Source organism: Leptosomus discolor, chromosome 6 (assembly GCF_034619465.1).
Source record: "Leptosomus discolor isolate bLepDis1 chromosome 6, bLepDis1.hap2, whole genome shotgun sequence".
NCBI classification, from domain to species: Eukaryota; Metazoa; Chordata; class Aves; order Leptosomiformes; family Leptosomidae; genus Leptosomus; species Leptosomus discolor.
In genome coordinates, this window is record NC_141396.1 from 17,707,072 (window position 1) to 17,851,250 (window position 144,179).

At 38.7% G+C, this 144,179-nt stretch overlaps 2 protein-coding genes across 2 annotated transcripts; one reads left to right on the forward strand and one right to left on the reverse strand.

Annotated features, from left to right (window-relative positions):
- The first annotated feature begins 10,998 nt into the window (after nucleotides 1-10,998).
- BLNK (B cell linker) lies at nucleotides 10,999-110,698 on the forward strand. Its single transcript, XM_086466797.1, has 25 exons — nucleotides 10,999-11,073; nucleotides 15,784-15,846; nucleotides 45,369-45,415; nucleotides 81,627-81,692; nucleotides 87,464-87,520; nucleotides 89,526-89,575; nucleotides 90,543-90,583; nucleotides 91,418-91,574; nucleotides 92,773-92,942; nucleotides 93,453-93,534; nucleotides 94,267-94,347; nucleotides 95,794-95,819; nucleotides 96,380-96,408; nucleotides 96,729-96,824; nucleotides 97,613-97,655; nucleotides 100,051-100,078; nucleotides 100,377-100,449; nucleotides 101,058-101,088; nucleotides 102,121-102,163; nucleotides 102,955-103,033; nucleotides 103,478-103,509; nucleotides 106,508-106,587; nucleotides 108,031-108,114; nucleotides 109,112-109,267; nucleotides 110,532-110,698. The coding sequence occupies exons 1-25, from the start codon at nucleotides 10,999-11,001 to the stop codon at nucleotides 110,649-110,651; spliced, it is 1,809 nt and encodes a 602-aa protein (XP_086322923.1). The 3' UTR covers nucleotides 110,652-110,698.
- A 6,175-nt stretch (nucleotides 110,699-116,873) lies between these two features.
- Nucleotides 116,874-125,190, reverse strand: ZNF518A (zinc finger protein 518A). Its single transcript, XM_009958161.2, has 2 exons — nucleotides 125,153-125,190; nucleotides 116,874-121,518 (listed from the first exon to the last, which is right to left on the reverse strand). Exons 1-2 carry the CDS (start codon nucleotides 125,188-125,190, stop codon nucleotides 116,889-116,891), a joined length of 4,668 nt encoding a protein of 1,555 aa, XP_009956463.2. The 3' UTR covers nucleotides 116,874-116,888.
- Nucleotides 125,191-144,179: the final 18,989 nt, after the last annotated feature.

The following is a 144,179-nucleotide window of genomic DNA, read 5'->3' on the forward strand; positions in this document are numbered from 1 at the left end:
TTATCAGGAATGTAGGTAACATTATCAAGTTCTCATTCACATAATATATCCAGTCAATTTTTGAAAACAAGCATGGAATTCTAAGGTGGGGCTGGTTTTGAGGTGTTTTCAAAAACATAAAACAAGCATATGAAAAAAATTATACCAGAATGCAAAATTTTTGTGTTGATTTCTTCTTTTTCTCATGTCACATGCTTTCTGGTTCACTGCTATAGAAGTGATGTTAACTTTCACCAGTTCTCGAGAACAGAATATTTCTAGAGAAGTGAGGCATTCACCACTGAAGGAAAACAGGAAGCTTCTATTTCTAACCACTGTTCAGTTTATTGTCTTGCAAAGCCCAGTGATGCAGTGCATGGGAAATCAAAAGCAAGGGAAAATCTGACTAAAACCATAATTGAGATACTCAGTATCCACCTGAATTGTAGCTCATCCTCCTTTACATTATCTGATAAAACAGCAGTGTTTTTAAATACATCAACATTACATAAATCAATTACTGGGCACTGAAGAAGGCATTTTGCAACAAAAAGTCTTGCTGTAAATGAAGTTCAGACAGTGTGTTTATTTCCCACATTGCTTCAAAGTGTATTCATCATTTGACATATATTATTCCCATGACAATGGGATCACAAGGAATCATCGTATAACAATGTTAGACCAGGCAGGCAGAATGTCAGCAATGTCAAACTGGCAAATACACTGTTTAACCAGAGATCAAGAGAGAAAATCTAAAGGTCACAAATACAATATTTATAATACTGTCAGTAGATGGATGCATATTGAACACATCGTATCTAGATCCTTAAAAAGCTTATCAGAGGAATGTTTATAGTATACAACAGCAGCTGTTACTTGAGTTTTCTCCATTAGGTTGCAATATGCATGGATATTGAGCCCAGCATGCCCTAGTATATTCCCTAGAAACAGCAAAAATCTTGAGATACACTTTAATGGTACTGCTTGTCACGCAGGACGCAAACAAGCAGCAGCCAGCTACTACTCTCATTCCCACTAAGTCCAACTGGTACCACAAAACTGCCCTTTGGTATATCCCATGTCATTATTCACGCCCTACATAATTATATTTAGAAGCCCCAGCATTTTTTTCAATAGGCAACATATATTTCTTTGGAAATAAACTAACACGATTAGCATGGCTTCCATCTTTGGAAGAAACAAGAGAAGAAAATACTGAAACAACTCTATCACCAACTCATACTGCAACGTGTGACTTTGACACTCTGCAAAGAAAAAACATGTGAGAATATTCGTGGCTTTCCCTGAATATCTCCATGACAGTTGAACTGGAGACACTAAAGCTATGGAAGAAAGGTTGACAAAACCAAAAGTTAGTTCACAAGAAAAATGGAAAGAGAATAGACATTACCGTAATAAATTCTGACTGTAGTCAGCATATAACAATAGCAGACTCCTCCAGATTTGCTGCGGGGAATAATCTGTCACTGAATGTTTGTTCCTTCCATATCTTTCTTGTTACCCTAAGATCATTTTACCTAGATCTAATTTCATTTAATACGATGCTGATAGAGAGGTTTGATGACATTACCATTACCTAAATGATAAACAAAACCAAACTAATAAAAAGGAGCTAGAATAAAAGGTTATGAAATTACTGAGTTTAAGTTGTGTGAATCAGATGAGAAAAATGAAAAAGTATTTTTGTCATTTTTTTCTTGACAGTTCTTTCATTTAAAATTTGTTATCATAAACATAATATCTCTTGAAATATCTTTTTAACATCACCCCAAATACTACAGTCAGAGTCAAAAAACTCGAAACCTATAGATATCTCAGCTCTTAAGGTCTTTCTTATTTATTGAGATTTTATCATATTCTCTCTCTGTTGACTGTCAAATAAACTCTGCTCATAAAATTTTATCTATGTCAGCAGGCTAAGGACACAAGACATGTAAAAGCTCTATTTATGTGTCCAAAAACCTTGAGAAACATTCTCTATTTATACAACTCGTCTCCCATTAACCTCCTTTCTCCTTTTCCTTACCTATTATACCCTTCCGCTTCTACACCCCCTCTCTTTGTCAATCTTTTCTATTTCTAATCATCTTCTAAACCCCCCTTCCCCTTTTGGATTCCTCCTTTCTTCTGTCTTTATTTAACAGGCTCAGAAGTTAAATTTTTCCAACTTCATTATTAGGGCTTTGTTGAATCAAAGTAGGGAGAAGGTCTGCTTACTTTTGTTCCAAACAAAAATGGGTGCTGGCCAGCGGACACATATGCTCCACCCAATTCCTGTTATCCATACAACTGAATAACACGCTTTCCTGAACTTTTTGGCTCCCCAAATCCATCACTTTTTGCTTCATTCCTTCCGTGTGCTCTCTTTATAACAATAAGCCATAAACACCTTGTCCAAACAACTCTGTATCTCAGATTTTCCCTCCTTCAGTGGCAGTTGACCACAGTTTCCCTCAGAGCTTCTGCTGTCCTACAGAAAGGTTCTAGATTTTGCAGTGTCCTGTTACCCTACCCAATTATTTTCCCTGTCTGGTTTTATCTCAATCATTCTAAGTAAATAGACAAATCAAACCTATGACCTATGTGAATTCACCTGGTACATGTTTTTGGATGAAACCTGCATATCAGTAGCACAGAAACGCTATATCATAACACAGTGCTGTAATACTATTTTATACTACTGTACAGTACATATGCACTATATATACTGTGTATACAATGTAACACTGACAATACTATAATGCTGACAGTACTATAACAATGGTACACTAATGTTTCACTACTATTTTGATGCTTCTCTGTAAGTTCCCCAGCTCAGGAAGAGCATGGAAGAAATGTCATCCTCCGAACCTGTATGTTAAGCAGGAAGAAATACCTCTTCAAAACAGAAGCAATTCTTTTCCATTATGTACCTTACATTTCCTGTTAACAATATGTCCTAACAACAAACACTTCAGTTATGACTCCAAAGTCTGCAGTGACAAGTTCTTTTGGTTCAAGCCACTATCAATTCAGAGAACTCAAGTAATACTAGTTCACTGTGGAAATCAACATAACTGCTGCTTTGTAGCCGGATGTACTGAAATATCAGAGGCTGTTCCAAAGGTTACAAGGGCTGCAAGGGGTACAGTGAAAGCATGGGGTGAGTGAGGAACAGCCTTTGTGCCTATACCTCAAATGAGTGTTACCCATAGCGCTTGAAATAAAAGCATATCTTTGTGTTTTTATTTAATTCTAGCCCTCTTTTGGAACTCATACCGATGCAGATTTCTTAGAGACATCACCTGGAATTTTCTCTAACTACAGTTAGCTGGAGTTAGCCAAGTTCATTGCAGTGATAAAGAACTCTGGACCTGGGAAGAAGCTGCAGCAAAAAAAAATCCACTATTTTTGTTCTTATATTAAATTTATTGCAGTATTCAGCACCTACAGGGTCAACTCCTGTTGAGATCTTCCACTGTAAAACACCATGCAATGATGCATTAGTATGACTACTGGGAGTTGAAGTACTAATCTGACGTTTTTCCATTTATTTCATATCAAGAGTCATGTGCATCATGAAAGACCTTCCGCACATAACAATGTACAAGCCTCAAAATAATCAATAGTGTTTAAGTAAGAATTCACTATACTAACAAAATCCATCAAAAGAATATAAACAAAATTATTTAAAATAACCATCAGCCACAGCTTTTCAAATTTAAGCTGCCTAGGAAAGTTATTTAAATGATAAAACAAGACATTGAAATAATATTGTTTTCCTATTTTGAAATTTACTCACCATATTTTAATGTGTATAAATGTCGCCAGATGGAAATTCATATATTTTATGAGAACAGTCAACACACAGACAACTTTCAAAGAAAAAGACGTTCTATAAAGAAATGATATAAAATGGTAAGTGTAAAAACTATACAAGCCAGTATATGAATCTAGAGGAATAGATAGCAAGTTCTGCCAAGGTGTTCAAAAGAATAAAAATCAAAAAAGTCTCAGTCAGACTGCAAAGAATACTGAGTGCTTGCGAAGGATATCACAACCAAGCACTACACCATCAATTCCAGCCATCAAAAAAAAATCAAAGAGAATTTCTAATGAACAATGTCACTTTTGTAGCAGGTTGGGTTTTTATTACTGTTATATTTTATTGTACTAGTTCAAAACATAAATTTTTGAAAAGATAAAAAAAACTAGGTGCAAAATTCAGGTTACAAACAAATACCTATGAGAATAGGTACACTTTAAATGCATGGTTAGATGTGGGAAAATCTCTCTAGAATAATGGCTGAACCTGTTACTAGATTCGAAGAGAAGGTCAAACTAACAATCAAAAGCCATATAAATAGGTTTTAGAAGGCTGAGTGATAACACAAAGAGCAACAGTCCTTAAGACAATGGTTTTTATGCTGTGTATCCAGCCTCTGACAAAAGCAGCAAACGAAAAGAACCTAGCACTTGGCAATAATTAAAATTCAGCTGGAATGACATGGCCCAGAAACAGGCTGAAGAAGAAAGAGGCCATAGTTATGCAGCAAACTGGATATAGTGGAAGTGATTTGAAGGTGACAGGTTTCAAATCAGGTTACAATCACAGTCTCCTTGATACAGCAGTGGTGCTAATCATTCTTAGCAAGGTTTTTTGGGTCTGGGGTTTGTTTTTTGTGGGTTTCATTCTCTTCCATTTAAGGCTTCTTTGGGTCTGAACCTAAGACTCTTGAACTCCGTTTTCAGGGCTCATATAATTGGCTGACATAGTAGGGAAAAACATGCAACTCAAAAAAAAATAGTACATGTTGCCACTGTTGGAGTATATATTGTCATATAGGAACGGTTACAGTGTTTAATCCCACTTCTCCTGCAAACCCAGGAAAATTTTTTTGAGTCTAGCACATTCTGAGTTACAATCAAGATGGGATAGGTCACACCATGACAAAGTTGTTATGGATTTGGCATTACAGTTTTACTATTGTGAGAACAGATGTCAGTTTTAAGCATTGCTGTATAAAAAGAAGTGATTTTGAATACCTTCTTGGTGCATGATTTTTAGCATTTCAACAAGAACTTCCAAAAAACCAATTTCAAAAACCAAATGGCAATTTAATGACAAAGGTACATGCCAGAATGCAATTAAGCTAAACTGTTCTAAGTACACAATTACTTTCTGCAGAAACATTTTTATAAGAAACTCCTTCCCTTAGTACTTATCTGTGGCACCATTGGAAAAGCCTGTGACACTTCCCTCACTCACAGGTTCATCCAAAGTCCACTCAAGTCACTGTGGCTCCTCAAATATTAGTGAGAAAAACAGGAGGGAATTACAGATCCACACCTTAGCAGGAAAAAGAGAATAAATGATGAATATGAGAGAAAAATGAAGTATTTAATTAGTCTTCACAGAAAAGATTGTGACCAGATGCTTAATTTTGATAGCAGCCACAGCAGTATCAGAATATTTATTACCAATATTAAGGTGGATTAGAAATTTAAATAAGAATAACCCAGTGAAATTCTCAATACAGATTATGTAAAGAACTAGCCAAAGCATTATCCTTGAACTCTGAGTGCTATGAATTCAGCACATAATGTAGATCAGTAAAATGACAGTAGCTAAAGAAGGGCATCCTTTAAGATGAGAGAGGAAGGAGGACAGCGAACTACAGAACGGTCAGCCCAACTTCAATTCTCACGAATACACTAAAGCAATGTTGGGCCTCAACGGACTTATAAATTGTTTCTTTAATATTGCAGTAAAAAACAATTTGTCAGGAGCAAACTGTGTCAAACCAGTATCATTTCCTTCCTCAGTATGATAGCTACCTAGTAGATAGCTACGTAGTAGATAAGAGGTGCAAAGTACGTATCACTAAGGCTTTTGATGGAGTCCCATATAAAACACGCAAACTAAAGAAACATGAGGAAAGTACCGTATATTGTAAGTGTTCATCTGACTTACACTGTGAAAATATCTGTAAATCACTTTCAAACTCAATGGGTATTTCAAATAGGGACCCATAGGAATTTGTTCTGGCCTTAATTGTATTCAGTTTTTTGTTATAACATGGATGTTGAATAAAAAGGATACTTCTAAAGTACATTGAGATATCCCTAAGACAGAAGAGCAGTTACCACAGGATAAAGAATAGTATACTGGGACCAGTTTGGCCACCCTGTTTTTCAGATGAGATGGAGGCAAATTGAAGAGTGTGCTGAAAATGAAAAGGCTGAACAGGAGTTTCCTAAATCTCTACTTATGAACAAATGCTAATGAAACTGGGTTTGTTTCTTCATCAAAGAGATGATGTCCAAGTCCAGCCCGTCTGATGCTTTGACAGCAACTGTCCTTAGGAACAGGCACTTTCTCTTGCACCCTCCAGCAGTATAACACAGAATGTATAAAGAGTTCTTCCTCCTGCTGTACCACCCAGGGATTTGGTGAACCTTCTGCTTCCCCAAGAACCCACAGTTAGAAAAATGGGTTACTAAGCTGATTCCAAGATTGAGCTAACTTGCTGTAGTTGTATTTGATCCTGCCTCTCTGCTGAAGCCCTGCATAGATCTACCGATGTCCCTTCCAGACCTTACGATTTCTGTTGATTCTATTGTTATTTTTCTTCCCTGTAAAATGAAAATAGCAAAAAAAAAAAAAGACAAAACTACTAGCAAAATTTTATCAAACTTCTAGCTGTAAGTAAGCCTTAATTTTCCAACATTCTCTGCAGACTTATTCAGACTATGAGATTTTTCTACCTTTTTATTTTAAGAATGTTTTTCTCCCACCCACCATGAACGCCAAGCCTGTCAATCACACTAACAACAACAAAATACATATGGGACAGTTTAAGGCGGAAGAGCAGACATGAGAAACTGCTCCTTTAACTTATTTGGAATCAACTCCAACATGTGTGCCTGGGAGAAGAAAAATAAGTATATGGTAAGTCATGTTCCTTTCACTATTTTTGTATAAAAGGAGCAAAAAAACCCAGCGACAATGGTTCATATTTTCCATACAGTAATACTTCATCAAGATATTTTGCTCAAGTATATTATCCTAAGAGCAGTATTCCAGTGTTACATCCAGCTTGCAGCCGCTACAGGTTTTTGCAAAGCATAACTTTACTTTGAAGGCTTTGAAATAAGTTTAACACATTCAGTGCTTATGTTTACGAAAAGATATAGGTGTATTTAGTAAGAAATGCCAGTAGTATGATCTAGGAACCAGTTTTTATACTGCTTATTAATTATTTCTGTGAAATCACAGACTGAGAAATCACTTTATGAAATTCCAAGGAGCTGTAACCTGTAGAAACATGTCTTTTATATGGCTTCCACATTTCAGAATATAAGAAAAAAATTCATTCAAATGTATGCCATAATGATGTGTAAACTCTGCTTTATGTACGAGAATGAATTTCTGTTTAGAGGTCAAATTACCTGGTGTATAAAATGCACACATCAACTAAGATTCCTCTGAAATTTGGTAGTTCTCAAGTACTAGATGTTATTTTTGCTAGAGGGCTCCAGAAAAAATGAAGTTTCTTAATACACAGAATCAGATTTCTGCCTTTATTTGAGCACTAACATTGTAAACAGTACAGATGAAAAGTGTTAATGTCTCCAGTTAGATAGAAGTTAAAATAAGAGTTTACACCCTGCACATACACCCAAACCCATTTTTAAGTCTGCCAGTGTCCATGACAGATCAAGAGGCTCCAGGGAATATTCAGTGGCGAGTGAGCACAACCTGCCCAGGGCTAGTGCTGATTCTCAGTCAAGTCTCTACAATCCGCTTGAAAGTTATGTGTAGGCACCTGGACATTTGGAAAGAAACGATGTCTATGGCCAGTCTTTATCTGGTGGGCTCTGGAAGCCTCAATATTCTGCTCAAGGATCCACCCACCACTGCCTGCACAGCCAATGTTAGTTCAAGTGCACGTATTTACTTGGATTGTCATGAAAGGTGATATACTGCATAGAGTAACTAGAAATATGAGGGTACTAAGTAGAATTGGTAACCAAATCTGGGATCCTCCTAGCCAACAATTATTGAAATAATCCTCCTGAGAGTAGTGGAAAGCAAGTGGAAGTGCATGGTAATATTCTCCATTTTTGTTGCATACACTTGAGGAAAGAAAACTACAACACTGATCAAGCCAACATCAGTATCATCACCGAGAGACTAGCTGCAGGATCCCAGACAAGCCTTCTTACATCCTTATTTTTATTTTTTGTTGTCATCTTTAATCTGGCTAGAACACAAATGGCAAAATATTTCTTGCAAGCTATAGTCCATGTGGTTCAACCACCTCTGCCACAGCCCCTTTGGGAACATAAAACGGAACATGACCTTCCCAAATAGATATCTCTCTCATTCAGTGAAGAGAGGTGAACTGCATAAATACTGGCTTCTTCAGAATACTCTCCTGAGAACCCAGAATACAAACTAAGGCAACGTCAACATAAGCAGTGATATGAGAATTAGCCAGAAGTTAGTGTTGGAGGAGAGCAGAGACACCAGGCTGGAGAACAGGGAGGCCTGGGCACAGCAAGGTAGGTGAGCTGGCAGGGCAAGCTTCAGCTCGCACTGCAGACTACCAGGCAGTGTAGGAACCTAACAGTGGAGGGCGGCAGGCAACAAGGAGCAGCTCCTTGAATGCCAGTACTACTGACAGTGCTAGTGGCCTAATGGGCAATCGTAGGAAGAGGAGCAGGTACTGCTGGCAACATGCACTGAATTGCAAAATCCTTAAAACACTCTTTGTAATCTGCCTTTGAGTTGTTTTGAACTAGAACTGCTTATATCTACTCAGTAAATAAATTCAGCCTGTACTGCAGGAACAGCATTGCTGCGCTTCACCTTATTCATGTTTTACTCCTGATGCTATCTGTATTTTGTTGTTTCCCCTCAGCAACCACTAAACCTGTAACTCACATGCCTACCACCTAGCTGCTTCCCACTTCCACCATACATGAAGACCCCACTACTGACACAACCACTCCTGCACTTAAACTAGGCAAGCAAAACTTCTTAAGGAATGTACCTCTCTCTTCTTCTCCTGCACACAGCGGAAGAGATTATGGCTCCCTCCCATCATCCAGGGAGATATTGTCCCTCTTGGAACAACTCACAACCAACACTGTGAAACATTGAACACTATGAAATTGAACATAATTTTTCTTGTAGTGTGACAGCCAGGCACTTGGAGATTATACTGAAGAGGTCAAGTTTAAGTTGCAATGACTTTTATCTCAATTCTGCGTTTCTGAAATTCCAGGAGTTGAGTTTTACCAGATTCAATGTTCTGCAAAGTCACAAGATAGCAAAGAGTTAAGAGTATTTACTGGCAACAACTGACCTGTCAGTCACTGTAACAGCAAAAATATATGCAGGAAAATTTGAAGGACAGCAGATCAGACATTTTGACTCAGCTGAAATCCATTTTAATCTTTGAACATGTGCCCCAAATCCATTTTGCACTTGGAAATAAAACAGGGAGGGTAACTGGAAAGCAGAATATAATATTCCTTGGTTTCCAGCCTTTTATGGGAGCTCTCATACTTGTCCTGTTATGGTGACTCAGAACTGCTGAGCAAAATAATCTGGGTTTGTTTCAGCAGCTGCAGCTGCATCTTTGCAATTTTATTGCCATTCTATAAAGTTCTCGAACATTTCCCCCTTGCTCCATTTTAGAATATGCACTCTACCCCCTTCTCCAAGTCAAGAATTGCACATGCCACTCTTCTCAAAATGAAAGTGTATTCTGTCTTTTGGCGAAGAGGCAGAGAAGGGCTGTGAATGGGGCATGGATGCAACTCAGAGGACATAGCTGGACAGAAACAGGGATGTGAGAGGGCAGAAGTGCCCATCCTGACCCTCCTTGGCTCTGCTCCCTCTCTACTCCATCTAAGCCCCAGACTCCACTAAAAACATCCATCTTCCTCCTCCTGCAGCCCAGGAGTGATTCCTGGCTGTGCCTGCCCAGTCTATTGCACATCTCCCTCCTTAAAGGATAATGGTCATGGCTCCAAATTTGGGAATCAGTGGTGTAACATACGTGATATATATGCAGGCAGTTTATGTAGAAACCACACCCAGACCACTAGGTCCCTGAGTTCAAAATGGATGGAGACTGGAAGAATACTATGGAAGTCCTCCATGCTTGCCCTATTTCTACACAGTTTCCTAGGTAGCTCACTTCTGACCACAGCCAGGAAAGAAGATGCTGGGCTGGATGAGCTTATGGTCTGACTCAGTACAAGCATTTTATGTTAGCCCTACCTTTCGAAAAGATAATGTAGCAGTAGAATGAATTTATTGACAATTTGTTCTTTAGTAGTAATAATAATGATGGCGGGGGGGAAACAAAAACAGACAAAATAAAAAAAAAAACAACAACAAAGCTTTAGATCATACATCACCTTAGAGTAATTGAGTGATTTATTTAAGCCCAAAAGTATGATGTCCAAACTTGACATAAAGAATGAGATTATATGATATGACGATATGGAAGTAAAAGTTCTGCAACTGAGCTCTATTTTTTGTGTCTAAACACCACAGAACAATACGTCAAAACCCACAAGCAAGTCAAATGCAATCTGAAGACAGATCAAAGCAGCTGGATCAAGGAGTTCAAGGTAGGAAACAGACAGCTATCACTAATTTTTTTTGTAATAGATATGAAAACTAGCATCCATATTTAAACCTCTAAGGTGCTGGTGACTCAGAAATATTTTATACTCTCATTTTCAGCAGAATTCGTTTAACTGATTTCAGTAATGACAGATATTTGCATATTTCCTTATACTGGAAAGAGTCACTCATAGGGCAATATTCCTACTTCCTAAATCACCCTTTATAGGCGTTCACTTTAAGTGAGCAAACAGGAAAAAAGTTGCAAAAAGGACTTCCTCCTAGGATTTCTACAGCAGCTCAGTAAAAACCAGTGAAGCAACAGTTCAGTACTACTCATACAGATCAAGCCTTTCTCACTGGATAACAACATGGCCACAAAACTACCATCTCAAGAGGAATTTGAGAACTGGACAGCTTTTCAAGTTGCAGATCTCTTAAGACAGGTACTGAATGTGTACGTAACATTTTAGACAGTCCGGTCTATATTCAGCTTGTAGAAACTCTTACTGGATTTATCTTTGAAAAACAGGTATCTTATCTTAAATCTAGCACAGATATTCAAAAGTACTGAAAACAGATTAGTCAGCAATTGTCACCTGCAGTAACTTATTAATATTATGCGAGTTTCTTGGTGCTCTCCTGTTTTTTACAGGAATTAAATTCACAATAGAAGCTCCTAGCTAAGGACTCCTACATAGCAAATCATATAAAAATATTTGCTTACAGGGATATTTCTTACAAAAGAAAAGGTATTTCATATCCCAATTTACTTCCTGCTGGGAAGAAATAACCATTTCACTGAAAGTGGGTCTATATTTATGTTTGAATATCTTTTTAAAATTTACAGCTTGTCAATAAGAATCTACTGTTTAAGTTTTCTTCTCAACACATATATACACATAGTGGTTGGTAGATGTTGCTTAAGTTTAACATACTTGATCTTTTGTTTAAATCATTCCTTTGTCTGCTTGTACATTTCCTAGTTTTGCATTGTTCTTTCTAGTATATGTAAAATAACCCAAATTGTACAAAATATTCCAAACTTGTCTTCAGTCTTCCTTCCACTACTTGAATAATCTCCTCCAAGATACATAAAATATATCCTCCATGATATACCCTTTTTTTATATCAGATTTTTCCTTGCAACTTAACCAAATACTATGACTCGAGTTTTTGACTTCTACCTGTAACTTACACAATAAAGTCCTTTCACTGCATTTATATAGTCTTATTTACATTCCTTTGGATTTTTTTAATGCAAGTTTCTCTATATAATTTTATATATAGCATTTTTCTGTCTTGTGTTCATCCTAATTCTAACTGTAGAAGCACCAATCTTTTTCTGTACCTGCTTTACACCAGCAGTGAGAGTTCATTGTCATTAAGGCTTCTTATCCTTTTCAGTTGAACAAGCATACAATCTTTTTCAAAGAAAGGGTTTCTACAGGACTTCCATTTGTAGCCACATAAAAAGTAGGCCAAAGTTTAAAATGTTCATTTTGTATTATTATTTTTCCATCTTGCTTTGTGCATAAATACATATGCTCATTCTTGTACAACTAAAAAGAAAAACAACCACCACAAAACAAAACCACAAACTGCTTTATAACACAGATGTATCATAGGTGGACTATTGCCCCTCCCCACATTGTGAAAGCTAACCTGTTCCATGGAATTAATTCATACCATAACGATAATTTATCAGCTAAACTGTGAAATTTTACTATGAACAGTTAATCAAAGGATTAATTAGCTCAAAACCTTTCAGCTTAAAGTAAATCAGACTAATTAATAGAAGATAGAATTATTTTAAAGTACCCTGGAATTCTACATCAGAATACAAGACAGAAAATTAATAAAAGTTGTTCAACAACCAAAGGCTTCCATGGAAATTTCAGCAGGCATGCCATAACTACTGGTTCCTCCTTGTTAAGGCAGAGTCTTCCAACTCTGTAAAAAGCTGTTAATGCCTATGCTTACACTCACATCACTGATTAAAGCAGCTAAATGATCTAATTACCACAGTATAACCAACATTGAGTGGCTGGCCATTCTGTGTATCAATGACTAGCACTGGGGAGCAGCAGCCATTTTCCTGCAGCCACCGTGTACAGAGCTGTTCAGCTCCCGCTGCCAATGCTCCAAAGAGAGCCTGATCACCAGGTACTACCATCATTTCCACAGTCAGCCAATGCACCATGGGCTGTTCTGGTTCTTCCCCCCTCCACGAGACTGGGCATGAGCCCTATGTTGCAGAAACAAGCACTCAAAAGTGCCAGAACTGGGATTACCTCTATAACCTGAATTTGCTCCCTTTTACATACACATCATGATAGTCTGTAATTGCTTCTTCATGTACTGCCTTCTCTATTCACAGAAGCCTGCCCTTTCAATGCATAGAAACCCCTGCTCTGGTGGGCCATTACAGAAATTGTAAGGTGTGCAAGGCCAGTGCTTGCTGAAAAAGTGAGAATGGATTCATGGTAATATTGATTTAAGTCTGCCGTGACATATAAGATTCTGTCACTGCCCCAGCTCATCATTTTCACCTGAAGCCATGCAAGTCACCCAGGAAAACCATGACATTTCCTGAGTGCTTGACTTGTAATTCCAGGCTCTGATTTGCAGAAGTGGTGGGAGGTAAGAGTTGCAGCCACAGTGGTAGCTCTGCTCAGAAGGTAAAAATGCCAAAATATCAAATATACAAATATATATATATATATATCACAGATCCTAAATATCTGTAGTTATGCATCCAAAACCACCAGTTATTGTATGAGTTTTATTTCTCATGCACCTCAGCCCCCCCCATACTAATAGAGTTTTCATCTCATAGGGTGGTCTTAGAAAAAGCAGTCAATTAATGTTTCTGAAGCACTCAGATAATAAAGAGAGTGCTGTAGAACAGCTCTGAACAAAAAAAAAAAAATCATTCTGGGTTCAGAGAAGGTTTGAATACTGTGCAGTATGGGTATACAAAATAGCAGACGATCAGTGAGCACTGAACAGAACGCAATATATTAAACAGCAGTTCAGGAAAGTCACATCAGCTTTTACGTGCTGTGACTAAGGCTGGGTCTGCTAGAAGAGGTATATTCAAGTTGGTGCCATAATATATATGTACAAGGCTTATGTACATTTGTATAGTGCTTTTTTAGCATTTCCTTAACTTTAACAGTCTTAATGTCATTTCCAAAACAGATTTTTGTGTCAAAAGTACATAAGTTATTAACTAACCATTCTGCAAGGTGTTTACAGTCTCATGAAAGGCATTTTGTATAAAATCAATAACTTCACTACTAAAAAATAATTAACCCTATTGATTTTGCTTTTTGCCTCTCATGAATAAGTGACAATAATAATGGAAACCTCTTAGCCCCATGCATGTAATTCCCTGTTATCTTGCATCTACACTATAACTGCTACAACACTGAGATATTCCATGTTGCATTCAGAGTTCATCTACTAGGTCTCCATTTGCCATTTAGCGCAGTCCCTCAGTACTGATCTTAAAGCTATGGAGTTAACATATTTGTAAGACAATTAAAGGTTCCATGGTCATCACTAAACACCAGTAGTGAGACACCTGCTTGTTGTCTGCTTGTCTGACAAGCTAGCCATGTAAAAAGATCAAATTTTCCCTTACAAAAAAAGTTACATGTTTGATTAATAGCATAAGGTAAAGCACAAAAGCAGTTAATCAGAGACAATAAATGGAGATAGAGCCAGCAAGTAGAAACAGATGGGCAAAAGTCAAGACTAGAAAATGTGCATGCCCTTGATTCTCTGCCTCTCCACTGACATCAGTGCAACTGAGGGCAAATTAACAAATCAAGCAAACAAACATCGGTTAAAGAGCACTCTCCTTTGAATTGTGATCTCTTCTGTATTGCATACAAGCAGCAGTCTCCCAATCATAGTATAAAAGAACAATTTATAAACTCAAGCATATTGGCTTACAGGCCAAACAAACTACCTATGTCTGAATATGAAATTTTCATATTAAAAAGTAGATAAAATATGCTTTGAATGTTTTTAAACATGATAATTTTTAAGTATTCTAGAAATAAATAATTATATTAGAAAGGCCACATAAATATTTCTATAAGAATAATTTATTTTCACTAATATTTCTCTGTTAGTGTCTGAGTTGGTCATAACTGCTACAGAAATCTACAGCTAAGCGTTACAAATACTAAAAATCATTTCAAGAGTGGTACATTCTTAAATAAAAGATTTCTAATTTTTTTTCCACTTTCCATGCATAACAGTGTAATTTCTTTGAAAAGCCAGGGTAAACCATCTAACATGCAATGAGATTGTTAGGACATCTTCAGCCCTGCTCCATTCCTTACTACTTTTTAAAAAGGAAATCAAATGTGTCCACTTTTTTTCCAAATTATTCTTTAGTTTCTCTCATAAAAAGATACTACTTCTGGACATTCCTTTTTCATTTTAATTTATAATCAACACCAACTTTCTTAAAAGAGACCACCACCACAACTATGTTACATAAAAGAAATGCCATTTCTGAACCTGAATTCTTTCCAGCAATGTCCCTCTATCCTGGGAACTGCAAGACACAGCTCAAGCATCTGCCGCTGAAGCCAAGCAGCAGCCAGTGTGCACAGAGGGTTGGTAAACAGGCATGTAGCAACAGAGGTTTCTCTTAGATAGGCTTCATTTTCCAGCAGTCAGTGATAGAACCATTTCCTGAGGTGATGGCACAGCTACTGACAGACTTTTGTCACAAGCTACCTTTTAACCTGTTTCTGATGCTGGCCGCCTCGTACCCCACAGCAATTTAAGTTCTGCAGTGTATTTCTGTTGGGCTCCTTGTTTCGTTTATGTTACATTTATTGCTTTATAATCTCATCCTGTCTACTCCATTCACAATTTTATCAGCCTTTATCCCCTGTACACTTTCTTCCTAAGAAAGAGGTAATACTGTGTCTTTTCTCTTATGTGAAAGTCATTATCTATTTTCTAAGCATTACTGTTATTCTGTCCAATATTCTTTTTCTAATTATCCACATCAAATAGTACAAAGATTTCCATAACCCCAAGTATTTGAGCATGGAAATATTAATTACCTTGTTTACAAATGTCAAGTTTCATACTAAATTAATAATTCTATTTTTTTCTCGCCTCAGTGTGGAATGCCTGAATCTGCTGTCATTGTGGAAAAACTGGGCATGAGTGGTTCTCATTTCTTGGTAAGCAAATATTTTGTAAGAGCCATCATTCAAGCATATTTGAGCATGAGGCTTGCATTTATTCTCTACAGTGCCAGGAAATAATCTGACGTTCTCCTTCTTCATACACACTTCATCAATTGCTCTCATTTCCCATTTTAGTGGGTTAATTTACATCTCTGACTCAAAGAACCCCACTGCACAACAGAAATCCCAACCAGCCCTTCTCCCCCTCCACAGAAAGTACAGACATGTAGAATCAGCCATTAGCACACAACTGTGGCAGGGAATGTCTCATGAAATGTGACCTAGAGGGGTTTTTTTAAAGAAAAAATGTATTTTAAAGCCATTGTTTATGTAAAATCTTTTTCATAAAACTTGCATGATTAAGAGTATTTATTAGCACAGAATTCTACATGAATTTTACAATGAAAGTTTACAGATACCAGGAACAATGTCTGAAAAAAAATCTGATAACTGCATTTGTTGACCTCTATAGAATTTTTCAAATGTATGGTTAATCAATTACAACTAATTAGAAAAGATGAATAGAATAACTCCTTGAACTGGGGCGATTCCTCTACCACTAATTTAATTTGTGTAGCTACTGAAGTAAGAGAACTTTAAGATCTGTTTTAAAGGTAAAATAATTGTTATAATGTATAACAACATATAATTTGTACTGCAGAGAAATTATGTTTACTTGGCACTTCGATGCTCAACAGAACTGTTTCCTGGATGCATCAGTAGATACATCTGCTGTTTATGTTAACAAGGACTTCAGTCCTGCAAAGTGATTCATTGGACCACAGCTACTCAGGTGCATACAGGTTCACTCTGTTTAAAACTGCATGGCCAGAGAGTAAAATTGGGTCTTACTACCAATTGTGCTAGCATAGTAGGGTGAACAAAGCTGTCAAATACAGACCGATTCCGGTCCCGTTCATGCATTATAAATTTAGTCGCTAAAGGTGCTGTAATCTCCATTGCTGGATGACAGGGAGTGAAGTTAAAGCTGAGGGCGAATGTGTTGGCTCCTTGTGCCTGCTGCAAGTAAACTATACAGCAGCAGTGGAAAAGGAATTGAGAAATATTTACAGACACTAGCGGTAACCTAGTCAAAACAAGTGAAAAAAATAAGGGAAACAATGTATGATCTTTGGTGATGGTCTGCAACACAAAAGCTGTGTGATTAAAAATGAAAGCATTTGCTAGCATGTTCTTCAAGCTCTGTATTGTCTTTAACACATCTTTAAAGATTATTTTGCACTGCAGAAAACATGGCAGTATATGTGTGATACAATAAGCAACATCTATTTTTGATGGCATTGTAGAGAAAATGAGACAGGTCTCACACACCAGTAGTAACCTTCCTACAGCTTTCATGTGTTTTTTAATTGAATTGCTCAGTAGTATTGTCAACATGATAAATCTGTAATAAGGTATGCTTGAAACAGAATTAATTATGACAATACTAAAAAAAATAATGATTCAAGAAGCTATGTTTTTGCTGTCATTAATAGCAATATTTGAGTAACTACAAGGTGTTGTTCTCCTATGTACAACATAATATGTATATTAATTTGTAAGTAACTAAAGCAATAGCCCACTTTTTTATTCCAAGCTCCTAGCCTAATATTCAAGAAAGCTATACTATTCTGGGGATGAAAAGTTCCTTCTCTCTTACACAGTGTCTGATTCAGAAAACACAGTTAGTAGATCCACCTTAACAATGTAGGACCAGATGGCTAACATGCACAATTCCACTCAGAAAATCTGAGTTTCTGTCTACACCACTTAAAGTGTGATTAACTGTATCTGCTGGTTTGCATAGAGGTGTCTGGAAATCCAAAATTCCAAAATGCTAATTCTCTTATTGTGTCTGTTTATTACCTTTGGCAAGTACCTTGGGGTTTGCACCTCAGTTTGTCAATCAGTTATAAGGGGCATATTATTTACTTCACTACATTCGGCAGAGTCTTCACAGGAGTCCAATATCACCTTTGGACACTGAGCTAAAAGTCACTAGAGTAAAGCTGGCCGTCTATCACTAGACCGCAGTGAACAAAAATCACCTAAAAACACATAAAACACAAAATATTTGAGCAAGTCTGAAGCCATCTGCCAAACAGCAGTGGCAGGTTTATCTTCACATATTAATACTTTTAAAAAATCAAATACAAGTTTGCCACTATGCATGTGTGTAGATCTCATAACATATCTGCAACACTTCTATGTGTCTACCTGATGTTAGTGGATATTTAGATACAGATCTGGTTTTGCTATGAGATCTGTTAAGTATCACTGGACAGAAAATTCCTTCTAGTCCAGCAGATAAAGAAGAAAGCAACTCTCTGTGGTGACTTCTATGCAAATTTAGTGAACTTCCCCTCACACACACACTCAAAGAGGCACAATTTTCTGGTCTACCTTTGCATGGTCTGAAAAACTGTCTTCCATCCATGGTTGTTGCTGCTGAAAGCACGTAAGAGTGCCTGTAAGAGCTGAGAGGACAGCCTGAGCGGAGCCAACTCAATGCCTACCAGCAGCCCTTCACAACTCTCAGACAAGCCCTTCCTCTCACCGTAAAATTCCTCCAGCCTGCCCAAACCTCTGCCATGACACTGACACCTTAAGCATATGCAGCAAAGGCTGTTTGTATTAGTGACATATGACAAAATTCAGAGAGATAACGCCCCTCGGGTGTGAGCAGCATGCTGGCCCACTTGTGGGCCTCACTGGCAGGTACGTTTCCTGGAAAGAAACTTGTGCAGCCAGTGTGCTGCACATTTATCACAGGATATACACAAACACACCAGCTGTGCCTCTGTTTCCTCTGTGGTTTCAGTGAGGACACTCATTTTTTTTTAGTTTTTCCAGAGAAAGAATGTTATCAAAAGTTGGGGAAATGCTGCAGAAAGTAATATCCTAAGGCTCACCACTTAGCTAACACATAACTTCTTAGGTGGCCTTCCTGCACACCACCTCCTTTATGTTAAATGCAAATTACATTTTATTTGAAAGTGAATCACATGGCTTTATCAATACCAAGGTCTTTTTGAAGTTTAACATGTTCAAAGTTAAGGCATGCAGGCACTGTAGCCACATAATCTGTGGTAAGTTGGCCACAACACCTTAAATCAATTTTGACTGGTTTCAGAAGAGAAATAGAGTAATCAACATTTATATGGTTGTTTCTTTGAATATTTCTTGTCTTGGCTAAAAGACAATCACATTTATAGCAATATTATATACTGTTTTTCATAAACACACTGAGTATCAAAGCAATCTTTTATAGGAACCAAAATTACATCCATGTTATACAAATTTAGAAGTAATAGCTCTTCCTTTACACTTGTGTAGAATCTAAAAACGCAAAAGGGTGGTTTATTAGATCTGAAGTGTACCTTACAGTTTAATTTTTTATCAATAGTACTATACTTGTGATAGTTATTCAATATGCAGGTCACATCTGAATGATGCTAATCTAGTCCTAATGTGCAAATCTACATTTAGCCACAGCTGCATTGCACAGACCATATTATATTCTCTCTTGCTTTTTAATGTCTGACGTCGCTACACTGTACTCTGCTTTTCAGCTCCCTCTAAGAGTAGGTTGCTTGTTTGATGGGGTTTTTTTTAATTCTGTTTTGAATTCCCAGTGACAGACTAAAAGATTAAAAAAACCCAGTACATTTTGACTTGAACTTCAGAACCAAAAAAAGGTAAACTTTCTTACTGGATTTGTATATAGAAATTTACTAAAAGAAATCTCAAACATAACATTGATTCAAAACAGCTCTCATGTATTTCTCCTCTACCTTGCTATTTCAAAATGTGTTTTGAATTGCATGGATGGAATACCACTGCCTTGGAGAAAACCAGTCCCATTTTCTTCACCAATACACTAGCGGAGATTTTTCAATTAATATTTAGAGAATAGAACCTGTGTCTTCCTGTGGGAGATTTGTGCCTCCCCCTGCCAGTGCAAAACACTGCCAGAGCTTGCCAGGTTCAACTCACTGAGGCTGTACTTTGGCATCCATTTATGTCAGCACTGCTACTGAGAAAAAGCAACTATTGTCTCACTTGGCCCCTCCTGCCCATCCCTGCAATGCAGAAGCAGCAGACAGGAAAGGACAGGAACCACATCTGCTTTCTCTAGTGTCCACAACAACCAAACACACCACACCTAGAGCTCCTCTGTTGCTATATGAATGCTGCAGAGTCCCACAAGATCTAAATCACTTCCCCAGTTTCAGCTAAGAGAGTGTTTCTCAATACTGCAAGTGGTATTTTAGCAGCATGGGGTAGAAGAATGCAGAAGAACAGATTAAAATTGGTTTTGGCTGCTTGGATATCTGTTAGGAAAGAGCTAACCAGCATCAGGTTCTGTTCAACTGGATCTGACATCCACCCCAGTACACTTTCAGAAATAAAATTTGAACTATGAATGCATTGAGTTTCTGGGGGTGTTGGGGTGGGGGTTTTCTAGGTCTTACATACACCACAGAAATTAGAAACTTAAACAACAGAAATAAGAAGTTTGCTAAGTACTTCTTTATAAGCTAATTCCTCTGGGAAAGGGCCAAAAAAAGTTTTGTAGTGTTTTTCCCAGTATCAAGAAAGCATAGAAAGTTTGCATATGGGTGAGGTACACAGAAATATGATGCAAGTTGCAGGTACAGTTGAGTCACACTCTCAGGGTGGCTGCTGACAGCTAAATACCTCAGTTCCATAGCCCACGTTCAATAATATACCACTGTCACAGATGAGTGTTTTAAATCACTTAAATCACACTTCTTGAGGAATCCTTGTTTAGGATCCTGCTTGCTACTGAATGAGTAGAATGCACTTCACCTCACTCAGAAAAGCAGCAATATGTTTTATTGAGATAGAATGAATTGAATTAATTTGGTAGAATTTAACAAAGTTTAACAGAGATTTATCAATGTTCAATTTGATGGCAAGGTTCACCTTATTAATTACTGCATATTCAGAAGAAGCATACAAGGGAGAATTGAATTACACTGGAGTTAGGATAATTTATAGAGAGACTAGAGATGTAAAGGGTACGAGAGACCTTCCCACTGAGTTATGAGATTCAGAAAGGACCCCCTTGCTTTCTAAACTCCTTCTCAGAGAGAAGTCTAGGTGCAGCTGAATCCAGGCTTAGCCTCAGACTTTCAACTGTCTATGTCTAAGGGCAGGTGTGCAGGGAATAAGGGAATAATAATGCTTAAATATTAGTAATTTATTAGGGTGATTTAACAAAATTTACCATAATCAACATAGTAATTTGGTTAAAGATTTGAGAATGGCAGGATTTACATGAGATATATGATAGTTTCCTAAATCAAGTTGTGCACACGTATACACAGACACAGATAGGTACAGAGATTAAATTGTATACATATACCCACAAATATAGTAGTTAAATTGTACAGCCACACACACAGAAGTACAGAGGTTAACCTATGGTCCAAACCTTTCTCCTACCATACTTGCAGTAATATATTCTTCTACTGCACTTGCAGTAAATTATAGCAAATTCACTGGCACTTGACAGTAAACAATCATTGGTATCTCCAGAAAATCCACCCAGAGAGGCATCCCAGCTCCAGGGGGGGATACTGCGCCACAGCCTTTTACAATCCCAGGGAGCTCAAAGAAGGCTCCATTAGGCTGTCACATTTATGGGCTAAAGTGGTTTGCTCATAATCAGATCACATGCAATGGAAAGATAGGCATGAGGTTCCTTGTACCCACAACCTTCTTTGTTTCATGATAAACGAGTTTGGAAAAGCCACCTGTTACTGGTAATGCAAACTCAGCTGTGTTGATATTTGTTGTGCTGCTCTGCTCCACAGTGGGAGTTTGGAAAAGACTGAAACTAGGGGTGTTCTTGGCCTGGCTATGGCTCAGGACTTCACCTCCTCTGAAGCCTGCACCAAACCACTACCAGTCTGGTCAAGGCGTCAAGCATACCTGTTACCCTTCATTAGGCTCTCTCTTGGGCTTGCTATTTATAGGATTGCAAGATGATTGACTTTAGTCATTGTTCTTTCTGTATTTGGCCACTATTTGTCAGTTATTTCCAACTCCTTCCAGAGCGGGCTATGATCCAGTCAGGAGGAGTTTCAGGTACAGTTAAGGAGCACCCAATCATCCTAACTCGCTGCAGGCAGCAGGAGTTTCAGGTGCAGTTAGGGAGTGCCTAATCACCTCAGCACACTGCATGGTAACCAGGACGCGAAAACACCAGTTGCTCAAACTCACTGCCTTTGAGGTCAAGACAAGAGCAAAATGTTAGCTGGTCCTGACATCATAAGGCGGCCCAGGGGCAAGTTTACACCACCACAACCACTTATCTCAGAAAGCAGTAAAAAAAAAAACGCTTGTTTATAATCTCACAAAACCTCAATACTAATGTTTTTGAGGTACCCAAGCGTTTTGTGTGAGTAGAAGTGTTGTAGGCATTGTTTGTCATGCCTTTGGCAAGCACACAATGCCCTCATGACAAACACCAACAATTGTTCACCACAAAAAGTACATATTTTGAGCTGCAAAACGTGATTAGGCCACTTAACTGCATTAATTTAATTGCCTTTTTGCACAATTTCTATTTCTCTGACATTCCTTTCTCCTATTCACACCACCTGACACACACACACACACCCCTCTCATTTCCCCAATATTCTTTGCAGGGGTTAAGCCCCTTTTTGCCCCCTCCCCTTTACACATCCTTGCCTTAGGTGCCTTCCAACACCTAGTGCTTTGCTTCTGCTTGTCTTTCAGCCAGGGTCCTCCTTCCTTTTTCTCCTCAATTAAGTCCTATTGTTCATGAAAGGAAATTTCTCCTGTTGACATTTCTCATTGATATGTAGTCCTATGGGTTTTCCTCATGTCCATCCTTCTCAACTGTAGAGGTTCCCTGACAAAGGCAGCTGAGCTGGCCCAGGTACAAGAAGGGTATTTTTTTCATTTCATTTTCATACCTTCATTTCCAGGTACCCACACAGCAAGTGCTTTACAGACTTTGAAAACACTGTTAAACCTGTTTAAAATGAAAGTTTCTCAGGGCAGGTGGAAACAGAAAATAGTTTCTCCTCAGGGGAGATGGATGCAAAGCATTAAAATGGAGGGCAGAAAATGTAACAAAAAACAGACATGTGCAATCTTTTCCCCTTAGCCGTTCTTGCAGTGACGTAGGGGAGCTGCCAGCGAAGGGACAGTTAGCAAGAGGTTCCTAGGTCACCCCAAACTTCATCGGCTATCAAGTAGGGAGGGGTTTGTTTCTGTTTCTTGCTGTTTGTAATAAAATAGGAAAACGTTTCTAAAAGCAGAATCACATGTACTTACAGTCATTTCAGAATGAGGAAAATGATACAAGCACACCACAGAAACGAGGCAAGCGCTGTTAAACATATAAAGCAACTAGAATCAAAGAATGACCTTAAAGAGACCAGCACTAAAAGGGAGATATTTTACAGCTTAGCACATCTGCTGCTTATCAATCATCTTCAATTAAGTAGTAAGGTACAAGGGTATTACATATTCACATATCTTCAACAAAGCATAAGGCATCTGTAAAGCAAAAGCAAAATTTGCGTATATATCCTTATTCTTCAAAAAAACCCCAAAAGATATATATGAAGATAGGTTACTGAACGTAGATATAATTCCTGAAATCTAGGGCACTGTGAAGTTATGCATCATTATCTGACACATAAGAACACAAGTGATTTTAGCTATCAATTCTTTAATTTCATTTTTAATGTATTAATATTAGTAAAGAAAACACTCAAAATGTTAGACCAAGATACAAAGTCAAATGTCATTATCAACAGATGCCCATGAATGTTCACTTAGAAACTGAATTTGTATCGAATAATTTTGAATTATTTTCCTGCTAAGTGTTTTCAAATATTACAAAAGCAATTTAATAAAAACGTCTAATGCCATGATCTAGCAATGTAGTCCTGTAGTAAGAAATCCTGAGTCAGTGCAAAAGTATTCATTGCAGGAGTGGCCCCTTAATTTTTTCTGTGACAGCGGAAGATTTCTACTCACGTTCCAAATGCTGCTGCCAGAAATTATATGAACATAAATTTGTTTGTTTTATGCAGTAGCTGCAAATTACGGGAAAGTTTCTCTGTTTTCCAGTCTTTAAGCTCTTGGCACATAACAATCCAATCAAATTCTAAATGTCAAATTAGTCATAATTACATTAAATATGGATTAAAGGAATATCTTTTGATGCCAAATTCTTTGTTCTTAAAGTTTACTGATCATTTTAAATGTTATTAAAAAGATCCTTCACGTTTTGGGGACCTTTCAAATTCAGGAAACATGAAAAAGAATGTGAAATTTGTGGAAATTTTTAAACCACTGTGTCATAGTTTCCAACACTGACTTTGTAAGCCTTGAGCTGAAAAATAGGAAAACTCCACAGTCTCAGGCTTTCCAATTTTGAACTTCCTCCTGTTTCTCCTTTATTCAAACATCCCAGTTGTATAAATGCACCCCCTCTGAGATAATTTTAGGAAATTGTCTTTAGAGACCATTTGTGATTTGAAGAATCTTCATTTTGGGTGCTTTTGTACTCTTTCCCTCCTGAAAAATCAGGAGCTTTTACAATGTGTGCCAGTTGAAACTTCACAACACTAATGCCTAAAATCATTAGTCATTTTTAAAAATCTAGCCAGAAACTATAATCACTCTCCCATTGTTAAATACCAGCTGCTAACCATTTCAGAAGTCTTCTGGAGTCCCTAAAATGTCACAATTTAATCCCTCAGCTTTCATATTAGCTGTTTCCAATACAGGGCTATAAATTCCTAATTCTCCACTCTTTATTTTATCCTTGAAAAGGCAGGTGAATGTGGGAAACTGATACTAAAATGCCAAGTTCATTTTATCATTGTTTATCTTCTGTACAAGACTGATCTTACAAAAAAGGAAAAAAAAAAAAGAAAAATCATCAATAGGTAAAGGCATAATCTAAGTTACATCAAGATTATTTAATGAAATAATTACAAGTTTCAGTGAGCAAGTCCCACAGAAAGTCAGGAAAACAACTCAAGCAGAGAAGACAGCAGGTTTTCTCTCCTCCTAATACATACTTTTCTTATTAAAATTGCTTACACATATATATGCATACGTAAGAGTGAACCTAATTTATCATTACATATTGATAGTTCCAGCTCCAGCAATGCAAAGCTACCAAACTAGACAATTACAGACAGTTTTGTCTATTTGTCTGAATGTCACTCAAGACACACAGCAGTTGGAAGGCATTAGCCGACTGTGGCTTGTAGAAGTATTTGAGGAAGTTGTACTTCATGCTTTTCTGTTAATGAAGAACTAAACTGGAACAATCAGTGAGAATTTCCCAGGGATACAGATTTAGATGAGGCCACATTTATAAGATTTGTGCTCTACCTTTCTGGAAGAGTAGAAGAAAATAAAGTGCAGGAATGCAAGCTTTGCAGCAGCACTTGGCTCTTAAAAATTAAAAGACTGCTTTCATAGAAGAACGAGAAAGACTTGCACTAACGGTGGGAACACTAATCAATTTGCAAGTAGCACTTCCTTCTGTAAACTTTGTTTCCTCTAAACCCAAAATGACTGAAAGAGATTAGAGAATTAAAAAAGCAAAAACTCTCTTTTGCTCCACAGCAGTTGTGGGTACAAGCCTTTATCAACAGAGTCTATGCTGGTTCTGTGAAAGGGTATGTTACATGAAAAATTGCAGGTACAAGAGACATGAAAGCAAAGCTGAAAATTAATCAGCAGGTAACAGTGTGTCCACAGGAAGGGAAAGCCTAAGCCCATTTGATTTTGTCCGTCTCACATCTATATGACATCTCACATACAACTTTAATAGTATGAGGGAAATGGTAAAGAATTTATGTTCACTTTTGGGTCCAATTTCTTTCACAGGAATCTTTTTTATTATTAGAAATTTTAATTTATAAGAAAATCTAGTCTTACAACGTCAATTTATAATGGCCATAGAGTTACCCTAGGTAGTATCTTTTTTTAAAGAGTAAAAAGAAATACTGGAAATCTAGTAATCATGTAACAGAAATACAGCAGTGAGGACAACAGGATATACATGCCTGGACCTCACTGACCAGACTAAACTCAAAACTCTATCACTCCTTAACATCACGCAAATGAAAAGAAGATGACAATGAATTCAAAGTATCAAAATCTCAATCTGATTAAACCAAGGATAATGTGCTTGCACTGATTTAACTGTCTTGTTGATGAGGGAGGACCACAGTCCTCTTAGCCTGGAAGCTATTTCTGAAGGTTTCTGAAAAAATACTTCTTTCTGTAGCAAAGACTAAAATCAGATAAATATTATCAGTTCTCATGAGAAAGCATGAACAAGGTTAAAAATCAATGTTATAAAGGAGTTTTTCTAAGAAAGGGACACTCTTAGGGCTCTGTTAGTTTGGAAAGGTGAATACCTACAAGTTCACTGAAAACAAGGAAATCCTGTGAGCACCAGATAATATAACAGGGAGAAAGAGCTCCTTGGGAACAGGCCAGGGAGAGTCTGAAATTTTAAGTTGTTTATTTCCATTGGGTTCAGGAAGGGAGAACTTCAGCAATTTTCTAGGTAAATACAGGATTGCATTACATAATATAGCTTGCTTTAGCATAAGTTTCTATTCCAGAGGGAACCTGGAAGGACTCTGAATATTAACAAATTACTTGGGCCAGTGGATGATGCTAGTGCCAAAACCAGATAAATTTCCAAGAGGGTACATTTCAAACTGCTATTCCTGATGAATCAAAGCAGAACTAATTTGAGTCCTGATTGCAGAAATGAAATTATTAAATAAATAAATTAATTTAAACAACTTTGATTTCTGAAAAGAGCAGAGAAAGAAGTACACTTTTGTTAAAACATCTTCTAAACCCGTCTGGATGCTGCTACTATTAAGCTACTAAATGTAAAGTGACATGAACTAAAGCAAAAAAGTACAGTGTTATTCCCTAAAAGACATCCACAGGGGTGTTAGATGAGGATGATTATGCCAGGATGGTTCTGCTGGTAAATTTTTTACATAGATGCGCTTGTAGCTGAAGATGTAGATATAACCCACAATAGCCTGAGCGCATTTTGCTAATGCTGATCGAGCTGTTATGGCTGTATTAAAAGGCTTAACTCAGCTAAAATGAAAATCCGTGAAGTCTGTAATGCAAATTTATAGAATCAAGAAACACAGAGGCAGACAAAGACCAAGTTACCAAGTGTCAGGGGGTTTCCCTTAGTAAAATAAAGGCATCCTGTTTTGTTTTACATTATGCCATCTGCTCTGAATAAGCATGATGCTCGGGTGGGGGGGGGGAGCAAACAAAACAGCTACAAAACCTGTAGATTGCTACAAATGTAGTGACTGCTAAATTTCAGTGTAATACTGACTTTAATTTAAGATGGTCAGCAGATGGCTTGCATAACTTGTCAGTTATCAACATCCTGTGAAGAGCAACAAAAGGCTGTAGCCATTCCTAGAATAGCTCGAAGAGACTATTAAATATTTATCAGTCTTTCCATATCCAAAAACTCATGGAATTTGCCCACATTAAAAAAACCCAACAGAACAACAAACATACAAATGCAATTGCAGAGATCTCTCATTAGTGAGTTTTCCCAGTGTCAATTCTGTGCACAAGGACAGAATTTAGCATTAGGGAATCTGGCTTGAAGTTTGGGTTGCATTGCTGGAAAACCACATGACACACTGGCACTTAGAAAGAGTCATGCTGGAAAGAAATTAGAATTCCCAGATGTCCCACAAAACCAGTCCTTAGAAGAGTAAGAATTTCAATCATTTAATGTATTTTAGGCCTTTGGAATACTGAAATCTATCCAAAATTCACATTAGCGTGGCAAATGCAAAAGCACAGCTTCTACTTGTAAGGTAGTTGGTTTTCTGTAGGTGTTATTACCTGCAGTATTTGAATTTGCATTAGCAAAAAAACAAGCACAAAATTCCTCTGAAAGATATTTTAAATTGTTAGTTAATATTGAGTCCTGCTGTAGAATGCTTCTATTTTGTGTCTATGCTTTTGTTTTTATTTCCTCCACTGCTCCTCTGTAGCTGGGCTTTTTCGCTTAACTATTTTGACCCTTGCTACTTGAATGCAATCTGCATTTTTAGAAGGTATTATTGTCTGCATTCTTGCAACGTAGTCCTTGAAAAACGTAAGATTGAGAACTATTAAAACCTTAGATATGCTGAGGGTTGATTTGTCATGGTATGGCCCTGACAGAGTAAAAACGTGATTTTCCATTAAACTTACTTAAAAGTCCCAGTATACTGAAACAACATCTGATCGGCACAACAGGAGTAGGCAGGGTGCTTAACCATCTGAATGTAGGATAGAGACAAATAACTGTACAGGTTGTGCAATTTCTTTGTCAAAAAAATATACAAACACTAGATTACAAATATATATAAGATATTTATAGCTGACAACCTGTTTCACTGACTCAGAGCTACCCAATGCTGACATTTGCCCCAAATGCCTTATTTCCTGTGAAGGGGGATATGCAACACTTCATTTGTACATGTGCTTGTCTGGGTCCTGTAGTATATAAAAAGCAGATTAGAGAAATGTCTATGTGTGCCAGCATCATGTTGTAAGCGAAAGAGATTCTTAACTCGAACAAACAAAAAAACCCTCAAAAACTGAATGCTTTTGATTCAAGTGATTCACAGAGTATATGAAATGTATGTGTAAAAACATAGCACCAAATTTTAAAGAGGTAATAGGAAGAAAAGCAAATAAAATCTCTAAGAATATGTACCATCCCCAAAGCCTGGTGTTGTATTTGGTCATAGCATATATACTTTCCCAACAGAAAGTCCTCTACCAACAAAATTTCGGTCTTTTTTTAGAACTGTACCATGCATTATTTATGGTGTTATTGTTTCTTCCTTTTCCCTGTCCAGTTAGCTATTCTTGAACTTGACAGTGTAGCAGCACTACATTTTCTATTTGGTCTTGAAGGATTTTTGTGACCGTGCTTATGAATAAATTCAGGAACACAAGAAACTGAGGAACTCAACAATTAGGTCATATGAGGGGTTTTTTATGTTTTCTTAAGTTTTTCATCATAACACAAACCACCACATTGGTTCCAAATGGAAGAAATATCCATTTGTGCAGCACAGATGAAATGGGTATAATCTGACATTTGCAGAGAATAGCTGGATTTCCACACTGTAACGTGAAATATGGTTCCAAGGCGAAGAACTTCTAGAATATGATTTTGCCTTCATTGAGCTTCAGTTTGAAGTAACCCACATTCATGAGATCTCGGATATGAATTTTAATCAGCTAAAGCCAAATAGAGCCACTTTTGTCATGCTAAATGGTACCCAGATCCACAGACACTCCACACAAGCATGGCCATCAGTCAGAAGGTCAACAACTATCCCAATATCCACCATTTGAACATGTGCATGCTCACATACACATCTAAATGTGCTGCAAATCCACTCACTTGCATAAAGACAATAGCGAGAAGCAGTATTCATTTCAAAAACATGTCAGAATGGGAAAGGCCAGGGTCTTCTACTTGGCAGGTGATGCAATACAAGAAAATGAGGAAAACCAAATAATAAATGTAAGTACTTTAGAAGGCATCTGGTCATACTATGCAAGTATATTACATGGCTGGGTAATTACAGTCACATGTAAAAAGCAGTAGTTAGAGAGTACTAAAGGAAAAGAAAATGGAATTTTATTACTTCTTTATTTTTCTGAAGTATAAATACAATACTTTTGTTTAGGTTTATGTAGGAGGTGCATACCATTATAGGTAATTTCACTAATTTATAAGGAGAAATTTATAAATGGCTTTTGATTAAGTCTTCATGTCTGATGTTTAAAACCTATTCTTCCCTTTCCTCCAATACTGAGGGGAAAAAAAAAAAAAGATAAAATACAGAATTAGCATCACCACCCATTCTGTGGACATCTTGATTTATTAAGTAGATTGGTTTTTACATTTTTACATTTTAATTGCACCAGAAATAGCTACAAGTAGTTGTACCCCATGATTGAAGTGACACGATCACTGCTAATAGCTTTGGTCACTAAAGTGAATGTGGAAAACCATGCTGAAAAAAAGTGCTTACAATATTTATTGGAATATGAAGGAAACTTATGTAATCAAAACTGACTGGTTTTATCCAATAAAGTTATTTTATTTTTCCCTGTGTTCACTTAAAAAAGGACTGGATTGATATTGATATAGAAGTCATTACAAACCTTGTAACACAGTGGTGGATTAACTTCTAATACAAGCAAAATCTGTCAACATGTAATATTTAATTAACCCATATAAAAATTCAAATGTTTTTCTCTTTTTGTGTTCTTGTCCTGCTCTTTTTGTGTTCTTTTTCTGTGCCCAGACGTAAGGATGGCTGTTACATGGTCATTGTCCATTACTGCCTCTTGACTTTCACAAATCCATCAAACCATTGAGAGAGCAGGATGTGATTTTTATATTAGCTCAACGTTCATGCAATTTCTAGTTTGCTTCTGCACGTACACAATAGTACGTGACAGTCACTCTGCACTATAAATTGGTTTAAAAACTTGATTAAAACATTTCAAATGACACATAAGCAAAAATGGAAATATTCGCTGAAAGTTAAATTTCAGTATTAGTCAATGGTTGGAGGGTGAGAAAGGGAGAAAAAAAGTCGGCTAACAGTGACTCTTTCCTAAAAGGAAACTACTCCCACACACAAGGCTACTGGGGTTAGGAGACTAATTTAAAATTAATGTATTAGTCTCTTCTGCGCTAGCACAAACGTCACTGGCTTTCAGATACCATTATGATGACAGACTAATATTAGAACTGGTTGCAAATATGTGTATTGTATCCTTGGAATGAGGTTATTGTTGAAGCCATGTGAGTCTTCAGCTGTTACTAGGATGTGAAAGGATATTTGCATGTACGGTTTTGACCTCTTCTCTTGTTTTTTGCCCATTAATGTATCTCAGCTGGTTTGCCTTTTAACATTCCAAAACTTCCAGTAACTTTCAAAGTTCATCTTTTCTGGAAGAAAACATGCTGCTTTTCCTTTCTCCTCCCGCTCTATACTCCACACAAACCTGCTAATAGATTTAAAGCTATACTGCTCCAAAGTGGTCAGATGGACTGACTGAAATTCAAATGTTAGTGTTTCATGAACTGCCAGGAAAGGAAACGGTGTGTGTATCTCTGTGGAAATCTGGGATTTCTTGTAAGCATTTAATCTTGGTTGTCAACAACAATTTGGGTCATTGACTTGTAAAGCTTTGAAAGAAAGATACTTAGATTTAGACATTTTCATTCACTGCGAGAACTACACTTGCTAACTACCGTAATTTAAATTGGAAAAATTGGTAGAAGCTGGTTTTTTTCTAAAAGAGATTCATGTATGCTTATATGTAGTGAACAGTGATTTCAATGAAAATTGGCATCATTTTTATAACCCACTTTATAATTGCCTTGTTCACAAGTAATTCATGTCACTTCAAGAAAGAGCCAGAAGGAAGTCTGTTTCGTATCCATTCCTGAACAGTATCTAATGGTATAAAATCAATGCAGAACATACCAAGAGCAGGATTATACAGTCTGCATACTTAGAAGCTTTGAGAACTTCAGATGTAGATAATGGACTTCATTGGTTAACATCGTGTCAAAGAGAAAAGACTGATATTTACATTTTTGAAAATCATAGTGCTCAGAGGGAAGGGAATGAGGTACACTGCATGCCACAGGACCTTGAATAAGTACTCAGATCCAGCATGAAATCCAAATAAATAAATGTTTCTGTATAAAGACCAAGCAGCAATACAGAAGTAGAAAAAACACAAATACTATTTTGTTTATGTATCAATACTCTGCAGAGAAGTATATATGCACATGAACACCAGCAACTTTGTGTAACCGAATATAATGAGTCCTGTATCCAAAACTAGATCTCCTTTTTCCTATTGAAATGCCACTAATAGTTTAACATGTACTAGATAGATATACATCTCTTGACAAATGGGTCATTATGCTGTTAAAATTTCCGTATAAGAACAAAGGAGATTAGAAACTTTCAAAGCACCTTTTCCTTTGCTTCTTTCTAACTGGCATTACCTGTTCAGCTCATGATAGCTAAAGAAAAAGGAAATCAAAACACTGAAATTAAGTTACTCTTTACCGTTGTAGCTGTTCCCCAACAATCTATCACCCACAAGTATCATTAACATCAGACATGTTGCACTGACAGAAGACATTGTTTATTACGTTGGGCCAGAAAACATTTTAATTAAACCATTTAAGCACACTAATGGCATCCCAGAAAGGCAGGGGATGTTGGGGTGTGGGGGAGGAAGTGTTATATTTACAGGTTGTCTTTCGAATTTCCAAATTGGAAAAAATAAAGCAGATATTTAAATCAAATATCCTTAACCACTTTGTAGCCAAGTACTTCCCAAGTAAATATCTAAAGTTCTTTGTGTCACTGGTAATCACTGACTAATCACAGAATCACAGAACGTTAGGGGTTGGAAGGGACCTCTGCAGATCATCTAGTCCAACCCCCCCTGCCAGAGCAGGACCACTTCAAGCAGGTTACACAGGACGGGGTTTTGAATATCTCCAGAGAAGGAGACTCCACAACCTCTTTGGGCAGCCTGTTCCAGTGCTCTGTCACCCTCAATGTAAAGAAGTTTTTCCTCATGTTCAGGTGGAACTTCCTGTGCTCCAGTTCGTGCCTGTTGCTCCTTGACCTGTCACTGGGCACCACTGAAAACAGCCTGGCCCCATCCTCTTGACACTTACCCTCGAGATACTTCTAAGTGTTGATATGATCCCCTCTCAGTCTTCTCTTTACCAGGCTAAAGAGCCCCAGGTCTTTCAGCCTTTCCTTCTAGGAAAGATGCTTCAGCCCCCTCATCATCTTTGTAGTCCTCTGCTGGACACTCCAGTTCCTGTCTCTCTTGAACTGGGGAGCCCAGAACTGGACAAAGTACTCCAGACATGGCCTCACCAGGGCAGAGTAGAGGGGGAGGAGAACCTCCCTCGACCTGCTGGCCACACTCTTCACGCACCCTGGGATACCATTGGCCTTCTTGGCCACAAGGGCACATCGCTGGCTCATGGTTAACTTTCTGTGCACCAGAAATCCCAGGTCCTTCTCCGCAGAGCTGCTCTCCAGCAGGTCAACCCTCAGCCTGTACTGGTGCGTGGAGTTATTCCTCCCCAAATGCAGGACCCTACACTTGCCTTTATTGAACCTCATTAGGTTCCTCTCCGTGCAGAAATACTGTACTAGTCTTTGTCTTTGCCCCTTCAAGAGGTGGCTGTCATTATTTGTGGCTGCCCTGGCCATAAACCACTAAGCAGCATGCTGCACAGCATCACAGAGCAGGAGAGAGGTTGCCACTGCATGCTGTACATGTCTTCCATGCCATCTTAGAAGTCCTCATCCACACTCACCATGCTGTGAATGAAGACATCTACTGACATAAACAACTACACATGCCTTTCTCCAGTAGAAGAAATAACTTCTGTTTGAGCCATTGCCTCATGCTGAATGCAGTATCAGCAGCCGGTCTTTTCGATACAAAACAGTCATGAAGGCTGAGTTCTTACACAACTTATATCTAGCATGTATGCTTTACAGTAAGGGATCTTCGTTTTATCGAATCTTGATAATACTGCTGCTTACCTACATTACCATAACTGTATATGTTGTTCCTTCTCCTATTTGCAGTGACCTGCCAGCACCTTAAAGTCTTACCTTTCCACAAAGTTATTTCAGCCACTGAAAAGCAGCAGTCATGATCTTGCTGACGGACTCAATGATTACCCACTGTTAGTGATGTTGCATACTGTGGCTGAGGTAAATCAAGCAAATCAACTGCTCATTTTCAAGACACCTGCAGATATACATACACATATGTTATACCAGATAACTACAATCATTGTGATTATTAAAATGAAGCTAAACAGTGGAACTAAAGAACTACCTCAAGAATACAAACCAGTATCAAAGAAGGTACAGCAAATCTATCCCACTATCCAGCGGATACTTTCAAAGTTAAGTAGCTCAGCAGATTTCTGGGTAGGCATACAAAATTATTACTTCAATGTAAACGTGAAAGGAGTTTATGATGTGGTTTATTTCCAAACAGAAGGTGGCCAGTCATCAGAGCATTTGGAGCTCCCAAGCATTTACAAAGTCACATTTAGTTTCTGATACAGCAAGGGCATTTATTTTTATCATTAAGATTAGCTACTTCTAGTTCTCTTGCTGAAATTAAATGTGCTTATAGTTATGCATATGGTCTTTCTTAATCTTTCAAGAATACTCTCATGTATAGGTTTTGCTTCCAAGACTGTTTTTGCAGTTTTAAGATTGCTGACCGCTTCTGCCATAGTATTTGCTCTGAAAGGCGAGACGATTCTCACACCCCTTCTGTACAGCCTTTTCAGGCTCAGCTATTTCCCAGCACTTCTTGTTATAATTGTTTTTGTCCAGATGCGGGAAAGCGGAAGGCAGCTGCTTCTGCAGTCAGCAGGGAGCACTTCTGCACTGTTCCCAGGCCCTTGGCCAGCAGGGGAGAGCTGAAGGCCTAAAGTCCCCCACTTTCTGGGATTCTCCAAGATTGATGCCATTGCTCCCAACAGCCTGAGACACCTGCAGAGTCTCTCTATCCAGTTATGTGTCCTGCGTCATTTAAGTAGGATTATGACTTAACTTTCCCCAAGTAACAAGGGTCCTTGCCAGTCTCACCTATCAGTGACCTGAGAATTGATTCCTGCTGTGCTATTTCCTGTTGTAATTTTCAGCCTCCCTCATGAGAGCACAGCAGAAACTCTTAATACTCAGAAAACAGAGAGAACTTTTGTTTTTCAGTGCACTGCACAGATCATCTTCCACCAAGACAGCCTCTACCGTTGTTCCAAGACAGTACACTTCCCAAGTCAATATTCAAATACTGAAAATGCCACCAACATAACCATTTTAAGCTCCTGCTTCCCTCAGATTCCTCAGCAAGAAAATTAGATTAACTCAAGGAGCAGTTTCATATCTGAGTAAAGGCGCAATGCTCTCCCACCTTTGCTACATGTTCCCATTCTACACACACACACCTTTCTTAGCACTAGGTCTCACTAGGCCACAAAGGCAGTGCATCAAGGTTTTATCCAACTGGAAGCATTTTTTTTTTAATAGATTTTTTCAGCCAGACAATTTCCCTAATCCAGCTAACGGCACAACTGTTGGTGACAGCATGAAGGATGTAGAGGAAGCACAGTGCCCAGAGAATACACCTCTCCAGGAGGTTTAAAGCATCTGTGAAAAATGCAGCTTCAGTGAGAGATTTTACACAAACCCAGATGACTGAAGAGGCTGCTGCCAGGGACGGGGCAGAGTATCCTCACCAACAATTTTCTCCCTGCCTCCCTTATAGTCAGAAGTTTCCCTCGGTTCAAGGAAATTCCTTTGTTTCATTTGCAGCTTGTTCAACTCACAAAAGGGTCAGAGAGGCACCAGAGTCAGCACAGAGATGCGAGACAGGAGCTGAGAGAGAAGGGAGGGAGCAGGACTGGCCCTTTGGCAGCCACAAGTCACTGGGATATTCTGGTGCCCTGTATAGATTCTCCCCAGCCCTGCCTGGTGACACCTTGCCGGCATCAGGGATCAAGCACCAAAAGGGCTCCATGGTAGCTGCATTTTACCAAACACCCTCCACCAGAAACAGCATATAAGGTAATTAAAATAAAACTTGCTCAGGTTATCTATGGGCAAGAGAGACTGTCAGAGGTAGGGAGGATCCAGAAGAACCCCTGTACTCCCATCTCAGCAAAAGCCTGATAACTAGGCCATGGTGGAGAGGCCTGCTTCACTTAAGGCTATACCAGATAGCAAAACCAGATTGTTTGGGCAGGAAGGGAAGAACTGGAAAGAAATTGCACATAACCACACAGCCTACGGAGACTCTTGTTTTCACAACAGTATTTTAATAAGCTAGATGCAGAGGGGCACCAGTTGACTCAAATCACATGCATGCAGTTATTGGAAGGGGCTCAGGTAGCTGGAAGCAGCAGCTGGCCTCAGACATGGTTCAGCCCTGTCAAAGGGCAAGATTATTAAAAGAAGCTGTCAGTATAAACCCTGTCAGATGTCACTATTAAAGTGTGTCCAAAACAGGTCAACAGCCTAGCACATTCCCACCTTGGTCTGAGTCCTGAGGAAAGGCCGATTCCTAAAGCACCAGTTTGGTTTCCAGCAGAGCCCCATGCTGAGGATATTTCTGCAGCATGTCCTGTTTCTTGGAGATCTCAGGTCACTGGTGCCTTGACTACAAACCAGAGATGTTTTCAAGGCCATTAATTCTTGGATGTGGCCAAAACTGGAAATCCTGACACTTCAATATTTCCCTTTGTGCTGAATCAGAATGAATAGTTGCAAGTTTGCCATAAAAGTAAAAATAAAATGCTTTTGAACCACCAAAGCAGCAGCACTAACACGCCTCTTTTATCTTGTATTAAAAACATTAAAATAAATTTATTTATCTTTGCCAAAATTTTTTATATGTTCTTAATAATTGATGAAGCAAAAGGAGACTTGCAAAACAATCTCTTTTAACTGATGAAGCATTTTTAGAGATAAATGGTTCTGCTCGAAGACTTTCAGCTGTCTCTTCTGAATGCTCTTTTCTCAAAAAAAACCCAACAAACCAACAAAAAAAAAAAAAACAACCCAAACTCAACAACAAAGAACACAGACTTCCTAAACTTGCAGTCCACAGCAGCAGCAGGCTCTGCTCATTTTTGCTGAGGCTAAATTTCTAGTGGTCATGGCTGCTATTTCTGCATGTGATGACTTGCTTCCTTTTTCAAAAACTAAAACCCATTTTAATTTGCTTAAGCATATAGCAGTGCATTACTATAAAGATGGGAAGTGGTTTTCTGTGTTCCAGTAAATGTCCTTTCAGTAAGGATAGGCAAATATAGAGCTCAGCCCACAGAACATTACACTGTCAGTGAGGAAGACAGTACAATTTCTGAAGGAACCTTGGAAACCTGTCATTTCTCCATCAGGTCAGCTTAAGACAAAAGGGGACACCCATGTTCTAGGAAAAATAACATGAACTTTCCCATTGCATGCACTAAAAGGACAGATTTATGTTGCAGATCAAGCCTTACTACCTTAGACCAACGCTATTTCTGCAGCCAGCTTTCAAGAAGGGGACCATTCATTCAGCACGTTAGATTGAATACAACAAGTTCAAAAATGTCTTGGAAAGCCAAGTGTGAGCAAGCAGCCTCTGGGGTATAGAATGGACTGGAAACCCTAGGTCATAAGCAAATAAATCATAGGCGAACCTACTCATAGCATACATGAGAACACAGGATCAACTAGTTTAATCTTTCATTGGAGCTCTTCCAAAGTAAAACTGGTTAATCTTAAATGCGTGCACTTTATGTACTATTGCAAAAGGCAGTTTCCTCAAAATAATGCAAACTGCAGGGATTCACTGAACTACTGTTGCAGGAAAATATCTTTCTCTCAAAGGAAAAACAAGTTACTAACATCTCAACAGTTAAATAAATGTGACAGGGTATGTACTACAGACTCCTCAGCCTTGGAGTTCTGGCAAAACCATACAGTAGTTCAATGCATATTAAACTTAATCAAATCATTCATAAAAAAAACCTTAGTTTTCACTTGAAATGATAAAGTAGCAATACTACAAACAGATCTCCAACAATGGTGACAAAGTAATCCTGATTGTCCTAAAAAATGTAAAATACTCTGCTGTTCCTTCCAGCATGACAGACATCTAGCTCTCAGACTCCCATGACATTTTGAACAGGGCTCTTAGTAACAGAACACTAGATGAGCAGTTTTGTTTAACTAAAACCATGCCTGAGGTCAAAATACCAACGGCACTTCCTGATAACTGACAAATCCACAGTGGACCAAGAGATCCATCCCCAACACTCCTATTTACGCCAAGCATTTCCTGAATATAATCCCTTGCTACTAACACTGTTACCAGCACAACTTTTTTTGTATTATGTTGGGTCTTACACAGGCCAAATGCAGACATGGCTGCTGTGAAATCTTAGCAATATCTTGTCCATCAACAATTCTGGCACTACTAGCATGACTCTGACTTACACTTTCACTACTTTGGAAAAGCGTCAGTGTTCAAGCAGCAAGGAGAAGCCCCAGTGAGCACAGACAAAAGCCAGAGCGGCTCTGCCCATAGCAATTGGCCTCGTGTCATTGCAACCGCTCCCACACTCAGACCTGAAAGGTCAAAAGTGTATTAGAACTGTTAAGCATCTGCACTGGATTACCAGTTTCAGGACAGATAAGACTGTATCACTCAGCTCTGGCTAGCACAACTGTTAACGACCAATCTTGTCTTTACAGAGAAGCTCTGCAACGAACAGGATTGCTGCTCATCTCTGCTTTCACATTAAAGCAGTAGGCTAGCCTATCTGAAATGACAGCAGCTATTTCTTATACCACTTCTATAACTGTGACTTTAGTTTTATTGCAGAATATCAACATCTGTGTTCAACAAATATGATTCACCGTGTTTTGAAAGTAACAGAGCTGGACTGATAGAGGCAGTATAGCATGATCCACCTCAGCCTTGAAACCGCGTGGAGCTATGTTTCGCTAGAATTATGCTACCAACTTTTTTATACCGCTGAGATACTTTCAACAGTTATTATGAACTGAGAACACTGTGAAATGAACATTTACAACCAAAAAGTTGACCAATATAGTTGCCAAATCTCGCCACTAACTGCCAACGCTGGAAAAAAGAAACTATGCCGTGTATTTTTTTTTCTTATTTTTGTCCACTTCTAATTACACTTGCACTGAAGCACATTTAGTTTCCTCCTTCTTTCAGATTTGTCTCTGTCTTCACCCAGCTTTCTGTTGCTGATCTCTTTCATTTTATTATCTCAAAACCAAATTTGAATGGTGCTTTTAAATTTTTCTATGTTAATTTTAAATTGCATCCTTTGACTATAGATATGGTACCCCTAAGCCATATTTTAAAATAATTTTTAATATAATTAATATTTTGGTTTTGCATAACTTTGCTCTTTTTTTCCTCTTTATTAGTAATTTATCTATTATGTATGTAATAGCACTGGAGGCAAAGCTAAATTAAAGCCTCGTTGGGGTGGGTATTTTTTAAAGTGCTATTTGAATAAAATTATGAGTGAAAAATTAGGATCTCAACCATGACTCAGGAAAACAGTTAAGCACAGACCCCAGCAAAGGAATCTCTTGCTTTCAGTGGGAATGACTTAAGCACATGCCTATATGCTCTGTTGATTCAGACGCCACGTCTTGCCTGAATTCACATGAGATCGCAGTTTTGGCCATGAACTCCTGCCTCACCTCCCAAAGAAGCTTACACTGGTGAAGCCACACCCAAGACATGCATCACAGCTCTGAAGCCTGACTTCTCTTGTTCATTCATAACAGGGTTAAAATCGGTAGCTGCCAAACAATTTCCTCGGTGACCTGCTGAGACTCTTTAACCTTTATTCTTAGCTTTTTGGATGGGAATATTTTAATCCCCCTTCCAACCTTATCCTCTCTAACGAAACTGTTCATCAGGACACTTCTCTAGCCGGAGTCCATGTATTCATAACAATGAACAGACACCATCACCTTGCATTATATAGTGAGATATTACTAAAAGGAGACAGATTTACTTTGAAAGGCCCTGTAACACAAGGAAACAGGATTTGAGTTAGGCCAAGTACAGGGAACTGCAATTTTAGTATGTAACATAGCTACAACCTGCTTATCTGCTATGCAAACTGATCTCGCTATAAAGCCGCTTTGCACACAAAGTGCTCTTGCTACCACTAGATGGCAGGTTTATACGCTTTAAAATGGATAAATACTTTAAAAATAGTAATACTCTGTCCACAATAGAAACGTATTTATTTATTATATCATTGTTTCCGGACTGACCTTTAATTTTAAGGATTCCACATTTTATTTACATTATTCTCTTCAGCTTCCCCGCCCCTCCCCTGGGGCACAGTTCTTCTTTATCTGAGGGGGGGGGGGGGGGGGAGGAATCTAAAAATTTTCCACTAAGCGTTTATTCCATGACTTACTCAGCCTGAGAAATCCTGACAATATTTGCCAGATATCACTAGCAAAAGTCTATAGCTCAGGTTGCATTTCTAAAGGTCAGTACTGTGATCTTATTCTTATTCCATTAAGATATTTTTATATTCCATAAGGACATTTTTACTAAGAAATGACATATCTTGTCTGACTAATTACAGGTAGACTATTATGCCAGTTAATAGGGGATATCATTAACACGGCTTATTACAATTCTATGATTTTTCACATTTTTACTCATATGGAATGCCTAAACGTAGATCATTTTTATTTACGCTCCAAATTTCTGCTTCTCAGAAGCAAAAAATGTAGCTGTAGGTTCCTCCTAGTTCTATCTTCTTGCAGGTCTTTTTGTCCGTACCAAACAGATTCCATAAACCTAAACAGATCTTAATGTAGAGTTGGTCATACTGAACACAGAACTTCTATACTATATTATGCGTTTACTTTGCCATAACAACATGAAATTGCTTTACATCAAGTAAATCTGGGTCTTTAATGCCACACACACACACACCCCCAAATGGAAGAAAATTAGGAAGAAATCAAATTCATTATACAATGTTATATTCAAACATATATATACGCACACAAAAAGTAACAAATTCATTTCACAGCAAACCTCTCCAAACTGGTCCATGCTCAGAACTGGCAATATTACAGAACATAACTCAACATTATTGTAAGGTAACGACAAGACTGTCACCTTACATGCCACTTTACTGCCCAGATATTGACAGCATATCTAGCAACACAGTATGTTTGTTTATCATAGAATCATGGGATGGTTTTGGTTGGAACTGACCTTCAATGCTCATCTAGTCCAACCCCCCCCCCCGCCACGGGCAGGGACACCTTCCAACAGACCAGGTTGCTCCAAGCCCCATCCAAACTGGCCTTGAACACTTCCAGGGAGGAGCACCCACAACTTCTCTGGGCAACCTGTTCCAGTGTCTCACCACCCTCATAATGAAGAATTTGTTCCTTATGGCCAACATAAATTTACCCTTTTTCCGTTTAAAACCACTGACCTTTGTCCTGTCACTACAGACTTTGGTAAAATGTCTCTCTCCGTCTTTCTTATAAGCCACCTGGAGCCTTCACTTCTCCAAGCTGAAGAAGATCTTTCTCAGGAGACAGCATTCCCCAAGTCTTAAACAGAAGACAATACTCTAGTAACTGTCATTTTCTGAATCATCTGATGTTTTGACTGGACTAGAAACAAAGAGGACACATGCCATGTCTATAGGTGGATGACCACTGCTCTTAGCACTGATACAGGGGAAAACATTCAAGGAAGTCTCTGTTCCTACCCTCTTCCCAGGGACTCACCCCACCTTTGGCCCTACACCATTACACAAAGCAGGCACCAAAACAGCATTAATGACCGTAACCCAAAGACAAAAAACTGAAATTGGACAAAGGTTTTGAAAGCATTCTTGAATTGATCACCCAAGTAAAAACTGAAACACTGGATTATCTCAGCTGCCTTTAATTTATCAAAAGCTGAAAATGCATACGTAAGCTCTTGGTCTAAATGATGCATAAGTTCAAGATAAAGGACTGAGCATCGCTGTTGTGCTTCCAAGGGATAAGAATGCTCTCAGGTTCAGATCAAAACAAAACTCAAATAAAGTCAAAGGAATCCCTTCATCCTCATTCACATAAAAATTTGACCTTTTCAAACTCCTACTGATCCTTCACAGCCCTTCTGGATCGTTCAAGCTATTATTTATACCTGCAGCCATAACCACCTTACACAGGTGTCTGCTTGCAAGAAGGGGCTGAAAAGTAAGGAAGAGAAGAGATGTGCTTCTGTGAACTTCAAAATATAGTTGAAAAGACTGTATGAACAACCTTCTTCAAAGACATCTGAAAACTTTTTGAGGCAATAACTCTCTTAAAAATATCCCTTAGCACAACCTCAATTAGGAACTGCGAATGTATGGGAAAATAACTCCAAAGCAAATGTGGAGGTCAAAACACTTCAGGTCCTGTGACTTCTGACAGCCATATTTATGACTTCGAAGCCTTCCTTAGAGAAGTGCTAAACCCGGGGCAGGGGAAGGTACCATATATGCTACACACAGTGTTACAATGTTTTATCCCATGTAAGACCCCCCTCCCCCATTACCTTCTTACCACCCTTACTCAGTTTCCTCAAACCAGGACTCCATTTACATGCTAACAACCCTTTATCCACCTACCAGTCAGGCTCTACATGTCCCCAAGTCTGCAAAATGTGGTGAGTGCCACCCAGCCAAGGCATGTAAGACACACGCACACATCCTGGCCACTTGCAAAGCACAGGCACAAAACCAGAGCACTGCAGACATGGAAGTTCATTGTGCATGTACTGCGCAGTCCACACGCATGAGTCTGTCAACTTTTCCAGACAAAAGTACGTAAACCTACTCACAGGTCTGCAGCTCCACATCATACGGAAATTTAGCTTCTCTTTGCTTTTGATGTAAGGCTTTCCCTATGTGGGATGCTGGCAATCAGCTACAGCAGTATAGGTTCAGATGCAAGACATGCTTCTTCAAGTAGAGGAATGAGAGATACACCTCAAGCATTTGCACCACTGCAGCATTTCTCCGCTTCCATGATGCTATCTGCAGAGCAAAGTTGGTTGGCTTGATCTGCAAGCTAAGAGTTTTGGTTACTCTTAGCTACTGAGCTAAGTAAACGAGCTACTGAGAAAGTTGATGTCAGGTGAATGAAGCAGCCAGTAGAAAAGAGGAAATCAAGAGCAGGTTTGAAGAGAACATATTTTTATACGCTTTCTAAACTGCACTCTAATATGAAACCATAAACACAAAAAATCCAAACACTCCAATCTGTCCCTTTAGTTCCTCATTGCATATTTGGCAACTCATATCCCTCCAGGAAAGAAACTACTTTAACTTCTTCTTTATCACACATGTTCATTTACAATATATTCCATTCATGCCAATATGAATCACTAACAATGTATATCACAAGCAACAACAGGAGCAATGGATGATTAAAACCTGGAAGAATTAGTCATCTTCTTACAGAAGCTACCATGTAATTTCAAAAATGTTGAGTTCGCAAGATATTTATGTCTCTTTCCTAAGATCAGAATTTTGTTGCTAAAATGCAGCAGCATCTCTTAGCTGCAATCAACAGCACAGTGTACTGGGGAAAAAAATATAAAGCAAACATACAGAAAAAAAAAAAAAAGCTTTCAGCTGGACCCATAGGTGCCAATGCCCTCAAACTTCAAGGAGGCTCACAGCTTTATCCCCTTACTGAAGACTGTCTCAGAAAAGAAGGAATCAAGTCAAAACCCTCTATACAAAACATTGGCCAGCATAAGAAGTGCCTAGATCTGTAGCTTCCTCTTCTACTAAGCTCAATTGCTAGGTAAAAAAGTGCTTGATCTGACCTTACACACAGCACTTGCCTGTGTGGAAAGAGCTGCTTATGGCAGAGCACTGCTTAAGCAGCATGTTCCAGCAAACATCAGCTTGGACAGGCAACGAAAATTACACAAACTATTTGGCTGCAATCACCAAGAAATTACACCTCAGCAATCTTAATACACTTAAGCAAAGTTTTAAATAGTCTGTTTTGCAAAGAAATAGGAGTGAAAAAAAATCAAATTCTTATACTAAAAGACATAGCTGTTTCCTTCTCTTGTTTTGAAGCTGCAATAACAGGGGAGGAAACGGCCCTAACATTGCTGGTCACTGATCTGCAGAGGCAATTTGGTGAGTCATCATTACAGCTGACAAAACCTGAACGAGCCCAGATGGGCCTGTATGTCAATCAGACAGCACAATATAGTTTTAAATTTCCTCAGGAATTTGATGATTTCTAGATCTGCTAGATCATGTGCTAATTACCATACGCACTACATGTAGATATGCAGCTGGTTTTTGTTACAGTATAATTACAGTCTAAGTATTAAATGTAGGGGGTTCTCTAGTGTCTGAAATGGCATATTTTCACAACAAATATATCAAAGAACTTAAAGAAATGCAGAGATTCACTTGAATTTAAATACAGACTGAGGGAATAGGTTTTCTCTGAGATCTTGCATGTTCTCCCCTTGATCTCCGCGTCTCATACACTTGTTATTAGTGTCTCATTTTGTATGCCTGATACAAACTCATCTATCATGCTCATCTCACCATGAGATGGTAAGAGAAAAGGCAAAACAGTTTGGAATGGAGGGGTTAATCGGAACAGCTGGGGGGTTAATCGAAAAAACAGATAGACCTGGCCAAACATCAATCATATTACAATGAACTGAGTATCACTGAAGTCACTGGAAACTACTTGTTTTGGAGATTTCATATCCATTATAGGTTTGCCTAGGAAGTCTCTAAAAACAAGCAAATTCATTTCCTCTTTCTAACACAAAAATAGAAGAAGGGTTAGAATCACATCTGTTAAGTGGACATGTTTTCAGCTTTACTTATCCCCTGTTGAAATCTATACTGAGAAATAGGGCATTTTAGCATTAGCAGGTTTCTGGACTGAAGCCATGTAATCACACACTTTGTCTGGGTATAATCCAGGGATTTTACTGGAAATTTTGCAACAAAGGAAAATACATAGATAAAAAAGTTTAATTTAGACTAGCTTAAAACTCTGACTTAAGAAGTTTGGCTGCAAGCTGCACACTAGCTTGAACATCAGAAGTACTTCTGCTGCTTTAGTGTGGTACATAGACTCTTTGACACATTGAAGTGAGAGGTATATGGAGGTACACAAACTATTAAAGTGATTTGGCTAAACAGTTTTCAGTACCTGAATTAACTTGTGCAGCACTAGAATGGGCACTGTATGCATCAAGGTGGCACAATAAAATTCCTATTTTTCATCTTTTTCATCCCCATTTTTTTGTGGGTTGAGGAGTCATGTAGAAGCCTAGCACAAGAGCAGACCAAACACAAACTTAATAGTCTCCTAACCATCGTTAGTAATGTAATCTTCCACTCAGGCAATGTTATACTAATCTGCTGATTTCAGTTTAAAAACACCAAAGAAATTCTGCAGTGGAGCTGGAAAAAGGCCATATAAAATGACTTGCTTATCGCTTTTTGAATGATTCATTAACCAGCATAATTTACTCTGCCACATGCCCAGTTAAATTCCAGTTTAGCAACGTAGTATGTACTACTAGCTTTCCAGAAAAGTTACAACAGGCCAGTAATAAAAGTTAAGCATTAACCAAGATGACAGAGCCATGTAGCTACAAAACTAAAAACTATTTTTTAGGTCTTTTCTTAATTCACTTAATGGATTGATCTTGATTAAGTTGATCTTTATTTAAAAAACAAAACCTGTTTTCTCTCTTTTCAGAATGTGTCAGATTACGAGCTGAGCCGATTCAAAATAATGCACCAGCCGTAAGTTTCTTATTATTTTCTGCTTCTCCACTAAATGACTAATACTCCATTGTACTCTGACTGTTTCTCTGTCAATAAATAAGGAAAAATGAGAATTGAAACCTTCTGCTCATGTGAAGGGCATTAATTGATGTGGGTGGAACTTCCTCAGGATTAGGACCCTGGAAGGTTTACAAGAACTGTGGTTCAGATCAGCTGACAAGAAAGTTCCTTCTGCACCAGCTGCTGGGTGATATTCTTGCTCAGAATACAGACCATCTTAATACCAGGAAAAGTACAAGTTCAACTTCTAGAATACAAAAGCTCTTTATTTGTATATTTTATGAGGCCAAATTTTCAGAATTGGTTCATCGGCTGTTTAGGGATCAATTTAAGTGATCAGATTAACAAAGTGCTATGTTGAAAGTAATTTAAATAGAATTTAAATGGAATACTGAATAAGCAAATACAGGTATAACAGTTAGGAAATGTCTTCATGTAATTTGTGATATTTAGAAGGATATCTTTAATATTCAGGTGTATTATTTCTCCTGTATTACTGCACAAAATTAATATTAGGGAGTTTTCTCCGTAAGTCAATGAAACAAAGAGCTCAGTTTAATACGGAGTGAGTTGCTCTGCTTCACCTAACGGTTATTATCATTCCATGTAGCTTTTTTTTTTTTTTCTGTAGCTGGGAAAACATTATATTTATTTACCAAACCAGAACTGTTTTTGAATGCCACTCTATTGATAAGAAATTGGAGGAACTTGGAGGCATCTTTACCCACTAAAATCCCATTCCTATTGATAACAGTTTGATGAGAGCATAAGTTAATATTCTTCTGGGTTTGATTTAATAACTAACTAGATGAGTAAGTACAATATCAAAGGAATTTCTTGCAAAGTAATTAAGTCTAACGGGACATCATTTTGAGAGAAAACGTAGAGAGCATGAATATAAAGTTAACCAAGGATGTGATCTCTCCTTCTGTGAAATACATGAATCTGATCCACTACAATACTGGGGCAAAGAAAAATCTATTAACTGAGACCAAAAGTTGCACTTCTACTGATGTGGGCATTCAAGCTTAGGAATTCCAAACTGTATATGGAATAACAAAGATGTTCTGTAATATGAAGTCTGTTGTCAAGTTAAAACAGAAAACCAGAGTAGATCAAATCCAAAGTAGTAAAACTCCTGAAATGCACAGTGTGAATGTCACATCCCTAGCACCAACTTTCACTCTAAAATCTGTTGCTTTTACACCTTACCACTTGCTATTGCAGAAATTGCTTGAGTTTCTAGCACTCAGTCTGCATGTCTTAACTGGGAAAGGTCTACATTGATCCACCTAAGCCAGATGAATGAGCCTGTTCAAACCTGTTCATACAGCAGGTAATCCCCAATGGATCAAAATACTAAGGATAGATAAACAGAAAAATAGTAATCGCCAGACAAGGTGAGACCAAAAGCCTGTCTTTCTCCTGGCAGTGGCCAGTGCTTCAGGTCTCTGCCTGTTACAAAAGTTTCTTCATGGACCTTCATTAGACAGAAGCTAGGTCCCCTGACATGCCACCATCTAAAGCTCTTTGCCTTTCCCATTCTAGTTCTCACTAGTGTAACACTTGGTGTTCTTCTTTTCCAAAGTAAGATTTTCAGTCTAAAAAGCTATAAACGCTCTGTGAACTAAACCATGCAGTTATTCTACATTTTGCTAGGAAATCCCATCACAGATGTACCAGGAGCAATCTGCAACTATGCACAGGTATGATTCCCTGACTTCTGCACCAAATACCTCCACTAACTCAATGGAAGGCTCTTTCCCTCTAGTAATACTACACCTGTTCTCTAAGGGGGAAAAGATAACAGGAGCAAAAAAGACAAAATGTATTCTCTGGGAAGAGTTTATTGTAGTAATTCTGTTTTGATACTCTGAAATAAACTTTTTTTGCACTACACTTTTCATGAAGACTCTTATCGTATTCTTCTATTTCACTTAGCATTGGCTTTGACAGCCTAATGACAGCCTCATGTAAACTAGTTCTCATCAACACTTAAAGCCACAGGTCTACCTTGATTGCTTCTGAGCAGCTACTGAATACAGTAGTGAAATTATCAAGATGCAATCTCTATTAGTGCCCTATCCTATCTGTGAAATGCAGTAATGAAAGATTCCTTCCTCACTTCCCAAAGCAATAACAGAAGAGACGTGCTGCCTCCAAACACAGGACAGCAGAGTACTGAGGCACTAGTCCAACGCTTTCTGGATGTGGCTCCCAGGGTTGTGCAACAGACGGCTCTCACAGGTTTATATGTTTTCAACAGTCCTGACATCATGTTGAAATCCTGAGCTTTGCTTAAAGCCCTTCCTCCTGCAGAAGCACCATTGTATTTTTCACTCCACACAGCAGACTCACTCTCACCCTGAAAGCCCGGGGTCACCTAAAACACTGAACAAGTTTGCTCTCAAGAATGGCAGTACAACAGCACCTTCCAGATACTTCCCATCAGAGAAGTCTCCAACATGGCAGACTACAGTCATGGACTCATTTATTCAGCATTAAAAGCTATGCCTGAAAGAATCTATATAGAACACCACACTACATTCAGGAGCACCCTTTAAGAGAGTGCAGATATCAAAACCAATTTCATATCAAGCTATTTCAGAATACTGGAACTTAAGTGCTTTCCAAACATGCTGTCTTGCTATCTTTACTTAACATTTTAATAAACAGTGCAAATACAATTGGTATTTATAACTGTATACAGCAAAACTGGCACATAACCTATAACTTAATTATAAACATCCATAATTTGGAATCACATTGCGAGAAAGAAATGTAGTTACAGCTCAATCACCTCAGTGTAGATAGTCCAAGACTCACAGTATCAGACGTTTATACGGAAGTTGTTTCACAATGCTTTCAGCTTACTCAAGTTTCACTTTCCCAGGGACCACGAAATTAAAAGGCCTTCTTTATAGCTAACGTGATTAGAAATTCATGCCAAACCAAGCCCAGAATAAATTTTACTCTCCAATCATGAGCTCTGGGGACTGTTTTCCAAAATCAGGACTAGAATCTTTCATCACAAAATCAATGTTCTCTATCACATGGAAATTCAGAAGCCTGTTCTGGCTGTATTGGGTTGCTAGGTAAATGAGAAATCTTCACCCACAAATCAGATAGGAGATGTCAAGTCTTGAGTTTACCATCTGTGTGTAGCAACATGCAGTTATGGAAGATCCTGGATAATAAGTGAGCTGTGATAAGGAACACATAAATACAAGCTTTGTTTAATTATGGTGTGGGCAGCATTTGATCTCCTTGTCTTGAAATAAACATCTTCCAATTCTCACTGCTGTGAAGGCAATAGTTAAAATTAAGAATAAAAGAGAAGTCAAGAAATACATCAGTAGATTTCTAAGACTACAATGACATTCAAATTTCACATGTAGAAAATTTTGTAATCCTGTTTGGAGGGGGGAATTACATCAGCATTATTAGTTAATTAAATGTAGGGTGTGCAACACAATACTTTCACTTTCACTTTGAAATATTTTGATTTCTTGCTCTTATGTTTTTATTTCAGTGGATTATTTTGCCTAACCAAAGACAAATCCTAATAAAAATACTAAAAAAGTCAAGGCGATTTCTATGAGAATTAGACTGTTTCCTTAAGAAATGATATTCCATTTTTAGCATAGAAAGGCTATTACGAAAGTCTATTCAGGCATCAAGTATTTACAGAGGCAGCCATTGCCTGCTGATTAGAATTAAGTCTGGATATTCTCCTGTTCACAGAAGGCTCTAGGAAATAGTTGCTCAGCAAAGCAACACCATCTTGCCTCCTTCTCAGCAGCAGACAATATTACACTCCTGCAGCAGAAAGGGGGCAACAGACACTTGCATTACAGCAGTTTCTCTTCCATTCTGCCATGAGCAATTGAGACTTTTGCAATGACACCTCAGGAGCATGTTTTGTCCCGAGTGCTTCTAGGAAGCTTACTTCTGCTCTTGTAACTATACTGTTCACTGTGCTATCTTGGATATAAAACCAGGCAAAACTGGTATTCTGAAATAATTTTTGAAGTGTTCTGCCGAAGCTTAACAATGAAAGAACGGAGAGATCACAACGTTAAAAGCCTTGTGGCACCACCATAGACCACATGGATTTGAACCTGAGACTACAGTTTAATCATAGCACCTTCCCCATCTCGGCTCCATGTCAAAAGAAGCACTTAGTCAGGCAAACACAGACAGACACATTCCAATACTATGAATCTATAATTGGGCATTTTTCTTAGTAACAAGGAAATCCAATCCAAATTTCCAAGCTTTGCCATATTTTTGAGATTTGTCAAAAATTTATGATAGTCTATCTTGGTAAAATACGCTGTCCACTATTTAAGTCCAGATACTTTTCCACAGATAAATACTGAATTTTTATTTTATCTATCATTTTATATTGAAAATAATGCATAAAAAAAATTGTACAAGAAAGAAACTAGTCCTGTACATCACATTGTCCTATGACTGCAACCACACAGAAGACATTTTCAAACAAATCGTCTTTCTAAACCGGACAGGGAGATGCAAGGTGTAATTACATGAATGGTGTTCTGTTCTAGGTGGGATGAAAACCAAATCCAATATAGAAGCCAGTCAAGCCAGCAATATGTTCAGCTGAAGAGCAATGTCTATCACCTTATTTTCAGTTCTGTGCAGTATGGCTTTTAGGTCATGAGCAACTTGTCTCCTGTCAGCCCACCATCTGCTTATAGTTCATAATTAAGACAAACTCAGAGATGCAGTACATAGGCAGCAGCCTTACCTGTTGCAGCATCCCTTAAAACTTTAAATGAAGGCTATTTTAAGCAAACTAAGGCCCCTACTTCAATGGCCTTTCTCACTAAACAATTTCTTCAACTGCAGTTGTATAAATATACTAAGGAAAGTTGAGAAGAAATAAGCATGATTACAAGCCTGTCTTTGTTACCAAAAATAAAGATGTAGCTAGAAACTACATTTGGCAGAGGTTATATAGAGAAAACAGAGATCTGTATACAAGAAGTCACTAGAGATTGTAAATAAAACAGCATTCAATCTTTGAAAAAGCTAGTACAAAGAGTAGCAATACAGTTCTCTCAAAAGTTGAAAATATACGAAAACACACAAGATATACAAGTTTCTATTTTCTGATCAAGTCCCAATATCCAGATATTTTCTGGGGTCTTACTGCTTTCCAAACAGCAATGGTGGCAGTTCAGCTGTTACCATGCTGCAGTATTGCAGCTGTAGATAAAGTGGAAACTAGCTTGGCAATGTTTTAGTTCTTGTGGTTCTGTGGACTATATTCCTGCCCCTGGGCTGAGTAGAAAGAGTGCCTCAGGGTTACAGATACATTGTCAGAGTTAAAGGGTTTTTTTCAATTTTTATGAAAATTGCATCCAGAAACTCAATGAAACAAAATAATTTTGTCCTTTTTCCCATCCTTTCTTACTGAAAATAACCCCACTCTCAAAACGGTTGAAATACCAGTTGATAGATACGAAGATGTTAGAGGAAATCCCAATTTTTCCTTCCAAACACCCTTGACGCCTGCAATGGAAACCAGTTCTAAGTTGGCTGAGTATCTTCCATGCCACGTTTTATCTTCCCTATCCCAGTTACGAAAACACAGAAAGAGGTGTAGAGGTTTCAGTCTTAGACAGTTTATGTCTGTATATATAATATACAAATCAGTACAAATCTGGAACTGTCTCCAGAGTCTCCTCCTCTTCTTCAGCCCCATGATTTTCCATTACTCTTTGTTCAGGACAAGTTCTAAATCAGAAAATTTTAGAATCTTTCCCAATCTCCTTTCATGGTACCCTACCATGCTCAGCCACCTATAGAATGCCATTTGCGGGGGTGGGGAGGGTGTTAGCAGTGTAATTATAGAAATGTTTCTTTAATATTGGAAACATTATGCTCATTTTTAGGGATGTTAAGCAAAATAAATCACAGACTCTTTGATAACAGTGTGACAGACCAGTGCTAAGTAATACTAGATGTCTATTAACCTGCTTTGAAGAGCAAGAGTGGATCAGCCTCTGAGAAAAAAAGCATATACTGGTCAAGCTGTAGGGAGAGCCAGGTCTGTAACAGTCAGCTTAATCTCACTAACTTTTAGTGAAAGTAGAAACCTTTATCTTTGTTAGTACTCTAGACCAGCCCAAATAACAATAGAACATCAGTCATGGAGCAACTCAAGTTGAGTACCAAAAATCAAAGAAACAAGTCACCTTTTTTAGACACATGACCTGCTTATGTTTGTACAGAAAGCCAGAAGCAGAACCAGAAATGAAAGCTGTTGCCCAAATCACAAACCTGTTCTTCAGCATCATCATATGCCTGTACAGAATCTTTCTCCTTCACCCTATCAGTTGACGCGCTTTCCTTTTCTCTATTACATGGCTGTAGTCAGACCACAGAGACAAGGTTGTTGTAGTTTCGATTCACTGGTCTTTCTTCCCTTTTAGAAAATCATATTTGGTAGTCAGAAAGTGCTGCACCTGGGAATCAAAACTCAGAAGAAAATAACTTCTGGTTCATTCAAGCAATGATGTGTGAAGGGTTATTAATTTATATTCTCATTTTAGCAGAATTCCACGTGCCCCAGCTCAAGTACACACCGGGCAGAAAACAGAGCAGATGACTTGGCTCATTTTGCTCCACGTCTCCAAACTGGAGTCCTCTTAGTTTTTGAAAGAAATACAATATTTAATTTACAGCATGTTATCAACACATACTTATGCTCTCTGCAGGGCAGACATTTAATTCTTCTTGCTTTAGACTAGTCTCTGTGAAAACAAGTGAAAACATAATCTCTCTTTCTTTTGTATAAGCATGCAGAGCTTCATTCATTAGTTCATATATTTGTGCTGTGATGGCAGGCGGTCTGTGCAGTATTTTTAAGATAATGAAGGAAAGTATTAAACCCTTTCATTCAGACTTTCTTGAATTCAGAAATGAGAAGAAAACAGGTAAACAGCTGAGATAAGATACTAAGCCATGAAAACCACAGTGCTTAAAAATGAGGTCAGCTAGACAAGCAGGGTAAAGAAGTTACAAGATGAGCTGCAAGAAGTTAAGGGTCTGTGGCAGGAGGGCCTCTTGCAGCTGCAAGCCAGACGCTGCTGTAGCAACTAGTCACTTGAAACAGCTTCAGGAGAGGATGTTCAGCACAGCTGGCCTGGCAAAAGATGAAGTGCTGTTGGTAGGAATGCCACAGCAGCCCTTTGTGCAACAGCATTCGAGACCTGAAACCCAACAGCCTGCACACAGCTTCAGGTGGCAAGCTATAAAATTAATAAATTTGCTAAAAATATATATTTCAAAGATCTGCACCAAATGCAGAAATTGCATTCAGAATGCAAATAAATACCTCTTTACTAGCACCTTCCTCACAAACTCCTTTTCCAAGAGCAACAATGTATGGAATGTAGAACTACCTTAGTAACACCATGGACACCGGCATGATGGTACTTGTTCATAGCTACACGAAGGATGGTAGTAACATTTTTCAACACATGATTCAGAGCATCAGAGAGCCTCTCTGGACAGATCATCTGTAACCACCTAAATACAGACAGTATCATAATGCACATATTTATGAAATTAAAGTGTCACAGGCAACTTCCATGCCAGTTTTCTCTAATTTTCAGTGCTTCCGAGCACCTGTACACTTGCAGTGGGTGCAGTGTAGGGACTGAGGAGCTAGCACCAAGCACAGGAGTTGCTCAGTTGCCAGAGGCAAGAAGGCTGCACTACTGGATGCTGCAGGTGATCTGAAATGCCTTGTCTCAAGGTGCAGCTCTGCTACGTCTTGTTCCAGAGACTGATCAGTTGTCACCAGCTCTGGCACCGTGCTCTACCACACAGTGTAGACATATTTTGACTTTACAATCTTGATGTTTGTTTACAATTCTTAGAAGTAAAATCCAGATATGCTCTGAATTCTTGAAGAGGTGAAGTGTTTTCAGGTCAGACTATGGCTAATCTCTTGCCACGCTAACAGCAGTATATGCAGCTTCCTTACGGCATGTTACAGTCTAGGACTACTCAGACCTCTTCTCACAGGTTATTTTATCAACCTTCTGGAGGACAGAGGGCTGAAACAATATTCTCCAGCGTAGGGAGGCAGTTCAGTCTCCCTGCCCAAAGCTGTCTTGGTCTGGGCTGAGACTGCTGTTAAAACTCATAATGGAACAGTACTGTCTAATCCGTTTTAAAAAATATTTTCTTTTATTCTTCCACAAGCCATGCCTCATTTTTCAAAGCCTGACAATCTCCTTCTGTTCCTAACAGTCAAGAGTTCTGATGGGAAAAAAAAAAAGAGATTTTATCTATTCTACAGTTCTTATACTAGCTTTCCTGTTTTCCATTCTTCTCTACCCACTGCCATTGCACATTTTAGGTACTCTCCAATGCTATCCTTGACAGAGCATTAAGTCTCAGTTTCTTTGTCACAATTCTGGCACTACAGTTTCCCCAAACACCTGCTACCACAGCTCTGTCATTTCTCCTATTTAGTTCCTCACTACCCAGTTTCACAGCTTTTTATTATTTTACAAAACTCACAGAATACAGAAAATAACCTAAAAATATCTTACCATTTCAGTTAATTTGCCTTACCATACATGTCATAAAAGTAATCAGATCCTTTTCTAAATCCCTATTCTGGCAGATATAATTAATTACCTTTATCAGTATATATCTTCCTTACTTTATTCCTCTGGCTCAAGCAAAAATACTGTGAAGAAATACATGGGAATATAAGGTATATCCATGCTGATGCTTTAATGAATAGATATTACAGTTCAAGGTCACAGAAGTAAAAGGATTGTTTGTATTGCTTGAAATGTCAGTTTGAACTACCAGCTATATTCCTGGTACAAATAATGTTTAAGAAATTATTCATAACTAGATGGGTCCACATATAGTCCAAAAATAGATCTAAATATACTCTGAAAAAAAAATTCAAAGTCAAATATTTCGTATCATTATTTTGTCTTTTTAAAGAAATGGAAGTATGATTCACCTCTACAATCTTACACGTAAGATTGCTAATCTGATAGCTAATCCCTTTCCAGGGATTTATTGGAAATTACACATGAACCCAAAATTTCAACAATTGCAGCTTTTAACCAAAAGCAGTACTAAACATGTATGATACACCTCCACCACATTGGTACTTTATTTGTTTTCAGTTTTAAAAACAGAACAGAACAACAACAACAACAAAAGAACAAAACATGGCTCTAAGAAAACAATGGAAAATAACAAATGTAGGTAATTTCAGATTACAGAACAGAGCCCTTACACATGATGTCTTTCCAGCAACACTTCTCTACCACCGTCAAGGTGAATATAGTATCAGATCCTCTGTTAACCACAATGAATAACGGGAAAAAATTCTTCAGGATTAAAGACGTAAATGGTCCAGAACTGGCCAAAGTCAAAACCAACATAGCATCATATATCTATACTTGTCATGTACCTTGCAAACTCAACGGGATGAAATACCAGTTTCTGGGAAAGCCCCACTTCCTTTACAGATTTGAAGTGCTATTCATTCACAAGCAATGCACCAAGGACATTTTGAAACACAGCCCCACAGCGTAGCTCCAGCAGATACCTGGGTGGGCTTAGAATTTATTCTATACAGAGCTCAATATTTTGCTCCATTATTATGGTATTTCTGCTTACTCTAATATTCTTAAGTATTGGCTTACTTAAAGTAAAGCAATCCTGGGTCAGATCAAAGGTCTAATTCATATGACATTTGTGACATTAGCCTGCATCAGGTGCCTAAAGAAGATAAGAATGAGCATACGGGTGTGGGTGGGTGCCTCCATATGCATGTGTCTGAACAGTACATCACTCGCTGAGCTGGTATAACACCCCAATGGACCCTGCTGAAACAAACAAATTCACACTGTGAACTTTGATTCAGGAAAGTGTGGTGGTATCAGTTCCACCAGGAATAAGAATAATAATAGAAATCTCTAATTTCTTTAAAAGCTCATGATACTTTGAGGAGTCTTTTTCATAAAAGGGGAAATTCTCCTGTGAACAGAATGGTGAAAGTTAACTGATCACGAGGAAGGCTTAAGTCTGAAAGAAAGCACAAAACTTAAGGAAGATAAACCTTAAAACCCAATAATTTTTCCCTGGAAGACCCTATTGTATCACTATTTTCTTCCTATTTGCTAACTAACACGAACATTTTATAGCAAAAGCTATACATATATTATATGCCTTGTCAACATTTTCAAATTACAAATAGTACAGAGCAATCTAGTCTTCGCTCATCAGTCTGTTTATAAACATACTCTTGACTCAACATTATTGTGGCAATAACAAATAGGACAATACTCAAGTCCATCCTGCAGATGTTGGTAAAATCCACTAGTGTCCAGAAGTCAAATATCTGGTAAGACTATCATCTACGTATATAATTTCTAAACTACTAGTCACATACTTTCTTTAATCCAAAAATATTTTAGATTGTAATTTCCTCACTGCAGTGACCTTCTTCTTGTTCTCTATTAGAACAACATATAATGAAAATGGATAATTGTTTATAAGACTACTATGTGCTACTGCAATACAATGAATATTCAAATTTACATATATGCATTTCTTTACATGTAGATTTCTATCAAATTTTCTTTCTTCTTTCACTTCTCCTTGAGTTCCCTTTGTGTCTGAAATCTGAAGGGATGACAAAAAAAGTAAAAAGAGTTATTCTGAAACCCAGTGTTTGATACTAAATGTGGATTTTTTTTCTCCAATATACTCTGAGAGTAGAAAGATGCAGGCTGTTATGACCACAAACTTATGAAATAACTATTTTAAATGCCATACTACAGCAATAAATGCTTCAAAATAGGATATACAAAAAATAACCCACTCTGATATAGCGTGACACTCCATCTGCCACAGTTTTGTAGTCTTAATGCAATTAAAGTTACCAACTGTGCAAATATATCCTTTGCAACAGTTCACAAAATTTGCAGTCTTAAACAACAGAAAAATTTCGTGGCTACAAATACAAGTCTGAGCAATTTTTCTACACAGAAGAGAGTAGTCTAGGAAACTACCTCGTTTCACAGCCATATAGACCTTTGGTCATAATGTTATCTTGTTATTACTTCAAATAATAGTTTGCTTCTTTTTTAATTTAATAAGATAATAATTTCTTTCTTTAGAAAGTCCCCCATCTCCTTGATCACTTCACTGTTTAGTTCTTTTTGAAGGCAGTGTTTCAAACCCACTATACCTTTGTGTAAAAAGGACTTCCAGAACTTCTGTTAGGTGACATTTCTGCTCCCAGAACATAGTGTTAGGCAATTCCAGTTATCCAAGAAACAGAACAGAGCAGTCTTAAGAAGATGGAAACACATGAAAACAGAAAAGACTACAGACAAAAGTATTTTTCCTGTTCCTAAGCAACAACAGGGAAATACTCAGACCGCAAATGTTATGGTCAGTGAAGCAGTGCAGATTACCAAATTGTGCCAGACAAAAGGTGCATCAACTATTTTCCTTGGCTGTATGTATTACATACAGTGCAGGAAAAAAGCGGTTTAAAAACTATTAGTTTTTCAGCATTTTGAAGGTACTGAAGGCATCATGATACATCTAAACAGTATCAGTGCTATACAAAAATAACCTCATTTTAAGACATCCCTTCCATTTTGAAATTTTAAAACTGTGTGCAACCTTTTGTGTGAGTATACACAGCAGTTTTATCAGCAGGGACACAAACATATTTAGACTATTCACTGTCTGTGTCTGAACTCTGACTGATGCTCAGTAGGCACATGCAGAAAGAAAGGACACAAAACGCTTCTCCCCCATCCTCCTCTGCCCCATGCAAGTCTCACTCTCAGTGCCAAGGCCAAATAACCCACTCTGCTAAGCACTTCTACTAAGGCCTCTTGGGTACGCTCCAGGGTAAATCCACATCCCAAACAGGAGGACAGACAGGGAAGCAAACTTGTCCAAGATTTAACCTCGTTGCAGCAAGAGATGAGGAGGAAGGAGAGCAGGATATACAAGCCCTGCAGAAAAGTCAGAAACAAGAGAGGCTTGCCAGTCTGCAAAGAAGCCTGTGCTCCTATGCTATCCCTTCTGCAGTTAGGATCAGGCCAGTTAGGTGTATCTCCATTGCAGTCACTGCTGGAAGGGGACAAGATTTGCAGACCAAGCAGTGGCCCTGTGCTTGAGTCACTGTAGCTGTTGGTTGGCTCCAACACAGGTCACTGCCTGCAAGGCAATCTGACCTCAAACACTTTCAGTTTAACATCAAATAATTTGTCTGAAGGATCAAATTTCATGTTTCTGTGTGCATGCGGAACAGATGACAAAACTGAAAAGCAGAAGTGCAGCTTTTTACATAGTGAGTTTGTCCCCAGAGAAATAAAACACATTTTCTCCACAGGTGCTAAAATGAGTTTGCTCAGAAGCCCCTTCATGAGAAAATCCTAGTAAATTTACTGTTTTCACATCTTTGCCAACCCCGCAGTACATGCCTACACATGCGGCCTGTTTCCTCCAGTAAGCCTAAAGACAAACCCAAATCCCTTTCAATTAAATTTAGAGTTGCATTTTCAAATGCATCTCCTACTACTATTACTATAGGTACAAGTTTGAACACGTCATTTAGTATCCAAAGTGATAACAGATTAAAGTTTTAAGATTTCTTAATGTTGCTAGGAGTCTTCCAAAATTACCACTATGGCATTAAGGCCCACAGTGAAGGGACTAAAACTTCTGAAAATTAGTATTATTTAAAAATACTTGGGACAGAAAAGTACCTTCCTCTCATCTGCTAAAACACAACTAAATACCCACATGTAATTTTTCCTGTACAAGTAGTGTTTTCTAGTTTAATGCTTATACACATCCTGGATATGGAATAAAATCCACTGAAACAGACTAGTTAGTGAGAGTCTGAAAGTGATGCTTGGAAAAAACAGATGTATTCTTTTAAACATGAAGCAGCAGTGTATCACCTGTTTATAGCAATCAGTAAGAGGTAAATAAAGAGAATGTCATGAGAAATCACGTTCCATAAACTCACGGTTTCCAGATACCAGCTATGGGACATTGAACCGTAAGTTAAGTAGGCAGCGCATCAACCAAAATAGAAATCAAGGGGAAACAAAACTGTGTCTAAATTGGCATAGTTTTAAACAATAGAGTTTGAGTGCTCTTTTAACCTGGTACCAAGTCCCACAAATTTGCATTTAGACCCAAATGATCAAACACAAAACCCTTCCGGGCAGCATGTGACAGTCTACTGCTAATCCTCCAGTTTCCCTCTACTCTTCAACCCTACAGCATATTGCTCACACATCTTCCTACAGATACTCTGGAAGCAGAAGAGATCAAATATATAGAAAATCCTTTAAAATATCAGGCCTTTAGGAAAAATTCCAGCCTGCAACATGCCTACAGATTCCAATTCAGATTCAGGTAGTATGAATTTGAGCTGTTTTCCAGCTCAGATGTAGGTGGTATCAATTTGGGCTATTTTCACTAAACTTTCACAGCCCTGAAAAACAGAACTGAAGCAATCATTTAATGACTTCCATGTGAACATAGACTGATCAAGACAAATTCCTGCCACTGACCGGCTACATTTACATTCACACTACACTGCTTCCATGGTTGGAGCTCTCACCTTTAGTGCTATCCCAGTAGTAGCACAAAGTCAGAGCTCAAGCAGTAGACTCAAATTTTAAGTAGAGACCTTTACGTATAAATAAATACTCTCTTTGAAGCAATTATCAGAGTCTGAGAGAGATTTAAGACAGCATGTAGATACAGGCAGGGAGAAGTACCTCTGAGCTAGGCGAAATGTTATGACCTCAAGACAGTGAAATCAGACAGATATTTTGAAGTGAATTCTCAATCATTTTACACGTAGCTCAGGAGAGCTTACATTGCTGTTCTTTCATCAAAGCCAAGCAAAAGCTCATGAAGCTGTCTTTTATAGAGTAAAATGTGCAATATCTTGTGGTTCCCCACATTCCCCAGACGTGGGGAAGTCAAAACAAAAAAATACTACTTCGCAAGACAGGTTGTACATGAAGTCCCTTTAAAGAATCCTTTCCTATAAAGAACAGTTGCATCCTTGACTCCCGAGTACATTTAAGAAAAAATTTTGGCACAATCTTCTCTACTAATGTTGCAGACAAAATTTTGCTAATTGAGAAGGGGTTAAGAAATGGGTTTTCTAGCATGACTGAAAGAAAACCTAAGTCTTATACGGTCATGTTATGAATAAAATTGATACCTGGTTATCAAATCGATTGCTTCAAATCAGGTTTCTCAGCTGGTTTGTATACACTGAAGGCACTAGACTGTATCTATGAGCATTAATGTAATCTGTAAAAAATAGCTTCCTCTTGAAATAGTCATGCATCAGTCACTGAGATCCTTTGATGCAGCACTGTCTCATCAAAGCACTAACAATAAAAATAAACATCAGAAAGATTCACTGTAAATTGTTTTAAACTAATCTATTTGTGGTTCTTTTTATTCACCTTCTCATTGCTAAATTTTTATACTGCATGATACTGTTTACAATTCTCTGCTTTTTATTTCAACTATGCAAAATCCTAGAAGTTCAGAAACAGCAACCAAGAGCCAAGGCTGTACCTATACACTGGCTTGGACTTTCACACACTGCTGCAGCTTGATTGCCCACCCCTCCTGTGCGCCACAGCTCCTCCCTGGGGGTTGCCTGTCGTGCAGAGGAGGCTATGGGCAGATGCTGTTGCAATCACTGAACCTCACCCCGCTATTCAGTTAAGATGTGGCTTTGGCCGCCAACCCACATCATGAACTCAAACAGGCCCCTAGGTTCCCTAGGCTAAATATAGTCATGATCTGTAATCCACACGAAGCCAATGGCATGAATGGTCTCCATAAAAAGGTGTTAGCATCAAAGCTTATGAATTTAAAAGGAAGATATGTACAGCCAATATTTTATATAACGCGTAATATGAATATGAATAACATCGTAATATGTTTATTAGTGATATTAGTAGCTTCAGCAGGAATCTCTGACAAACCCAAACCCATCATACAAGCCATGTACTGGGAGGTATGAAACTAGAGAGCATTAATTTTAGTGGAAATCAGAAAAAGCAGTCACCAAAGAAGTCAGGGAGAAACCTTCAGCCAAGTAAAACCATCAGTCTTGTCAATGAAAGCAGTCAAACTCTGTATTTTGTCTAATGGTTTCTCTACAATGATTGGCTCTGTTCTGATCTAGGAACACCACTTACCAAGGGCTAAAATGCTTCAGGCAAGTCTTCTGATCCCTTGTTTCTGTGCTACAGGAGTGTTCCATCTACTCAGAGAAGAAAAGTCAAACCATAAATGATCTTAACAATAGGGTATAGAAAACTGGAGCCCTGAGTAAGCAGGAAGTATCTGGCAATTCGCAGCAAATTTTGACCAAATGAAGGTAGGATACTCACAGCCTCAGACAGAGATTGTTTCACCAAGTCTGGTTTTGACCGTGCCCCAATGACCTTACAGATCTTAAATAGAAACCTGAACATGCTGCCAGAGTGAGGCAGCACGTACAAGGAATCAGCTAGTAGGAAATACATAGCAGAAAACAGTGGAGGGGTGAAAAATAATTGTAGTTTCTTAACATAAAAGATAAAGAAGTTGCTTTTAAAAATATTTTTATTTATAAGCATAAATGAAGAATTACACAGTCATATTGGGAGAGGATCAGAGAGACAAACCCAGACTAAGCCACAACACTTGCAGTGATGAGGAAATAATATTGCAATAGTCAGTGGCATTTAGAAAACCTGTCCAAGCATTTAGAAGGTCTTTTACAAAATTTCAATGGCACTGTGAGCATCAAAAATAAAAGAGCATGTATATTCTGTGAACCATCCTGCCAAGGGAATTTACTGGCAAATCCTGCATTACCTGTGTTAAGTAACAGTGACAGGAATTTATCCTGTATCTTTTGTAGCCATATCCAGGAAAATAAAGTTAGTGGCTATCCACATAATCGCAAAAATGGCAGAGTCCGTGTGAATGAGGGTTCTTAAAACTTTAGATAAGAAAATACAATTTAGGTAAAGGGCTTGAACGATGATGCTCCAGAAGACCAGTACTGTGGGAACACCTCTGCAAAAAGCCTCATCCAAGATGTCAAGATATATTCTCCTGGGACACCATTATGCCCCACACCCCTGGGACCTGTCCCTCAGCTGGGCGGTGCTGGCTGGTCCAGGCTGCCAGACCGTGCCTCAGCAGGCAGCAGCACTTGCCAGCCAGTGACCACACATCCCACACCATCCCCATTGGCCCCAGATGTGCCAGGGAGCATGAAGGTGACACAGGCATCCCTCAAAACAAATCCCCCTCTGCCAAGAACAGCATTCGTGGTTGAGGAGGAGGGTTTTGTGTTAGCCGCCACTAAGGTCAGGATGCCACCCACATGGTATAACAAATCCCAGTTCCTCTTTGGCATTCTCCAGATGAGCATATTAGGTCAAAGAGGGACAGTTTCTAGGGTTGCAACTACAAAAATAGCATGAGGTTATGTTCACTGCATGGCTCAAACCTGCCACTGCCTCCAGGTCTTCCCGGGGCTCCTGAAGAGGAAGACAGGGTGTTTCCTGGAGTGGGGATTAGTAAAACCTTCACACCCCACCTCCAGCCTAGGCCCCCAGAGACACTGGTTTGGAGTGATGAGTAACACTAGAGGGATGGAGGAACTGCTGCTGCTCACCTGCCCTACCTGTGGTGCAGGCCTGCATGGCCCTCCTTACCAGCTGCAAACTGTGGTTTGCTCCTCTCCATATGGACTATACAAAAACCCTTTTGTTCACAGGCAGGATCAGTCCCAATATGGGCCAGAAGTTTGGACTCTGAAACCACCTCCTTGCCAAAAAGAAAAGGCTTAAGGCTGTTTGGAGGGGCTTGGGTGTGTTGTTCTTTATTTAAGGTTTTTCTCTAGTGGTTTTCCTGCCTTGTTGCACCCAACCAAGCTTACTCAACACCAGGGTAGATGGCCAGATAGGCTGATTTGGAAGCAGACCAGAAAGAGCTAAGCGGGCTGTACTCATTTTCTGGTGAAGCTACACTGTTTAGATCCAGATGTTTTTGATGCACATTCACATTTAAAATGGGGAAGTGGAGGAATTTCACTGTAACTAGGAAGGCTTTGTTTGACCTTTGGAGGAGGGTGGCTTCCTTCTCTTAATTTCAGGACTTTGTCTGCACTTGACTCTCCATTGGTTTCCCAGGAACTGCATATCCCAAGGTGGCCAGGAGAAACCACTCTCTGCAATGCCTTGGGTTCAAGATAACTGGGGGATACTGGGTCCTGTATGTGCTTTTAGGGGAGGAAGGGGCAAATTTATTCCTTGCCCATGTTCTGCATGAGCAAAGAAAGCCAGCCTAGGCCACACCCCTTGGTACTAGTGACCTCTGCTGATTCTAGCCAGGACTCTTTACTCCCAAAGAAAAATTCCCAGTGCCAGTGTGTTGAGGGAGGAGGGGATATAAAGGGAAATAAAATATGCCCTGTGTAAGCGTTCAGGGCTGTGAGGACTGGCATTTACCTCCTTTCCTTGTACTGCTTTCCAGACAGGTAAAAACAAGCCCTGATGGAGTAGCAGAAAAACAGTTTTGGCTACAAACTGCTTGTAGACACTAAAATGAAGCAGGGTGTGTATTGGGCAGTGTGTGGGCATGGAAGAAGCAAGCAGGCTGAGGTATGACCAGTGGACAGGCCTCACAGCAGATGCCACAAAACCTCATGAACAAGTCTTGTGCAATGGAGGCTTTCTTAGGAGTAACTTCTTGGCAGCAGTACCAGTCTAAGCAGTCACACACCCTATTCCTCCCACCGCATGCTGCACCCTCACGAACATCTGTGCACTGAATAAAATCAAGGAACCAACGCAGATAAAACACCTTTTTTGTGACTTTTTGCTCCATCGTCTGTAGTGGACTCCTTCCCCAGTCCGTTTCACTGCACAGCTACCCAAACACATGGGCCAGCAGATCACAAGGATGAGAGACTGTGTGAGCCACGCTGTCACCGAGCCCTGAGCACAGGGGACTCGGAGACTGCCCTGAGCGCGAGGCAGCAGCAGCAGCCCCTTGCCGGGAGCAGCCAGGTGACAGCACTGCGAGGACGGGCATGAAAGCCCTCTGCACTGGGTGCTGCAGAGCATTAAAACTATTCCTGTAAACTGTTGAATCAGGAAGAAACAAGGTGAAACCAGCACAGCAGTACAAACGACAGGCCGCCAAAGATCTCGGAGGGAAATGGTCTGGGATTTCTGCGACAGTCAGGCAAGAGGCAGTTGTTTTGCAAGAGAAACCACTGCATGAGCCTACTGAGCAAATCCCATATTCTGATACATGTTTAGATATAGCAGGAAGATGATATAAGCAAAAAGTAAAGAGACACTGCAATTAATTTGTACCCACTTCACATTGCCAGAGTGTTCATTTTAACTAATTCAAAATTAATTTGATTTTCAAACTAACTTTTAGAAAGTAAAATTGCAAAGGTGTCCAGTTCATAACCAGATGCAATGCAGGGTGGAATTACAAAGTTTTGTGTTGTAAATGACATTCAACATTATTACACTATTCCTTAAAGCCCACAAACTTTACAAGATACTATGGGCCCTCCATAGAGAAATACTGTATGCAAACACCGCGTGATTTCCATGTTGAAATCTCAGAGACCAAAAATGTGAGCCATGCCAAGATCAGAGCACTGCTGTTATCAAAGACACAAAACTCGTGGCAGGCTGTTTCCCCAGAGTCATCTGCACTAACCAGGAAAGTCTGTTTTGCCACTACGTTTTCACAAGAAAAAATTAGACCACAGAATCACAGAATGGTAGAGGTTGTAAGGGACCCCTGGAGATCACCTAGTCCAACCCCCCTTCTAAAGCAGGTTCACCTAGAGTAGTTTGCACAGGACTGCATCCAGGCTGGTTTCAAACCTCTGGGCAGCCTGTTCCAGTGCTCTGGTCAGTGCAGTCTGCAGAGGAGAAACATCCACGTCAAAATCTAGCCTAAGTGGCAATGAGAATCTCCCCAAGAAATAACTTTGGATGTCCTCAAAACATATTGTACTTATCAAAACATATTAATATGATGCAGATGTATGTTTTTTTAAAAAACAAGTAGGTTTCCTGCCTAGAGCAGCCTTAGATTATAAACTAAGCTGCAGACAGGCCAAAGATACAGAAAGGGAGCCACGAGACATCCTTTGAAGGTGCAGAACTCAAATTAATTAGCACTTCAGGATAAAGGCTGAACATTAATATCTGCTTACATTGCCTCTCAGAAGCAACCAATAAAGTTCAGCTTTAAAGAGGAAGAAATGGTTGAGCCCAAGACTAAGCAAAAATATTCCAGGCTTGGAGGTATCGGAGCCATAAAACACAGATCAGCTGCCCACACCTTGGGTGGGAATGGCCTTGCCCTGTGTCTGTGGAAGGATCAGGGCTTGCTCCTGCCTTAGTTTAAGAAGTGGTGAGGAAATTTTTTATTTCCTTACAGTTATATTCAAAAGGATGAGGATAACAGGACGGTTCTCTCTAGCTTTGCGGGAGAACCCCTGGGAAGGGAAAAGTTCCCACAGCAGCGCGTTGCTACCTGGCACGTCTTCTCCCTGGTGAAGGGAGAGGGGAGCCAAGCACCTGCACCGGTCCCCGCAGCCTGCAGTCACCTGGGGCTGCCCACGCAGCTGCCGGCGGCTCACCTGGCCCTGCCACGGCCCCCTGGAGCTCGCCCAGACCCAACCCGCGCTAAAACGGGGGGATCGGAGCTGCCGGCTCACCTCTCTGCAAGGCCAAGCCAGCGCTTCCCTGAGGCGCTCCGAAAGGTCTCAAGGGAGGAGCGGGCCAGCCAGGCCTTGCGTTTCCGTTCCCGAAGGCTCCACCTCGGCTCCCGGTGCCGCAGCCACCTGTGCGCGCCGCCGGGTGGGACGGGACGGGGGCGGGCAGCGGGGCCGGGCCGGGCCGGGCTCCCCGAGCACCGAGTCCCTCCTCTGCTACAGCGCCTGCGGGTGGGACGGAGAGAGGCTTCAGCAGCCCGGCGCGGCCGAACCCAGCGGAGGTGTTACCGGCAGTCGGCTTTCCGCCGCGCTCCGAGTCGCGGCAGCAGGAGGGCGCCGGGCCGCTGCCGCTGCCGGTGCCGTGCCCGGCAGGAGGACGCGGCAGCGGCGGCAGGTGCCGGGTCGGGACGAGCGCGGCGCGTCCCGGCGACAGCGCGGAGCATGGACAAGCTGAACAAGCTGACCGTGCCGGCCGGGGAGAAGCTCAGGTAGGGTCCGGTCCGCCCTCGTTCTCCCCCGCGAGTGGGGCGCGGAGAGGCGTCGGGGAGGGGCGTCGGGGAGCCGCTCTCCGGGCTGGAGTTTGGGGGCCCGGGAGACGTTGAGGCACTGGGAAGTTGGCAGAAGTTTGAGAGTAAAACGGAGTTGTTGCTGGTCGCTAGGGCGGTACGGGGAAGTGCGGGAGGCAAATACAGGTCTGGAGCGACTCGCCGGACAGAGATTTCAAAGCAAAATGTGCGCCTCCTTCGTCTGCGGCCAGAAGAAGAGTGTTTTTAGGGTGTCTGCTTTCAAAGCTGTAAGAAAACAGTCTTTGATTCTCTAAGGCTTATGAGGCTTATACAAATTCGAAAAATTTAATTAATTGTTTAATAGGTTAATCAGGGTGTCCTATGAAGATGGCTTTTGCAGTTAAATTCTGTAATATTTTATATCTTCGAAAGAACTGGTGGAATAGAGGGAACTGGAAAATGGGAACTGCTCCTAAGTGAAGAACAATGTTAAATACAGGGCTTGAGAGGGAAAAAGCAGAAGCTGACCATTACTGGAGTATTTTTAGTGTGACTTGTTTGGTGTGCTGGTGCAGTTGGCACCTCAAGGCTCTTCCATCATGACTTTTTTCTTTTTTGAATGATTAAAAGAAGTTCTGTTTTAGATTACAGTAGCATAGAAACTTTTTCTTCTCCTGAAAAATAAGAATGAGATACTGAAAAGTGTGTTTTCCTAAAATAACTCACACTTAAGCACTCGGTATTAATTCATAAGCTATTTGGAAGCCTTCATGCAAATCACAATAAACCCTTGTAAAGCTAGTTTTGATGGAATGGCATTTCTTGATAACCACTCTTTCCATACTGTTGAAAAGTTGGACGGGGGTGTGTGTGTGTGCGTGAAGAGCTGCAATGCCCCTTATATTCCTCAGCCAGGCACACCTAATAAAAGCCTCGCAGACTGAATCCTACAGCCCGTGTAAGAATTTCATGGAAGGCTCAATGGACAGGGGGAAGAAGACAGTGAATTTCCTCACTGTCTGCAATTTATCACCTTAAATAATCTAAAATGGTCTAAAGGGGCTCAGCGTTGGTCTGAACTAGCTGTCTCAAGATAATAAGCTGAGTGATATGATGGAAAGCTTTGATGCCATCAAGAGAGTTACTGGTATGTAAAGAAATAAAACACACCCTCTCTGCTGTGATAAAATTGTATCTGGGCTGCATCTTCTGCACCTTTGCAAATAAAGCAGGATTACTTTTAAGTATATAGAGAGGGTCTACACATGAGGGTTATAATGGTCCACAACTTGATTGTTAAAACTGATTCAAAAGCCCTAAACCAGAAAGGCAGCCATCACACCCCTGCAGCATCTTTACACAGGCTCATGCTCTTCATCTTGTCCAAAGTTTTAATACTGCTGTAAAATGAGGAAAAGGAGGAGGTGGTTCTGCCTTCCTGTATTATCTGGAAGTATTAAAAGCTACTTTTTCTCTCCCCCTCATGGCTAAGTCACTCTGGTTGTGCAAGGAGCATAGGAGCACACATTTCTCAAACACGTGTATTCTCACTACATGCAGTGGAAGTACATTCATACTTCAATTTGAGCATGTCAAAATACCTCTGTAGACAGAAATCTGAATATTTGGCTACATGGTCTCACCACAGTATCAGGATTTCAAAAAACTTTAGTCAGAACTTTCCACAAGTACATATTCATAGTATAAACTTAGGAGAGATGTGCAAACATAGTAAGAGATAAGCAAAACATGGCGGCAGCCTTTTCTTCCTTCTTTGAAACAGCCAAATACCCCCTTGTGCTTTGTGACTTGTTGACAGTGTGGTTGGCTTCCTAATACAGCCTCCTGTCTGCGTGGAAGACATAGATGGTTCAGAGTTTGTACAGAATATTGCATGAACAAAATGGTTACGTTAAAAACCTACCTTGCTCCAAATGCTAAGATGCAATGCTGAGAAATATTCCTACCAAACATAGTTTTGTTAGTGTAATTATAGTTCACATTTTTCTAAAGGCAGCTTTCTTAAAGTTTCTGCTTTGTAACAGCAAAAATTAAAGTAGCGCTGCTAAGTCAGTGTCTGAGAGTAGAGCTTTTGATTTTTTTTTTTTAAGTGTAGAGATGAAAAACTAGGTATTATGTGGTTTTGCAGAGCTCATCTATTCTCCATGGGTATATTTGAACCTACCAGAGCTAGCTTTTTGTTGTATTAGCAAGTCTTATGTCAGACCTGAATTCTTAACGTACTCCATTTGTTTGTTTATTGCAAAAATAAGAACTACAAGTGTTCTTATGTGCTCCTCTAACTACCACGTTGTGGTATGGATATTGTTTGCAGTTAAGTCACTAAACAATTTTAATATCAGTTGGATAGGAATGCTGGAACTTCATGGAATCCCAGTATTACTTTCATACAGTGTTTGTTATAAGGTATGCACAGTATTATACAAGTATTCCCTTAGAGTACATTGTGTGTTCTAATTGCTTCTATCTAGTCAGGAAAAATGAATTCCAAGGCTTGGTTATTTATCATGAGATATATTAATTTATGTGGTACACACAAGTAATTTGGTACTTTGAATGTTTTTTTAAAGTGTGGAGTGAATACATGAGTGATAGCCATGCTGCCATGGGAGGCTCTAGTGTGCCTTGATTTCAGCCTGAACTTCAGTAAAACAATTTATGCTGCAAATGTATACATAAATAGATGCACTTATCAGGGGTGGTAGGCAACAAGGGTAACAGGAGGTTAACAACTCAAAAGATACCACACTAAACTTGCAGACTCTTTTGTGGTTCAGCTTCCTTAGACTATGAGCTTATGATTCCCGGTCTTTAAATAATGTCTAGCTGCTGTATGTGACTCTGTTCTAGCATCTCTTCACACTTGCTGCATTTTTTTATTATGACTCCAAACCCTAATAATGGCTCTCTGCTGTGTATCACGAAGTCCTTCGCAAAGGCACCACTACCATCATCACTGCAGTAACAGGCAAATCGTGGCATGAACCACAAGTGTACCACATGCTTTCACTTGCCTAAGGTCATGCAGCCAACAACTTCCAGATTGCAAACAGGCTTTTCCAAGAGCAGTCTCATGTTCACTTCTGATGACTTCATTAATTTGCAGCAGTTCTTCCCCTCCAAAAAAACCTCCTTAAAATCACTGTCTCCAACCATGACTCCCAAATGAAAAGTGAGTGAAAAAAAGCAACTAGATTTTTTTCTCAGGTTGGACATGTATGTCAGTTTATTTGCAATATTTTGTTTTAACATGCCTTCCTAGACAGGAGGGTTTAAGTCCTAATTCTATTAAAATCAATAGGAGTTTCCTTAAGACCTGAATGTCTGTTAGTTGTCTACCATATTTGAAGGTGTTCGTGGTCTTCACTACTTTTCTATTGATAGAGATAGCTTGACTGTAACTCCTCTGATAAAGAAAAGACTTAGTATTTTCTGGTACTGTTTCCTCTTGAAAATGTATAAGCAGAACATTAATTTATTTGGGACTGAAATGATATTTAACTGTAAACTGATACCTTCTATGTATAGGATATTTTATTATAGGAAATATTTACCTTTTGAAAAAATGAATGGGGAATACCTGAACATTAGTTTTGCACTGTAAGAAAATATTTTATTACAGCAGTTCTACTAATTCCTGTTAATAGTTAATTGTAACAAACAGACTTAATCTGTTTTTTCAAGTCAAATTTTAACATAGTTTATTGCATCAATGGACTTGAACAAGACAAAAGAACAAAAATAAACCCAAGCAGGAAAGAAACTGGAATTTCGAAGTAAGCTAGAGAATGCTCCCCATGAGAGAACGGGACGCCATCCCTTTTTTAGTTATATAGACTTCAGAGGAAAGGCTATGCAAATGCCCAGTTACTTGTACACTGCTCAGCGGTCTAAAAGCCCAGGTCAGAACCGTTCCACATGTGAGCTGTACTACGCTGAAGCAACAGGAGGATTTGGCTGGAGAAGTCACACTGGGGGTGAAGGAAGGGATTTTTACAGCAGTATTTGGGGAAGTTTGCATTTCATATCTCATTCCATTTCAAAGTCCAGAAATGAGAGAGATTCATGAACTGTTTAAGCTGACAGAAAGCTAGAGGAAATAGAGATTATACAGCTTTATCATTTAATCACAATCCCATGCTTGGTATGGCAAACTGGACACTAACAATCCTACAGAAAGAACTTTTGTTTGTACTTATCAGCACAATTTCAGTTTTCTGCAGAACAGAAACTGAAATAATGACGACTTGTAGAGTTCAGATAATTTTACTTAACACTCACAACGTTACAGCAACTGAAATTTTTGACATTTAAAAAATTTGAATGTTTCCTTTTAGTTTGTTGGACCAGTATAGTTCAGGATTAAACTGTGCTTCTCCACTGTAGCACATTACTGAGTGCACACTGCAGTGAGGGGAAACTTGTGACCCACTCCAGTTGATGTATTTAATGGAAATGCCTCAACACTACATCTTTCATAGCTGGAGTTTGACTGCAGGAATCAGTTAAAAGTAATTTTTAGCCATCTCCAGGTGGCTGAATCACCTTTTGCAGATGACTTCCAAGTTCCTGATTATTAGCAAAGAAAGAATATATCTGCTTACTACGTAGTTTTTCTTAAATATTTTATGTGGTTTTTAAAATGATTGCTGCATTAGAGAACAGATTTTAGTTTTATATAACATCTTTTATAGTCTTAAGTACCCTAAACCATGTTACAATATGATAGATAAGCAAATATTTCTTTTAGAAAGCAAATATCACTGGTTTTATGCACTCAGCAGACAAGAGAATTGGAAAACTGATGGAAAACAAATGCTGAAAATGACAGTATTTTCTCATTTGGCTGTAGGGAACCATCTTAGACTTTTGGTAGACTGTAAAAGGACTTCACATACCATGTAAATAAATTTGTGATATCCATAGAAAATGACTTGAGTGGTAAAAGTAGCTTGGAAAATCTGTTAGCATCTTTATCCTAACGTGTTATAATACAGTTTGAACAGGCTCATTTTTCAGATGCAAGCAAAGCCAGACATGCAATGCTATGGGTTTATGACCTCAGTGTAAATTACATACTACACAGTAAATACTTTAGAAAGAATTAAAATAATGCATCCTGAGGCAATAATATGAAAAACATGAGTATATATTTTTCAAGGTTAATGCAAGGGCAACTGAGTGAAGTAGTCTATTAATACAAGTGGCTATACTATACAGCTAAATTCTTCCTTCATGTCTTAAAATAGAGACACTAGAGGCACCTCTGCAAGAACCACAGAGGCAGCTAAGTGCTACTGAAACTGCAGTTACATGGCAAATTTAACGTAGTGTAAATCTGAGCTGCTGCCAAAAGAGTAGGTCCCTTTCTTCCACCCTCCCCATGGCCCTGCTCACCCTGCCACTTGTCTCCGCTCTCACACAGGCACTAGGGTTCCCATGACCACGTGGCGAAGCTGGATCTGATCCTACTGATATCTAAATTGGCAAAAGAAAAAAAGAAGTTAGTTTTCCAGGGGGAAGTTCCGTGATTCATCGTAGCTGGGTAAGCACCAAGGGCAGAGGAGAGCAGAATTTCCCCTTTCAATGGCAGCCCATGGGGGCTCCGTTAAAGTGGCCGTATAACTCTAGGGACCAAAATGCTTCTCCAAAGTTCTAACAAAATTTTATAGACTTCAGTACAAACCAGATCAATGAGTAGCCTCTATTTGATCCCTGCCAGTCCCACCCCACATCTATGGTGGATATAATGCTTCTGTAGCTTCAGCAAAAACACCTTCAGGCTAAGTACAGCAGTGGTTTTTAGTTTTCATCAGATGTGTCAAAAAATGTGTCCATTATCCTGTACCCTTATCATCTTGATTCTAAACAGGTGGTAAATTCACTTCAGCAAAAGGGAATTTAATGCTAAAGGCATTCAGTACAATAATTTGTAATAATTTAATGCTAAAGGCATAAAATACATCTGTGATTTTTGCTATAAGCATTACATGACTTTAGCAAAAATACACGGATCAAATTAGTTGCTACACTTCAGTTGCTAAAGGGTAAGAAAAAAAATTGAAAGTCAAAAGAAGTTACACTTTAGAGAGGAACAAGGGAGAGTTCCTGTCTCCTTCCAACTTGGGCATTGCTATAGAGAAACTGCCTGGGAGAGTGAAAAATCTTGTCAGAGAATGGAAAAAGAAGTACTGGGCCATAAAGGACTGTTTAAAAAACATGCTGGAAGTCTAGTTATGGGGGTTTTTCCTTTACTCTTGTTCTTGCTAAGCAAGTATGAACAGAACCAATAATGCAATACTTTCTCAAGACAAATTTTGGCTCTACAAAAAGCCATGCAAATCTATAAAAATCCTAAAATTTGTGCTTCTCAACTTCTTACATCTCCTCAGTGTATCTAGAACCTACATACATAAAAGCTACTGCCTTGGAACAAATCTTAGTGACTTGTGAATATTGGGCAGCATTAAGATATCTGGGGTTAAATTGTCTCTAGGAGTAGGCTAATGGAAGTGTTCAAAGTTTAATGCCATATCTAGAAGCTCTGCTCTGTTTTATTTAGCTGTCAGAGCAGCATTTGGTAGAGCAAATGCAGACCATTATGCATATAAATGCCCTTTCAGTTTAAGAAGAAGAGTTAAGAGGCTGTTTAGAAAAGACTCCCTTTTTGCTACCGCACACAGCACCTTGCCCTCAAGCTATTGAGCCCACAAACTTTTCCAACCCCTTGAAAAAACACACCATTTTTTTACCCTTTCACAGTCTATGAAATTACTGGATTAAAAGCACTCTGTTAGAAATGTATTTTAGTAGCAATCTTAAATGACACAAAGACACTGATGAAGGCTGCAGTCACATCATGAAGTAAATTTATTCATCTCCTGTCAGTGCTTAAGTACCCACGTTAGCAAGACCTTAACACAAAATTTAAGTGCTTGTCGAACTTTAACTACCTTAAAGTTAGGTGTGTGCTTAAACATCTGGCTAAATCTTGGTCAAGCCCATTACATAGACGTAGACTTTTTCAATGTCTTTCGATAGGTGACCAGAACTAAAATGGCAGATAGGAAATTTGTGAAAGAGGTAAAGGAGGAGGAAAAACAGAAGAACTCACTCTGCTGGAACACCAAACCAAAATTAAGCATTCATATTTCTGTGTTCAATTCTCTTAGTTTTCTTACTTTTTCATTCACTTTTATGTCCTTCACGCGCCTGTAGTAGCCTTTCAATCCATACACCTGCAGGAATGACAGAAATGTTATCTCCCCTTTCAAAACATGCTTGCAGAATTGTGACTGAAAGTAATATTACCACTGACAGGTGGTAAGTTTCTGGGTTCATACCAGGCCCTGTCTTTATTCACTTCCCTGCAATGACTTCGTGCTTCCTCTTTTTGGTGAAATATAAAAACCACTTCGCTCTTTTAAATTTCTGTCCTTATTCTCCTTCACTTACCAGGCTGTAGGGCCCTAGTCCTTCATGGAGGTACAGCACTTAGTTAGTTTTAACTGGAACTGTATTTTAGAGTAACAGGCGTTTTTGGAGAATGCATGTGTTTAGTTTCCTTCTGCTGCTTGCAGACCTTTCAGAAAAATGGAGTAAGCCTTGTGACTGTAGCTTCTGTGTGGGTTTGTTGGTTTTTAATGCATCAGCTCATACCCAGACAGCTGGTACATAAAAGGGATCAGTTAACCAAAAAGACTCAGAACAGAGCAGGTCAGTTACAGAACAGAAAATATCTTTTAACTTTTTGTGTCAAGAAGTGACGTGCGATACTCACTTAGCATATCATAATACATAATAATTTTCTGTACTACTTACAGTATCGCTATTATTCAGTTGGTATAAAGCTGGATAAGAGGGAAGAGATGTCCAAACCTGAAATGCCTTCAGCTGCTATTAAATATCTATATTTTTAAAAGTTGTACTAAAAAGAGCGTGGCCATCACTACTTTCTGATGTTCAAAACCAGCTGTGACGTCCCCAGTAGTACTAAAGAAAGATAATAGGAACCAGGTCTACTATTCTCTGCTAAATAAAAGAAAAAAAAATTGCAAAAAATACTAAACAACTTAAACATATTAAACCTTTACTATTAATGCATTGTCCATATATACTCAGAACTAGCCTCAGCCTTGATCTAAAATGAGGAAGCAGTTGCACTAAGCAGTTGGTGTCATTGATAGGACTTTAGTTGTCTCGGCCCCACTGATAAATCTGCATAGGTTCTTTCAATGCAGACTTCCCAGTCACCTCAAAGTAACTGTACTATTTAATTTCATGTGAGGACTGAGCTGTGTCAAAGATATAATATACCTTTACATACTACATATTTTCATTTACTCGGTCTATGTTAGTACTTACTAGTACAAGAGAGATCGACAGGTTCTTTGTGAAGATTACATAGAGGGCATGTGAAGATGAAAAGTCTAATCAATATTTATCCTTTCTGTGCTTCTGTGTGTACCATTAAACACACACCTGCTCTAATTAGGGTTTTCCCTTTAGACAAAATAGTGGATGATTGAAAAATGAGCAGAGTAGGATGTTATTCAGACTCTAAAAAAAAAAAAACACAAACCACTCTTGACAAAACTGAATTATTTATAGTCATTTCCTCTTGTGCATCTCATGAACACAGCAGAAGACAATTCATTGTTCCTTCTTCCTCTCAGATAGGTAATTGACTTCTCCCCATAACCAAGCCTCTTTCAACTTGTCTTCACAGCTTTGAGATAGCTTTACAGATAAAGATCAAAGGCCCAGTGCCCTGAACTGATGGTTTGGTGTCACAGGTTACCATCTCCAGCTCTAAACACCCTCCTCTCCCATCATGAAAGGCATGCAGGGGGTGGGCTGCGCTAAGCCCCCAGAGTGGATGAGGGTCAGTAAACCCCTGTCTTAGACCAGCAGCAACTGAAGCAGTTTATCCGATTGCACCTCAAGAGTGCATAAAGTAACAAGTCTTTAACAGCCATTGAAAACACTGGCTCCAACCCAGCCAGCCGATGTCAGTCTGCGTTTCCTTGTAAAGGAATTCCACTCTTGCTGTTCCAGGTAGCATATGATATAGGGGTGCGTGCATGTGGAGAGCCAAAGCACCTGAAGGAGGCCTAAAGAGAGAATAGATGCTTTGTGTATTCGGGAATTTCCTTTTGATTTCTACTGAACAATTGGAAGGGAGATGGAAGGGGGTGGAGTTGTTTTATGTAATTGGGTTTAGATGCACAAAACTGGCAAGTAATACGAAAATACATCTTATGAAGACACTCACCGAGTTCACTGAGACCCATATTCTTCCACAAAGACCATATTGGGAGCACCGCATTAATGGAAGTGTATTGTAAGAAAGGTGGTACTTTTTCTTGTTTGTTAATTTAATTTGAGAAGATAGCTCAAGATAAGAGCTTCAAGCTCTTCAAAATCTCAAGTGGTACTTTCACAAATCCCCTTCTAGATGAGCAGGTTCCCTCAGCCCCAGCAAGCAGGATTCTTCCCCTTTGTCCAGAAACAATAACTTTCTTCTTCATTTGGTCACCTGCACACATGTTTATAAAACTAAAGACTAATAGAAACACAAAATAAAGGCCAGCTGGGGAGAAGGTGGTGGAATAATTAAGCTGTGAAAAGCAATAAAGGAGGGGGCTGGGCATGCTGTTCCTTCTCTAGTTTCATATTTTAATGTGGGGGTGGTTTTTTGGGTTTGTTTGGTTTGTTTTTGTTTTTTTTTTTTTGCAATAACAAAGGTAGCTGTGGTAATTTTTAATTTTCTGCTCTTCAAGATTTTTTTTTTTAATATCTTCTAATAACTTAGCTTTTATTCTCTGAGTTCCATTACACTCTTCCTCGCTTTCCATTTTTGTTTTTGTGGTTCTTTTCTGTAAAACTATAGCTGAAGCAGGTGGGGATTTGAGGGCCATTTTGTTTTACGTCTAAATTTGTACTTCCTAAATCCCATTCTAGTTTTCCAATGCGAAGCATTTAAATTTGCCTGAAAAACAAGAAATAACTACTTTTTGGTTTTATGCTGCCTTTCTTAAAACAAAAGAGGGCTACACCTACCTACAGTCTTATTTTAAGTGAATGGAGATAGTAATGATCTTCAGAAAACAGGACTTTCTAGACATAGAATTAAGGGTGCCCTGTCAGTGAGAAACAGATGTACCCAGAGAGGTATAAGAAGTGAAACTGGAGTGCAAACTAACGGATTTACAGTGTGATGATTTTTTTTTTAATTGTTATTAGTATTTTGAAACGTGTTCAACTTCATTAGTTAAACATTTAACTGATGGTAGAAGGAGAAGGAATATGCAGGTCAATTAATATTGAATGTGTCAATATCGCTTACAAAGCTTCCCTTGCAGACCTGTCTGAATATATCCTTTTCAAAGTTCTGCCCTTTTTAAACTAAAGAAACTGGTCTGAGAGTGCAGATGGGGATTTTTCAAGAGGCAAAACAGTTAATTCAGGTCCTGTAAGCACCAGAAATTTAAGGACATGTAATTCTAATCCTCCAGATAAACAGAAATAAGTATGCTTGTAACATAGAAAACTTCCTGTGATTCATTTAAAACTGGTTTTTGTTTTGCCACCACTCCCTACTGACGCTGCAACCAGTGCTGTTTCCAAAAACATTATCAGCACCACTCCCAACTGCAAGTGCACACATCTGTGCTCACAGCCAGATGCACTGAAGCAACTGTTCCCAGTCCTCCCACCCCAGAGACTGTGTAATATGCGCTTACAGCAGAGGGGTGTCACTTGCAATGGGCTGTCACTTGCCACATGATATAGGCGGCTGTAAAGCTAAAATACTGACAACCAGTGTGCGTACGGAAGGTCCAAAGTACTGGATTCACTGGGCACAAGTAGTTGAACTGTGCTGTGCTTTGTGCATGCACACAGGAGATCCCTTTGTTCCTGGGAGCAGGGGGAGGCCACGGCCACTGAGGAGCCATTCATGCTGACTGCTCTGAGCCATAATATACATATTTACATAATATATATTTGTACTTGTCTTCACAGATTTATAATACTGATAAATAAAATTTCTCAAATTCATCTAAATGGTAGGAAGATTCCTTATTACACCGATCTGTCTGAAATTAAGACAGACTCCTCTTTCTCAAGTCTGTGGACTTTGTACCTCATCTCACACCTGAGTTGAAAGCTTATTACACACTTTATTCTTCTTCATGTTATTTATATTTTTCTCTTTTTAAAATTATTTTAACTTTGAAAAGCTTTTCTGGGATAGCTTGTATGCAAAAGAGTTGAAAGCTTCCAGCTGTTGTTTGAGAGTGGGGATGTGTCACAGGCCAGGCCCACCACCCATCACCCTTCCCTTGACATACATTCCTCATATGCTGAGCTGTGACCAGATCAAAGAGAGGGTGGCTTTGTTTCATTTTGTTTCATCTCAAGGCAGCTCTGCCAGTCCTTGAGCACACCTAGGTATTTTTTGAAACAGTAAATCCTTCTTTTAGGGTATATTGTATTTGCAATGGTAAACCTTTCCACCTTCCTTTACATATGTACCACAGCTAGTGACCCCTTTGTCAGTACATCTGATAATCCTGAATTGCTGCAGGCCAAAATTGGTAAGATATGAAAAATAGCAACACAGGGCTAAAAAATGTTTCCTTTTAGGATTCATTGAACAGTAGTCTTTGTTATTCCCTCCAACCTGTAGAATTTCTAATGTATTTGTAAGAAACCTAAAACTTTTTAGAACCTAGAGCCAAGACTTCCAAACTTCTCATCTGCAGAAGTTTGAAAATCTATTCTGTGTGCGAGTTCCTGATCAAAGGGTCCCGTCCATTCTATACCTGTGACAGTTAAATTGGATCTTAAAATAGCTATCTGTTGCTGAAAAGTGTTTTTACAGCTTAACAGTGACTGCACCTTTTTCTGCAAACCTAATTTTACATAAAAAAGCTCTCAACCAAGTTGAATGAAGAGTTGGTGCTTGTAGTTAAGAAACACCTCTTAAATTTGACCTCTTAAATACCTTTAATTACACACAATGCAAGGTAAAACTAGAATTACTTATTATTTTCATCTATAGTACTAGCTGGCTGAGGTCTTTGAATGTTTCTAGTATCTGTTCATCCCAAGTGAACAACTGGAGAATAAACAGTAGTTGGTAACAAGGTCCTGACTCAGATGTGTTGTGAAGAAAGAAGGTTATAGTTATGTACCTGAAGCAAGGGCTGTCTACACTGGGCCACAGTAGCCTCCGTTTACTAGATAGATACTCTTAGGGCTGCTGCTCTGATAAGTTCCTCCCACAATGAACCTCTTTTCTTGGAGGATCGTCTTTAGTAAAGGAAAGTACTTGAGAGCCAGATAGAAAGTATTTGAGAGCTAGTCAGATACACAGATCCAGGCAAAGCGTTAAGTGTATAAATGCCCTTCTGTGCTTCGCTTTCCTCATCACTCTGGAATGGCCTCGGGCTTGGGTTTGAGACCCTTAAGATTTGTAGAATCCTCTTGCTATAGGCTTTGCTATCTCCCTCTTATCTTTTGTAAGGCCTATCTAAAATCACAAGTCAGACAGGCAGCTCTTTGTAAAACTCGTCAGTTGTAGCCTAGTATATTGGCTGGCACCTCAAGAAATGTCAGCCTCTAGCTAACTGGACAGACTGTTTTTTGCAGCTTGTTCAACTTCATGGGTCAAAGGGGATTCCACTTGAACTGGATATCAACCATGCTTGATGACTTCCTACACTTACCACTACACAGTGCACTGGTTATCTGCTTACCCTCACAGGCTTGATACAAGTTAAGTTGTCCGGAGGCAACAAGCTAAGTATTCCAGCAACAAGCTAAGTATTCCAGCAATTCCTACACAAGCTACATAACTTTACAAATTGGAAAAAAAAAAAAAAATCACACAAATACATATTAGATACTCCCTAATTTATCACAATTCATAATTATAAAATGAAATGGCTCCAGAAAAAGAATGAGGAATAAGAGGCAGAGATTTTTAGGAAATTTGATTATGCAAAGATGGGAATGTTTTATTTCAGCCCATCTGCACAGGAAAAATAACTGATGACACCAATAGCAGCACATGCAGTTACAGCTAATTTAAATGCATCTTTTTAGAAAATGGAAATATGTATTAAAATATTATTTTAAACTATAGCCTTATTCAGTGCACATGGAACACCTGTGATAGTCTAATCAATTCACCTAAATATGATCAGATGAAAAGCAAGCTGTTCTGGGTACCTGTAGTTATAAATTTTGGGGTGGGTTTTATTTGTGTGTGTGTGTATTTTTTTTTGAGATTATAAATAAAACTAATCATTTGAAAAATTAAGCACCTTTTTTTCAAAATAAAGCCACAATTTTGCTACTGTAAAGATATACTAATGTCAGAGATTAAAAATAAGCAATATTCAGATCTAAATCTACAGATAGATAACTTTTTTTTTTTGGGACCTATCCCTAACAAACAATTAATAAAGGAAGAAAAATAACTGACGTTTACCTGTATTTCTAATTAAAGGCTGGCAAGCCTTTTTGAAAAGGGCACAAACACTTGCAGACAGCCATTCTCCCCAAAGTAGAGCTAAACCATTTAAATCTCCTCTCATTCTTTTCATTCCTCATTACTTTTCATTTATAGACACTGCCAGGTGCCAGCTGGGGCACAAGACAGAAACAGTAAACTGTAGAAGATAGCTATTTGTGGTGTTTCAAGCATAACTAGAAGCTGAATCTGTTTGGGAAAAAAAAAACCAAACCCCACAGAAAAGCAGAAGTTCTTCTGAGATCATCACCCCAGATTTGCAGATTTAATGTATCTGGTTAGTTTAGATAATAATCCAAGCTATTTTTACAGATATAGTATATTGTTGCAGGAAATCTTGAAACACTTTGCTGTACACCTATTTCTCTCACTTTTTTTTTTATATCAGCAGGTAACACTATATCCTTTTGCTGTAAATTCATAGTATGAGTTTTGAGCAAAAGTTAAAGATGCGCTTGTGAACTATTTGTCAGTTACTCATGATTTTTCTTCCTCAGTTGAGATCCTAAAAATAATAGGTTGAATTGGTTTTTTTAAGGAAAATTGGGCAAAAATTTAGCCTCTAGGAATACTTTTTAAGTATCAGACCCATGATGTAGTCTGTCAGAGCAGGATATTCCATGTTGCTGTATTACAGGGCTGCTGAAAATGTGGAATATCATTCAGTTCCAGCTCACATGATGAAAGGACCAGATATTTTTGTTCTGTTAATAAACATTATTAAGGCTAAAATTAAGCTTTGTTAGTTATTTCAGGATTCCAAAAACTTACAAGTACTCAGTTATTTAACTGTTCTTTTTAAGCAAGTCTCAATGTGGGATCAATTGTCACAATTGCTCTAAATTCAGTAGCAGAGGTAGGAAGGTCCCTTTCAGCATAAGCCTAATAATCAACCGCTACCTGATGTCTTGAGTGGCTCCATGTCTGCTCAGCCTGAACCACGGACTGCAGACAAATAATACATAATGTTAGTGCCGTTATTTCTTGATTTTGTTTAGCTAATTCTCATCTCATTCCAATTTCCTTTGAAAAAGTTATTTTAATTTTTAAGATAGCTGTAATTACTAATGACGAAGCTGAAAGATAGTTTCTTTTTTAGTGAAGCTCTATGTGTTACCCAACCTTCTGAATAATAAGCTTTGAAGTTTAAAGAAAGCTTTAAAAAAGGGAAAGAATACTTTCATGTTTGTACTTCTCCTTGTAAGCAAAGTTTCCAAGTGTCTTGGTAGCCTGATCGTGCATCAGAGATGGGGTAGGCAACACTAAAACATGGAATGATTTAGGCAACTTGTAATGAAGAATCGAGGCAAAATTTTTCAAGCCCTTTTGAAAAAATCATTGCTTTCCTTTATTAGTTGTGATAAAGCATTCAGCTCGTGTCTAATAAATGATACTTAGTTTAGGTGAACAGGAAGAACCTACACTGTGTGAAGAATATAAAAATATATATTCATTCCATAGAAATTTCTAGTGTGACCAGACTTCCAACAGGTTTCACTATAAAAATCAGTCTTTTGCAGAAAGTTATGTGTGTTCTTGACATTGACTTGATTTTAGTGGTGTGGTTTTTTAAATGAGAAGGGAGGTGGGATTCCAAATGATACTTACTGAGTGGAAAATGAAGTTTTCAACATAAATTGCCTTGATTACAAGTAAAATTTCAATTAAATCAGTGCAGCTGATGAGTAAAAACGATCTATGATTCCAGATATCAGTCCCTGTAACTGGAGCCCTGAGATCACCAGTTCTTAGAGCTCAGAGTCACATATAGTCTAATGGTTTCTCAGATGGCCTGGCCCCCTCCTGTTATAACTGCAAACACTATGAGAATGAGATAAACTGTCCACTGATAAGATGACTCGTGTAAGGTCAGAAATCAGAGGGCACTCCCATTATAGCTGTGGAGTGTTGTAAAGTCAGTTCTGAACAAAATGTTAACGTCGAAATATTCTGAACTATTAATTTAGGCAATGATGTTCTTTCCTGCTGCACTTACTCTTAAATCAATTGTTTAAACTGCACTTAATTGTATCAAGGAGAAGGATAACACAGATCATGCTGAAGAGCTCTGTTAGAAAGGGAGGAAACTTTCATACACAAATGATTTGGCAACTAAACTCCTTATTGAACGTATAGTAGGGATTTTTGATGTGTGAAATATTACTGGAAATGCATTTCCTGTATTTTTCTTAATTTATATAAATGGGTATTCACCACATGGTAATTTTAATGCTGGCTTTGTCTAATATCTTACAGAAAGCTTCAAAAGATGGTGCATGACATCAAGAAAAATGAAAGTGGGATAATAAACAAGTTCAAAAAGTAAGTTTGAAATGCTAATGCTAGTTTTATCAATTTGGGTAAGTTCAGACTATTAGCATAGCGTATAGTAATTTACTGATGGGACCATGTTATTCTAGAGGGATATACTTCAGTGTATGTAAAGAGTTTCAGTCCAGACTGCACCATGCAGAATCGCCATCAGTATTAAGATATCTCAAAGTAATTGCAGAACTGGCCTCCAATGGGAGGTTGTGTTTGTAGCCCTGAAAAACAGTATTTGGGTGAAATGCATTTTTCTTACATATTCTTTGGGAATGGTCCTCGCTTCTTCTTTGGGTGTGTGCCTCTCCTTAGGCCACTGTTTACGCTACCTGCTGCAATTAAGTTTTAATTTGAGCTCTACCTTGAACCAACTGGTCAGACATCATAGTTAGAATTCCCATAAAAATGCAAAGTCCTCCTGTGTTTCAGTCCCATAAAAAAAAAAAAAAATCCAGCATTTACCTAACATCCTTATGCCGGTAAGAACTGCTGAACAGCATGCATATTGATGTCACGTGCATATGAGCATCATAAAATATTCATGTGTATTTATACACAGAAAGAGATTCCAGTAATTCTGCATCCTTGTCAAATGAATGCACTATTCACTGTTTCCAGTCAAGCATCTATTTAAACCAATTAGCTATTTAGCACACTTTCTTAATGCAAAAGCTCATTTGTATTGAACTTCCATTTGGATACGGTTTTCTCATTCAGACGTCTGTCTTTACGTGGGTCATTGACTACAAAAGTACTAAGTACTTTTAAAAGTTAATTAGTACACAGTATCCACAGTGTTTCCAGCGTGACCCATATTTAATTCTAGAAATACAGCTCTCGTACATAAAAGGCACATACAAACATTGTTTCAAATTGTTCTTAAAGAGTGACCATGATGGCTCAGTTCAAGGAAAAGTATGGTTTTAACAAGAGCTAATTCTAGGTATCTACAAAGTGATGACTACGCTGGTGAGAGAAGCAGTAGGGCTCTGCCTAGTTTGGCTATGCAAGAGCTCTAGAAAGCCAGGCTGGCTCAGTTAGTGCCCCTGCTGCCAGCCCAGGTGGGGCTGGTATTTGTGGGGCAGCTGCTACCGCTGGCAGAGGAGGGGGAGACACTTCTAGGAGCAGGAGTTACCACCTGGCTCTCACATTCTCCAGGCAGGAAGAGTAACCTTAGGCTGCAAACCCTCCTTTGTGGCCTCTTTATCATGGCTGTGTTTCTGTCCACAAACCTTGAGCAGGCTCTGATGGTAACACCTGATATATCAGATAGGTTCTTGAGATCGCTTTTTCCCTTTACTCACCCTCTTTCACTCTAGCTGCAATTCGCAGTAAAACAGTCACATGGTATACGTACTTGTTATTTCCACACAAGTAGAAAAGCAGATTTTCCCTTAAAATGACCCTCTTTCAACTAATTGGATCTTTAATATAATCTAAGTGTGTGTTTTGTTTTTAACACAGTATGTATTTAAATAGACTACTGTGTTCAGAGATCCATCTGCAAAAACCTCATAGTTTCACCTGGGACCTGCTCACAGGGTCACTTTGCTCTAGGCTAGCAAGGCTTTTGGTGGGTTTTTGGAGGCGGGGGGGTGGGGTGGGGTGGTGTGATGGGGATTGATTTTTTTGTTGCTGTTGTTGTTGCTGCTGCTGCTTTTTAATAAAGGGTATCTTCCTGCTTCACAGTAGTAGTTTACATGTAGTTAACGTTAATAATGTTGCAGTGGGTCCAGTTCAAATGGCTCAGACAGGAAAGCAGATGGCAGAAACAATAGAAGTATCTCAAGTTTATAATTTGAGGCAACAAATTGTCTCCCATAGTTGCCTGGACATGAATTCTGCTGTTCAGTATTGCTGTAACTGTGTGTCCTAACCTGAGAGTAAGGGGGGTAGGACAGACAAGGGAGAAACAACAAGAACTAAATGTAGCTGAAGCTGGGAAGGTCAGAGGTGCCATCATTGAATGTCAGATACAAGATTGCTGCTATAACACTGTAATTCTTTGATTCTCTCAAGATTGGAAAAAAAAAATCCACAAAAAAGAGCAGGCTCATAAAAACTCTTTTAATGTATGACTGCAGCACAAAGCTCACATTTCACCACCTCCAGCTATAAGAATACAAATTGAGATGTAAAAAAAATACATATAATAATCTTTCTGATACTTCTCTGGTTTATCGGAGTCATATTAATCCCTTCTGAAATTATGTAGATCAGAAACTTACTATTATTTTTTAATTGAAGAAAAAATTCTCACATTTGCACATGACTTCAGAACTCAAATCTTGAACCCACATAATGATTCTTGAAATAAAAGCGTAAGTTGATGACACTAATAAGTATATGTACAAGAGATGCCAAGATTTGCAGAATTAGAACTGGCTGTATTCTTCTGAGTGTACCCTTTGGGGGCTTTTTGTTTGAATTTCTTTTAGATGTTTTTTCTAAAAACTGTGGTTATCCCACTGATCACTTCCTCCATTTTGGTTATAGGATTATTTTATGAAATGTCAAGGATCTAAACATGACTGAAGCAGGAAAAATTGTATAAAAAGTTGGCTTTATATAGCACAGAATATGCTGGAAAAACCATCATTTTGATTCAGACTCAAACCTATTATAAGTAGAAATAATTTTCAAGAAGTCAAATAGCGCACTTGCTTATCCCAAGCCTAAAGTTGTCACGCACATGGATACTGTAAGCCTCTGCTACTGAAAGAATGTTCAAATACTCATGAAATACGTTTGATTTATTAGCAGTAGTTGTTAAGACACTTCTAAAATCTGGATTGGCTCTTGATTATGCAGAAAAGTAAGAAGAGTGCTTGTATCAACTGTCTTGCTCTCCGATCTAGTTTATCTGCAGGGTGCAGGTGGGGAGGGATACGTCTACCATCCATGTATGTCTTAAAGGTCCATGAAAAGCAGTTTGAACAGTGGTCATTAACAGGAAAGAAAACTTCAGTTTGTTTCTTCATTGCTGAAAAGTTCTTGTTGATATTCCCCATCCTGACTCAAAATTTTCTGATAGTAAAAATATTGCCCACTGCAGGACAGCATTCACCTGCTTGCCTTTAATCACACACAAAACTCTTTACAATAGTGAGGTCCCAGGTGCTGTGCAGATCATGATGTCAAAGAGGATTATGTACTTGGATGTAGAAGCAATAGGTATAGCCAAAGCTGTATAAACAATGAGAGCTGGGGGCATTTTTTCATATTCACATCCTTGGTAATACAGAACAGGGATGTAAGAGAGAAATCATAGGTTTTACCCTGCAGGATGGTTGCCTATGCTTGAAATGCACTGTGAAGACATAGCACTCATCTGTAAATCACAAGCTTTAAGCCTCTAGGCTTTGTTCAGTGGAATTCTAGCTCCATTGAAGTCAATGCTAAAAGTTATAGTGCATATACAGCAGGTCAGGATTTCACCTTAAAGCTTTTGTACATGCTGAACTACTGTGTTGAATAACAAACTAGAAGTTCAGGTTACTCACCTTGTTGCAATATCACATCCTGTCAAAACTTCTTTTGCAATGCCATCAGAAATCATGCACTTCTAGTTATTCATCTGACTGCACACAATCCAAATATGTCCATTTCTTGAAATGACGTATGCCATGTGACCTGAAAAACGAATAAAAAAGATGCATCTTAATCTCAGGTGCTTTACCCAGCTGCTTAGTTGGGTAAGTTTTTTACTTCAAATTTGTCTGGTCCATTTTTCTACACCATTTGCAATGTAGGCAGTAACTTCAGGCAGAAAGAGTTGTGTCACTAAATGTCTCTTCAACCTGCATAGCTATATCTAGAAGACATCCGTGATCAAACCCTTGGCAGAGGGAAAAGTGGTATTTTATGGACAAAACAATGAAAGAAAAGTACTAAAATCAAGCTGTACCACACTTACAAAAAGAAACTAGGGGAAAGTATAATACCTAACTTTAACTGTATTCTGATGAATCCTGAATTTCAATGTGTAGCTGAATAGAATGTTTTGAGTGCCAGGATTTTTATTTATACAACAATATTTCATAACGGTGAAGATAAATAAATTGTAGCTATATGCCATTTCAGTGCCACAGCACATTGTAAAGAAAAGGTGCAAAGGAGTAGTAATAACACTTTAAAACCAAAAAAGTTTCAGATTAATTTTATTTTGTACAATCACCAGGTACTTCCAAAGATATAACTATTCCACTAAGTCATGAGAATCTGTCAGCTGGGTTGCACCTGTTTGGAACTCTGAAAAAGTTTTTGGCAAAGTTCAATTAATTTATCCTTTAATCACAACTGTGATGAAATTTTATCTTTTAACCACAACTGTGATGATCTAGTGCACTTAGGACTAACACATACTATAAATACTCAACTCAGTAAAGATGTCAATATAATTTTTGTAAAACCTATCAAGTTAAAATGGTTCCTAAGAAGGGAGTGGACTTTGTATAGAGTTAACAACAGAAAAAGTGAAGAACTCATGAAAACAAAGAGGTTTTAGGCACATCTTAAATGCTAGGGCAGTAAGCAGAAACACTAGTGAGGAAATGCATCTGTGGGAGAACGAAGTGCTACATGTAAAGGGCTACTACTATGTACCTTTGGTTACTGTTCTGGGTGTAGCCTATGAAACCAAGTGCTGCTAGAGCAGAAAACCCGGATCTCTCCTACAGTTGAGTTAAAAAGTCTCCATTTAGTGCAGGAAAACACAAAAATGCACTATGACCTAGAAGCATGTGACAAATACTTGCAATTCCTGCAGGATTCATTATGTGAGAAAAGTTAGGCACATGCCTAAATATTTTGCTGGATGAACCTCAGCATGCTATAGATGGGAAACTTTGAATACATTTTTTAAAAATGAAATAGTTTGTTGTCCTAAAATTTGTTATGAATTTCTGTACATTGCATTCTGTTCTTGTGTGAGCAGCATCTAGACCCCATTACATGAAACGTCTGAAATGCTACCTGGTTATTTGTTGAAGCTAAAATGTATGTAATAAGATGTGTTATGTTGCTTTTAAAACTTGTAAACACACTCTCAAAAATGTACTTGAATTTTATTGAGTCCTTTAGAACTGAAATGTCTCAAGGATATTTCAAAATCTCCAGAAAATTATTTATTTTCTATTAAATTTTAGAATTTAGAATACTAGTCCCATTAAAGTAAATGGAAACTTGAATTATTTGTGTTCTATCACAGGTAACACAGAGATTCTTCACCACTCGTAGCTTAAGTCCAGACCAGAGTAGCACTAGAATATTTTACTTGGAAATTGCATTTGCTATAATTTTATGTAACTCTGTTAAAAGATACATTAGGAAATGATTCGGTCTTCCACTTGAATATGTATGCTCAATTGCACGGCATTTGAGTCTTTCAGTCCTTTCTCATTAAATTCAGGGGAACAGAACTCTGCAATTATGTGGATAATTACGTCAGAATCTGAAATAGCTAGGTCACTAGTGGCTAAGCCACTCCTTGGCGTAGGGGTTGTGTCTTTTGAGCTTGCATTTTGTTTTGTGCATTGGGTAAAGTTCTGGCTTTTGCAAAGCGAAGCTCAAATTGACTTCAGAAGAGACTGGATTTCAGTTCTGGCACTCAGTAAATCATAGAGTACAGTAAGAATTACTGTTTTAAATGGATTTGAATTTTAGAATATATAGCATATTTGAAGAGATTCTAGCAAATATAAATGTGGCCGCAAACTGGTTTAGCTCTGTGTCAGAAACATTATTTCTCTTTTTCTATTGATATTCAGGTTCCAAAATGAACAAGTGGCCTTAATTTGCAAAACTGGGAAAGATACTTGGGATCGGTATGCTATTTCAGAGCTGCACAATGGCATGATAGGCTGCTTAGGCACAGACCTCTGTTCTGTGCTTTGTATGCTTTTGTTATAACATATTCACATTTTCTGTTGGGGCCACTGCCAGGATTTACAGGGCCTGGGACAAAGTTTTGAAGTCGTCTGCTTAGCAGCTTGGAAATCTATAATGTGGCTTAAGCCACATACTTTACACCATGACTTGGACAGCCTCTTACTCTTGTCTAAGTTCCACTGTTTTCCAAGTCTCTACTGTCTCTGAGCAACTCATGATAAATATGTTGTAAAGTACATTAATAGATTTTGGTCTGCCCTCCCTAAGACCTGAGATCTGCCCTGGCAGTGGCCCTGGGTTTTTCTTTCTAATATGCCTGTGCTAACCTGGACAGAAGATAACAGCAGGGTTGTTGAGAATGCTTTTTAATTTGCTGTTTGTACACTAAGTTACATTATGCTGCAGGAAGTTAAAGACTTGGAGGAAGCAGCTACATATTATTAGTGTTGTTAGTAACAAACAAAGCAGGTAAACACTTCAAAAATAACGTGCCTAGATTGTTTTTGGTTAGGCTTTTGGGGTTGGTGGGGTTTTTTTGAGCTTTAGCAATGCCTGCACCATTTATTCACCAATCCATGCATGTACTTTTTTAAAATTCTTTTTTTTTGTGACTATCTGAACAACAGAATTCCATTAATTCAACTCAAAATTAGCCAAAGCATTTCACAAAGCAGCCAGGACAAATATCAAAATTGATGTGTTAGTGCCAGCACGCTACCACCGTGAGTCACATTGGTACCTGAACAATGACACCTAAGTACTGAGTGTCAAATTCTTGTGGTAAAGCAAAAGTTGTAGATGTCACTATGGCTCACAGATCACAAGAAAACATTTTAAATTCTTTGGACAAATTTTTGGAAATAATTTCCTTATTTTTGCAAATGAATTTGTTGGGACCTGATTGAAGAATGAGTGAAGCCATCAATTCAGTGAACAATGGTTCAGGTCCGTGGTGATGTCTCATCAGTGCTACAGCAAAGCTGTCAGACAGTATTCAAAAGTCACTTTAAAGAGTCATTTTATTGTAGACTGTGTTAAAGTTTTATATGGCTACAAAAAGCAAAGGGTTTTTTTTCTCTTCAGATGCGTCAGTCTGACCTCTGATGTCACATATGCACCATTCTTTTTGACTTTAAACCCAAATTCCTCTCTTTTTACAGGGTAATGAAATAATTGATATATCAGTTGACTAATTCAGTGTCTTCTCTGAATAGCTGCAATTTAGCAAGCAGAAGCATACATATATATACACATATATACATAAGTTTATACTCCTGTTTGCTAAATACGTATATACATGGACATACATATGTATATATATAGCCACAAAATTCCTTTCAGTTACTTCTAAAATTATCCTTTTATTCACTTGGTATTACAAATGCCATTATAACAGTATTTACCAAAAAAGGGCAAAACACCATAAAATAATAGTAAGTGGAAACAGAATCTGGCCCTGAGAGACCTGGTATACATTTAAGCATTAATCAGAAAATAAAGTGCATGCAAAATGATAGTTATAAAAATAGGAACGGAGAGTGCTGCACCACTTTCTTATGCCATAGTCTTAGCAAAGCATCTGTGAGCCTGAACAGATTTCTACCTTCAGATAGATGTGCGTTTATCTCTGACCCCTATATTATCTGTTTCTGCATTGGAAATGAGGAGGAGGGTGGGCGGGCAGGTAAGGAAGCTGTTCTTTCAAAATACGTTCTTAGCAAAAAAAAGAAAAAAAATAATCTCAGATTAGATCCTAATTTCTTATCTGTTTCTAGCTTTTCAAAGCATTCTCCTGCACGTATTTGCTAAGTATCTGTGATAGTAATCTGTACTTCTTCAGCTGCAGGTATCTTTTGTTATCAGCTTTTGTATGTCTGGCTAATGTTCCATTCTAGTGCACGTTACTTATTAGATGATAAATGTAATAACTATTGTTTACAGGCTGAAAAAAAAACCTCCACCAAGTGTACCACACAGGGATTATGCTTCAGGTAAGACTGCATTAATGGAAATTTAAGGTGCATGTCTGTGTACGTTTGATGCCTGTATGCCTTAGCAGTATTTTGGCTATACATTTCCTCATAATTTGGTTTCAACGAGAGAACAGTATACCATTATCAACAACCCTGAAGTTAGTTCACACCTCTGAAATGAGAGGCAAGCAAAACAGTGGCAAGCTGTCCCAGTATGAGGAAGAGTAGCTTCTCTTTCAAAATCAGTATGTACCAGGGTTCTGTATGTAGGCTCCTCTAAAAATGGAGGAGAATTTGCATCCAGTCCCTCTCTGTCAGAAACTGTGATGTGAGAGTAAATAGGGAAAAATTTTATTATCACAGATTCAGAATCTTAATACTATTAACAGGACTATGATGACATGAATTATCTTAGAGGTAGAACACTTATCACACAGCACTTCCCACAAACTAGTTGTTGCCCATTTTTAGAAGTTAACAGCTATCGTGTCATGGAAACAATACGAAAACCGAAGCAAAGAGGATAGAGTTTGGAAGTTATCATGTAACTGATTCATGTTTAATGTAAACACTTGTAATTAGTGTGCTGTCTCTGAGCTTTAACCAAGAAACAAGGAAGTGCAAGGCCCATAGGTCAGTAATAGTTCTGTTACGTAGAAATCGTTACACCTACTTAAAAATGAGATGTATTCACAGTACACTCTGGGTAAAGTGCACGCTCTGCTGTTCAGACCATGTGCAGTTTGCCACTTTCTAATGCTTTTCCAATGGCTCTGAAACTATTTATCAAAAACAAGCAAGCAGGCATTTAAATTACTATTCAGTCCAAACCAGATGTGTTGCTCTGAACTGCTTAGGAAATTTAGGAAATTTTGACTTTTTTTTTTTTTTTTTAACTGGCTAGGATAAGTATAGACTGAAAAAGCGATCTAAATGTTTATGTTCACTATTCCAGCTCCTTAACTAACTGTAATGTTTGGTTTAGAACATGCAGACAATGAAGAGGAACAATGGTCAGATGATTTTGTAAGTATCTATTTTGGGGTAGTAGTAGGTTACTGTAGCAACCAGTTAGCACAAACCATAATAAAAGTTTATTTTTGAATCATCTACTTATGGTTGAACTCAATACTACTGAAATGTTATCTTATTTGTTAATCAGCATTATTTACAAGAAGTTACTGATTTTTAGCTACCTCAATTTTTTTATGTTCAACTTAGAAGTACACTCAGAAGCACTGTCAGTGGTAGCCATGGATGCTAAGCTTTTTGGATAAGTAAGCGCATGGCATCAGTTTGAGGGACTTCTCAAACTGAACAGTAATTTCAGAAACCGGTAAGATCTTCCATTTGGGGGTGGGAGGGGTGAGGACAGGAAAGCCTGATAAGATTTTGAAGAACATTAGAATGCAGCAAGTCATGGTCATCAGCCATGTAAAGTAACAGTACAGCCATCAGCCTGAAGTGACTGGTTTCCTTCTGGAGTTAGACCCTGAGTACCCTTTTAATAGGAAAGGCAGAGGAAGTGACAGGACACATCAAGTCACAGCTGGAACTAGGAAGGAACTGTCCTGTGAAGGGACAAGCTGTTGGTCCATAATTTGAAGACTGAGCTCTTGATGTGAAAGGACTCCTTGGAGACAGCAAGGAGATGGGGATCAGGAAGCTCCTGGGAAGAGCAGAAGGGGAGGCAGGCAGGAGTGCCTATTTGTTTAGAGAGGGAGCACTAAAGGGAGTGTAACGTGTCCCTTCAAGGATACATGCTTGTAATTTAGTTATTTGTACTCCTGCAAGGATGTTTGTGTCATACACTGCTATGAAGTTGTATGTTATGAGAAATGGGAATTTCTGTCTTTCTAGGATAGCGATTACGAAAATCCGGATGACCACTCTGATTCTGAGATGTATGTGGTCCCCAGTGAGGAGAATCCTGATGACAGCTATGAGCCGCCTCCAAGTGAGCAGGAGAAAAAGAAGATTCCCTCCGCATTCCCTATTTCTAGGGGTGAATATGCAGGTAGTTCTGGAATAGTTGACTATGTCAGATAGATAATTGCTTATTTATCAGTACCATAAAAGAAGTGGCCTCAAAAGGACTAGCCTGTCCTTTCCTCAAGAGTTTGCTTTTAATCAGCTTTTCAGCTTTCAAGTGTATGATCTGTTATTACAGCATGAAACAGCTTGATATTGCTGTTAGTGATGTTTAGAATTTTAATATAATGTGTCCTAGAGACTTTGATAGACATTTACTAACCACAAAATTCAAGCAAAGATATGGGAGATATCGCTAACTTGGCTCCGGATTCATCTGCATATTTTAACACAGGAATTCATATTGAAGATTAAGCACATAAGACTAGACAGGTCCCTCCTTAATCTTTTCCACATCTCAAATCATTATTCCAAAGAGGACAAAGCAGCCCAAATATTCACTCCATATTGTCCTTCAAGATTGGTACTGAGGAGGAAAAATATCCTGAAAAACAAGCCAGGATCAAGATTTTATTTGTATCAGTCCAGCATAAAGGGTTTTTTTTCTTCCTGTTTTGATTCTTTTCAGCCACAGGCAGATAGCACTGAAGTGATTGAAAGTTAGCTTCAGGCAGATAAAGATTTGAGCGATGGGGAAAAGAAACATTGGCATGATGCTTGCTTTTATTTTTGTATGATAACAAGCTGTTATTGGTTATAGAATAACTATCAAAGTGATAAATTGCCACGTGTACTCACAGAAGTTTATCAGCACTTGACCTACGTGTTCTTTGAAAAGGGAAGGAATTTTTAAAATGACACCCCAGAGGAGGACCTGGCATAATTTGTGTTTCAGTCCCACTCTTTGTGCTATGTAACAGTTGTTTTTCTCATATATCAGATATGTTCTTTCTCACTTTCTATCACCAAAGCTCATACTGGCACAGGACATACTAACTAATGGACTACACCCCATAGCCACCACCTTTTCCCCAAGGAGTTACAGTTGTTCGTACAACAGTCAGTGTTTAAGCTGCCTGATACAGAGGACTAGGTTGCTACCTTGAGTGATGAAATAGGACTAGTTTACACACAAGTCTCAACATCAGCACCAGCATACACTCAGGTCTGCCTTTTGACTTGAGCTGCAGCCACAGTAAAGACTTGTTTGCACAGGTAGCAGAAGATAGTCCAGAGGGCAATGTGTAATTTTTACTAAAATAGCTGTTTTCTTTCATGTTAAGACAATCGCACCAGTCACCAGCAGCTTCCTCCCACCAACAAACCTCTCCCAAGTACGCCCAGTCCAGCCACGTCCAGGCCAAAGAAACCATCCGTGCCATCCCTGCCATTGCCATCTCCTGCTGCAAAACCAAAAGTACCACTGAAGCCTAAGGAGTGTAGTGATGATGAGGTAATGTTTATAGATAAACTTGTTTTGACAGTTTAAAAGGCTGATGACCCTGCACCGATCGTAAGATAGTCTACACAGCAATGCCCTGGCCTGGTCTCCTTCTTAGCCTCTGTGGTACAAATAATTTTGTATATCCCAAGCAGTGACCTGTGAGTACCATGCTGATTCCTAGGGGATATCTGTCTACTTCAAGTATCAAGGAGGCTCTTTAGACCACAGAATAGTCTCTGCTCATCCATAACAAGCTGCAGGCAATGGGAAGAGAGCACCCTCAAAAGGAACCCCAGAACCAAAGGGAAGGGAGGACTTTTATCCACCAGCCTAGAACAGGAGTAATTTGGTAAAGGGTTTTCGGTCTGAGGAATCCTATCCGCATAGGATGATAAATGTCTAAAATAGCAGTTGCTGTGAAATGGCAACCACTTAAACTGTTGCCAGGGCTTCAATCCCCACAGTTTGTTGATATGATGGAGGTTTAACTGGTAGATTTTTGTCCTGCATTTCTCATAGGATAATTACATTGTGCCAGTGGACAATGACGACGATAACTACATTGAACCCACAGAAAGCAGCATGTCACTACCTACAAGATGTGAGTTTTAGTCATTCAAGCTGGTAATTATTGCCTTGTTAGGAACAACAGTGGAAAAAAATGGATCAAATTAATGTCTCTCTTTAGGGTTCAAAGAGTGGAGGTGCAGCTATTAAAGAGAATACAACCTGCAAAAAAGGCAGTTGGCTCCTTTGGCCCATGACGAGGCCAGGAAAAATTATTTTTAACTTTATTGGAACCCATGTTTAATTCCTGCCTTTCTCACTCAGCAAGTCCAGCCCTTGTACTACCACAAATCTTTTCATGGTGTGTGATCACCCTCCTCGTCCAAGGGAGCCACAGCATTAAAATTCTCTGTTTGTTGAAGTGTCTCAGGAGAAGAACAATACTTCTTAGATTTTTCAGTAGATAAAGACAGACTTTGATTCATTTTTTTCTTTTATCTCACTATTTGAAGTATATTTAGCTGAAGAATGAAACTACTACAGTCCAAAGGTAAAATGTAAATAGAGTAGGTAGTCCTGCTCTCTATTATTGACAGTATCAAACCTATTCAGCAAGGCACGAACACTGCATGTTTCCCTTTTAAAATGAGAGCCTCAGTTGATGTGTTAAAGTTCACACAAAAAGGCTCACTTGGACCTACTTAATATTTATTCTTATTGTACAAATGTTAGGTTTTTAATACATGTGTGTATATATATATAAATATATATGTGTATATACACACACGTGCAAGTATATATGTATATTAATAAAATACGGTTTTAGTTCCTGTGAACAGATTTATGAAGACAAGGAAGTCAGCCCCCCCTACTTCTCCAAAGCCTTCTCTTACTTCTGATACGCAAGGTATGTGGAGTTTGTACCACTGTTAATATAATAATCTAAGAGTGAGGAATATTAAATTACATTTGATGTATTCACAACACAAACCATACGACATACTTCAGTAAAACAAAACTATGTTCCCCTTTAGGTTTTTCTGTGTTGTAGCAGTTGTTTTGTCTAGCTTGAATAGTAAATCTGTTTTAAGCATGAATAAAACTAGAACAAGTCATTTGCCCCAAACTGATTTAGTTTTAGTCTTTTGCTCTAGCAGAGGAACACAAATGGATCAATAAAGCAAAAAATTACGGGACTTGGTATGTTAGTAATTCCATTTCACTATAGGAATCAAGACTCAATAAAACACATCAAGATTCAACCTTAAAGAAAGTCCTTATAGGCTGGTGTTTTGCGTGTCCTGTGATAACAGTGTTTCCATTTAAGTTCTATAAAGACCAATTTATTTGGAAAAAGAAACAAAAGCAGAAGCAAGTAAGAGGAATCATATTTGCTTTTGTAAGTGCAGATATACTTGCTTAATCTTCCTTAGCTATGCTAACTCAGAGTTGTTCTGCATCCTCATCATCTCATTAATTGCTTGGAATGTAACCTTTACAGACTGATCACATAGTTCTTTCAAAGTCTGCATATTTATTAGCAATGTGTTTAGCTTTCAAGTCGTAAACCACTAAAGCTTTTTTCTGAATTACTTAAGATTTTATGAGTGAGTTTTCAGACATTTTAAAATGCCCTTTTCAGTCCTAGCCCTTCTCTAAATCAGTGTCGAGCACCAGCTCCTGACAGATGTTACTAAAAAATAAAACATCTCCCCCTGGTGGGAACTCGGACATTTCTCACCGCTATAAAAGCAGTGAAGCCTGATGGGATATTTGCTGAAACATGATTCGATTTTCATTGAAGAAACCGGATATAGATAAGGATGCTGGTGGTTTTGGCTTTTAATATCTGTGAACGAAAATACACCTGTAGGACAGAGCAACAGCAATGGATGCTGGCTGTACAAATGAGCCAGCTGGTATTAATGATTTACCTGATCTCTTTCTCCCTGAGAGTCAAGGAAAGGCTAAATGCTACCACAGCTGTGATAACACATCTTTTCCAAACTGTCAAGTTTGCACAAGACAAGCATTCATCTTGCTTTGGGGGGGTAAGAAAGAAAAAAGAAAACCAACAAAACAAAGGTTGTGGCATGGCGCGGGGGAAGGTTCATTAACACAGCGACTACTTATCAGACTTCCTGGGACTTTTCCTGAAGTTCCCACTAGAAGATCAGGGGTGTAACAACCTCAGGGTTTAGGAGGCAGGATCGAGCTCTAAGCAGATTCTCCAAGGTTTTTTTTTTTTTTCCAGAGGCAGAAGTACAATTGATACAAATTCTGATCAGTTTTTCTGGTAACATGCAGTACACTTACTAACCAAAGAACACATTTTTTTCCCCCCATCCTACAGAAGTCTACGAGGTTCCTGAAGAAGAGGTAAGACCTTTCTATAGTTTATGACTTGCATTGCCCTCAGGCAGGGCACAACTGTGACTATAAAAACAGATGATCAGTCTTTCAAAGGCGAGAAATGGGAACAAATCTGTCTGCACTTAAAACTTTCTGACCCTTCCTTCACAGAAAAGCTGGCAAACCAATTCAAAAGGTCTACAGAACAGAGCAAATGGGAAGGGGCTGAAGCTTCCCAGTCCTGTGTGATAGTGATCTGGTCTGGGAAGCAGCAGCCTAAATGAATGCTTTCCAGAAGCAGAACTGTAGAAAAGGAGCAATGACAGTTCTGACACAGTAATTTTCTTCCCTCTTGCTGGTACTGATATGACATATGGCCAAAGGAGTGTGCTCAAGGCTTCACAGATTTACCAGTGGTGACTTCTTGCCTCTCCGATCCTAGTGCAGATTACCAGGCAGAGTTCTAGTAGAAATCTATACCACGACATAAATATAAAATATTGCTGTGATAACATAAATAGGGTCATACAAATATATTTCATAAAATCAAAAAATGACCAAATAATTCAGTGCATTTTCTCTTACAGGAAAAACCATCACCACCACCGGTAACCAGGTAACGCATTACTATGAATGTTTGTGCATTATTTAAAACTTGTCAGAAAGTATATTTTCTCATCTAGATACTGTATGTTTGATAATTCTCTCTCAAGAAGATATACTAGTAATTCTTGCTCGTTAGATTATCTACACAAACATTGTCATCCACTTCTACATTAATTTCAATAATCCAAACATAACAAATACTAAAAAGAAATACCCCTTAAGGGTACTTTTTAGAATTTTGAGGGGATAGGGGAGGAGAAAGAGAGGTTGCCTTTGTATTCACTGCTGTTAAATACAATTTTCCTTTCTTAATTCATGTTTTATTACTAGGTTCACTAAGCCACTTCCATCTATGCCTGCTCAGAATACGGAGCACTCCCACATGCACAGCATGACCAGAGAGTCGCCTAAGCTGGATACTTCCAGGTAAGTCAACAGCAGCTTATATCAACAGGAAATGTTAGCAGAGACAAAATTTTTTTCCTCTCTATTGAGTAGCCTTCAGACAACAGGCAATTGTCAGAACACACAAATAGCTAGAGATGTTGGGACAAGGTAAGAACAGAAAATTCTGATTTCCTTGTGAACTTCTGTATTCAAGCCAGTTTGCCAAATAGGTACTATTTTCTTGAATATCCCTCTAGGGATCCAGTGCAGGGGTAAAACGTCTCTGCAAGACAGTTTAAAGTCCTATTACCCATCTCTGCACCCTTGCAAATGAGACGTTTTTGCAGGAGATGTGGCATAGGATTGCTCGTAAAGAAACTGGACACAGTATATCAGTGATTTATATTCCAAGTCTCTGGAGGAAAAGAGGCAATGAAAACATGAGTATGCAGCCTTATTTCACCCCTGTGTCCATAGAAGTGTAGGAAGCCGCTTTGTAACCACTGTCTAATCTCTAGGACATTGCTCTACAAATTAGGCCATATGCACCAGGAAGAGCAGGTGGCATCCACAACACTGTGTGCGTTACGGTGTTTGCTGAGGCCCTGTGCACAGTTGCAGGGGACTCGAGGTCCAGGACAGAAGCTTTTCCAGAGCAGTTCCACACTAAGGGCTCAGCATCACCACAACCACTGCAGCAGTGCATAGCTGCAATTAAATCCATTTACTGCAGACCTCCTCCTCTGTAGATCCTGAAATGCATATCTAAGACAAGCAATTATATAAGTAAATCCTACTCATCTTAACTTATTGTGTATATTTTCCAGAAATATTTTGCCTCTTCCTAGAAATCGTCTTCACCCAAAAGCAGTGAGTAATTAATATGCCAGTATAAAAGCATGCGTTAAACTCAGGCTGTTCTGTGTTTTATATATATAAATAGATGGATGCTTTTTATTATCTGGTTTAAATAACAGAAACAGATGACCTGAATGTCAGATTGATCTAATATTGTAATCATGGCTTTTAATATTTTGGACAGAAGAGGTACATTGGACATCTGTATTGATCCAAGAAAAACTTCACATATTTTAAGGGTTATATGTCTCATTCTACAACAATAATTTCTTGTACTAAAAAATACCAGTTGACCTCTAGGAACCTCACTTTCAGTAGCTATGGGCAATTTTGCGCAATCTGAAGCACTTTATTGAGCCTCATGCCTTTCAGATGATGATAGATTAATACTTCTAAAATATCAGACTCAGCAGTCTGAGTAACCAGTATCACTAGAAAATGCAGTTCATGAAGGAGTAATTACAAGCTTTGGGTTCCTAAGACTGTATTTAAGTCACTCCTCTTGTCCCCAGTCTGTCCCTTCCACTGTGCTGGAACAAAGGTTTTCTGAAGCAAACTGCTCGTAAACTTGTCCAATTGCAGCAAATGGGCAAAAGCAAATGCATAAAAGGTTCTTTTTCAGCCAGATTAGTTCCATAATTTCCACAGCTCTACTAACTGTTGTGCCAGCACAAGAGAGGGTGCCCATGAGGAGCAAACTACCAAGAAACAGGGTGACAATAACTGCATTGGCATCTGTGCCAAAAGCTATGTGCATCAGACTCTCTCCCAGCCCAATGCTCTGATTTGTCCTTATGAAATAATCGGTCTTCCAATAACTACATAGAGAAGTTAGATGATTACAATTAGGAATTTGGGGTCACACCAGAGCATTAGACGTCATGGAAACATAATGCAGGTGGTATAAGAACATCTTATAGTCTTACATTTAATCCTTAAATTTCTAGATATACCAAGTATTTCTGTGGGGCAGGTTTGCACGCCTCTACATACAACAGCAGCAGCATTTTAGTTTCCCTTCCACCTCATCACAACGTTCTTCCAATTTAGATCTGTATCCCATAAGATGCCAAACAATTCCTTAGCGGTGTCAAGTCCAGGATTTCTCTTTTATGACATGGTTTGATTTCTCAGCTTTTCTTACCAATATAAGACTAGGGGAAAAAATCCTTCTGAAGGGAGAATGTTGGACAGAAATTCCACACTCTGATCAGCACTACTCCTGCTTCAGAACAGACTCAAGTGCTGTATTGCAGCTGAAACCTCTCCCTTAATTCATTTTCAGAGCTTACCTCTGAGACTGATAGAGTCTTAGCTTTGCAGAGAATCAAGAGGGACTATCGTTCTGCTGGGGCCACACACTGAGTTAGCTATAGCACCAAGGATGGAGCTACCAAACAAAGAGTCATCTGTACAATGGGTGTATTCATGTCCTGACTACTTGCAGTTACCCAGTTTGGCACAAGAGTCAGCCTAGGAAATAATCACCCAGTGTAGTCCAAATTTTGGGGTCTTTAGTTATTGTATAAGTGGCCAGCCCTTACAGTGTTGAAGAAAAACATGGTAATGAGCATGATGTTTGCCCAGTGCTGTGCTGTGCCTTTCCATCCCTCACTATGAACACTGCCAAAGCAAAATAACAATAACTGAAACATCTGTTAACCGCCCCCATTCTATCCATTCTCAGCACTAACCAGCACTGATCATGTTAACAGAACTATAACCCTTGTTCCTCTCAAAGACCTGGGCTGACTGGGATAAAACTTTCTTGTCTCACTCCCTCAACTGTTGGATGACGGATTACACCTCTCCAACAAGAGAATGGCTGCATTTGTGACCAATGTTAGTGAAAAGCCTGGTGGATGAAGATGGGCAAATTAATAACCGGTGCCTCTCTGAAAGGTGCTTATTGTATGAGAGTCTGATTCCCCAAAAGAAAAGAACTGGGAGCCAAAAGAAAGCATCTCCAAAAGAAGCCAAGAAATTAGTTGGATCACTTCAATTCTAGCATGGTGAAAAGATAGTCTACTTGGTATCCTCTCTTCAGTGGAAGATGTGTCCTTAGGACACTCAAATCTGCTGCAAAATTTCTGCTTTCCAGCCCAGAACTTAAACATGAACCAAAAGGTGACGCTGCAAAATTCAGGGCAAATTTTTTCCATACTATAAGCAATCTCAAAGTTATTAGAATGTTCAAAATTAGATTGATGTTTGCTAAAATTTTCAAACGCTGTCATAAAAGCTGATGAAAAGTATTCTGGATATTATATGCATTCTGTAGAAATATTTCTTTAAACACTACTACAGATTACCAAGACAGACTATTTATGTATGTACTTCCCATTTAATAATAATAATTCCCTTTTTAATTGCTTCTTATCAGATCTAACGTATTTTTCCATTACAGGATCATGAAGCAAACAATAATGATGAAAGTGAGTATTCTGTACTGAAAACATGGCAATATGAGGGATTTGTTGTCAGTATGTCCCTGGTGACCTTAATATAGCATGTAGTAGAGTGTGTCTGTAAATTTAATCTGTAACAGTCAGCAATAAGCAAGAACTGTTACTGAACTGTTTTCTAGTATAATCAGAGCAAATGTTAAGACAAAAATTAAACCAATGGATTTTTTTTCTTACTTTTATTACATTAACACTGAAATGACAGTGAGGAAAATCCACTGTTCAGATACAGCTAATATTGCGTAATAAATGTCATTGACATCTCTAGATCGTAGCTTCAGTAACACACAAGAATCCAGACCTCCCACTGGAGCAGCTCCATCTCCATTACCAAGGGGCCTGTGAGTAAAAAATAATAAATTTACTACTTTGATGGGGATGGGGTCGGTAGGTGTATTAGGAGCTAACTCCTATCCTTGCCTATGGCAATCGGAATTCAGGAGTAATTTTAATTTTATTACATTTTTTTATTCATGAAAGATATCCTGACTAGGTAAAGGCAAGCTATTATTCTATTTCTGGAGGAATACTGTTTGTATGCCAGTGGCATCACCCTTCACTGCCTGCCACAGTTGGCAGATGCTGGCTGGCTTGCTTAATGTAGCCGCATACTGCAGCAATAGCTCGTGCATGCCTATAAATGAAGGAAGTTTGTTTTTCATTAAAACTCTTCTGCCCCACCCCACTCGTCATCTTAAGTATTGGACAGAGTGTAGCTTCCTTGCATATCATAAGTACCTTTCCTGAGTACTCACATTACATCTGATACCCTTATTCTTTTTTTTTTTTTTTTTTTCCTCCTAACTGCTACAGCTATGCAATAAGGAGATGCATCCCATCTTGGCCAAAAACATCTTGGGAATCAATTAACCTGATTCTTAGTTGCTAAATGAATTCATGTATTAGTGAAGTAACCATACTCTTTTTTTCTTTTTCCTCCAATCTGCAGGAAGAAAACTTCTAATGCAGTAAATTCACCAGTAAGTCGACTTGTAATTGCATAATCGAACAATAATTTCACAGTTGATTTTTAATTTACTGTAAAAGGCAATTTTATCATGAGTTTGGGTACAACATAAATGCATAAAAATAATAAGGGAAAAGAGAGAGTTATAAAAAAAGGAAGTATTTGGGTGCTGTTATATGAACTAAGCAGCAGTGAGAAAGCTCAAGTAGAAGAAAAATTTGACTAATGGGATGTTTGGATTCAGTACTCTAGGATGTAACAATAAACATAGTACAAGAACTGAATAAAATGAGAAATAAATGAGAACACAGGCCATTCAGAAGTATTTCCTGAAATATACAGGGCTGCATATAGGGAAATGGATTTATTTTAAGAGCGATAGCTCAAGAAAGATGCCAGACTTTACCAAAATTTGTCAGAGGTTTTTCAGTAAGTATTCCATCATTAGAAAAAAATCCCAAAGCCCACAGAAAGTGAGAAAACTGGTTGAAATTTTCAAAGAAACTAATTTGAAAAATGTTTTGAAACTGACAGTTTATTATCATTGTTTCAAAATGCAAAATAAATAACTGAAACTGGAAGGTTGGGTGAGGTTTTTACTGTGAGCTAAACTGACAGTTTAACTTTCAGTAAAAAGAAAGATGTTCAGACATTTGGGAGCATAGCTTGACAAAAATGAAATTTTGATTCACAAGTATTTGGGATGGACTCTTCATTTTTGGACTTGATAAGCACAAACCATTTTTACACCATAAACTTACTGATGGGAGTTCAAAAAAAAAAGCATGCATCTCTAGATTTTACTTTTGTTTATCTATTTATACACACAAACTGGGATTCTTTCCAAATCTACTTTGCAAAATCCCAGGTATCAAGGTCATGTAACTAGAGGCTCTTCACAGGATGGCCATGTCCCTGCCTCCTAATGCCTCCAGGATGCTGTCGATTTTAAGTGTAAACTAGTTCACAAAAGGTATAAAAGATAAACATTTGCTGTACAAGTGACATGCCATTTAATATTTGGTTTCCTTCTGTTTTATTGTAGAAACCATGTTTGCCATCCAGAGAGACCTTAACTGCAAATGAAGGTAAATTATCTCCACTACTGTGAAAAAGTTGACATTTATCAGAATTTAACTCTTCTTTTTTATTAAAAACGTGAAACAAACAAACATCACCAGATTCAATTTATTCTAGGTTTTTGAGGGGGGGTTGGTTTTAGCAGTTCTGAACTGGATCTGACCAGCCTTAGTTGCACTGAATATCATTGTTCTCTAAAAGCAGTCACAGTAAACTATTGAGGTTACTGGCAGGGTAATGTAGGACATAGTGGACCAGCCATGTGCTATATAGTCCTCAAAGTAGAGAAGGGGGAAGGGAGGCGAAGTGCGAGTGCATCATCCTGAACTCAGTCAGAACCACCTCACATGGAGCCAAGTCCTGGCAAAAGCCAGTCCTTGTGCGACGCAGAAAATGTATCTCGTCTTTGTGCAGGGCAGCAGCTCCTCCAGGCAAAAACTCAGCAGGAGCTGCTGTCTAACAGGGGTACGACGCAGCCAGCCGGCCGCACATCCTCCGGCTGAGCTCTTGTAGGCAGCCTGCCCCAGTGTCCTTCCCCTGTGTCCTGCAGCTCGCCTTGCAGAAGGAAGGTCTCCCACTGAGCTCCTGCAGGCGTTCACAGCGCAGCTACTTGCCTAGAAATTTGGTGGTATGCTGCTAGTTAATAAAGCAAGCAGCAGGATGGCAAGCTGCCACGTAAGGAAAAACCTCAAAAGTTATAGTAATAGAAGAAACCCTTCTTCAGCTACGGGGACTCTCTTAGCTGGGACAATATATTTCTGAAGAAATCTTGACAATGATTTGTTTTCCCAAACTACAGAAAAACCTACAGCAGCGGAGCGACGACGAGGTTCCAGCCAAGAGCTTCCGCTTCCACCCCTTCCAAGTGGTGCCCAAAAGTAAAATAATTTTTCATCATCTTTTGAATATTTCAGTGCACCAGCTCCTGCTGCTCAGTCTGAACACAGCTGTGAGAAGTTCAAAGGGGAGCACTGCTTTCTCTGTAGCTTTCTGTTGCTTTTTAAAAGTCATGTTTCTTGAAGCCTTGCAAACATGGCAATGCATCCAGGTACTGTAACCACCACCAAAAACTGTGTGAGGATATAATCTCTAATTAGGTGATCGAGATTTAAACCAGGTGTTTAAATTCCTAATTGTCAGTACTAGTAGGATATGATTTTTTTTTTTTTAAATACCTGTATCTGGCCCTTATTTCTCAATGGACAAATGGGTGAGATGGAACACATTCTACCACTGCATGCTTCAAATACATAATTTTAATATTTTTCAGAACTAGGTAGATCTCCTCAGACCCTTCTGTAATCTCTTGATATTTATTTCAGGCCTTTGCTCCAAAAGTCCTCAATTCTGCCAAGTAAGTATAATATTTTGGAATTAAAATGTAATCAACTTGTCACTTCAAATTAATCTTTGAATTAAGATTATTTCAAGATACCATGCATATTCATTAGTTTGGAATTAACATTTGTCTTTGTGATGCATACAGAGAGGAGACCAAGTATCCAGGGGTTTAGCTCAGCTAGTAAAATTAAGGGAGCATGTCAGGGTTATTGTATAAATCAATGGAAACTGGGTCCTTCATTCCCACTTGTGACTAGTGGAAATTTCTACCAAAGGCAGTTTGGGTCAGATTGCCATCATAATAAAGATGCCATCAATCTTCCTTGCCACAAAAGAACCCTAAATATGACATCTCTGGGCTGTTCCAGGCTTCTGTTGCCTAGAAGCCAGACAGATTATTATTGCGTCCAGCAATTTATTCTTTCTGTTCAGAGGAAAAAAAAAGAAGGTATTTTTATAATGGCAAAAACTAAAGCTCTCCTGCAACTAATACTTTCAAAGAGGGACTTTGTTTCAGTTAAAAACAGGTTAGGTAATATGTATATGTGAACTCTCTTTGCACAGAAGTGTAAATTAGATCTAACATTTTTCCAAGTCTCTTTTTAGCAGACACTTGTCTGACCTGCCTACAAGCCCTTTTCTGCACATACTTTGGTCTAAATATCTTTCACACTGTAAATGGATGATGCATATAGAAATCTGCATGTGGTATAGTTTAAACTTATATGCTGTTAGTAGTACTTCTCTCTATTTCTTTGAAATGTTTGTTTGATGTACGTTGCAATTACATCTCCTATGCTGTGGAAGTGTAGCATGAATGGTTCATATCCATGCAATAGACTGATGCTCTCAAGTTTATCTGCTCCTGTCACACAATTCACGTGCTTCAAAACTTATAGCATAAATTCTTACTAATTGCTAAAGCGTAACTATTCTTTGAGGTCATCTGGTGCCAAATGATGCTCTGAATAGTAAACTTTCTATAACACGCTCTTATTCTGTGCCAGGTCCACTAACAACTTAATCACATATACAATTGGTCCCAATCACTAATGTCGCTTCAGCATAACCTGCTGTCTCTTCCTTGTCACCGTATGAGCCTAGTGCTAACTTTCATCTTCTTCATAAAAAGAACTAATTTCCCATATGGCACAGTATCAAATGCCCTACTGAAGTCCAGAGTAAGTACAGTACTGTATTCCCTCTTTGTAGAACTCTGATATTTTATGAAAGAGCTATAAGATTTTATCTACTTGGGTAAATTTCAGATTTTTCTCTTGCTAGTTGTACCTTTAATGTTCTTTCCTTCGAATCCTCTCCTAGGGTCTTTTGCTCTGCGGAGTCAGACAAAAATGCTTGTAGTTGCTCAGGTCACTTTTTCCACTTTAAGGATAACAATTATGTTTGATATTCTTTAATCATATGGTACCACCCTGACTTGAAAGTTATTTAATATAATTGTTACCAGCCCTGTAATTTCATGTGCCAGTCTTTAAAATTTCTGAAATAAAGACTGCCTAGGCCCACCAGTTCAATCATACTAAGCTATTTGAGTTTTGCTTCCAATGTGGTTGTGGAAACTTCCATTTCTGTACCAGAACTACTACTGGTTAGTACCTAGATTTATCTCTAAAATCAATAAAATTCTTACTGCAGACAGCCCCATTTCTCCTTCCTTTTTACATAGCTAAGGAATCTCTTATTACTTATTTTAATTTCCTTTTGTAAAGTCAAATTCAGTTTGACTTCAAGCAATTCTTTATTCATACAACGCACTTTTCAGCTGTAGCTTTTGCAGCTGGTCTAGCCAAAATTTGACAGAAAACACAAAATTATTAATACTCAATAGCCTTCTTCAGGCAATTATCCATTCATTGAGAGCTGGAATTGCCCCTTACAATGTCTCCCCTGTACTTGGAATGCCCAGACACTTGCATCTTTACTACAAAAGAAGTTCTAAACCTGCTTCACACAGGTGTCTTTGAGCTCTCCAGTTCAACTGAATTTTTTAATTCTGAGTCACTGTATGATCTCCTCTGGAACATTCTTACCACTTTCTGAAACCAAAATCTAAATCAGAATTATATTAATGAAGATTTGATAAAGCGGTCTACAAAGTGTCAAATCCAGGAAGAGGTGTGTGCTAACAATCCTAGTAGCATTTCCCCCCCATAAGTAAAAGAAACATGAAACAAAACCTCTCATAATAACAGAATAAGTAACACTCCAACTTTCTACAGTCTTCTTCTCCAGTGTAATGACATTGATCTGTACCCAACTCTGATCACAAGTACCTACAGCAGATACCTATACTACCTTTGATCAAGATTCTGTTTTACCAGAGAACAATTATCTGTACTTATTTCCCATATTTCTATCATATCATTACAACACCACCACTACTCAACCCTTTCCCTGCTAATTTCTTAAATTTAGACATCTTTATTTCAGCTTTAATAGCTATTTTCTACCATGCTTTGTTATTACAATTATAATTAAGCTTAATAATCTTCCTACTAGTCCTTCTCTGTTTAGCTGCCTAGACTTCTTGCACACATATACAAACATTTTAGTTGGACTAAATTAGTGAAAAATGATCCCTGAGCTAATTTGTTTTCCCAACGCTCTCACCTATATGACTACTACTCACACTGGACTGAGTGCTTTTTGCATTGTGTTCCTGTATTTTCTCTATCTATTGCTACATCGATTCACTTAGGTGGTGGTGGTGTTTCTTGCATTTTAAGTCTAGCTCTAGGTATTAACCAAGTTGTTAACCAAACTGTTGTTAACCAACTGTTTCTCTCTTTATAAGCAAGGCTCCTCTTTTGAGCAGGCAGGTGTCCCAGGCACTTATATAGGGCTCATCCATTTACAGTAGATAGCTTTCCTGAATGATATCAAAGGTCAAGCATTTCCAGATCTTCCAAAGTCCTTGTAACAAATCAATTTCTTACAGCATAACAAACATACTTTGAAAACTTAGACATGTTGTTCTTTCTCTTTTCTAGAAGTGCCAGAAGCTGCAAACCGTTCTCTGGGTACTTCCCCTCACAGCAGCATTTCATCTATTTCAAGTACTGCAGACCAGGTATAACATTAGCTAAATTCAAATTACAGAAATCTTCTTATCCTTCACTTTAAAGTAGTATTTCCACCCCTACCCCCTTTCCAAATAAAAATCATACTCCTTTTGTGGAGTGCATCCATGTCCCCTTTTGCAGTGAAGATTTTCTGTAGCACAAATAATCTGAATGTTAGCTTTCATTAAAAAAATAAAAAAATGCTTAGAACATACAGCATTCGGAGAGCTTTAACAAACTGTAGAAAAATATGTAAACAGCATTATATTGAACCTTGGCACTCTACCAGTCACTTTAAACAAAACCAGAAAAAGCTTCTTAGTTTCAGGTCTTCCTGACTCTCCAGTTCATAATACTTTGACATCATTTGAAACAAGGAAATCTGTGGTGATATACTTAAGCCTAGTCTTTGATATAGCTAGCTAGAAAGAGTTTTTAATTACCTACTTTTTTCTAACTTATAGCTGTACATACTGTGTCCTGAAAAAAAAAAAAGTGCATCAAGCAGATACAGTGAAGATATCTGCTGCTATTAAATAGCATTAGCCTGCACTGATGTGATGTGCTAAGAAATCCCAGAAATTTGTAGGAGGAAACAGGGATGCTCTGCTGACCAGCCCAACACAGCAGGATGCAGAGAGTAGAATCACTTTTATGAGCATTGTCCTATTTACAGCGAAGTTTTAAGAACCAAGGAGAAAATGACTGCTGCTCCTCTCGGAGGACACTGTGAGGCTTTCCCCTACATGTTTTAGTCTCTCACAAGTCCTAGTTAGTCCTTTCTGTTTCTTTAAACAGACCTCTTCTCATTACAGTTAATGCTGTCAGGTTTATGACCAATTCTTTTTTCTGTGTTTCATTGCAACATTAAGCTTTGAATAATCTAAGCAGATGCAAAGTTCTTTTCATTTCAGTGCTATTCCCCTCACTCATTTTGGATGAAGGGAGACTACAAAATGCAGGAAGCCATTCTTATTAGCCTAGTAGTCACAAACAAGGTAAAAATAGTTTTGTTGAGTGCAAAACAAAGGCTCTATTATGCAAAGCCAATAACATTAAATGTTTCAAAGCCTGACATGACAAAGATAATAGAACAGTGAAGAACACAAATCACTTGAAGTTCTGGAAAAATTCTAACAGTATGCCATACTGGATATTTATTATAAAAATAGCTTTCAAATAAACAATCCAGCAGACACTAAATAAACAGCTTGTAGCAATTACATTTGCAGCTTTTATGTAACAGCCATGGGCAAAACCAGAGCTTAATAAAATATCCATTTTGCTTGAAAAAAAAACCCCACCAAAACAAAACCAAGAAAAAGAAAAAAAAAATATTAACTGTTACGTTGTTATTTTTCCACCAATTCAGTCGTAACTCCTCTACAGGCCATATTCTTTATTATTATCATTATTATTTTACAGGTGAAACACTGTTTGTTTCTTTCTAGGTTGCTGGTGTTCATACTAAAGCATGGTATGCTGCTACCTGCGATAGGAAAACGGCAGAAGATGCACTCTACCGATCAAACAAGGTAAGCCACTTTTAAAGAATGTCTATTTTATGAAAAAAAATCAAATAAAAAAATCAGAAGACAACCAAAAATATTCTAAGAACATCAGTTGTATTCTGAACAGGTCGGAATACTGTCAAACATGAAATTATTGTGGTGAAACTATTTAACGATGATTTCCATGCCAAGACAAACTTGCATTAGTGTAACTCAAACTGGTGCGCTGCAGGGAAAGCTATTACAGACTAGAGAGCTTGAGGAAGATCTCATAGCTCACATGCATCTATTAAAATGGAAGGCAAAGCCCTGTGACTTTTAAATGATCTCCACCTCTGCCCAATGGCTCATGTAAAAACAGCTACTATTTAGAAAGGCTGCTGCTGCCATGCATTTTGAAAGAGCAACACTATGCATTTAGGTATTTGGAGAATTTGAGTTCTCTCAACTACTGTGTACAAAAGCTAATGTCACAGAGGGGAACAGTAACATGTAGAGTTGCATCTGTAGCATCAGGTACATTTCCACTCTTGCCTAACTTCACGAAGCAGGATAAAGGGGTAGAGCACTGGGGTTATCACTGGTGTAGGTTACCTCTAGCTAGTGAGCACTGGGCTACAGTGTCAGTAGCTGTAGGTTCTTATCTTTATCAGAGTGCTTTTTAAAGCTCTGGAGAAACAGTATCTCCACCTCCCACTGCTTTCTTGCCTACCTACTGCCCCTGATAGTAACTTAATCTCCTAATAATCTGTGGACCCCAACAGACTGCTGCCTCTGTGTGTTTATTTCTTCTTTCATTCTCCAGTTGAGGGAGGCAGCAGCAGAGGTGACTCTGAAAAGACACCTTTGTAAGCCACTGTTAGACAGCAGGAATACATGCTACTTCTCATCTCCTGATGTACAGTTTTTCTAATGGGAGAAAAGGGTTTAATGCTAATGTAGATGAAAATATTAAGCTAAAACCAAACTAAATTGTTTGGAAAAAATAAGTTGAATACACTAACTACTTTTCTCTCTTCAGGATGGATCTTTTCTAGTAAGAAAGAGTTCTGGACAGGATTCACGGCAGCCATACACACTGGTTGTGTTTTACAACAAAAGAGTATACAACATTCCTATAAGATTTATTGAATCAACAAGACAATATGCACTGGGCAGAGAAAAAAGTGGTGAAGAGGTAAGACAATGTGGGGTGTTTTTCCTAACAGTTTTTAGTTATGTACCTTTAATAAGCAAGGATTTAGATACATTGCATTGTGACCGAAAGGATTCTTTGTGTACCAAGATAAAAGTATACCCTATATAACGACTGATCTATCAAGCTAGAAAAACCAGTGGAACATCAGCTCCTGCATACTATCAGTAATTAAAACCACAGATCAAGTTTAAAACATACTCATGAGACTGTGTTGAAAAGTTATCAGTATCAGAGCTGCAGCTGCTAGATAAATTCTCCAGCTGTTTACAGTCCTCTGCTCACCTTCTACCTAAGACTCTAGTTAAGTTTCTTGGAAAATCATAAAGGAAGAACAGCCAGGCTCACAAAAAAAAAGCCTTTATCAAAAATGAGAATGACAGTATCTCTAACCCTACTTTCACATAAAGAAAATGTTAAAACTTGAGTTCTAGAGTGCAAGAATCACTGGTTGGCTATTATACCACACAGATAATTACACTGACAGCAAAACATAAACTTGGAACGCAAACACCAATAAAAACTGTTATCACTGCACAGAGTAGGCTTTTCAGGGATATGAAAGTAGTCTTGCCTTAGCCTAATTATCTGCCTCCCAGGCAACAGTTCTGAGGTTACAGAACAAATTACAGCCTAGAGCTCATCTGGCCTTCAACAAAGGGTCAAAAATGACCTCAGGAGAAAACAAGATAGTCCAAAATCTGTATTTGACCAAAGATCAACAGGAAAAGCAACAAATCTGGCAGATTCTGGATATTGATTTACAGTGCCAATATTAAAACTGCAAGCTAACCATCTCATTGATGCCTGTTTGTACCATACTCCTCCTGGAGATCGCCTTCCCTCTGAGGTGGCTGAACCACAGAGGAAGCAGCTTCCAAACTGACAGTGCCTGCAGCCCGATACACGTTAAGGTAAACTGAAAGCGGGGTCAGTTTAGTATGCCACATTATGTCTGTGGTTCAGGTTGTGCAGCTGGCAATGACAAATGGAAAGGAGCATGAGATGAGACAGCTAGTGGCCATAGTATTTTCAATTATCCAAATTTAATCTGTTTATGACTAGAATCAGGACTAAGAGCAGGATCAGTCGTCTTACCTAAAAGCAGAGCATCTCACTGGGAGTCATAGCTCCACTCTCTTCAATGCTGGGAGAAGCAAAGAGAAAAAGATGATGCAGTGATTACTGTCAATAGTAGAGCGTTAAAGGAAGGCAGCACTAATTCATTTTTGTTTTGTCTATCCAGCGCTTTGACAGTGTTGCCGAAATAGTAGAGAATCATCAGCGCACCTCCCTGGTTCTAATTGACAGCCAAAACAACACAAAAGACTCAACAAAACTGAAATACATTGTAAGAGTTTCTTAATCAAACTGAACTGCTAAAATAAAGACTCTTTTAATAATTTCTTTCAACATCCCAAAATATGTGGACAAGTATTAAAAGAAGAAAACCCAAAGTGATGGAAAATACTCTTTAAGAGCACCGAGTACTAAAAGATGCAGTTCATAAAGTTCAACCCCACGCCACTTTTATCAGAAAAGCACTTGTATTTAACACAAGAAGCCAAAGCAGATTTACTCTTGTCTGTGGTTTCCATCTGTGACAACAAGGGTATTCAAAGTCACTTGAAGAACAACTGTGTACCACAGCCTGGTCCTTTGACTGCTACTTAAAAGATAGGATTTCCTGTAGGACATTTTCACTTTAAAAATGAGAATACCTACAGCAATCTACTCTTTCCATTTGTTAAGTTTACCACAGACCGCTGCTTTCAACAGTTTTTGTAAAGTGCACAGCCCCAGAAGTCAGAGCCACTCAACCTAATGTACCGCTGTGTACAAGCTGAAAATAGGACTGCACTTCATGATTGGTGGCAATAAAGCTGTCTGAATGTTTTAGATTAATGGACATGTGTTGTCCTTTTCCTTAGCTTTACTCTGTTTCATTAATGTTTTTGTAATTGTTTGTATTTTCAAATGTGCAAATAAAATAAAGTCAATAGTTTATGGAGGACACTTCTCAGCATCCTTCCAGCAAGAAAGCATCCATTCACTATTGTTTATGTTTTAATGTAGATATTTGTATGTGCTCCTTCACAAGTTCTGTTGCTATGAAATCTATCACTTTTTACAGTTTTAGTATATAGATCTGGCTTAATAGCTCTGAAATTTTTTGTCTTCAAATTGCCCACCGTTGGTGACCCAAGCACACTGCTTCATTGCTAAACCAACTATCCGCTCAATTCTTGCGGAATTACTGTTTACAAACACACACTCAAAAAAAACTCCTCTCTTTTTTTCAAGCCTGTTCTATCACAGTGGTTTGCTTATTGTGTTATTGCAAACAAAGCAATTTCCACAAAGGTTAAAGCGGTGAAAATTAAATTGATTAATGTATAAATTGCATCAACGAAGAACTTTTAGGAACAGTTATTAATTAGTTCTAGAGGCATCTGATTTCACTGGACCTGAAGACTCATCCATCTTAAAGGTATTTTCCAAAACTGATACTCTATATACACCTGCTTTGTTCTTTTTGTTCCAGATTAGGCAGTGTTCTCTAGGACTATCTGCAAGGCATTTAAGGCGAGATTGAGGCAAGACTTGCGAAGACTCAGCAAGTCACTTAGAGCTATGTTGTAGGTATATTCTGCAACTACTCCTCTGTGGTTTTGACCAATTACTTCAAGTAATGCACCTATCTTCCAGAAAGAACTGCTTGGTGATATGACAAAGATGTTAAGCACATGGCTACCTACCTTGCTGCATCTTGGTTTCTTCCCTCTGCAACACAGGTAACATCTCACATGTGACGCAAATGAGACACTGGCAAGTAAGAAACAATGTATACAGACTTTACACAAGCCTGCCTATGACAGACTGTTCACAGTACTACATAAATACTATGTTTAGTTTATTGTTCAGTTGGTATTAATTAGTATTATACTATGCTTAGTACTAGTGTAATGTTTAGATCATTAAGACTGCAAAGTCAAGGCCTCAAAATTAACAAAAGTTACTAGTCTTTGCAAACTTAATTTACTCATACATGTGTAATCTGATATTATTTAGTCACATGAAACATCACTTTAGAAGGTTACTAGTTCAAGCAATACTCACTTAAAATTGAAAATACTGTGAAAAAGCAGCCACTCAATATTTAGCTTTCTTTGCATTCATGTAAAGTCCTTGCCTTATTCACTCATGTACTGCACAATATTTGAACTTTCTTCTTAACAAAACTGTCTTGGTTTTTGTTAACTTTTATATGTTGCTCCTCATAAGTGTCTTAGGTTCTTCAAACATTGCTTTCTGAGTTAACTCTATAGCATTACCATCATTCTAGAACTGGGGAAAAAAAGGGCACGAAAAAGTGACACTCAAGTCTACCTATAGACTTCCACAGGAGAGATTAAGTATAATTTTTTTAAGGTAATTGGCAATACTGAGCCCTTTCCATACTCAAAGGACTGGCACTTCCACCCCTTAGTTTTAAGTGCTCAGCACTAGATGTAACTTTGTGGCTGATCTACAAATAATAAATATGCCCCAGATAAACATCAACTACTTTCATCCTCAAACTCTTCTCTCCTTTTTAGCCATGTTCTACATGATTACAGGGGTACCTTAGAGTTTTGATGACAAAAGGAGGCAGGGGTTTGGTAGGCAACCTGCCCTTCCACAAAATAATCCATTCATCCCAAGATGAGAACATCCTAGGCAAAAAAAATAACACTCCATGGGGGGAAAAGAAACACAAACCCACAAGTATGTGATCACCTATTTTACTACGCTCACAGTTTTATAGAGCAAGAAAGGAAGCAGACTAGTTACTCTGCTTCCCATACCAAAGCTAGATCTTTCATAGCTTGGGCAGACTGTGGTGTAGATGTATTTCAGAACACAATTTTAGCTGGAGAAAAGAAAGGTTTGAGCAAGTTTCAGATATAGGACTGCACCAAGTTAGTGCTAATTTTGCATTTTGCAAGGATATAAAATAAATTAGCACTCAGGGTGGAGCATGCTATGTTAAAAATCCTGATGCTATCGATTCAGCAGCCAATACAGAATCTAGGAGATGGTAACATGGCGCAACACTATACCTGAAACTTGCTCTTACAACTGTTCAGTGCCAGCAGCTGCTGCTAGTTAGTGCTGTCGGATGTTTCCACTAGGTAGCAGGTATGTCAAGTCTGACTTCTGACAGACATAGCAACACACCTCTCCCCCCATATTTCTTTGATAATGTTAGCTAAATTCTCTTCTATGCAATTGTCATTAACTGAATAGCTAGAAGGAAAGAAAGAAAAAACAAACAAACAAAACAAACAAAAAAAAACCCCAGGAAGACCTAAAACTAGACCTAAAAATCTGGCCTTAAAATGAAGTAAATTTTTTGTTTCAGAACTCAGGGCAAAATATCATATTTACTAATGTACAAAGGAGCGGAAGTGTTGTCTGCCTACGTGATACAGAAAGGAGAGTACAATGAGTACTGCACGTCATTCTTGATTAACGTTGTTCCGTGAAAGGAGTAAGAACTTGCATTCTTAAAAATCCAAGTGTTCAAACATGCAAGTTACAAACCTACATTCCTCCTTCAATCTAAACCAACAGCAGCAGGCACAGATTCTTAGGAAGTGTTGTAAAAACAAACATGTCTCACATGACAACAGCCTTGGAACAAATATTGAACACAGGTTTTTTGTTAAAACATTGGAATTACTGAGGAAAATAAACCATGACTTACCGATGAATACACATCTTGCAAAGAATATACAATGGGCTAGATTTTAGGCCTCTAAGGCCACTTTACACAAACACACGAATACTGTACAAACACTTGTTGACCCTGCACTTTGCACCTATTTCTGTATGTCCCAAAGCACTATAACCAAGTTATGGTTTTTCTTATTCTGCCTATATGAGCAATGTTACAAGCTATCTTAAAACGTTATGGTTGCAAAGACAAGCACTCAAAATCAAGACACTTCAAATCAGGTTACCTGTGCAACCTTAATTTGTCACATCAGGTACGTCCATTACAATACAAGCATTAAATATACGATCATTGACTATTTTTCCATATGGATTTATATATTTCACTTGGTTCACACGATACTTCATGGATAAATCATAGATGTGTAATGAAAGACTGTGGTTTGTAGGTTATTTGTAACATATCTTTCCCATTTACTGAAGATGCTGAGAAATGCCCAAACAAACGTTGCAGGAGTCAGCCAGTAAAAAGGTAGCCTCATACGGTTACAGCACTTGAACATTTCACTGAAGAACTGTATATTGCCCCTGCACCTTCTATTGCAACATCCATTATGATGCTGGTCAGACTGCTTAAGCCAAACTTTCTCCTGATGATCATTAACTGTGATGTTAATTTCATTGACGTGTCACTTGAGAGTCTTTGAAATCTGATTTGCTTAAGTGCCAAACTCTCAGGACCTCAAACAAAGCATTACGGAACCGCTTGTAAGAAAAAAAGAATTATATACTCAGAACAGTGCTTTAGCAATGTGTGCTAAATAATACAAGAACATAATTAAGGGCAGGGAAACAAAATACTAAACCACTGCTCAAGAGGAAGGAACAACTCTCTGCACGGAATGAGCTGGATGTCCACGGATAAAGTGACACATCACAATGAATTAAGATTGTACAAAGCAACCTTATTTCAACATTTCCTAGCTTTACAATGTTCTTTTTCACAGTATTGTTTAAGGTTATCCAATTCATAGGAAAACAAGCTGGAGTGGTAAAAATGAATCCAATGACAGTTGTCACTCAATCACATCAAGAAAGCAAAACATATCTAGCTACTAAAGCAATTTTTTTTAAAACCATTTTCATTATAACACTTTTCAAAACAAAGTCAAATTCTGCTACTGGTGATATCCCTGTGACAGCTGTGAAAGGCTTCCAATTGTTTCACTGGTAGCAAGTCCATCTTTCACCTTATGGAAACAGTCACAGAGAACTACCCCTGGGCTTGCATGCAACCTAAAACCCCAGAGATTTAAATACCCCAGACCTCTCCAGGTCCAGTATTCAATTTTGACAGTTTTTTCCATCAATACTTTGGGAAGCTGACTGACTTACACACCTAAGATGTAATCTTCCATTACTTGGGCAAAAGGTGCCATATGGTAAGGACCCTCCCACTAAAGACTGGATCTAGCCTCCAGGTTCATTAAGAATCTGGAGGACAAAGCCTTTAAACATAGTAATTACTGTGGATAATAAGGACCTTCATTTGTATACCCTCAGTCACTATGGATAAGATAAGGTCTTTTGCTTACATACCCTCTCATAAACATTAGGAAATGTGAAGCATATTCTCCCTTCATCACTATCCCTAGAACTGTAAGTAGGAAGCAAGCAGGTTCCTAGGAATACTACCCTACTGACTGGTAAAATGAGGGAGGAATAACCCAAGCCTGGGTTTTGCCAAACCCCTGGTACCCTAAAAGGCAATTCATCTGAATAAGCAATAGTAGAAAATACTATTTAGTTATTATGGTGATAAATTACATCCACCTGGAATAAAACTGTAATGCAGTTACAGGCCTGAAATGGTTCTTTGCACTTCACCATACCCTGGCCTTCCTATAGGGTTTGTGGCAGACATAGTATAAAACAAAATAGAAGTATTTTCTATAAATGCTCACAGTCATATGCTGTAAACACAAGTTATAGCAAATTTAATAGTGACAGAGTCAATACAGATTAGGAATGTTCACCATTTTTAAACACCATATACATTATGAATATATATACTGTATATTTTCAACTGATTCCACTCTCAGGCTCGCTGTATTAACACAGTCGCAACATGTTTTATTAATTTATATGAAAAATACTTCACTAAGAAAGTAGACAAACTGCACAGAAATAGTACAAGTGTCATGTGCATAGCAATATAGCTTAAAGCATTCACGTATGGCTTTGTTTAAATGAAACTATTGGGGAAATGGCCCTATATGGACCTATGGTTACACAGTTGACATAATGTAAACTGCTTCACATCTTTTAGGCACTTGCTAACAATAGTGTTCAATCCCTGAAAAACAAAATCAAGAGCTAACAAGTGAATAACAAAAATCCCAGGATAACAGCTGTGTGTAGTTGAAAAAATTTTAAAAATTGGTTTTAGTAGTGCATGCACAGAACTGAAAAATGGGGCGGGGGGGGCGCAATTTCTGTGCAAGAATTATACCAAATAACTGACAAGTATAAAAATATTTACATGTTTAGGGTTTTCTTAAATATGTACAGAACAAAAGCCCTGAAGACTCATTCTATAGAATAAAAATATAGGACATGATAGTAGTAACAAAAAATAATATGTATTTTATGGAATTGTATTTGCAGTTAGTTACAAGTTATCTGAACCACAAAGCTCCTTGATCTATCTCAAAGCTTAATGGCAATACAGAATCTGTTCTTCCTTTTAGAACACAAGCACTTTGCATCATTTTTAAATTTCAGTTACAATACTGAAATACAAAACAAAATTACTTGTATATCCTAATTCAATCAATTCTTTTTTTAAAAAACTGTAACGTATGATTTTCTTCACTGGTCATCATTATATTAAGGAATTCCAATCTCGTGTAGCCTCCATCAGATGCCTCTGTCCATGTCCTACCCAATTATCCTGATTGTCAAATATTCTACCACAAAACCAGCAGCTAAACTTAGCTTTCAAGGTATTATCAGAGGTAGTTTTCACAATCTGATAATTGTTTTTGCTAGTCTTTTTCAGTGTCAATTTTAAGACAAATCTTTCTTTTACAGGGCTAATAGGTTTTATTGTCCTGTACCTCTTTTGAGAAAGATCATCAGTAGTTACATCCAAATGATTGCAGAAGGCTGGCCGCAGAAGCGCTTCAATAGTTCTTTTTGACAAAGAAACCTTAAGAACATGCCCCTTAAATTTAGCAATGGTTCTCATTACATTTACAACTTCTGGAACATCTGCATCAGGATGGTTAAGCACAACAACTGGTTGATTTCTCCGAGGGCATTTTACAAGCTGTTTAGAACTAAAAGGAAGTAATTTCAAAGTCCTCACAGTTTCTTTCGATGCCCTTGGTTTGTAAGGGCCACCTGATTCACTAACTTGAGCTTGATTCTTTTCCTTACACTTTCTGTGCAGCATTACCTTCTTTCTTGGAGGTTCTGGGCAATTACCCTTACTTTTCCGTTTGAAATTCTTGGTTTTTTGCACACCCCCAGCTTCTGAACTTTTCGACCCAGTTTGTTTTAAACGAGGTTTCACTTTCACGGTTCTGTTGCGGGTGCTCCATGTGGACTTTTGACTACCAAAGTTATTCCTGTTGTTAGCAGTTATTACTTGTGTACTCTCAGTAGAACCTTTTTGTAACGGTGTCCCTGCAGACTTAGTAGAATAAACAGGTTCTACAGGAGGAACACAACATGCTGGATTAGAGCTTGCCAAAGAGGCATTTGCTGGCATTAACCTACCTGGTAAGATTAAGGCATCATTAGAAGTAAGATTAGTTTGTTTCTGTGCTAGTGCAGGAGTAAGGGACTGCAAGTTATCCAACTGTAGTGAGGGCACCGAGTTGCTTACTGACTGATTGCTATCAGTCAGCATATCTGAAGTAGAAGTCTTAATTTTCAGCAAAAGCTTTTGATGCATGGCTCCAGTTTTCTTTGGTTGACAATTTTGATAATGAGCATTATCCTGAAAAACACTATGTTTATGAACTACAGGCTTGTTTGGTGTCATACATTTCAAAAAAACTGCCTGCTGTCCATCAGGCAAAAGTGCATAAACATGTTGTTTCTGTTTAGTTTCCTGTTGGCTTCCTGACTCCAAGGAACCAAAGAGAGCATCCCGATGCTCTGATAACACTTCCATAGAAGAAATTCCTTTCACAGATGACTCCGATGAGTTTGTAATTACAACAGGTCCTTTGAATGGCATGCTATTCAATGTGTCATTTGCTGTACAACACACTGTCCTATTACAGGAACTTCTTACACTTCTGAAACTGTCATTTTTCCCCTCAACTTTTGAAGCTGGTATGGTTATTTTACCATATTCTCTGGATGCAACTCTCCCTAAAACCTGAGAACTATCACTAGTGACATTTGCAACTGTTCCAATTGCCCCGCTAAAAGTCAAAATCATTCCAGGTCCTTTATTTAAAAGAAAAGATGCAGGTACACCTTTAGTCACATGCCCATCTGACGAACTGGTTGATGGAAGAGGTTTTCCTGAAACCACCTGTAGTCCGGGTTGGTTAGCAAGGTGCAAAGGAACAAAAAACCCTGATGGAGGGGACTGAACCAAAAGGGTTTTCTTCTGTTCCTGAAGAACTGGTGAAAAGCTGCTAGGACTTGGGCTTGCAGACGGTATTTTATCTTTTACTAACTGCTGTGTTACGATTGCATCTGTACAAGTTTTTAGCAACGTACTAACACCTGGAGTTCTGGATAATTTATCCATTCCCTGTGAATCAAACGTTCTGGGCGTCTGTCTTTCCCTCCCACAATGTGTACCTTCATTTGTGCTGTATCTTGTGTTCAACTCTCCCCTATATAAATGAAAGCCTACATTAGAGGAAGGCCTCTGAAAACCACATGCAGTTGCTGAGCTTTTTAAATGTGTAAAGGCTTTATTCCCTGTCTCGTGACCAGAAAGCAGCTTGTCAGAATGAAGTTTTACGCAGTTATTTGACTTGCTGTGGGATTCTTGCTGAGTAGTTGCTTTCACTTTTAACACATCTTGCAGTAACTGGTTTATTTCAGGCGATAAATAATTAGCTGCCTGTTCACTCTGCAATGAGAAAACAGATGTGATTTTAGGCATTAAGACCGAGTTAACACAATCGGAGGCATTTTCTTGGAATTTCTCAGCTACGTTCTCAAAGCCTTGATGTATGTTAGCGTCCAAATACTGCTGGCCATTATGCTGGTCCTCCATAAAACACTCGCTGTCAACAACACATTCAGATTGGCTTTTAGAAGACACGGAGTTATTCTTAGTGTTTATGTGTCCACAAGTTTTATTAATATTTGGTTGAGCCAACACAACTTTCTCTGGTTTTAAGCCTTTCATCAACCCTGAATATGAAGATACAGATTCACTTCTCCTACTGTTTTGAAAAGAAACTGTTTTGCTAGATACAAATTCCTTGTATCTGTCATCTGTTGACATCCAAATGCTACATGGATTATCTGAAGTGTTCATTTTGGAATAGTTGTGAAAAGACAGCAACCCTTCATTAGAAGAATCCACCGAAGTTGGATAACAGAGATTATTAGTTCCACTACTATTACTCAGGCCACCATTTTGTATTTTCAGTTCAGGAAAGAAGGGCATTTTCATAGGGTCATAGTGAAGCGTATTTGGAATAGTGGGTGGTAATACCTGAGAATGACTTGGAGGACTATAGCTTCCCCATGGGATATTACTTCGCGTTCCAACTTTTGTCACCTCATCACACGGAGGTACAGTTGAGCCCAACTTCATTGGCAAAAAATTCAAACTTTTTCCTACAGCTACATTAGAAGGTGCTACAGTTTGAGAAACACTCCTACCATACAATAAGGAATTATTTTGTTTTTCCACTTTTGTTCTTCCTGAATGAGGAGCAGAACAAGAAAATGGAGGGGAGGTTAATGGGTGAACAGAATTGTTCTTTAAGGTCGACTGATCAGTTACATGTGGTATAGCACCTGAAGACAAGCCACAGGGATCGGCAGTCTGTAGCAAAGAAGTCGCAGAACCATCTTTAATAGGATCAGCTTTCTGACCCAACAAATGTACGTTTTGCTTACTTGTAGGTAGTAATTTTATAACAATATGTTGTTTTCCATCCACCATTTTAAATCCCATAAATTTAGCACTGTAATTTGCTGGAACAGATATTTTATTGTTTTTGACCATCAATACTGTTGGCCCATGAACAGCATTTTTCAATAATCCCAGGCTGTAACTTGTTCCATCATCTGCTTTATTGTACTGTGCAGTAGTAGCAGAGAACATTCCACCTGTGAAATTACGCTTTTCTGTATATGTCATTTGATCTTTTTCTTCATTTGCTTCCACATCTCTCATGCACTGGTTCAGCTCCTCAGCTTTTGTCTGAATTTTATTCACACTTCTTAGTACTTGTGCATTATTTTCTCCCGTTTTGTCACTTCCACTGCTTATTTTTTTCCGTCTCCAGAGTGCTTTTTTTGATGCTCCCATTTTATACCTTCTTAACACAAGCTTCAGTCCTGCTGGCGTCTTCACTATTCTTTTTTCACATTTATCCTTTTCCAGTTTTTCTTTTGCATATAAGTGGTCTCTATGCAAAGCTATGATGTGTTTTAAAAGATAATCTTTCCGTGGTGTCCTGTAACTGCAATATTGACAACCAAAGGGAAACATACTGTTATGAACAACAAGATGTTTCTGGAAGTCCTCTTTCGTAAAGCTTATGTGATGGCATTTTCCACATTTATATGGAATCTCATTATGTCTGTGAATGTGCTGAACAAATGTGCCCACATCCTGGGTAGAAAACCCACATTTTTCACATTGAAAGTGACCGTTTACACAATGCTTTGATGTGAAGTGTTTTGTCAAATCCAACAAAGTGTACATATGCTCATCATTACAGAGCTCACATTTTACTAAAGTGCTACGATGGGTGCGTCTATGCTGTTTGAATGACTGGAAGTCATTAGCTGAGAAGTTACACATCTCACAAGGATACAAAGGCAACTCGCCATAGTGTAACAGCTGAAAATGTTTCTGTAGATCATTTGGGCTGTATCTAATGTTATCCCTGCATTTCGTACAAGTGAAATTCAGTACCTTCGCTGTAGTTTTCAACCCTTCTTCAAATTGCACTTCTGGTTTATTTTGCAAGTGGCTTCCCTCTGAACAATCAGGATTGTTTCCATTTATTTTCTCTAGACTTAAGGACTTCCTTGCTGTTTGCTGTTTACACTGAAAGAGTTTTCTAAATCTATCAACTTCATGTTTCATTAATACTTCATTTGGAATATTCACCTTGGGTAAATCAATCTTCACATTTTTTAGTTCATAAGAGAAATTGATATCTAAAATTGCTGGTTGAGTCATCATCCTTAAAGGATCATTCACAAGTGCTTTTTCCAAAGTACTATCTGTAGAAAAATTATTTGCAGAATTGTGTTTTAACAAATTGATTTGATTTTTATCACAAAAAAACCTGTTCGTTTTCAGATGGCATGATTTGAGGTTTTCCTTTTAAGTGAATTCTTGAGATTAGTCTTAGCTCCTGCAGCAAACAAAACCAGTGCGCCAAATTATTCTCAAGGTTCTAGAACTTCTCCATTTTATTCTCCTGAAATGAGAAAACAAACCAAATATTACTTTTAAAACTAATGCAATTAGAACAGTCATTACAATTCATTAATAAATACAACTTGGACGTTGTTGGTTTTCATAATAGTATTTGGGAGAAGAAAGGATAAGGCAAAACCTGAGACAACACACTAACCTTTTTTTGTTTGTTCATTTGTTGTTGGGCTGGGTTTTTTTCTACAAAATATACAAAAATCTTGAAAAGTAACCTTTAAAGAACAGCATCTACTGAAAGATGAAAACACTGAAATTCCACGCCATCAAATTTTTTGTTCTCTCCCACCAAGACAACTGTAAGCATGAGAAATCCCAAAGGCTGCTTTTTTAAAATGAAGCTAGCACTTATTACTCATTCAGGTTTTCAAGCAAATATAAACACAGTACCTCCTCTGGCATGGATCACCAACCGAACCTAGCTGAAGTACTAAAACCAAGTCAAATTCAGCAGGAGTTAACATTTTCATTACTCAAGTCTGCTACTCTATTAGCAGCTAACTATTGTGCTTAAAAAGAAAAAAAAAATAAAATCAAAATCTGACAAGAGATCTACTTCACCAATGGAGAGATTATCAACACCACAAAACCCACCACGCTCACCTACAACAAATTTTTGGCATGCCTACCTTTAGTATCACATAAGTCTGAAGAAGTCAACAGATCAAACTTAACTCTGGTTTCTCATTATGTTCCTGGGTGTAGGTTAATCCTTTCGGCACACGTGTATGTTGACAACAGTACTCCTCTATGGATTAGGAGTCTCGAATAGGTAATGGTCAGCACCACTGTCTAGCTACAGACTTAATGTCAGTGTTTCCATTACAGGCTGCACTGAATTTACAGCAGCTCAAGCCTATGCTCGAACAACACTCCCACATGTCAACATAAAATCAGCAGAACTGAAGAGCAGGAAAAATAACTTGGATTTTGAAAAGTGAAACTGAAAAGGAAGAGCTGTTTCTTCACTAGCATGTAACAACTTTTTCCTAAAAACTTTTTCCATAGTAGAAGTCACAACATCACTTTCTTCTTTACTAGTAAAAGTTAGTACAGTTTTAGCGGAAATCTGATCAGCAGCTCTCTCTCCACTATTCTCCTGCCCACCCCGAAGCAACACAGAGTTGGAACTTATTAGATCATCCTATTTCTTCACATTCAAACTGAAAGAATGATCACAACCTCTCCCTCATTGTGATTAAGTGCAAGAGCTGCTTCTAGAGCTCCAGGCCATCATAAGCATCACCATTAAGGTCTTCCAAATATTTTCCCATAGTCGTGTGAGAAGGAAGTACCTAGCATTAGACATGTAAATACCTGACAAAGAAAACGGAGCCTGAAAAATTTTCAGGGCCATGTTCATTTATCATGTAACAAGAAAAGCAAAACCTATTTTTTTTAAGCATATGCTTTATTGGATTCCTTTGGAAAAGACATTACCATTTCTGCACAAATATTGAAAATAATAAGCAACACAGACCTAAAACACTTTAGGTACAGGATTTTTTTTTTTTTTTTAAACGCAATGACACATTTCCCATCTTCCACACAGCAGAAAGTAAGGATATGACATGGGATAATACATGGGATATTACTCTACTTTGAGCCTTCAACAGTGAACAACTCACCTAAACTACACTCCATTTTCACCAAGAGAATACTATATTATAATGCTTTCTCTTGTCAATGGTAAATCCCTCAGTTGAACAGGAGCAAGCTGAACTCCCACATAAATAAGTAACTAAAAATGACCTGGGCTTGTTTGCTTGAAGAACTATTTTAATACACAGATGCAACACATGAAGATTACAGGTTGCATGATGCAACACATCATCCTGACAGTAGCTGCCTATCATTCAGATTAAAGTGTTATACTGAGAAATACTGAAACCTGAAATACGTGTGCAATTAACACTACAAAAATCAGCAGTGGATAAAGCATGCTTCAAAGGAGCAGCCTCAGGCTTTTAACAAAGGGCCAATAGGGTCCTCAATTGGGCAGCATTTCACTAACTGGATAAAACGTTTATGTTTGGCAAAGAGCCTCAGTTGGGTATATCCAAACCTGATTTGAGATCTCCTTTAACTAACTAACCACACAAATTACAATTTAGCTTTGTTATTATTGGGTAATGTGCAACTATTGACAAGCACCTGCCACACAACAAAAAATTTTTACTAGAAAGAACCCACTAGTTAAAAAAAAAATCCCAGGGATCATTAAAAGCACATTATCAAAGAAGATGTCAGACTTACACATTAAGAAAAGACTTGACTTCAATTCTTCAACACCCTTTTTAACGTTTTTCCATACACATAGAAGAGGTAAATATGCAAGACTCAGAAAAGGCCACAGTCAGGAGAAATACTGAAAAAAGGTCTGGAAACAAAAGAAAAGGTATTTTAAAATGTGTAAATACAATCATAACTGAAAGAACAAGCTAAAAAGTACAAATCCATTACAATTTTACATTATGTGCACTTTTAATACATTGAAGACAGAAAAACTGTAAATACATACTATGTTCTCTCCCAAAGAACACCATCAAATACAATATAACTTCCAAATTAACGAGTGGGATTAAAAATTGCTAGCAAACTCCTCCTAACAAGGCCTATTTTAACCTTAGCTTTGTCACTGCATCACTGGTAAGCATAAATATACAGTAACTTAAAAACAAGACAGGAAGTAACTAGTACCTCAGTTCAGCAAATTTTAACTTGAAGTCAAAAAAACACTTATCAAAAGTCATAATAAATTCTATACCAAAGACCTAATTATAATTTTCTAGAAAGTTCTGCAAAAGCCTAGGAGGTGAAATACTACCTTCACAATATTTTAAACAAGTAAGTAGCTTATAAAGCAGATATAATGAAAACAAACTCTGAAAATATATAAGCATGAGCCAGTTAACTCGCTCTCAAAAAAAAAAAAAAAAGAAAAAGCAAGAAACCACTAAGCGCAAGTACAAGTAGCCACTTGAGGCTCTAAGCCTCAATTTTCTTCCCCCAAAAATGTCCAATATGTCAGTATTTTGTTTTAAAAAAGTACACGCAAAAAAGTTTTAAAAAGTTTTAGCTATATACTTTAATCTAGTGAGAGAGATAGGAGTAAGACACTGCTAAATTAGGTACCTTTTACAGTTTTTCCATTTAGAACAAAAAAAAACAGAAATTCAAAACACATATGCAGGCAGGCAGTATTTTCAAGACTTTTGTAAAAAATTTTTTACACTCAATTAAATTTCATTAAAAAGCAAACCCCTATGCTAAAGTATTTTCCACGCTTGGTCCCATCCTGCATGTGCCTGCAAATTTAGAGTGCTGCCTTCATCTCTACAAAGACCCGGACACATGGAGGAACTTACAGAACTAGAACTTCGGGAACCCATACAGCTAGAGCTTCTGGAGGTCAGATACAATCTCCCTAACACAGCAAAACGCTGCTTTTGTAAAAATAAAATATGAAAAAACAAATAAATTACCAAATCACTTGCAAAGCTAACACGAACACCCACGCCATACAGCAAATTTGCCGTTTAGGAAACCAGCAGCTCAACGCTTCGGTGATATGATACAGGGGTACCGGCAACCAACCGCCTTCTCAGCTCACACTTGCGGTGCCCGGGGGTCGCCCCCCGTGTCCCCTCGGGGCTCCCGGCCCCGCCGTTAACGAGCAGCGGTCCCACAGGGCGCTGCCGGGGCTTGCCGGGACGCGGGGCCAGGGCGCGGGCTGTCCCGCCGTCCCCAGGACAAGGTGGCAGGTAAGAGCAGGGACAACACACGAAGGGGTGGGTGACGCCGGCCCAGCGGGGGAGCCTCCGGGGCTGCTACCGCCTCAGGGCCGCACGGCGAGATCCACCGCAGCGCCGGGCGCTCCCCGAAACTGAGCTGGAGGCGAGCGGGGCGCCTCCCCTCCCCTCCCCAGCTTCTCTTTGGGAGCCACCCGGCTCCGGCTCCTCGGGCAGCCCCGGCGGGCAACGCTGCCCCCACCCCGCCGGGCCGCCCTCCGCGGGGCGCCCGCACGGCCCCGGGGGGCGCCACGCTGCCCGCGAACGCCTCGCCTGGCCCCGCGCAGCCCGGCGGAGGAACACAGCTCCGCCGCGGCCCCAGCGCCGGCCACGAGGAACTCCCGCCCGCTCCCCGCCGCGGCTGGGCGCTGCTCGTGGTCCCCGGCCTCCCCGCCACCAGCCCCGTCCGCCCCGCGAACTTCCCGCGGCCGGAGGGGGCGGGGGGGCGCGGACTATTTAACGGCTCAGCCCTGCCATGGGGCGGCTTCCTGCCCCGCGGCGGCTCGTACCCCCTGCCCGCTCTTCTTCGCCGCAGCCCGCCCCGGGCCGCGCCCTCCCGCTCCGCGCGGGGACCCCCCTTTCCCGGCCTGACGCCCCTCGCGGAGTTACCTCGCCCCTCTCCATAACCCGGCGAGTCGCTCCTGGCGGCCATAACAGTTTCCATCCGGGGACTGTGGGGCTGCGAGCCCGGCGGTAGGGACGGCTGCGGCGGAGGGATACGCGTTCACCTGGGGAGAGAGGGACGGCGGCCGACGAGGCCCAGGGCGGAGGAGTGCGCGGGGTGGGGGGAGGGGGTGGGGCGCCACCGCCCCCCGGCGGGCGAGGCGGTGGCACCGGCGGGCTCCGCTGTCCTCCTCCTCCTCCACCAGTTCCTCCTCTTCTTTGGATGTGGCCGCGGGGGCTGGGGGCGGGAGGGAAACACAATGGCGGGCCGCCCGGCGGGAGGGCCGAGGTCCCCCGCGCCCCTTCCCCGGGGTCACCGCGGCCTGGCGCCGGCCGAAGGCCTAGGGTCGGGTGGTCGCGTCGTGCTGCCGCGGTGGGCCTTGGCCACATGGCAGGGCCATAGGTACAGCCTGGCCGTGCAGCCTGTCATTACCTTACAATGGTTTTGCCCTTCCCTCGGCCCAAGGGCGTGTGCAGTCCCGTGGACGATAATGGATCTGGGCAGGAAGAGCTGATGGCCAGTTGTAAAACACCCAAAGAGAAAGGTTGTTGCTTGGGCTGTTTGTAGCCCACCCTAGACAAGGATTTGCTGAGCTGTGTAGACACCATCTATAGGAGTTAGCTGTAGAAGATGGCAGCAATGAAAGCATTTAGAATGTTTTATGTTGATTTGATTGGTTGATGTGTTCTCATATGCTCAAAATAACAATCAAAGCTGAAAATCACTACAAACTAAATGTTTGCCTTGTCAGAGGCGCAACATCATTGCTGCTTAGAAGAGGGATAAAATACTCTTGTTAGTAGTAGCGTGCTTTTTACATTTGTGCTAAGTTTTAATGGAAGATCACCAAAAGTAAGACCACCAAAGAGCGCGAAGGCACACGTGAAGTAGGAAATTCAGATGTACCATGGCCAAAAAAAGGCAAATGCCCATGGCAGAAATAGACACTGAAGATGAGTTGTGAACAAAAAGGTCATTGAAAAGGAAAGCTTCTCTCCACATATGAAATAGCATTCAAAAATCTAAAGCAAAAAGTTTTACATTCCCAAAGGAAAAAGCTTAAATTAACTCATGAGCTATTTAACTGGGCAAATCAGCTAAATTTTTCTCCAGAAACCTTGTCACATTTTACTAGTTGCAACAAAGTTTAAAAAATACACTTTTCACTTGTGATTACATTTGGGAACAAGGAAGAATGTTGCTGCGTGTATGTGCATGTAAGAAAGATCTGTCAAACATGAACATAATTTTAATTCTTTGTTCAAACTGTCATCTTTTATTTCCCTTGTGTCCTGGACTGTAAAAGAAAATTACTAGAAGCCATTTTGGGGTGGGTTTTTTGGCCCTAAAGAATATCTTCAGGAATAGAATTATATCATTGATGGTTCTACTACACCCAAATGAAAAGATCTGTGCCAAAAGCAAGCAGAGTAATATACTGCTTTGCATGCAAATCTTCAAATCCTTCTTCTGGCATCTAATTTATTACATTTTTCTAAATGGCCAGATGTGAAGATTGTAGATACATACCCATAGTGTTTTGGAGCATTTTCTTCCAACTGCAGTGGAAGAAAAATAAAGGGAAGCAGCATAGTTCTGTCTGCAGCCCTAGAGTCAGAAAAAATAACAGAAAAAATTTATCCTTTGAAAATCATCAATCTAACATGCAGCTACCATGTCAAATTTGTGTTAGAATGCTAGTATTCCTAATCTGAAATTAAAATCGACATCGTATTGTCCACTATTCATCCCAACAAATTCATATATAAAGATAGAAACAAATATTTGATCTGCATTTTGTCACTTCGTAATTCAACTTTAGAACACATATGGATGTGAAGCACAAAAGAGAAAGAAAATTAGTGAGATAACACCAACAAGATAAAGAATGAAGAAAGGCCAATGTCTGTTTTATCATATACATTGAGATTCTTTGTAGCACAGGAGGAATCAAAAAAGATGACATCAAAACACAGTTGTAACAATAAATTTGTATTGGGATTAAGATTTATATAGGAATATATGGAAAAAAGAAAGGTGGCAATCCAATGAAAAATGACAACAATGGGCAAACCCACCAAAAAGGCTGACATTGTATAGGAGTTCCTCCTAACATTCACGAAAGCGCTCTTTAGTCATGAGAGTCACCATCTGCAAAAACTCCCCAAAATTTCTAAGTAATAGTCTACGACTTTCCCATTTTGGATGAGTACTAGGAACACTTTATAAACTATGACATGACAGTCATAGTTTGTACCTCATAGATCTTTTTGAATCCACACATACCACATGTAATATCACTGAAGAGAAGGCTGATGAATACAACAACTGCCATCCTACCACGCTCAGAGTAGAAACTAAACTGAAAGCCATCAAGGAAACCCAACTAAGACCAGAGTCTTCTCAAGCGGTTCAGAACTGGAGAGCCACATGCATTTTCTGAGTATCCTGATGCTGACAGTTGAACCTCATGTGGCATCAGGCATGAATTCTGATGGAGCACATGAATGCAAACTTAGAGATTTTTAAGTACTTTGATGTTATCCTTAGAATGTGATGTCTTTAAAGTGGCATCATACACTGTTCTATTTCAAGGATCAATGAATGCTGCATGAGGACTGGAATATCTTTGTATTCTTTTTCCTGAAGACAGAGATCACACATGGTGCATCTGGATAGGCACAGTATGTATACATCACTGTTAAATTCCCAAATTCTTAAAAAATCAAGGACTGAATCCATGTAATAATCCAGTCCTTCATTGTTTTTCAGAAGATAAATTGAATTTGGTCCATGAAAAAGATGTTCGACCTCAAGGCAGTCTGTATTCTGTGAAACATGAAATATCCCATGGCAGTTTTTACTTTTCACCCCAAAAAATTGCTCTGATATCTGCAGTCAGGATTTTTTTTTGCTGAGCAGTGGCTATTGTCTCCAGAAACATACATAAACTATGTAGTATTTTGGAAGCTTTAAAGGTATTTGTTCTGTCCCAGTGCACATTACATCACATTATTCTGTGTATCTGAAATAGCAAACAATGACAGGACTTCCCATTATGTATGTCATTAGCATTAGGCTGTTATAAATTGGTAGGGCAAAAAAGTGCAAATAAGTACCCTTCATAATGCAATTTTTATTATTGTTGCTACTAGTTCTGTGTGTGATGTTTTGAAAACTCAATGCTTTCCTCAAATACATAGATGTCTTACAAACAGCAGGAGTACTGTATCCCTGGTTTCATTTAGATATCCAGCTTATTTATGGATAGCAGAGTGGATTGGATCAATTTATTTCATAATTTGCTGGACTGTCAGAAATTACTTATATCATAAATGAATCCATACCAAATAATTGAGACTGACTGAAGGATTTCCTTAGAAATACTCTGGGAAAAAAAAAAAAAAACAACAAGATAATTCACTTTTCAAAAGTCTATGTCAAGTATGGATGACCGAATGAAGCTGAGGAACTCCATTTTTTAAAGAAAAACACTTCTTTTTAATGTGAAGTTGCTCAGGCATTTGCCTGAAATCACTGAGTTCAGTCACAGACGTGAAAGAGTTTTTTTCTGAGTTAGAAACAATAATGAAGTGTTACTGTTAGTGTGTTCAGTATTTGAGTTACAAAGCAGAAATACCTGGCTAAAAGTGAAAACATTATTTCAGTTAGATTTTCACATTTGTGAGTTACTCACACTTGTTGGCGTGTGTAGGGAAAATAGCCAAATCTCAAAAAGTTCTTTAATCTATGACAACTTTCAGTCTTGGTTCTCTCCCATTTCTTGTTCAATCTAACGTAAATTTAAATTACTTTTTCTTTCTACAGGTGTTACCAATGCCGTAGTTGTTTTCAGTTGGATTTTTATTCCTGCAATTTTAACAATTGTGGTTTAGATAGCTCCAAGACTGATTGGCACCGTGAAATCCACAGAGCTAAATTATTGACTTCTTTCACTATTGCAATATTGCTATAGATGTGCAGGTAAAGCCGTGATGAAAATTCAGTGGTGTTCTGATATTAATAACGATACCATTAGGTGTCAGCATTAATACTGCTATGTTTATAAGATAACATATAATGAAAAGGAAGCCTTACTGTTATGTTTTCCTACTGTTTTAACGAATGAACAAAACCAGGCTATTTACCATGAAAAAATACAGAGTGGAAATTAAAGTGTTTATTTTACCTTACTGACAGTGACATATAGGTAACCATACATGGCAAAATACTTGATCATCAAAGCCAATAATCTAGTGTATCAGGAACCAGTTTCTCATAAAATGGTAATTTTCTTATTTTCACAGTGTACTGTTTTATCTTCAAGGAAGAAATATGGAACTTCTCTTACAGTCAAGAAGCAGCTCATTCATATAAGCATTGTTTCAAGTACACTGTGCTTTGTTAAAGAAATTAACTCTGCCTAGCCAATGTATTATTTGTTTTAGTGACAAGCACAGGTTAGAGCTTTTTGTAAGTCGTTCAGTATGGAATATATTTGAAGAATGAACTAAAAAGGCCCCACCAAAAAGCTTTTATGTAAGAACACATCTGTAAAAAAGAATAATACAGAAAGTCAAGTTAGCACCTTTAATGAGTGAACCGATATGAAACAGAATAGAGCAGATGTATTTTCTTTGAACCCCCAGTTTATACCAAGTTGTTTATCTGTAAGATTACACTTTCTGTTTACAGGTCATTAGAAGAATTTGAAACAACCATCTAGCAGTAAGATTACTTGACTCGGGCTTTTTGTTGGTGGCACAACAGATTTTTTTTCTGTGAACCAGATATTCTTAAAAGAAATAGCAGAGGCATCTCAGTTATTTTTTGCTTTTAGTTCAAAGACTGTCTTCCTAGGCAGTTTGCCTGCTAAGGCTAAGTAAGGTCTGTCGATTCCTAAACATAATTTTCCTTCATCTAAGTATGTTTAGTCCCTGGTTACTTCCTCCATGGATTTCCAGCCTCTGCTACCTGTGACATAGCAGTTGTACTATGGAGACAGACATATTTTTTAATATACTTTTACGAATATATTCAGAACTTGCTGTTTGCTGGAAAAACAGAAAATCATTTGAGCTCTTCTGGTGATACTAAGTAGCAGCTGTAGCTGCCAAGTAGTACATAAGAATATAGTTTTTAATCTCATTACAGATAAGCCAGGAAAGAAATATCAAGTAATTACATTTCATAAAGTATATGTTAAATAAACATAATAAATGCTGAAATAGACAAATGCATGAGATTAAGTTTTACTTACTGTTGCAGAAATCCACAAAGTGATTCAGAATTTTATCTGCTGTAAATAAGGAGTGGTTTAGCCCACATCATAAGAAAACTGTCAGAAACAGGAACTCTTTCAGAAAATATGTACAGCCAATAGATGAGCAAGGTACAAAACAAGCACTCAGAAGATAAAATCACAGGAGAAAACCAGAATGAATTATTTGCATCTATAAGAACAGACTTGTAGAGGTTTCTGCGTTAGAACTCTTCTTTATGGAGTATGTGTGAAAGACTGTCTTGAATTGTCTCAAAGTGTCAGTAGAAAAGGTTATAGAACAGCGCAATGAACAGTGGCAAAGTCAGTAAGACCAGAGCCAGGAGTTCTGATGGAATAAAGAATTAAATGTCTGCATGATTATGTCTAAGGTGTAACTTTTCACTTAAAACTGATGTGGTACCAAAAGAATAGAAGATGGCACATGGAACCCAAATTTTTTACAGGATTTATGGGATGAACCAAACAGCTATTAACTGGTAAATCTTATGTCCATACAGAGTAAACTGATAGAAACTAAAGAAAGCGCAGAATACATTAATATATGGATTTATTGTATAGCATTTTGGAATATAAAGTTGATTTTCTTGAAAGGTGGCAGAAAGCCCTGCAAAATTCTCTGTTTAGGCCTGTGCTGCTCAGTATACTCATGGGGCAAAAGGGTGAAATAGCACCTGTGCCAAAGTTTGGTGATGATAATAAGTTTTTCAAGTCACAATTTTCAGCAAAGAGCTGTAGACAGTGTTTCTGGTGCTGAAAATCTGGGCAATAAACTTGAAAGATGAAATTCCGTACTGTACTAGGAAAAGCAATTGTAATTTTGAATAGAAAATTATGGGCTCCAAAATGGCTGATACCACCCAGAAATTGAGATGTGATAGACTTTGATATGAAAACAGTGTATGCTCAGTAATAATTGTAAAAGCAAATAGAATGTTAAGAACCAGTAGAAAAGTAGTAGAGAACAAAACAGTAAACATCGCAGTGCTGCTACGTAAATCCTTGTTATGGATGTATCTTCCACACTGTATTCAGTTCTGGCTTCCCTTTCTCAACATGGATATCACAAAAGCAGATGAGTTACAAAAAAGGAACCCAAATGCATGGAATCACTTTAGTACAAGAATGAAGAAACTCAGACTTTTCAGCCGTGAGAACGGATAGCTTAAGAGCTGATACGATAGAAGTGATATGAAGGATCGCTAACCATTTCTTATAGTAGAGGAATTAGAGGGCATAAAATTATCAAGAGGGCACTTCAAAACAAAAAAAATCGAAGTGAAGGATACCAAGAGTTTACGTGAGTTTGAAAAGCTAGGAGACAAATCCACAGAAGAAAAATTATTGAAATGAAAGGTACAGCCTCTGAATCAAGATGACCCTGAGCCTCAGATTGCTGTGCACTGGGAGAGCAAGCTGGGAAAACAGTAGCATATTCCCTCCTCTTCTACAGGTTGTTTGGAATCTGCTTTTGGCCAGATGATGCTCTGCTAAATAGACTCTGTACATCAGTTCCCCTAGTAATTCTTTTAATACACCCACCAGATGGACACATCCAGTTAAGAGGCCCTGCTGTAACAGGATAGCCTACATACACTTATTCTCAGCATAGCTTTTTCAAATACAATTTCTGATCACTTGCATAAAAATGTTTAGTATGAGTGAGGGAACATTTTTAGAAGTTACTGAGTCTTCTTTTGAAACTTGTGGGGAAAGCATCTCTCTGCCTTCCCATTATGTGAAGTAAGAGACTTTTTTATTATCATTTGGGCATGAGGGAGTGTTGCCAGACAGCAGATGGAAATTTTTAGAAAATCCGTAAGAGATTCTTAGAAATGTGTAAACAAAATTTTTTTTTAACGTTTGTCACTGTGTTTACAGCTCTACCGCAAGTAACTCTCTTAGTAATATTGTGCTCAAAGATGAGATTCACCTTTGCAAGTAGCTTGCCTTGGTACAAGAACTAGAATTTCTACATATCTGTTTATTGATTGGACAACACTAAAACCACTGTCCTCTGAGTATGTTTTAGTCTTGTGAAAACTAAAGTTTGCATGGTTAAGATCGGATTTGGCTCATTGCAATATTAGTCTCAATGTATGCAAGTGTCTTCAGCATTGGGAGCAGTCATAGCTGAAACAAGATCAGGCAAGCTAACTTAAGAAGAAACTAAGGCTGGAAAAAAAAAGAGGCAAGAGCTAGGAACCAAGGCTGAACAGATCAAGGGCAGGATTGGGAACTAGCACTCAGTAGGAAGAGGAACTAGGACAACATCTAGAAAGCAGAAAATTGGATCACGATTTTGGGCAGGAACCAACACTCAAGAGCAAGAATCAAGAGCACAATTACAACTAAAAGTCATTAAGCCACCCATAAGATCCTGTCCCATTTCCTGTACATCAAGACAGGTTACACCAATCAGCTGACTCGGAGGTGAGGCCATTACCCTTTGGAAAACTACTTATGGCCAGATGACTAAGAGAGATGCCTGAACTGACTGTGAGAGACATCTTGACTTTGCAGCTTTCAGTGATGGACAGCTGAGCTAGTAGTATTTGTTGCATGACATGAGCATCTTCCTCATCGGCAGATACTAATGGAGGACCCCAGCACCCGTTTTATTGGTAGTGAAGCAACACGTGAGCAGTAAGCTGGAACACAATTGCCCAAAGGAGACAAGAGGAATGGCAAACCCAGAAAAGTTCGAGTCAAAGCAAATTGCATTAATCTGTTGATGCACAGATGCTGAGAAAAGAAGACAATCCTCAAGCCTTTCTCAAAATGGGGAAGATTTTACTCTTGGTGGCAAACAAACTAGAAACCACACACCATTGCACATACTGTCTGTCTGACGCAACGTTACAAAATACATCCTGAGTGCTCGTCTTGTTTTCTTCAGCAAGGCGAGTGCTAATTTCCCTTTCAGAAGGTATGGCTACACAAACTGAAATATTTAAAATCACCAAGTCGTTCTATGCCATAACATAAGACGTGGCATTATATATTCTATAACACCATAACTTCTGTCCATTTTTGCATTTCTAGTAGTTATAAGTATCTGTCAGTAGAGCCCTCTCATACATTTTTACCACCTAGGTGAAATACCTACTTCAGGTCAGATTGTTTAACCTCTCTGCCTTAGTTTATCCTTCAATTGGAGTCAAGGTGTACACTCATGATGGTCCTAAAAGAATTAGTTCTTTATAAGATTAATTTGTTCTGCAATGAATGCTGTTATATTAGCTTAAAGTATTTCTTTGTCTTACTCTACAGACCAACAGCTTTGTACCTTCTTTGACCTCTATTAGGAAATTCTTTAGTTTCTCTTTCAAGAACTGGGTGACTTTACTAATACAACATGTTTTTCTCATGAATATCAAAGTCACTTCCTGCATTTTAAATTTAGGTACGTACATACTTACATACAAACATTTCAACCCAAAATCTAATGGGAGAAGTAAACAATATTCAGGTATGAGGGTTTGCTTCCTGTTGAATTCTGTGGAAATTGTGGAAATATCTCTGTGCAAAATTGGACATGACTTGTTTCCTCCCTGCTGCTTGAACAATGATAACTTCAATTCCAGTTACTGCTGATAAACATCTCCTAATGAAAACCATACGAACTTTGAATCTAATGGGAAAGTAGAGTCTGACTAAATTATTTTCTTTTACTCAGATACCTTTGTACTTTTTTTGTACTTTTGTTATATCACCACGTGCTGAATTTTAGCTGGGTCTTCTAGAACTTGCTCTGAAAAAGACTGCAGCTGATCCAATATCTCATCGTGGTATCAAGTTAGATATTGACAGAAATCTCTCAAGTTTTATCTAGTTTTAATCTGTTTCGTTGGCTCCCTATGAGGTTTGAAATGGTTTTTAAAGTGTTATTCTTAGACTAAACTCTAATAATCTGTTGGTTTAATATAGCAAACAATTCTTAAATTTTGCATCATCTTGCATTTTCAGTCCTTAGCTAGTGGATCCTCTCCTGCACTTCAGGTCTGGCAAAGGAAGCAGCACAATAGAAGTTTCTCTGTGTGGCCCCACAACTATGTCATTGCATTTACTCATCTGTTATCACACTGCAAATGAGTCCCACTTCCATATTCATTCTTTTTTGGCACTTTTGCTGAGATTGTTATTATCAACTGGTAGCTTTTGAAGAGCGGAGATAGAGATCAACTCCCTTTAAATAGGAGTCCAGGCTATATAGTACCAGGCTAAATTTGAAGTAGGAACATACAACGAAAACCGCTTCATATACCATCCTCAATCCCTTGATAAGACTCATAGTCTCTTTCTAGGTCTTTCAAAAGGTGTATTGGAGACAGCAGGTGCCAGGTTGCCTTTTAATTGTGCCCCATGGCTTTGGATTTCACTGCCTAATGGCAGGAGATCAGTTACACTATGTTGATGTAGTTTAACTACAGGCTAAATAAAGACATTTTTGTTTTTCTGGCTCCTTAATCCATGTGAGATGTGTTAGCTATTATGTTACTTCTGGTCCCCATGAGGCTTTCCAAGCAGCTCTCCAGGCATGCATATTGTACCCATTCCCGTTTAAAGAAACAGAGCAGGCTACTGGTGTGAACATGTTTGTTGGTTTGTAATGAAGTATCTTTGTATTGGGGAAACTAAGCCTTTAATTAAAGCCAGCTGGCACTATAAACTATTTCATGCTCTGTAATACTGACCATGGTTTTCAGTTAGAGATATGGAAAATCAGGGCGTTTCTTCATCCTGACTAAAAACTCTGTTGCTGGTTTTCCTCTTAAAGATGGAGTACTCCATCCCACACAAGAGATGAGTAAAACAACTGCGTTTTATAATCCTGAATGCTGCAGTATTTGCATCACAGACTTTTACAAAAGGACAAATGGACCATGTCCCAGCCACCTTGTTACTGTTTCTGCATTGCCAGTCAGCCAATTCTTTGAGTTATAATAAATGTAAATACAGACTCCAAAATGTTCAGGAGATACCATGCTCCTTAATAGCATATGTATTGACAGTTGGTAAGGGAGAGTGGCCAGATATACACAGTTCTGAGAAATAAGAGATCAAGAAGAGAGGTACAACATTGCCATTAAAATAATAGCTCCCATAAGCAAAATCCAGTCTTAATTATTTTCCATTTCGGTTATGAGTTAGCTTTGCTAATGCTATTTCATTATCTGCCTTCTCACAGAATCTATTCCCCCGATTAAGTGAGTTTAACAGTGACATTGTGTTTGTAAATCTACAAATATGAACTTGTTAGGTATTTGTAGGAAGAGACTACAGTGATTAATAAGGCAAAAGATTAGGAGCAAGGACAATCTGGGTCCTAATCCCAGTTGAGCCACTTAGGTGTAACCTTGGGGAAGTTACTTGACCTTCATGTTTCTCAGCAAACTCTGCTGGAAATTGGATACCAGCTGGACCTCGGAGAATACCAGACATGTCTGCTGAACTCCTCCCACTTAGCAAGGTTAGAGTAATGGTGAGCAGACTTGAGGTACGATTGTGGGGTGCTATGCACATAAATACAGTCAAGGATTAACGACCCTCCTTCCCTTTCCTGGCAGGGCTAAACTGATGCTAAAATGTAGCCTACACACTACATGTCCTGTCCAACTGTTGGCTATATCGTGAATGAAAATAATGGTGCACATGAGGCAATTAGACTTTAAAAGGATTCCAGCTGTTCCCTTCCACCCAGCATTCTCCTGCACTTCCAGCAAGGACATTTATCAGATTATCTGATTAGAAAGATTAGATTTATAGGACCAGACTCTCAGCTGCATCCATGATGAACTACCTGCAGTTCATTAGTATGGGATCAGTTTTACGCAACTGGAAAAGGCAAATCCAAGGGCTGGTGATCCCTAAGGTGAAGTATCATTCTGGCCACATTCACCCCAAAAACACCTGCCAGTGATCCTATGCCAGTAACTTTATATCATCAAAGAAATTCTCTTTGTTGAGTGTATCCCAGAGTCCTTTCAAGCAACTAGGGGATTTTCCTGAACTGAGCCTGAATTTTCTTCTGTCAACATCCGTTTTATTATTTATTTAAAAAAAAAAAAAAAAAAAAAAAAAGAAAAAGAAAAGCAAGAACAAGAACACAGGGCACAGTGAAGAAAGGCCCAGCCTTTAGTCACTTAGGCAATAAAATGACATAATCCTCAAACCTCACAGTTCACTGAAGGGAGGAGAGTGAGAAGAAGGGTGTGCTCACGTGTGACTGCCATTATAAATAGTTTGGACATGGTTTCATGCAGGTGTCAATAAAAGAACATTAAATACCTAAAATATCACCATGGAAGTAATTTCAAACCCTAGATAATAAAACCGCACCATATTATCATATGAAATCTTCCGTATTTCCTACAAAAGAGAAAACAGTTCTCTATAAGTAGTTAGAACAGTAGCTAATATAGTACAGTATAATAACTAATGCAGTATTTCAGAATGATCAAATCAGGAAGAATCTCTGATGTGCAGCTTAAGTAAAATTTCCATTATTTTGTTTTTATTGAGGTCCTCAGTCAGTACATTTGTTTCTGTTTATTTATTCACAATGGTATGGAGCTATACTTTCCAAAGTAAATATGCAGTATCTTTCATACAAAAATTTATTTGAAACTCCTTTGTGTGACAATCCATCCCCCATTTAGCCTTGTCGGGGAGGGAGAGTAGGGATTTTTGACAGATAACTGCTAATTTGCTGCAAAGTTTTCCTTCCATTATTTATTGTTCTATTATTTTACAATCAATTTATTTTTATCAGAGCCATGGAGACACACTCACATGCCCTTGAGTGCAGTCTTGTTGATAGTGCTTATTTGTCTGTTAAACAAAAAGCTAAATACACCTATGGAACTTCTTTTAAGACCTGGCTGTAAGTGATCGTGTAGGACCATGTAATACCTCAGTTGGTCAGTTTAGCCAACATGTGGGTTGTTTAAATGTGCAGCAGATATAATACAGCTGAATATACTATACTAGCAAAGAAAAAGTAAGGAAGAAATGACGTCCAGATATCCACTGTCTGATAGGATTTTTTTCTGGAGTTGGTACAGCTCATGCCTCATCAATTTTTCCTCTGTGCCAGGACCACTCAAGTCTGCTGGTAAATTTTGCAAGGATCAGCTCTGCAGGAAAGCACATACCGTTTCAAGGTTTGGCACCCAGCATCGCACCTTCTTAGATAGGAAATGTGCTGGCACATTCTTATTGCTTCCTGGGAGACCTGCAGAAGAGCTACAAACACAGGATCTCTGCAGGAACAGGGGGAAAATCTCACATTTCTGCAGTGTTGTGGAAATCCCAGCAAAACATATCCAAGCAGATAAACCAAACTTTAGTCCAACCTCTAGGTGGACTTGGTGGACTGCCTTCAGTGTCCCATTGTCATGATCTAGTTCACAGCAACTTCTGATGTTTTGTAGGCACTACATTTTTCTATGTCAGAAAAGGTGCAACTGCTGTCTATTAAGTTGTGATAGCATTTATTCCACCTTTCAGATTCATAGTTTCCCACCTTGTTCTATACCTGACTGAGAAACGCTGAGAAAGAACTTGTGCCTTATTCCTAATCCATGTCCCTGATCAAAGCAAGGAAGAATTTTAGCCTTTGACAATGCAGCTAGAAAAAATATATACGTATACTGAAATCTTGTTCTCATTAAAACCAAAGAGTATTTTGTGCTCAACGTTTAATTGGGTAGAATTGACCCTTAAAGACACGGTATGTGATTTAGAGAATTAAAAGATACTAAGTTGTCATTCCCTAGGACATCAAGGGTAGAATTAGTCCAAAATATGTGGGATGAGTCAACTGGAGATGCCTGTCTTTCTCCATTAACTATAGAGGGAATGTAAACAACTATTTCCGAATTACATATTTAACCATTAGATAGCTAAAGGTACATGGGCTGAATACCATCTTTAATGGGTTAAGAACACTGTAATGCACATACACACACACACATCACATACTGATAGCATCACTTGTTACAAGCCATCCTCCATCCAAAGCACCAGATTTCAGTTGGTTGCAATTTGACAGACTATGTTTGATGTGAAGGCTTCAGTCTTTGGCTGAATGTCTTGCAAAAGTTCAGTCAGAAAAGACGATCAGGTTAGGGAACATTTAAACATACTGAACATGCAGTCCATGGGACCTAATGGTATGCAACCTATGAGTGCAGAGGGAGATGGCTAAAGTCGTTATGAGGCCACTTTCAATAATCTTTGAAAAGCTTTGGAAATGCGGGTTTCCTGTCACTCATCTTCAAGAAGGGCAAGAACAAGAATCTGTGGAACAGCAGGCCAGTCAACCTCACCCTGGGAAAGTGATAGAGAAAATAATCCTGAAAAACCATTTGAAACATGTGATGGATAAGGGGGTGATTGATAGTAGTCAGCAGAAATCATGCCTGAACAACCTGATGGCATTCTAGGATGTTGTGGATGTTGTTTATCTTGTCTTTAGTAAAGGCTTTCAACACTGGGTCCCATAACATCCTCTTAGACAAACTGATGAAGTGTGGCCTAGATAAGTGGGTTGAAAACTGAACTGCTCAAAGGCGCAGAGGCTTGCAATAAGTGGCATGAAGTCCAGTCACTAGTGCTGTGCCCCAGGGGTCAATACAGGGTCCAGTACTGTTTAACCTCTTCATTAAAGACTTGGATGATGGGGTGGAGTGCATGCTCAGCAAGTTTGTGAGACATACAAACTGGGAGGAGTGGTTGATACACCAGCTGGTTGTGCTGCCATTCAGAGAGACTTCAACAGGCTGGAGAAGTGGGCAGATGGGAATCTCATGAAGTTCAGCAAAACAAGGAGGCTGGACTAGACAGTCTCCAGGGGTCCCTTCCATCCCTACCAATTCTGTGATTCCAAGAGCCTGAACAAAGCTAAGAAGAAAAAAAAGATTATTTTCCTTATGTTAAAAATGTATGTATTGGCACTTTTTGACAGAGATATCTCCTCCTTGTCTGGTTTGAAGCAGCAACTTGAAATTTGGCAGAGACCTGTTTTTTGTGTCAAGGATACTTCTATTGCCTTCCTGAGCAATAGTCCCCTAAAAATGAACAATTCTTAAGCTTATGCAATATCTATTTTTACATATGCTGAGTAGGAATTTATTAGAGATCAACAGCTAAAAGTTCAAAGATACTGTTATCCCTGGGCATGACAAAACTTCTTTACAGCTACAGATGAAAACCATCAGGGATACCTCTTTCTGAAAGGCTCATGATGAATTATAACCTTTCCCTCTTACAATGATACTAGTATTTAATGGTGAACATCTTGTTTAACTTTGTATAATGAAGGTTGAGTGGAAACTAAAGATTCTGTAAATGCTTTGGAGAAGAATAAACTTCAGGACAAAGGATATGGCAAAAAAGATGCGAAAGAAGAGGAGGGACCAGCATTTTATTCAGACCTACTGGCAGCAAGTTAGGATTGGGAATTGTTGACAAAAATGCGTGAGGGGAACCACAAGCCATGGGCGGAAGAGGTGGTTTGCGTGATGGGCCATTGTGGCTAGACAAATTACTGAGGCAAAGATACTGACATAAGAAAACAGAGTTGAGGAATATGGGAAAGAGAGGAAAAATTTACTGACAAGAGCCTGCAGGTAGAGAGACAACTGGAATGGTATTGTGAACAAACTGGGGGATCGAGGAGAGGGGGGAGTCTGAGACGCAGGGAAGAGTTTGTGTGAGACTCAAACTACAAGCTGGTGACACAAGTGAGTCAGTGTGTTGCTACCTGATAGAATCACTCATCTGGGGAATTTTTAATAAAACTGGAAAAGATTTGCCAAGTCAAAAACTTAAAGAATAATTGAAGTAATGTTGCCCCTAAAACCCTTAATTTAGCTTCTTTGTGCATATGCCCAGTGATGCAGCCATTGCTCCAGTTTCAAAGAACAACTCACTATGGATTTGAACTGGGCTGTGTAGTGAGGGACAACATTGCCAGTGAGCCAGGAAATGTGAAGTGGGCAGGTCAGGGAATTACGGCAATACTAAGAACAACTTTGCACAGTTAATGTAGCTGCATGATATGTTGGAGAATATAGTTCTATCCCTGCCTTCTCTAGAGGGCCTTTAGTATGCTGACCAGGCCACTGAAACACAATTTTACATCTGTTCAGAATTTCAGTGCCTCTTTTTCTGAATAAAAGCTATTTATGGTCCCAACGTGCAGAAGTACACAGCAGATCTGCTACCCACACCAATGAGAAGAACTGTCAATATGTGTAGTGAAGTATCATGCTGAATTCTGTGAAGAATCACTTTCGTTTTCTTAAACTGAGCACCCAACACTAATTCAAATTTTATTGTCCTTGTGCCCTAAATCCACTTCTGTAAGGAGAAGACAGCACTTGCCTCAAAGAGATTTTGTGAAGACAAATATTAATGAAGAGACAGACTTTCTTATAACCATCATACACCCATGAGAAAATTCATACCTCTGTTTTGAAAAAGGATCTAACTAGACTGCAGTGAACAAGGTATAGGTACAAGCTTCACACAGAACAATAAGAAAGAAACAACATAATGAATAGCTATTCAATAAGTAAACACTGTTCTTCCTGTGCATTGAGTGAGGTGGGAATCCAGCAGGAAGAAAGCAAGTCTGGTTGGGATGTGTGGTCTGCCCTGCTCCAGGCTGCATTGATCAGGCGTGGGGCTGCACAACAGGGACACTACAACAGCCCTGTCTGCTTTATTTTGTATTTCTTCCCCATCACCACCGTAAATAAGCAATGCACCCTGTTTTACTCTTTCCCCTGTGGCCTCCATTTTGCTGTCCTTACAGCCTTAGTTGAGAATTGCAGCCTCAGCCAGCACATCCCTGCCACTGTCTTTGAAAATTTTCACCCACGGGGAATTCCCCAGACTCCCTGTTCACATCTTTTGTCTATTGCTAGTTCAGTCTTGGGTTGGCCCACTACTTCCCCCTTTCCCCACCTGCAGTGCCAGCAGTTTCTCACTCTGTCAGCCCATGTTACAGGTGAGGAGTGAGGGTAGCCGCAGCCCGAAGACCAGCTGCTGCCAGCACCACTGTGACCCTGGAGAGGCAATGCAGCCTGCACACAAGCCGCTTCGCAGCAGTAATCAGCCCTGTAGAGGGGTGGCTTTGGTGCTGGTGGCACATGCCACATCTCCCTCTCCACAATATATAGGCACGTTTGCAGCAAGGTGGAATACACTCCTCCTCTTGCTGGCTGGTGACACTAGATCTGGTCCCTCTCCACCACCTGTTCCTCGGGCAGGTCTATATTGACCATCAAGTCTTGTAACCGTCCCTCTGGGTTACACACGCCTGGGGCCATTGGTGTGTTGTTTTGCCAGCTGATTCCCTTTAGCTTCCCAATGCATGCAGTCACTTAGTGTAAACCACTGTCTATCTGCCTGCACACCCTTGACAGAGATGATGTAAATAAGTAAAGGCTGTATCATAAAGGCTGTGCTGAAAATGTGAGAATATAATAGTTATAATGAGTCAGATTAAAGGACCACTCAACCTTGTATCTCCAGCAATGGCTGACTAGGTTTGCAGGGAAGAGCACAGAGCAGAGCACAGACCAGAGCTAGATGCTTCCCCAAAAAACCCAGCAACTAAGGATGTGTAGCTTACCACCAGCTAATAGTGGTAACCTTGCATGTTATAACTCTTAACAACTTTTTTATTCTATTAATTTCTCCAGTTGCTGTTCAAAACTGGATTATTTGGTTTTTTGCATCTAACACGACACCATGTTTCCCAGCCTAACTGTGGGTTATGGAAAAAAGTTACTCCTTTTGTCTGTTTTGAATGTACTAGTTTTGAATGGGAGAAAGTTTTATTTTTAGTTTTATTTGATGTCCCCTAGCTGTTAGATGAGAATATACTGTGAGCAATCATTTTCTGCCCTGCTGTGCCACTCATGTAACTGACATATTCTTCACCTGTGTACTTTTTATCTGTGCAGAAAAATCATGGTCTGTGTAATTGTTCTTAATATTAAAACCATCCCATATATTCGACCATACTTATCACTATTCTCTGCTCTTCTTTGAGAGGGGACAACTGAATTGCATCTAGTATTCAAGATGTGAGCACACCAAGAATGTCTACCAGCAAAACTATGTTATCTCATTTCCTTTTTTAGTATTTTCCTAATAATTTCTAAATTCTGTCTCCTTTTTAATGGTACTCAGCACTGACATTTTTATGGACTTGCCTGTTAAATTTCCTGAGCAGTACCAGCTAGTTCAGTATCCATCAGTGTCTATTTAGAGCTGAGATTGTTTTTTGCCATGTGCATTACCTTTACCCATATCTTCATGAATTTCATTTACCATTTAATCCCTGATAATAGTATGAGATCTTTCTGCAATTCTTCAAAAGAACCTCTGATCTTTATTACTCTTTTTTTTTTTCTCGATACCACCAGCAAATTGGACTTTGCAGCCTCAGATACATTTTTATATATATATAATATATAAACATATACTTAGAAATAAATAGGGTTTTTTCTAATAATAATGCTGAGAGTTCCCCAAGATTAACAATGCTTACGACATGCATTTACCTTCCTCAGCTGAAGTTCATTAATTTTGTCTGTATAGAGAGTTCAAAACCAGATTTCTAACCTTTCACAGGAAAGGCAGCAGAAATTTTTTTTCTGAATAAGGAGTGCCAGCACTCTTTAATTTTTTGTTGTTCCCATCTTCAGGCATTTCTCTTGCTCTTTTTCCCCTTCTCATATCTTTTTCTGCAAAAT

Bases quoted from the DNA above. Each gene is read 5' to 3' on its own strand.
- BLNK (XM_086466797.1), top strand. From the start codon at position 10,999: ATGGCCACAAAACTACCATCTCAAGAGGAATTTGAGAACTGGACAGCT. The intron at 11,074-15,783 runs GTACTGAATGTG...TTCTCGCCTCAG, and splicing joins TTGCAGATCTCTTAAGACAG to TGTGGAATGCCTGAATCTGC. The intron at 90,584-91,417 runs GTAAGTATCTAT...CTGTCTTTCTAG, and splicing joins AACAATGGTCAGATGATTTT to GATAGCGATTACGAAAATCC.
- ZNF518A (XM_009958161.2), bottom strand. From the start codon at position 125,190: ATGGCGTGGGTGTTCGTGTTAGCTTTGCAAGTGATTTG. The intron at 121,519-125,152 runs GTAATTTATTTG...GAAAACGAACAG, and splicing joins TTAGCTTTGCAAGTGATTTG to GTTTTTTTGTGATAAAAATC.